At 40.7% G+C, this 127,271-nt stretch overlaps 3 protein-coding genes across 15 annotated transcripts; 2 read left to right on the forward strand and 1 right to left on the reverse strand.

Moving 5' to 3' along the window:
* The first annotated feature begins 20,096 nt into the window (after window positions 1-20,096).
* Window positions 20,097-38,002, forward strand: snx7 (sorting nexin 7). 4 transcript variants are annotated; one of them, XM_072699554.1, is made up of 11 exons: window positions 20,097-20,314; window positions 21,467-21,649; window positions 23,032-23,142; window positions 23,298-23,462; window positions 23,818-24,016; window positions 24,576-24,775; window positions 26,314-26,400; window positions 27,398-27,505; window positions 30,393-30,545; window positions 32,313-32,349; window positions 37,311-37,390. In XM_072699554.1, the coding sequence occupies exons 1-10, from the start codon at window positions 20,216-20,218 to the stop codon at window positions 32,319-32,321; spliced, it is 1,314 nt and encodes a 437-aa protein (XP_072555655.1). In that variant the 5' UTR covers window positions 20,097-20,215; the 3' UTR covers window positions 32,322-32,349; window positions 37,311-37,390. The 4 variants fall into 4 exon arrangements, with proteins under 4 accessions (XP_072555655.1, XP_023660411.1, XP_023660413.2 ...); XM_023804643.2 differs by lacking the exon at window positions 32,313-32,349 and having other exon boundaries at window positions 20,098-20,314; window positions 37,311-38,002; XM_023804645.2 differs by lacking the exons at window positions 27,398-27,505; window positions 32,313-32,349; window positions 37,311-37,390 and adding an exon at window positions 29,775-29,805 and having other exon boundaries at window positions 20,098-20,314; window positions 30,393-30,539.
* A 15,362-nt stretch (window positions 38,003-53,364) lies between these two features.
* On the reverse strand, window positions 53,365-97,078 carry plppr5b (phospholipid phosphatase related 5b). 7 transcript variants are annotated; one of them, XR_011982749.1, is made up of 10 exons: window positions 96,794-97,078; window positions 90,751-90,824; window positions 80,237-80,425; window positions 75,253-75,385; window positions 70,574-70,824; window positions 64,294-64,470; window positions 55,570-55,704; window positions 55,356-55,480; window positions 54,325-54,373; window positions 53,365-53,945 (listed from the first exon to the last, which is right to left on the reverse strand). XR_011982749.1 is itself a non-coding variant. In XM_072699915.1 (10 exons), the coding sequence occupies exons 2-9, from the start codon at window positions 90,808-90,810 to the stop codon at window positions 54,340-54,342; spliced, it is 1,095 nt and encodes a 364-aa protein (XP_072556016.1). In that variant the 5' UTR covers window positions 90,811-90,824; window positions 96,794-97,078; the 3' UTR covers window positions 53,365-53,945; window positions 54,325-54,339. The 7 variants fall into 7 exon arrangements, 5 of the variants coding, with proteins under 5 accessions (XP_072556016.1, XP_072556017.1, XP_023660234.1 ...); XM_072699915.1 differs by having other exon boundaries at window positions 55,365-55,480; XM_072699916.1 differs by lacking the exons at window positions 90,751-90,824; window positions 96,794-97,078 and adding an exon at window positions 80,691-80,825 and having other exon boundaries at window positions 55,365-55,480.
* A 4,496-nt stretch (window positions 97,079-101,574) lies between these two features.
* plppr4b (phospholipid phosphatase related 4b) lies at window positions 101,575-120,923 on the forward strand. 4 transcript variants are annotated; one of them, XM_023804471.2, is made up of 7 exons: window positions 101,575-101,915; window positions 108,325-108,510; window positions 110,374-110,503; window positions 111,333-111,528; window positions 113,991-114,048; window positions 115,382-115,555; window positions 117,062-120,923. In XM_023804471.2, the coding sequence occupies exons 1-7, from the start codon at window positions 101,838-101,840 to the stop codon at window positions 118,328-118,330; spliced, it is 2,091 nt and encodes a 696-aa protein (XP_023660239.2). In that variant the 5' UTR covers window positions 101,575-101,837; the 3' UTR covers window positions 118,331-120,923. The 4 variants fall into 4 exon arrangements, with proteins under 4 accessions (XP_023660239.2, XP_023660240.2, XP_023660241.2 ...); XM_023804472.2 differs by lacking the exon at window positions 101,575-101,915 and having other exon boundaries at window positions 108,391-110,221; XM_023804473.2 differs by lacking the exon at window positions 101,575-101,915 and having other exon boundaries at window positions 108,397-108,510; window positions 110,104-110,503.
* The last annotated feature ends 6,348 nt before the right edge of the window (window positions 120,924-127,271 follow it).

A 127,271-nucleotide genomic window follows, 5' to 3' on the forward strand; every position in this document is an offset into this window, starting at 1 on the left:
TTGTCAGACAAGCTGGGCTTGGGCTCTATTAGGCCTGTTTGATGCGGATTTCAGTCATTATGAGCTCTTTTTGCGAGACGGTTTTTTCCCGGTGCTGCAATCCCGATTAGCCGGTGGTTCTCCTGGTTGTTTAGAATCATTAATGTCTCCTAAATGCTCCAGTGCTTTCATAGCTCATAGAGCTCCCTGGACTGCAGCACATCACCTGCAGGAAGGCTGATAGAGCAAGGGGGGCTGCAGAGATTTGAAAGCAGAATCAAAGCCCCTTTTTTTCTGCTAAAATGAGCAAATAAATTAACTGGCTGTGAGTAGAACAGGGCTAATTTCCATAAGTAAAACTCATTTACAGCCATCAATATACATATCTGATTCCGATGACATGCATCCATAGGTTGTTTAATATTTTGGTAAATCTCTATGCCATGAAACTAACGGCTGGCTTTAAAAGTGAGACAGAACTATGAAAAAAATGTGCGCACTATAAATCTTGCTATACGTATGCGAGTGCGAGGCAGCTCTTCCTACCGTGGGTTCCCATAGCTAACAGACAATACTGTTTCAACAGATACATCTGAATAATATTGTGTTTGGGCTCATTTTAGCTGTGTTGGATATGAAGGATGTGAAAGCCACAATGAGTCATTTAATGATTTTATTAGTTTGCAAACATTATTTAATCTGACACCATAGTGTCGGTGTTTTAACTGCGGACAATTTAACATCTACAGCCGTGGAAACTCTAACTGGACACCGGGGGCAGTAAAGTGCCACATACCTGTATTTCTGGGAGAGCACTAATGACTATTTATTGCCTTTGGTTATAAATAATTTAAGATATATACCTTTAAAAAATGTTTCCGTTAGCTTAATGTAAGACATGCTTGGGGCAGGTCAGAGAACAGAGTCATATGGCATAGAGATGCTAGGATGAGACGGGGGGGGGGGGCTATATTTGAGTGCAGGAGTGGAGATTGCTTTAACACATCTGTGAGGTGGAGCTAAACAAGGCAGGGGTTTCACATTAAGTAGACAGGAAAACACATAATAATGCAAAACAGCCATCTGAGGTGGAAAGAGACGCAACTGGACACGGGTTTGGGCATCAGGGTCTGGGAGGGAGTTCCGGGTGCAGGAGAAAAACCAGAATGTAATGTTATGTGGCTGGTAATGATGCAGAATAAAAGTGAAAGAAAGTGCTTGTCACCTAACTTTGCCCTGTGACATCCACAGCTGCCTGGTAATGGTGTGAGTAGGGAAGTAAATTATTTAAAAAACACAAAAAAGAAAAAAGAAAGAAAGCTTTAAGCGGTAAACGGCAGCCAGTATATCCTCCAGTTAACTCAGTTTCCTGTGCACATGTGCAGACTGTCAATATTTAAACAATTACATTCAATCTACAGCCGAATGGTTAACATTCAAAAAAGAAATATGTGTTATTTTTTTAGGGAGGGTCAAGTGAGTTTGTAGACTTTCGAGCATTATTCTCTGAAACACTTGATTGTAGCTTAATATTTTATAATTATCATGCTATCCTTAGTCTAGTGTAATTTGTGAATATAATTATATGCATATTCAGAAACATTTAAAAAAAAACCTTTAAATCACACCATTCACCAGTCATATTGATTAAACATTTTCACCGACTTTTCGGTTTTGTGATTGTATTTGTTCATGCGCACAAGTGGTTTGCTGGAATGTTTATGCTCGTGTTTTTATTACGAGCGGCACTGTGCTGGTGATATGACCGTAAAAAAATCGGACGCCTCTTGCCCTTTCGCAGAGCTGACGGCGGCGGGACACGACGGGACCTCGCCTGGGGAGCCGTGAAAGGTGGGCTTTTCAAAGAGAAACTTCCCATTTCTGATGTGCTTAAGGGAAATTCTCCCAAGAACTGGGGGCAGGTTTCCCCTCATAAATAATGCATGGTACGTTCTGCTGGTTTCCATCCAACGCAGGATAGTGTTATGGAGTGCTAGTTAATGGGTAAACTAATTGCAATAAACAGGACTGGTGCTTGAAGCAGTGAGGGCTTTAATAGGAGAAAAACAACCCTAATTAGTGAATGTAACTGATGTGACAGTGGACACAACAGAGTGTCTCACTCATCGGCGGGGGAGGGGGCTTAAGACGGCCGTCTTATCATCATCCTGACCGTCAGACCTGTGAGTGACTTCAAAAAGATCTTTTTCTCATTGATGTCTCTTCCTAGAGAAAGAGAGACATGGATAGGAGTAGCCCGCCCATGAAAACTCAAGCCAAAATGCACTTGTTCCTTATTTATTTATTAACTTGTTTATTTTTGAAGCGGCCTCCAGAACGGTACCTGCAGTGCAGCTGAAAACGGGGCTGTTAATTCCATTAAGAGCTGGACATATAGCTTTGTGACTGGAGCAGTAAAGATCTTTGATGCTGACAAAACAACTTGGCCCTTCAGGAAATGTTGAATGCGCCTTTCAAAATCCGGAACAATCCTACACTCTTGATAAGTATTGGTAACTTAGTTGTTTATGGTGGAAAGAATTCATTTGTTTTTGTAGGTGGAAGCATTTTTTAACTCAGATCCATAGATTTGAGTATGGATGGTAAGGTCATGTCCCTACCTATAATGTGGGAGTACCATCTGTGTTTAGGGTCAAGCTTGGTTTGGTCCCTACTACTGCTGAAGCCAAACCATTCCTCTTGGGTCAATTGGATATTAGATCTATATTATATATTTATCGATGAAACTCTTTCTTATGATATGTGTTCACATCCATTGTTTGCATCATTTTTGTTATATATACAAGATACATTTGAGACATTCCTACAGACTATGCTCAGTGCTGCCATACTGATTAATGAAGAAGTTGCTTTACTAAATGGTCACTGGTTATCACTTAAATAAGCATATGGATGGATGGGTGGATGGATGGATGGAGGAATGGATGGATGGAAAAAAAAATCAAACTGGCAACGTCATTTTATGCAGGACCTGGGTGTGACATTAATAGGAAGAATGGGCATTGATGCTTAATCATTACCCCCATCAATGAAAATGCCATAAAATGACCTGTGGCAGATCCAGCACCTTCTCACAGACAGAGTGTCAACTTCAATTTCACCAAGGGGTTCCCTGATTATGCGAGACTTCCTGCTTTATTTTCCTCCCCAAAACACGTCAGTTTCCCCTGTGGTAGAAATCGAAGCTTGAGTGTCCGGCCGGACTGGCGTGGCATCTTTCCGAATACTGGTCCCAGTGGCTAATAATTGGGATGCAGGTACCACTTCGCTCCAAAAGAACAAAGGAAACCCCCAGCGGACGTGTCGGGTCGCAGCATCGCGGCGGATTAACATAACTGAGACAACATGCCAACTTATGAATGTTCAGAGGGATGCTAATTACAGTCAGAGTTTAAATCAATACCTCAGAGGAAATGCTGCAACAAAATTCAGCCAAATTGCCATGGCCCTCACAAAGGCCTCATTAGGAAGTAGCGGCATTATCATCGGGCCGCCGCCGCCGCCCTGCTCCGCTCTGTTTACTGAAAATCTTGCGGCGGCCTCCTAATGCAGCCCTTTTAAATTTTAATGCCCCCGCATTCACACACTCGAGAGTCTGGGGCCCATCAGGCACAGGCCAACCAGATGCCCGTCCCTGCCGAAGATGTCGAGGTATTACATTAGACAGTAAATCAGCGCCGCTTGTTAATTATTTAGCAAAACAAAGAGCTGCAGTCATAGACACTCCGCACGGCCACGACGTTTAATCTACATAATGTATCGGGGCGGAGGGGAGGGAGGCCATCTCAAATCCCGCCCCCCCCCCAAGCTGAACTCAGAAACCTTCCTCCGCCCAAGCAAACCTTCAGAAGCCTTCAAAGTTGCACTTTGCTGTCCAGTGACGAGCAGACAGGCATTGTGTTCTACACTAACATCTCTACCATAACCATGAAGGGAAAACAAAACTCCCTCTGGAAGAGAGCCTTCGTAGTCCTTACTCCGCTTTACATATCCCAATAGTAATGAAATTATACAGCCCATCAAATCAATCGAATACTTTTTTTTTTTTTTTAATTCTTTCAAGCACATATACTTGTAAGTTGCTATACTGTGAGCATTAATTTTTTTAAGTGTAATACTGGCTTGGGCGGTGAATATGATCCAGAGTTTCAGGGCATTCTGGGTAATCAGACATAACTCACTGGTACCAGTACAGAAATGACATATAGACATCTGGCTCTTGTGGACGGAATCCATGAGTTGATCCGGTTTCGACACGACACACACGTGGCCGCAGGACTGCGGGTTCGGGTTTGACTGCAGTGGGGGCCGGCCCTGTTGCTCTCTGGGGCCAAATGTAAGGAGATACAAAAAAAAAACCGAGGCTAGGCGTGGGAGGACTTGGCGCAAGGGACAGAAATAATAGCCGAATGTGCTCCGCACAGCAGCCATGGGCGTAATTATTTTAATAAGCTCTCTGTTTCCCCGGGAAGCAGAGCCCCACTCCGCATCCCGACACGTGTAGAGCCATCCTTCTGTTCCCTGCCTCCCGTCAGCTTGCGCTGACCTCTTCCTTCTGTCACCCATTAAAATAACACCAGCTAATTGAGGAAGGGAAAAAAAATTTTGAGGAGAAGGCGAGGTGAAGTTTGTCCATCTGGATGTATGATGAAGTCCTGAAAAGTTACACTGTCGAAAGCTGCAAGTCGGCAGGTGTCATTCGTGGCGGGGCGGCGCCATGGAAACGCGGAGGTGACGCAGCGCGGCTGACGTAGCATGCAGGCCGTCCTCCGCTTGGCCGGGGCCACTTATCCAATTAGGGTCTCGATCCTGGAGCCCATTGCAGGAAGTGAAGGATGTAAGGCTTAGTGGGGGGGGGGGGGGGCATTAACCAGGAAGGGGTGCCCATTGAGTACACTCTTTATAATGGCACGAATCCAGTGCAATCTATTTTTCATTGCACAAGTACCAATGCTAATTTAAATTAGATAGATAGATAGATAGATAGATGGATGGATGGATGGATGGATGGATGGATGGATGGATGGATGGATGGATGGATGGATGGATGGATGGATGGATGGATGGATGGATGGATGGATGGATGGACTGACGGATTGGGTTGGGTTGATGCCCCATCCTGGGTTGTTTCCTGCCTTGCGCCCATTGCTTCCAGGATAGGCTCCAGACCAGAATCTGTAGCTGGATCTATCTATCTATCTGTCTATCTATCTATCTATCTATCTATCTATCTATCTATCTTTTACTTTCTTGCACTATTGTTGCCGTCTTTGCACTTTGTCTGTTTTGCTCTATATGTATGTTTGTCTGTTCATTACATACTCGCTGCTGTATGCACAAACATTTCCTCCCAGGGATCAATAAAGTTTATCTTAATCTTAATCGCACTTTACCTGACCTGTCTGTCTTTGGACAGTGAAACAGACCATTCAGCCTGCTGATACACCATGCCACCCCTGAATAAGAAAGAAAGAGATGTGACAATATTTCCGATGCTCTGTATACTTAAATGGGTACACTCTAGTTTCATGTTCATTGCCATTTAGGATTTCATTACTATAAACACAGTTTCTTATTGATACATCCACATCATAGTCGTATTACCACAGCAATTCAAAATTATATTAAATCACTTCTGCTGTGAGCTTACTGTTCTGATGTTATATCCACCAGCTCACAGGCCTGGAATATGGTGAGCTTGCATTTTGTGTAAAAACAGAGTCAAGAGACACACAGACAGAAAATTCATGCCATTCTGGATCTTCTGTATTACATGCTGGTTTTATGTTGGTTCACTCAATCATTCAATGTACTGTTTGTGTGCGTAATGATTCTAACGCATGGAAGCATCATTAAATATAGATTTTCGGAAAATAGTTCATGGTGTAACTTGCAAAATAAAACAGCGAGCGTATTTATTGAATGTGTGGCCTATTAATGCACCCAGCACAGTGAAACAATGAACTTGTTCAAGCTATAATATACAGAGGTACAAATTTTACAATACAGTATATGTATATAACTATATACAGTGGAACCTCAAAACTGGAACTTAATCAGTTCAGAACTCCAGACCGAATCCTAATAAGTTCGGGTTGTGATCGAATTTTCCCCATAAGAAATAATGGAAAACCAATTAATTGGTTCCCGGCCCCAAAAAATTACACCTAAATATGTTTTTTTTAGCATTTAAACACATAATGAACTGGACAAAACAAGAAGAGCATAATCTGTACTAAACACATCTAAGTACATTTATCAAAACAGTAATTCGTAAAGTAAGAAAATAAATGTATCCAAACAATGTGTGAAGTTAAAAAAAAACAATGTGTCCTGCCTCAATCGTCTGCTCCTTCCGTGTGCCACGTTCCCTCGTTAACCCCGTGTGGAATCCCCGTGTGATCAACTGTTTCTGGTTGTTGTCATTAGTCCTCTGTATTTCGTCCGTGTTTCAGTTTGTTTCCCCAGTCCGGTCATTGTATTGTCCGTCTGCGTTTTGCCTGCCTTACCTGTAATTAAACCCCGTATTCCCCGATACCCTGACGTCTGCACCTTTGTCTCCGTTCCGTCCACTCCGCACAACAATATTATTATAATTAAATGTATTAATTGTTTATTATTAATATTAAAATAATTAAAAAGAAATCTTTATTTTTTAATAATTACTGTTACTGTCTGTCATTGTCTAAATGTACTTTTACTGTCTAAATATATGTATTCAGCTAGTGTAAACATGCACAATGCTATCACAGCTAACGCGAGGCTGAGACTGAAGTGTTACCCTCTGTTTACGCTGAGAGACGTGCCGCGTGACTCATTTCCCCGCGCATACAAGTTATCTTAGGTATGCATTCACGGTTTGACTTCTGAGATTCAGATCGAATTCTAGGTATTTTTTTTTTCGAACTGGTTGGTTCGACTTTTAAGAAATTTGAGTTCTAATGAGTTCGAGAACTGAGGTACCACTGTATATTGTATATACATATATATATATATTCTGTTTTTCAGGGTATTCCATGGACGTTGTCAGGTTCGATCACTCGAGTTTATAGCCCCAAGTATTTTAGCCCCAATGCCAAACTTTCTTCAGAAAAATTTAATAAATAAATAAATAAATACAAAAGTCAAATCCAGGGTAAACTTGACTTCAATGCCCCTGGGGCTTCTACATGTGTATTGTGTACTTATTAATCTGTTTGCACCACATTTACTTGTTTGCACTATAAGAATAAACAAAATTTGTTTAAATCATATTCATTCATTATAAGTAAACCCCTTGTATGCAGAACATTATAATTACAGTGACCATCAAGACTTTTAGTTGTATGCTGTAGTATTACTTTAAATAACCAATCTAACAAGTTACCTTTACATATATAAAATGTAGGTTTCCTTTCTCTTCTGAAGGGATGAAAATTCATCTATAATTGGCTTGCAGGCGTTATTTAGGGTCACCAAAGGCTTAACATGAGTTGGATGAAGAGTCCAATTTTAACTTCAATATGTCCAGTCAATTATTCCAAGAGACGTATTGTGAGACACGGAGTCTGTCCTCCTTCAAGGCTGAAAAAGTGTAACGTATTGAAAATGGCAGCCTGTCTCATATACAACATTGGAAGACCGGAATACATCAGCGCTCCTTCCAATGTGAAGCACATTAAAAATAGCAGAGCTTTTCACAGGAGCTCAGCATTAGATTTAATATTGGTATAACGCATGAACTACAAGAGAAGGGATGCCCAGTCGCCTGGTACATTGCATTCACACCCATACGTGTCAAAGTAATTTAGAATTCTACTAATTGTCCTCGGAAGAGTGTCTGTTTTATACTGTTATTGGTATCACAAAGTATTATGTCAATTTCTGTTCTATTTTGTTTTCTCTAGCTTCTGGCTGATTAGCTTGTGGATTTTTTTGGGTGGGGGGAGAGAGAAACTTAATTAGGTTTGGTAGGTTAGAGGTGGTGCGTGCTGAAAGTTCAAGATAATTATTTTTTTTTTAATAAGAGAAAAAAATAAATTGTCAGATTTTTTTTTCCAAAGTGCACACTGCAGCGGTTCCTGTGTGGCTCCTGTCATCGCTGTTGGGATGGAAGACAGGTCATGCGTGCCATAGACAAACAAAGACAGACAGAACTGCCGGAGCAAAATAATTAAAGAACTTTAATGTCAATTAATGTTCGTAATCTTCGGGTGGCTTAGAGAAGCTAAAGAATACATGCTGGAAAATGCAAAATGAAGAGATGCTTAAAATGTTGAAGCAAAATTATGGCGTTATCCTTGCAAGCAATTTTTTAATTAATAGTCACTCATACTGTTCTCAAAATTACATCACAGAAAGTTCCTCTGCAGAAATGGGTGGTGCTATACTAATCCATCTATCCACCCATCCATCCATCCATCCACTCTCTCATCCGTCTATCCATCCACCTGCTCATCCACCCACTCACAGACCTATCCATCTATCAATCCAACCAGCCACCCATCCATCCATTCACCCATCCATCCATCCATCCATCTACCACTCCAAACACCCATCCATCCATGTTCCACCTGTATATCCAGCACAGGGGTTTGGGAGCATAGCTCATGGCAGGAGATCTGATGTCCTCTAGGGAAATCAGCGTGACATGGACACAACCTGCAAACACCCTGCACCACGCTGAAAAGGTGGTGCTAAAATGTACACAAATTATAAAATTCTGCTCCTGCGTTCGTTGCACCAAAATGTATGAGCGGTCAGTGGCCGGGGGGTGCCTCTCTCCCCCAGGACTGGGGCCTTTACTCAAACAGCCATCCGTGTCTGCATGCTGCATGTCCTCCCCCTGCTGTGTGGTTCTCCTCTGGATTCCTCCTACAATCTAAGGACATGCAGTTAGGTAAATCGGTGCCTCTAAATCATGCACAGTGTGAGTATATGCATGTAAGTAGCCTATGTGTGTGTGGCTTTTGGACCCAGCCTTGAATAAGCTTTACACCATTCAGTTCTGACCGGTGTAAGTAGCTGAAAGATGGATGGATGGATTTTAAATCAGAATCCAGTACCCAGTAAATTTTCTTTAAAACGATTTTTTTTCTTGTTATGGTTGCAATATCACCCAAATACAAAACAAATTGATATTTTAGCATCGTTAATAATAATAATAATTTTAAAAAATGATTACATTTGCATGACCCTGGACTCAGTACAGAACTGGAAGTTGGATGGATCTAAATAAATAAATGATTTATGAAAGATTTAAGATGATTATCTACTTTTTCACACAACAGTGTATGTACAGTACTTCACGCTGTCCTAAGGGAACACTGATTGTCACCACCCCCTCTCCTCTTCCTTAACTAAGCGAAGTAAAGCCTTCTCATTTGTATGGCTGATTTCCAAGCACAGTGGTAAGCCCTGTTGCAAAGAAATTAACACTGTTAAAGGTTAACTGTGACATTTTGCAAAAAAAAAAAAAAACGCTACTTTTTAACTACTTTCTCATATTCAGCCATAAAACTGTGCTTAAACTGGCGAGTCGGTTCAGCAAAGTTTGGTTGGATGATGCACCGTAGAACTTGAGAACAGTAGAAATACGTCTCTTACTTGCTGGCTGGCTTATTTTTTTGTACTACTGGAATAACGGGATATATGATGCCATAATAATAATAATAATAATAATAATAATAATAATAATAATAATAAAAACGGGATAGAAAAAGCCAAGTGATGATACTGGAGTTAGTAAGAAAACGTTCACCAGAAGACACAGATGTGTAACATTACTAACATTGCTGTAGGCTAATAGTAATAATTCCCCTGGTATAAATATATATTACATAAATCCAACCAATATATATTTGTAAGTAGCAAAATGCGTCACGAGGATCAGTCCGACTCCTGTGCGATGGCGCGTAACTTCATACGTTTCCGCAATTTGAAAGCGCTGCTGTCTGACGGCAAATTGATTTTGTGTAATTTTTCAACCACTTCTTGCATTTTTCCAGGTGTCCAAGGCGCCTACATTGTCTTTAATGAGACTACGTCTTGTCTAATACGGAATTCATTTCTTAAACCAAGGGTTTTGCACAAAACTAAAAAAGAAAAAAAATGATCGCATGAGAGTTTGTGCATAATTGGCTCTAATGCGTTCTGCATTATCCATTTTAGGAGCTGCATACAAAAAACAGCAGCAATAAGGGATTTTTCTAAAGGCAGTCTGGTTTGAAGCACTAATGGACCTAACAGGAAGGAAATGCAATTTGAAAGAAGCTGATCTATGTAACCTATTGTCGAGGGTTAATGCTGATCTAATTATTAGCTGCCTGTGATGGAACAGCGCTGCTCTTTGGCTTCCAGTGGGGCGGATTTTGGGACTGTGCCACTGGGCACGGTGGGGGTGCCAGGTCGCGCGGGGCTGTCTGCGCGTTGCTGGCACGAGCCACAGTACAGTCATTTTAATATCTTTTGTCACGCGTGCATAGTCTGGGTCCTCTTGGATGATTGCCACGCGTGCACAATATGAGGCACAGATGAAAGGAAACCATGCTTTTAAAATAAAACCGGGGGGGGGGGGCGTAGTGTTCGCTGCTCGTTAATGTGGTTCGTGTTGTTTTGTGCTACACAGAAAATGCGTGTGTCGGTACAATGCAACGCCAGTTAACTCCTGCGACTGAAGCTGCAAGTGTCCAAGGGTGAAAACTGCTTAAGTACTACGGCCTGGAACAGCAAGGGAAGCCCTGCATTAGACTGGCGCAACATCCTATGTTATGAAGATCTATACTTTTATAACACTGCGAGTAACTCCTTTGGGAATGATGCATGTTTTTGTTCTTTCTCTCATTACCGTTGCCATTTTTTTAAAAAAACGAAATGGCTCATTTCTCATTTGTGCGTTTTGGCAGCGAATCATTTTGAATCATAGTCACGTTTGTGAGTAATTAAAGCTTGAGTTATTTAAAATGCTTTTTAACGTATTTACATATACATTGCACATATGCAGTATATGTGTGTCTGTGTATATGATAGCTGATTGTATTATCTTTCTAAGATTTGCTGCAATACCATATATGTAAGCATTTTTTAAAAGTATAACTAGGCTAAAATAAATGTTCTGGATCAAGATTAAATCAATCATGATAACAAATTATATTAAATGGCAGCAAGATAATATGATTCTGTTGGTGGTGACCTTTTCTGCATTCTGTTCTTTATGAGTCTGGATTCCACACTGAAAAGCCCTGACCTGTGTAGAATGATAATAATATTGTCTAATCTGAATGTCTGTGAAACACAGTCCCCCACTCTGCAGGAAAGCTTGCACAATCTACGTGATAATGACAATATTTACAGGACTTCTGTCATGTGTGAAGTCCCAAAATTTACAGTTCTGCACTTGCATGGACAGATTGTACCTTTCAGAATAAACCCACAGTGAGAATTAAAATGCTTTCAGGTGCTCCCCGCTATTAAACTTTATGCTTTTTAATGCTTTCATCTCTTGTCCCAATTGGCTTTTATGATTCCAATGTAAGTCCTATCAGGCGTTACCTCGGATGACCTGAAAATCCTATTAATACTTAATGATTACACTTAGGAAAAAGGAAGTCAATTTGATGGATGGAATGATATCACTAAAAATTGATTTTTTTTGGCTGTCCTCTGAAATAATTACTAAACATTTGCAATTATATGACAATATTCAGACTATTAGTCAAATGCACAATAGACATTTATATTTATGTTGTGAATGTTTATTAATATTAATGACTGTTTTTCCCCAAGGGAAACAATGTGTTATTATTTAATTTTAGACTAAATTCCATAAGCTAAAATCTTTATATGAATTATAGAATATTTCCTATCATTATTTATTAGTTTGACCTTATTTGGTAGCCATTTGACGGACTGTGGGATTTTACTAAATGTAAGTTTAAAATCGTTAGAGAGAAGTTAAGTATCTATTGAAATGTACAATTAATTTAAATATGAACTCAGAAATATGTCACATTGAATACTCAGAGTTTGTACACTTCAGGAAAAAAACTGGGTTTTTTTGTACAACAGTGACATCTTTTGGCTGAAATGAACCGGAAATCCGTAAAAAGTACTTACGCGTAATCACAGACATACGTTTACTTTTATTAGAAGCTCTCTCAGTTATTACAGTCATATCAGCAGTCATTAGATGAGTAGTTATGAATAGATCATGTCTCTTTTCCAAGACATCGGCAGCTCTTCTGCACAGCCATGGAAACTTTCCACTAGTTTCCTTTTGAAAGCCGGTAGCGTCCTTGAGCTCCACTGTTGGCCTTAAGTTAATCTCAAATATTTTCAATTGGGCTGAAGTCTGAGGTCTGTGCTGTGACACTTTCTACAAAACAAGCATTGGCAGTCGGTGCGGTCACATCCATTCCCTGCAATCACTGCAATGTCGCATGACTCGTGGTACGTAATAAACTTGTAGACATTGTGTTGCAAACATTGGTCTAAATAACATATTGAATGCTGAATGCGCACCTGATCATTTATAGCATAAATAAAATGACACTGTTTGCATCTAAAAATTAAATCCTAATAAAAAATATAAAAAGTTATGGTTAATTAAAATAAATAGCACTCACATGGACTGTTGTTGTACCACTGTTTTACCGGAAGAAGATAACAAGTGGTATCTTCAGACAATAACAGTTCAAAACCACAATGTTATAAAACATGACATTTTATTATGTAATAAAATATGACTATGGTCTATAACCATTCACAACATCGCTGTGACAGTTTTCATGTGTCATTGCCAGCTGGTATCAGAATATACACTAAGACCTCAGAACAGCCTATATTAGCTGTCATTTGACGTCTTAATTAACATAACTCCCATGATCTGTTCTGAAGAAATTTAATAAAGGCATTTTTATAAAAGGCATTAAAGGTGAGTTCTTTATATATAATATATAATATGCTGTTTATATATAATAAGCTGGATATCATGACTAAGATACCACAGAACCCAAAATACCCTTCATGGTCATGGCCATGCAATGATAAATGCAATAATAAATTAATTTAGGATATTTCTCAAAGTATTCCATAACCCACAATATTTTTTTTTGTCAGTTTGTAATAAAGGAAACGTGTGTGAGTGACATGTAATGTCTTACAGCCATTTTTAACAGACCCCACCCACCCAGCCACCCACACTCAGATTAGGAGATTGCCCCCGCATTGGTTACCCTCTAGTCTCCATAGAAACCAAATAACTATAAACTTCAACAGTGGTAGTTTTACATGGTTGTACACTCATTATATACTCATAATTTAGTCTGCCTATACACCTTCAGGTGATATTTTTAATGTACAATTATTGAATTTGACTTCACATATATTAGTTTGTAACCATGCATAATAAGTAATCCTTTAAAACCTTGAATTATACGCTATTACATTTCCTCCTGTTAATGGGCTTATAAACCCTAATCCTATGAATGTGGGTTCAATTTTACATGGTAACAATTACAGGTGGAAAATTTTACTGACAATAACAACGCCTTTAAGAAAGGCCAGAATTAAACCAACCTACTTACTTATGCCATTTACTTTATGTTTTAACGATGTGATATGTAAATGGAAAAATTTAATATTTACACAAACAGAAACATATACACTGCACATCAAACCATTTTCAGAACAATAAATTAAGATCAGGAAATGCTTCCTTCAGATGAAAAGCCAACATTCCATCCTGTGAATAGAACAGATAGTTACTGTTCTTTCTCTAATCGTTGTGGCCCTAACTCAGATCACGTTTCAAATATTACCCGTGTCATTCACGGGGAGCTAAAGAAATCTGCCTTGTTCTGCTGAGGGCTGAAGGGGAAGGCTGATTGCTTTACTGGCCATTCATAGCATGCCTGCAATCTTCGTCTGTTTATCAATACCAAGAACGAAAAGAATGCATTTGTGTTCACACAGAATGAATTTGGAACACAATGAATCGCGGGTTCTTGTTAGCAAGGATGCAACCACTGCATCCTTGATGTTTAGGGCTGGGCAAGAACAACATCCAGGGATTTTTACCCTCCTCTGTATTTCTGTTTTTGAGTATTGAAACTGTACTTTGGCGATGGAAGATGATGTCAAATGGGCACGAGAACACTACAATGGTGATACACTACGGTGATAAAGACCCTTTGGTGTGGATTTTTGGGCATATGCTGCTCTCTGTGGCTCTTCCCAAACCCACAACCTACACACAATTTAGCAGTTTCTACACATGGGGGCAGGGGGGGGGGCATTAGATTCTCTGCTCCTTCTGTCACTCTTTAGCTCTCCTGCGTGGCACCAGTGTGAAATGAAAACCAAGCAATGGGGAGAAAAAGTGGTTTGGATGCACCGTGCAGAAGCTGTAATCGTGTGGGAAGAAATGTAAAAGAGAGGGAATACGGCATGTCTTAGAAATTAAATCAAACCAAATATAAGAATGTTACTATAGCCTTATGCAACAGTTAACATGTTTATACTTCCTGCTTGTTCAAGGCCAATTCCATCTCTTTCAAGGGTACATCCACCATTCAGACTTCTGCTGCTTTCTAGGCAATATCCACCTGTTTCACAGGGATATTAGATAAGCCATCAACCCACAGATTGCTTATACAGGCAGCAAAGCCAGCATGAAAGAATATCCTTGTAAACAGTTAAGCCAGAGTTTCGCTATTATGTGCTGTGAGAGAGTGTTTGTGTGCGTGTGTGTGCGTGTGTGGTCACACGGTGTGTGTGTGTGTTACACTGTAGACACCAAATGTCCCCATAATGTGATAAACACCTGTTATTTTGATGTTGTGGGGACCATGCCCTTAGAAATGAATGGAGAGTCCCCACAAAGATATACATACATAATCTGTGTGTGTGGGATTTAATTTATCACATTGTGGGGACCAAATATCCCCACAATGTGGCAAAACCTGTTACTTTTTAGCTTTGTGGGAGGATTTTTCAGGTCTCCACAATATAAACCTCAAGTTTATAAAAATCTTAAAAAAAACTACAATAGCCGGAAGTCTTGTATTTTGCTTGGTTACTTATGATTAAGGTTAAGGCTAGGTAAGGGTTAAGGTTATAATAGTTAGGACTATTGTTTATGCGTATAGAAATGAATTGAGAGTCCCCACAATGATAGAAATATATGATCTGTGTGTGTGTGGTGTGTCTATGTGTGTGTGCACGCGCATGCATGCATTTCAGGCAATTGAAATACCTTCCTGCATTTAAATGCATAATATGTTACAATACACTTATGTTTATTCTGGCTATGGTGTAATGGCACTATATGAACAAGAAACAATGAACCCAAATGGCATTTGAGAGATGAAAGCAAATGGGATTTTAATATTTTATTGAACTGACAATGGGTAATTAATTTTAGGCTTAGTTTCATTGAGAGTGCAAGTGAAGTCAATGCCTGCTGTTTGAAAAAGAATTATTTAGAAAAAGGAAACGGGATTTTTACATTCGCGTCCAAGGGCCTCAGATTCATTGGACAACAATGTCAGACATATACATTTAGGAAAATTCTCCATTCCGGGTTTTCGTTACCTATACAGTGCATTTCCATAAGCATTGTATTCCAATCTAAGGATATTAAATGATTCATTTTCGGGGGAAAGTTGGTCACAAGAGTACTGTAGCCCCTACACTTGGGATCCCAAGGACACTTGATAGTGAAAGACGAAAGTTAAGCATGAAGTATTTATAGTGGTCATATAATATTCATCCAAATGTATCATTCTTCTCATCTGCTTTATCTGTGTGTGCTTTGGAGAGTGATGGATGGTTATTGGAGTCCCCTCTGCAGGTCCTTGGCTGGTCATGGAGGGATGGTCATCATGCACCGCTGGCTGTGGGTGGGGAGGCTACTCGAGCTGGCCAGGAGGATGTTATGAGTTTCTTGCTCTGGGTGGATGCCCAGGAGCACGGGTGAGAGCAAAAGGAAGATAACAGTTTATAGTGCCGGCCTGAGTGTAATTAGAAGTGACCTGTAGCAGAACAGTGTGAGAAGGCAATTGGTCTTAGCCTCAGCAGAGATAAACTATGGCAGAAAGGTCTCTGATTCTCCAGGCCTCCCACTGAATACCAAATTTAGCCCAGAAATGCTGCACCGTTCTTGTTGACTTACTGTAAAAGCCCCGGAGCCACCTTCATTTCAGGGGTGTAAAGAAAAATAGCGCCATAATGAATGAAGTTATGGCTGGCTAGTTAAGCAGTTGTTGTTTGTGTGTCTTACAGACTAAATTGGGACCTGACTAAAACATACAGTATGAACATCCTTTTTTACACAATAAATTAATATATCAGTTTTTATTGAGAAAAATGACTCATTTAAAATTTCTGCAATTCAATAAAGTTAATTTTTTCCAGCTACCCGCGTTAGATGGACTAAATATAAATTGTATTTCATGTTGCTTTTGATGCGTAATCTATATCATTCTACTTTCATGGCGTTTTAGGGTTCATCCGTTGGTGATGCTACAGTACATTTTGGCCCCATCTCACACAGACAGCCCCGAGTTCCATTACATTCCTGGGCTGGATGCTCCTTGTAATGGACTTGGTCCACAGAGAGCGCAGTCTGCAGGAATTCAATAACCTCAGAGACAGAGCCGATCATGTGTGTTCAAATTCAAGTTTCTCCAAGTTGATTTAACTCTCGGAGAGTTTATTTAGCTCCAGTAACTTTTTTGTGTACGTGACAATGCCATTTAAAAACAAAATAACAGCACACACTCCAAAAGCTAGTCTTCATCGATTGGCATTTGCTGATTTTTCACACCAACATTTGGGGAAAAAAATTACCGCAATCAAACAGAAGTCATATGGTGCAGGTCAGTAGGAGTGTGACTGCAGTCAACGTGTAGTCCAAGGAGAAGCTAGCCTGCTCCAAGATAATAATATGAATAAAATAAAAATAAATAAATGAAATAAAAATAGCAAAAATAATACATTTGCAGAAGAGATAATGGAATTAAGTGTAATATAAAGTGCCGAATAAAAAGTGACCATGCAGAGTTACAGTATATATACTGTATGTCATTCATACATTTACTTATAAGGTTGTGGACACCTGGAAGTCCATCACAGGAAGCAAAAGGGTATGAGACACTCAGGATGCAATTCCTGTTCATCACAGGAGAAGCACAGAGCAACTTAGAGACACCGATTCACCTGGAGCACATGGCTTTGGACTGTGGCAGCAAGGTCACACAGGGGGAGCAGCCAAACTCGGCACACACAGAGCCAGGGACAAGAGTCGAACCCACAACCTGGAGACACGAGGCCACACTTCTAATCACTCAAGCACTGCACCAGCTGTGTGCCACTTATTAATCTGAATTTATAAATGTAAACAAACTAAACTAAACTGACGCTTGGCGCTTTACTATGGAAGTACTTTATATTGATCTATCTTCCAACCTGAACCAGGACATTGTCATGAAGGTCCTGGAGCCTGTCACATGATGCAAACCCCCTGCAATGCCATGGGGGTGGGGGGCACCAGTAAATTTTGCTGAACGGGCAGAGGGTTCCCCTCAGCCACAGGTCCTCCTCATGTTGCTGAACATTGTGGGTAAATTGGTAAATTTTTGCATGATCATCGGTTGTCGAAAAGGGCCATTTACAACCTCAAGTGGGGGACAATGTAGACACATATGGTGGCTAATTCAGAGATGACACTTAGCAAAGCTGCGTGTCTTTGGAGTACGGGACAAAACCAGAATAGGCAGGGCAAACCCACACAGACACACACAGACACACACAGACAAGGACAGATTCAGGCCTCCAGCCCTAAAAGTGCAAAGCAGAAGGGCTTTCTGCAAAACCACCACAGCAATCTGAGGAATTTGTTCTGGTGTTTTTGACCTAGAGATGCAAATCTTCGCATAGATTTAGCATTCCTAACACCTCGTATTTCAAATATATAAATAAAACATAAAGTCAATACAAATATTTATATGTAAAGTCCCTTGTGAAGAGTGCAAGAACATCCCATTCCCTCCTACTCGGTCCACATCCTTAACCACTGCGCTACCGGCCAACCTGCACTGCATATCTCTGCCGTCATCCATTACACCAGTGTTTCTCTGTCCGGTCCTCGGGGGCCGATAGCCAGTCCAGGATTTGCTATCTTCCAGCTCCCTACTGGGAGCCAAAACGTGGACGTCTGTGGGTCGCCAAGAACTGGATTGGGAAACACTACATTACACCATATATGATTTATGCTACTTTCCACTTTACTCAGATTTTCTTTACTTAGCAGCTGCTCTTGACCAAAACAATTTATTCATTTAGTAGATTTTTTTCCATACAGAGATGGACAATTGAAAATAGGGTCAGTTAGTATCAGCAACAATGATTGCTCAAGAGTCCAACTGCAAAGCCAACTCTAGGATTTGAACCATCAATCTTTCAATCCCAGGCACAGCATCCTAAACCACAGAACCATGAGATATGAGTGAGGCAAATAGCACATTGCAAACTTAAGGTTGTCAGGCATTAATGCAGCTAAGCTGAGCTTCCAATGATGTATAAGTGTAAGCAGCACTTTTAGGCACCCTGTTCCAATTGGCTCCAGCCATCATGTGACCCTGAGCAGCAAACGTGGCTAAAAGATGCATGGATGGATATTTTACTTTGAAGTCATTCTTTTCCTAGAATGATGCTTTTCCGTAGAAGTTATTGGGGGAAACTCTCCAACATGTCTTTACTGTACATCTATGGTCTCATTTGCTCAGGAAATCGATACAAAGTAGCTCTGCATGAAAATGGCATCGCAAAATGGGTTTTGCTGAAGAAAATCAGATTTACGGCCTACTACATTAGCCGGAATTAAACGCCCATGTTTGGGTTTTCACATTGGTCTTATTAGCAGTTTAACTGAAATCAATCTTGGCATTAAGCAGTCCCTGTACCTTGGTGCCATTCGTTATGGTCATCAATCACATTTCTTGGAAGGCTGTTGTGTTACCACTGGAAATCTGCGAGTGCAGTGACTACGGAGCACTAAAGAATAACCTACTGCCTGACCTTGAGAGTTCAACGCACATATCTTAAATATAAATGCCAACTTCTGCTTTCAAATTCAGCAAAGTACTTTACCCCAATCCAGGCAATATGCTGTGATGTAATACCTACTTGTGTTAAAATATATGATCTCTTACATAGATTAAATAGGAGACTAAACACTGATTTGGGTGGGAGAGTGGACAGCATTGCTGCCTCTGACAATCATAGCTGGGTGTTTAAATTTTGCCTCAGCATTGCATGTGTGGTCTCCTTCTGTAATCCAAAGACATGCAGTTAAATAAACTTACATCCTTATTGGTGTGTCTGTGTGTGCACCCTGTGATGCGTGTAACCTGTATGGCAAGCCATTTTACCTTTAATTCATTTGTAGAAGATATCACAAATTCAGTTCTAACAACTTAGAATGCAAATTTCCAATATCAGAAATTCATTTGTAACTCGTTATAATGCATATTTCTGATATCAGATATTCAACTTTAACCAGGCACAATGCATTATATTGATATCGGAAATTCAGTTTTAACTGGTTAAAATGCCAGTTCCCAATATCAGAAGTTCTATTTTAGCTAGTGAGATTCCAAATGTTCTTCTAATTTATTTCAATGGGAGTTGGAATTGTAACTAGTTAAAATACAGTTTTAATTAAAACTAGTTACAATTTAATTCATGATATCAGAAATTTGTAATTTAGCTGCTTATAATTCAATTCCCGATATCAGAAACTGGGAGTTAAACTAGTTCAAATTACAGCTCCCCTTGAAACGAACGAGAACTGCCTGGCACTGGTTCCCTCTTACCCCGCGCTCAATAAGTGGTTGGAACATGAGACAGGGCCGCAAAAATGCGAACACAGTAAAACGATGCGGCTAAAATGAGATCTTGGAGGCGTTTTTCTATATTGTTCATCTCATGAAATTATTTTGAATAATCTAAGTGGTTATACCTAACATCAGACAGCCGACGCGAGTTAATCGCGTGGGACTGGCTGCCCGCCTTCGTAGCGGGCAGACTGCGCCCCCTTTTCCCTTTCAGCGGTATTTCCGTATCTGCGCACTGTGCGCCGGTCCGCCCGCCCGCAGCTGGCCGAACGCCTCTATACCGTCCTCGGCTGCGGTACGGACTGGGTCGCGTTTCGCTGGCATCCGGAGCTCGCTGAGCTATGAGCTCCAATCTCACCGCCGCCGGCTTTCCCACGCAGGCTCTCACGGGAGAAATGTTGGAGCTGGACGAAGACGACGACTTGGAAGTTTTCAGCAAGGTAAGGCGGCGATTGTAGGAGGAAGAGAAAGAAATCGCACAACTCTCTAATACATAAACTTTGGGTGAAAACGACACTGTGCTACGTGGATGCATTGTTTTTTAATGCAACATGGAGTCAGGATCGTATAGTCTGTAATGATTGTCGCTGATCTAACTTTCTTTCTTTTGTTGGATATTGAGTACAACAATAAAGTAGCCTAACTTTTTCCTGAATATAAGATCGCTTCCTTGTAGGCTAACACTGAATGAAGTGAGCCCACGAATCAAAGTTCACGCAATCAGGTGCTGTCAGGACACTTTCCGACGGGGTGTAACATCTTAACATTTTTTTTTGTTTACGTGGCTGCACCTCCGCGCTTCAAAACACAAAAAAACTCCTATCGATTTCAAAGGGTTTATTTGCATTGCATTTCTAAAGAATTCACAACTTTCCATTTTCATAAAAGACAATGTGATGAGTTCAGTTGCTGTTATTGATCATCGATTCAGACATGCGCACAACAAAGTCTACTTTTAAATCATTTTAGAGCTACTTTTTATTGTTTGACCGATGCGTGCCTAGGATTTTAAATCTTTTTTTCTGGATCCTGACTTGTGTGCTTGAGCACACTACTCGGACTGTCTTTGATATATCTTGTACGTAAGGGAACACTACCAGACTATTTTTGACTACCAGGCGTATTTAAGTTTCACTTTTATGGTGGAATAAACGGACAGCTTTTCTTGCTGACAAACCCGAAAGGGGATTCCTGTTTTGCTGACGATGGTTTGTTAATGAATGATGTATGAAGCACAATGGGACGTTCTATAAACAAAAAAAAAAGAGAAAACCCCTGCGTTTTGTGAAGGTGCGTAAATCCCCTGGCCTGTTTACAGGTTGAATTACCATGAAGGATGCTGGGGTCTGCACACCTAACCATCCCTACTACAAAGTTAACTGCAATCTGTAAAACTGCAATTTAAAAGTTACAAAAGAGCTTTTTTGAATCATTTAAAACATGGCAGCGTTGCATGTGTTGTGTGGCCGCAGTGATTAGTGATATTTTAAAACCTGTTATCAAATTCAATGTTACCAATGAATGCGTTCACTGGCTCGTGGTCCTTAATCGAAATACCGCTCATGTTGCTGTTTAATTTTGTTTTTTCTCAGGATGTCACCTTGACAGACGGCAGTTCTGTCAGTGCCTCCCTGCCCACCTCTCCATCCTCCATGACCAATCAGTACAGGTTCGAAGAGGAGTCAGACGCCAGGGATATTTTTGTCACGGTGGATAATCCAGAGAGCCATGTCACAGCTTTGGAGACCTTTATCACCTACAGAGTCGTAACCAAGGTATGTTTCAGCAATGGCTAAAAAACGTTAGATTCAGCTTAATGGATTGAGGTTTACCTGCTAAGTGAACCAAGACTGGAATTTTTATACACATTATAATGAAAACGATGTCTCCTGTAATTCTAATTATCTAATCTCATTCTCATTTCCCAAAAGCACTGTAGCTTTTAAGACCAATAAAGAGAACCTATACTCTGTCCATTTTTAATATAAATTAAACTATTATACAACATATTAGTAGAAGTTTTATTTGTGTAGTCATTTATTTAAAATTTGTTAGTACAAATGTTTCAGGAAACAATTATTTGCATAAGAAAATGTCAACAATGTCAATAAGCCAAATTGTCACCAGAAAAAAGGTGGAACAGTTAAAGTATTTTTATACAAAAGCAGGCAAATATCAGGCAACTTTTTTTCTATCCAAGCAATAAGACCAATATTTAGGTTTGGCGCAGACACTGATTTAAACGGCTAGAAATTAATTGCTGAGAAAATGTATCTGATGAACTGGCATGCACTGTGTCCCCTGTACTCTGTGCTTCCTGGCATGGGCTCTGGGCCCCACTGTAACCCTGGACTAGATAATCACAGGTAATATCAATAGATGTTACTCAGAAATACATCCAGCCTTATGCTTGTATAATTACTCATGGAGTATACGATTTTTACTGCGAAGCATATCTGTTATGTTTTGGTAATGAAAATAAATACTACCAGGGATTAATTGTGGCTTCTTCCATCACCAGTGCTTATGAAATATTTATTTATATTTAGTTCTTAAATTAACTTAATTTACACTTGCAAACTTAGAGTGTTATGTAAATTGCCATTTGGTCACATTGTAATATAGTATAGTATCTTCAGTTTAAAAAATAAAATAAAATGTAAAGGGTTAATTTTATTGACATTGATAACTCTTCCATTGATCAAACATACCCCTACAATCAATAACATGTAATGTAATGTATTGCATCTCTGAACTCATTGAGAGAACATCCAAATTCAAACTACTGGAATTCTCTATGGCAAATATTTTGTCCATATTATTTAGCATCAGTTAATTTAGACAATATTGACATTGTTTACATAAACATTTTCTTTATAGAGTTTGTCCTGAAAAATAATATGCAATAATTTGCCTATAGTCAGGTGCAAGCACTACACCGCAATGTTCGCCTTAGCACACCTCCGAAGCTCACCGTGTTTCAGGTTGCATTGGAATGGAACATTCATTGAGCGTGAGATAAAGCATTCCTCGTCATGGACTCGAGTGCTTTGAATTCTTTCATCCAGTCACACCCACATACTGGACAGAGGAGTGGATAGAGATACTTTTTTTCCTCTTTCACAAAACAAAAGGTGCATATTTGTTTGTCTTCAAGACCACACGCAGCGACTTTGACTCATGCGAGTATGAGGTCCGTCGGCGCTATCAGGACTTCCTCTGGCTGAGGGACCGTCTGGAAGAGACACATCCTACACTTATTGTTCATGTAAGATATCTTTCGAAGTTCTTACTGCTGTTGTTACTGCTCTTTTCCTGCCATCCTGTGCTTTTTTGTATTTACGATGGTCAGGTTTTAGTTTATTTGTGATAGCTGTTGTTTTGATTTAGCTGTTCAAATTTAAATACAAATTTTCCCCTTAGCCCTTGCCGGAGAAGTTTGTGATGAAGGGAATGGTGGAGAGGTTCAACAATGACTTCATCGAGACTCGTCGGAAGGCCCTTCACAAGTTTCTCTGCCGGATTGCTGAACACTCCATTCTGTCCTGCAATGCCGATTTCAAGATCTTCCTCACTGCCCAGGCCTGGGTAAAATGCACGTCTTTTCCTCTTCTATAATCATCACTCTGGTCAATTTACAAATATCTTTACCAAAAGGCATATGCTGTGGAAGCACCTTAAGCGATTAAAATAAGAGCCCTTCAGGAAATCAAAATCGATACGTCTTTGTTAAGGTGTTTCCTCGTGCAACTAGACGTTTATCTGAAGTACATGTTAATGGGTTTTGAAGCAGGGCCTTTCTTAGGCCAAGAACCAGGCACCATCGAGTTACAAGCATTTATCCATGGCTGCTTTTCCTTAAATAGTGGGATTGATCACTAGGGATCTTTGTCCATGTGAGCGTTTGTTGTAGTCTAGTGGAAGCTTCTGTTTCTCACGGCAGGAGCTCACCTCTCACAAGAAGCAAGGTCCAGGGTTGCTGAGCAGGATGGGCGATACCGTCCGCGCCGTAGCTGCTAGCGTCAGGGGAGTCAAGAACCGGCCGGAGGAATTTGTCGCCATGCAGGAGTACGTGGACACCTTCAGCCAGAGAATGGGCTCGCTGGACAAGGTCACCCAGAGGATATTCAAAGAAATGAAGGGTAGCTAATGAACGTTATAAACTCAAGGCTAACTAAGGCCGCATTCCTGTAAATCATAAGGTGCGCACATACGATTAACAGGCGTGTTAGAGACCCCACTTATTCTAATTATCAAGTTATGTATCTTTGGACTATGAGAGAGAACCTGCCTGATACAGAGAGAACATGTAAATGCCGCACACGCACACAGTCGATCAGGAGTCTCCAACTCCGGTCCTGGAGAGCTACTGTCCAGTAGGTTTTCTATCCTACCTGAGTTCTGATGAGCCACACCTGTTCTCAGGTAAATACCAGGAACAGGTGTGGCTCATCACGAGCCGGATAGAATGATACAAAACCTACTGGACAGTCGCACTCCAGAACCGGAGCTGGAGACCCCTGCAGTAGAGGTTGGGATTCAAACCCTCTACCCTGTAGATGTGAGCCAACAGTACTCCCCCACTGTTGTCCGCTCAAGTTTTAATATGCTCGAGTGAAATGTGCCCATTGGTGTGAGATTTTTAGAACCTGGGCTCTGAATTGCATGCCAGTGATGGTTTCAGGCTGAGGTCTGTTGCAGAATACCTGGATGATCTAAAGCAGTACGGGCCAACCTACGTCCTGTGGTCGGGCTCTGAGGAGGAGCTGGTGGAACCGCTGAAGGGCGTGGCCGGCTGCATCGACAAGTGCTGCCAGGCAACAGAGGAGCAGCTCAGCCAGATGTCTGACAACCTGGTCCCCCTTCTGCATGAGTACGTCCTGTGTTCGGACACCATAAAGGTACTGATGCAGGCAATATTAACTTGTAAAACTTTTTAAACCCACAAAATAAAAATGATGCTTTCTTTGTCATTTACACAAGTACAGCTACATTGCAGTGCTCCTTTTTTGCATATTGCATCATGCTGTCTTTTGAGACATATACACGCATAGAGGTGAGAGCAAAGCTTAGGTCCAAGTGCAGGGTCAGCCATGATTTCAGCTCCTCTGGAGCATTTCAGAGGGTGAAGGGCCTTGCTCAAGGGCTTAGTGAGCATGTGACTGTTCTGCCAAGCCCAGGACTCAAACCAGCAACCTTCTGATCACACGCACCGAGGTCTAACCCGTTGTGCTGCACACTGCCCCAACTGGGCTCAGTTGGAAATCTGTATAGGAAGGAATAAACCTTCAGGGTCCAATCATTGACGTGATATATGGCCTTCAGGTTGCCACAACTGGCTCCTATTATAATTTGGGATGTCCTGATCTCTACACACACAGACACACACACAGTTCATATATTCCTATCATTGTGGGGACTCTCCATTCATTTCTATAGGCATGAACATAATGTTAACTATGATATCCCTAACCCCTACCCAGCCCTAACCTTAATCATAAGTAAGCAAACAAAATGTGGTAAATACAAACCCACACACACACACACACAACCGTCGTTCTTCATCAGAGTAAGCCTTGCCATGTTGCAGTGTTCTTTAGTTCTGCATATTAAATGACGCTCTGTGTCTACTTCCTCTCGAAAGGATGGCTTTGCAAACATTGCAGGTAGCTGTTGGGATACTTTGAGTTACTGCAGCGTGTGACGGATCCTTACAATCTGCACAAGTGACGTAAATTAGGTGGACGTGGGAAATTGAGTAGATCTGGCTTTGGATCAGGCTGATGTTGCTGATTCTGATCCATCCATTGATTTTCTGTAACCGCTTGTCCTGTTCAGGGTCGTGGGGGGGTCTGGAGCCTATCCCAGAGGCTACAGGCGCAAGGCAGAGACCAACCCAGGATGGGGCACCAACGCATCACAGGGCACACTCACACAGCATTCACTCACCCCCCCCCCCCCCCCCCTCAGTATGTGGGGGGACACTGGAGTACCTGGAGGAAACTCCACTGACATGGGGAGAACATGCAAAGTCCACACACATGGAGCCATAGCAGAGGCTGAAGATGTGGGGCAGCAGCGCTGTCCACTGTACCACTGTGCCACTGCACCACTGTGCCACCCTCCTAACTGGCCCTGATTCAGATTATTGAAATCTAATCGGGAACATCACTGGTTATAATAGCTTATTGGGAGCTAATCATGATTGAGAAGGACTGGTTCACAGTTGCACAATCACACGTGGGGCTACTGCAAGTTGAAACCCGTCCTGATAACAAAGGGATTACTCTGTAACAAGACCAGTGATGCAATTATGACTGGTAATCCAAGTTTACCATGTTTTGCCTCTGTTTATGCCAGCGAGAGTCAGTTTTTCATGTTGTGCTGCAGTAATGATACCGTTACAAATGAAGGTATTCTGTGTGCGTTTTATTTTTAGGCGGTTCTGAGAAGGCGTGACAACATTCAAACGGAGTACGAAGCTAAATACGATATTCTAGTTAACAAGCAGGCAGACCGGGAAGCAGTAAGTACAATATTGACTTGATTGTGACTCTAATGTTCTCCTGCAGATCCCAAGCCTCATTACCAATAAGCTTCTCCGAAGCTGTCACATCTCCATTTATTTCCATGCAATCCATTTTAAACCCAAAGGGGTATTTGACAATATTGGAAAACGTCTGTTCATAATATTATGTAAATATACCAAGACTGTTCATGAGTCCATGTTGAGCCCTTATATGATGCTGAAGGAGGAGAATATTGAAGAACTAATCTTGAAATAATGAAGGCTCTGGAGGTTTCCTTCAAATGTCAGATATATATATTTAAAATCACTTAATAATAAAAAAAAAGCTTCCGGGGTGCTATTTTGTCCACCAGATGACCTCAGTGGATTCTAAGTATGATTAAGATCCGCTGGGTGTGGATTGCCGGAGCGTTTGGGGTTCGGCCCAGGGAAGGGCAAAGGCGTCAAAGTAACAAAGACAAAATGTCAAGCCTGAACACTGCAGCTAACTGAACACCGTACATTTTAAAGGAGGTGGAGTCAGGGGGCTCAGACGTTTTGGGATGTGCCCGTCAAAAAGAAAAGCCTTTTGCGTGAAGCACAAGAAGGCGGTGTTCAGTTTCCGCACAAGAAGGTTGTGTTTCCGCATTTATTGGGCCAGAGGGAAAAGAAACTCAACACTTGATTTTTCCTCTGATTCAGCTTTTTTGGGCTTAATTTCATTTAATGGTGACCTGCAAAGTCGCATTAGTAAATTGCATTAAATTGTATGTAGCTTAATGTTAAATGACTGAACTTAATCTGGTCATGTGATCATATGACAAATATTAACCATCTCGTAACTGCAGTGTATATCATCCTTTAGCATAGTGAACAAGTACCCTAAGTTTATAAAGGGGACAATTGGCCTAGTTTTGGGGCATGACATCAATTCAGGGTGGACGTGATGTCTCTGTGTTCGAGGGACTCCCACCTCATGGGGAACTGACCTTCCTCGCGTCCACTGTGTCACTAGTTGACAGAGACTGAGGATCTAAGCATTATGCTGGGGAGATTGCTTGGGAAAGTCCCGGAAGAAGCCAGACAACAGCAGGAACAGAGACTTCATGGTCAAATTGAAGAGGTATCAAAACAGCAGAGCACAATAACCATCTAACAAGCCAGGCCGTCAGTGATTGGTCTGGGATGGTAACATTTTGGAAGCATTTAAATATGGACAACCAATTGTGTAAACCCGCCCCCCCCCCCCCCCCCCCAAAAAAAAAAAAAAAAAAACAGACTGTGAAATCTGTAAGAGAGTGCGCAGTCTCTAAGAAATTAGGTAACGCTTTATATTAACTGCACTTCATAATGCCTTTATAATGCATTCATAGAACACTCATAAGCAGCATGCAAGTATACCTTAACATCCTAACATACATTTCCAGCTTTATTATACATTAATAACAAGCATTGTTTGATTACAATGTTTTATCATAATGTTTGTTCTTTAACAGCTTTAATATACATTATGTTAGGATGTTAAGGCATATTTACATGCTGCTTATGAGTGTAATATGAATGCATTATGAAGGTGCACTGAATGTTTTATTAATGCATTATAAAGGGATTATGAATATGCAGTTAATGTAAAAGTTCCAGAAATTATTGTACGAGGGAATGCATAAGAGCCAGATGATGGAAATAACATTTATATACTACAAATGATAGTGATACATTACACTGTATACCACCACATAATTCGTTTTGTTATTATTTTTTTAAGTTTGTCAAAATGTTACCAACTCAGCACAGGTGAGACCCCTTCCTATGTACGAATAGTGGAACAACGGAACTTGTTGGACGGGATTTGTGGCGGACTTCATTTTGGTGGTTTTTTCAGTAGGGCTTATCTGTTACTCAAACTTAATCTCTTTTAGGTGTGTCAGTGGGCCTTCCCTATTTCTTTAACCCTGATTTTGCTTCATTACTCTACCATTGTGAGAGGCGCTCTGGGTGCAGGATTTCAGCCACATACTAATCTCTCCAGTTCTACACGTCCTCCTTTGTTATTCTGTACCTTTAATGCCATTTCATCAGTGAGATTTTGTTCTGTGGGTTTTCCAGGTGTAGACATTTTTTTTAAGAAAAAGGTTCTACAAGTGTGCCAGATGTGTGGTTTAAGGCAGCATGTTTGGTGATGAAATGAAAATGAATCCAAATGATTTTTTAAAACTTGTAATATAGTTCCTAACCATGCGGTGGCAGCAAAGCCAAAGTCAGTTATTTAACTGTAGCATGTTAAATAAAAATGTCAGGTGCGTACTTGGAGCACGTATACCATGATATCAATCCTTGTATTCAGCAGTCAGCCATTGCATGATAATGTAGTGGAATTTTATTACAAATGCTTATAGGGTTTTTCATTTGTATTGAAATAGTTTAGTAGTTTTTTTTTTTTTGAGATTTTTTTTCCCTTTTTTACCCTCCCTTTTTTACTTCTTCTGAGAGTACATTATCTCACCTTAAATCACAGCTGTTTCCTCCATGCCGTTTTCTGAATGTGCATTTGCAAATAAGTGATGTCTCCAACATTGCTTTCCTTGTCATACATTTCCATTTACTTATCTGCTATCTGCCATACAAGAAGCACAGTTATGCATTGTGCTGTAATTGCATTTTAAAACTGTATTTCCAGTTGACGGTCTTGTTGTTGTGCTGTGACTCGTACAGCATAGCCATACCATTTAATCATGTTATTCACCTGCTTTACATTTCCTGAGCTCCTGTCTTAGATGAAGACTGGTGTAGTTACTGTATCACCTGAAACGCAGCTTTATAAGGGACATAGTTGGCTGTCTAGCTCTTGGTCAGATGGATTAAGGACTAAGGAAGCCACACTCCTTCATGAATGACTATTGCTGAAATTAAAGCTGGATTCTTTTTTTTTAAAGATTTAAACTTTTTTATGAAAAAGACTTAATGTAACACAACTGCAGATGGTTTGAAATCCATTTTCATTTCTTTATGCCAATATAAAAAAATGAATCGGCTTGAATCTATTCAGCTATTTCTGAGATTTAAAACTGAGATAAATTGACACTGAAGAGAACTATAGGAGAGTATTACTGAAATGTTTCATCCGTCATACAGAAACTGGTCTGAGTCATGGAAAATAATTGGACAGCATCGTCTCATACTTGTGGGATGTTTTCTTTGCGTTTATGTTTTTCACAAACGTCTTGTCAACGTTGGAGCTGACTTGAGAGTCTGCAGTTTTACACAGAAATAATACAGAAACATCTCTAGATTCTACTGTCCACAACTTTGTCCCCTGAAGGCTGGTAATCTTCATCACAAAATGCTAGTGAAGACCATCAAGCTTTTGTTGATTTATCCTGTCAATTCCGTAGATCTTAAGGAAACAAGGAGGAAAAACATTGAGTGAGTCACTTTCCGACTGTCAAGCAAACATATTCTGGTTGATGATTGCTTGCTCTTGTTCAAGGCCTGCTCTTCGTCAAGGTTATTTGCACATTACACCCCCACTTGGATCTCAGAGTTTTGAGAATCCTTATTGCATGGTTTTTGCATGGTAGTCTTTAGTCCTTATTTTGACGCATTCTGGTTGACTTTTGATCCCACCAGAAGGTTGGGCGTTTTCACACTTAAATGAGAATTTCTGTGAGTTGTCATCCATGACCCTGAAAGAAAGAGGGTTGTTCCAGAGGGAATTATGTCAGAAAATTGATGATTATTATTATTAGTTCTGTGCATGTGTGTGTGTGGTTGTGTGTGTGTGTGTGTGTATAGCTGCATGATCTTTAAATGTGTCCTAGTTTTCTAGATACATTTCATTTGATAAGCCAATAATGTAAAACAATTTGGACAATAGGTCCAAAATTCCTGTTTAGCTTGTCAGTGAATTGTGATCATGTCCACTTGCAGTCCCACTTTGCAACATGGCACAAGTGCTATTTGCGTAGCCTAAGTGAATTGCTTCGATGTGACTCCTGTGCATTAACCAACAGCTGAAGGGAGAAGTTGAGAAGCTGGAGGACAAGGTGGAGTGTGCCAACAGTGCTCTGAAGGGGGACTGGGAGAGGTGGCAGAGCAAGATGCGGGGAGACGTCAAGGCCGGTTTCGTGAGCACCGCGCAGAAGAACATCGATTATCACGAGAAGGTGAGTGAAGAAGGAGGTGGGTGCATGGACGATTACGGATGATTTTTTTTCTTCATGAGTCAGGTGTTGGTGCAAATTTCTGCTTTTTGTGATCTGTAACCTAGGACATGAAAGCTCGCTCTGGGGAATTCCTGCTTTTTATGGTTCTATAGCTCAACATATCAAAGCTCTCTGGGGAATTGTTTTGGTACCGTAACCCAAGATGTAGCAATTGTACCTGCATGAAAACAGGAAGATATGATGCTGAACTAGTCTTAGGGTTTTATGGTCATGTTTTAGTTGGAAAATAACATTTTACAGTGGAATGATGATGGTCCTTAGGTACCAACAGACTCCCGAATGGCTGTGAGTTGACGTGATAATCATAAGATGCTTTTACTCCTGTTGACTAATGTGTATGCTTTGGGATACTCAAAAATATACTTCTCTCAACTGAATTCTCATAGCTTCTCATCACATGCTTAATTAAATTCCTAGGGAGAAGTAAATAATGTATGGTAATGCTTTACATTAACTGCAGCTTCAGAAAGCATTCATTACACATTAATAGAACATTCAGTGCACTGTCATAATACATTCATAATGAATTTATAGAACACTCATAGTCAGCATGTATCTATACCTTAATATCCTAAAATACCTTAACAGCTTTAATAAACATCAATAACAAACATTATCAGGTTAAATGATTAAAATGTTTGTTTTTAGTGTATATTAAGGCTGTTAAGGTATGTTAGGATATTAAGGTATCTTATGAATGCTCTATAAATGCATTATGTAGGGGCACTGAATGTTCTATGAATGCATTATAAAGGTATCATGAAGGTGCAGTTAATGTAAAGCGTAACATTTGGGTTTGTTTTTTAGTGTCAGCCAAGATCCATCAAAACCAAAAGAATACCTGGTATTTATTGGCTTATTTGTTCATCTTTTGGGTTTGAGTGAAAAATGTGTCTATAAGATTCTTCAAACATTATGTTCAGTATTTTTAGTCGATAAACTGTTATTTTGTTACATTAATGAATCACATACATCATGGTGTGAGCTGTCAGTTTGAAACATTCGGCTTGTTCCATAAATTTGGCGCAGAAGTGATGCTTATTTTTCACGTGTATTCTGCTCTTTAGAGCCATCTTGACTCATTCTGAGAAAGCGCACATTACTCATCGCCTCCATATTTCTGAATTTGGCCTTATGAGGATAAGATAAAGGAACCCAGCAACTGTAACTGTACAGGACACAACAACTCCAAGGGCACAATTAAACTAACAAAATAAGCTGATATCGCGCCATCACCAGCCCCATAAAGACATTAGAATTTTATCCTGTCTAATAAACATTCCCTGGTAGCCTTTTTCTTGGCTAAATTCAGACACAAGTCCATCACTTATAGTACGGTACCTTTGTAGACTCTGAAAACAAATTAAGCTTATTTACATAGCCCTTTAATAAACAAGCACATTAATATTCGAAGAGAGAAAACATCACAATTGTGCGTGCGTGCAGGCATACATATATATGGATAGATTGATATACATATATTCATTCATCTAAGCATTTTTCCTGGTCAGGGTTGCAGTAGGGACTTGGATTCTGTTTCAGGCAGCACTGGGCACCTGGCCAGAGAAGACTCACACAACACTGTACATTGAACGGCAATTTAGAAACACCAGTTAGCCTAACCACATGTCTCTGGGGAAGTCGGAGTATGCTGTGGAAACCTGAGTGACGTCAAAGTCTTTATTGTCAATTCCGCCATATATACAGGACACATAGAGGATGGAAATTACTCCCAGACGCCATGGTGAGTATTTCCTCCAGCAACACACAAGACAGACAAACAAGACAGATACAAGTGGTATATACATGCATGCAAGTATATGCATGCATGCAAAATAAAAAAATTATTAAACAAAATTAAATACTTTGTGCTTTAAATACTTAGATTAAACACATAGGGGAGACTAGCACACTCCTCGTACACAAAGGTGTTGATTTCCCAAGATTTTTTTTAATACTTAATGGAGCTTCAGGCCTCACAAACCATGACCAGGAGAAAGCAGTTGTAAGATGGCTGTGTGACGGATGGAGCTCTCAGGCTTCGAGTCGCACCGTGAGATCTGTGCTGAACGTGTGTTAATTAGCGGCAGTTTGTGATAATTGCTGTCGGCGTGAGTGCTGGCTGTGGGCTCCGGGTTCCTTGAACTGGTGTGAAGCTGGGATCGGCGTAAAGCCCGGCACCCTGCTGGGGCCTGCTGGATTATTGGCTCCAGTAAGTGTTTGCAGGCACCTGTTAAGACTTGAGGAACTGCTGATGATGCTCTAAGGCAGTGGTTTTCAATCCCGTTCCTGGTGCCCCCCCGTACCCAAATGTTTTCATTCCAACCCGACCTTAATCAGGTTTATATGGTCCTTAATAGGCTAATAATGAATGTGGCCGGTTGGATGTTGTGTGGATTGGAATGAAAGCAGTCGGAATACCATTGAGAGCTACTACTGTGAGGTCCCTTTGCTCACTGAGATATTTGGCCCCCTGCTGGGCAGTAGGAGAACAGCTCAAGGGGTGGTGAAACCAATTTGCTCAATCTTCATTGGGATCCCCAAGCAGTCACTACACTATCAAATAAACCCATTTGTTATTTAGGAAATGCTCATGTAGCAGGTTATGCTAACCAGCTAGCTACCTATGATCTTCTGACTCTACTTGCTAGCTATTTATTATTATTTTTTTAAACATTTGGGGGGGAGGGTGGTTCTTCAGTCTCAGACCTGCAAATATGCTCATTTTTATACTCTAGCTCTGTCTCTATTGTGTGTGTCTGTGTATCTGTCTGTATTGATGCATTTAAGTCTCTTCTTAGTTATTAGCTGCATCATAGAGCTTAAGCCATTATAATTAAAAATAGCTTTTAGAAGAAGCTCTAAAGAATTGAAATATGTGACGGTTTTTATTACTGTCATATTATGTGCCCGCTGCAGCTACAACTGTATACTGGAAATTGCAGCTTCTGTGAATTGCCATGGAGACTCCATAGCAACGAGAATGTTGCTGGAAGATGGGAGAGACAAGTGTCTTGTTATGGAATATAAGGTTTCATTCAGCCTAATCAACAATTTTCTTTAGTGGATCGTAGAAAATCTCTGAAATGATAGTGTCTGAAGACTCGCTTTTATGGTGTTTCGTTTTCTCCTTTATTTTACTTATTTTATTTTTTCCATTTCCTTAAGCTGAAGCATTGCAGTGTCGGGTGGCACATGGAGATCAGATGTTTTAATGCATTTTCACCTTCTGACCAGCAGCCCATAGCACTAACAAGAAGGACATTCAGACTTCACCTGGAGAGGTTTACCTGCCTCAGCAGAAACAAGATGCTGCTTTATGAATTGGTCCAGATCTATTTTGAGGGCCCAGGGGGGATCATGGGTGATTTGTAGGATTTGTCCCTTAGGAGGTCTTGCACTTTCAGTCTAAAAACGTATCATACTGCTGGGTCCCAGCAGAGGGGAGATCCCCGACTATGAAATTTGTATGAAAATACTGAACAAAAAATTTTGGAAAACAATTTTACCGGGAGGCCGAGACAAAAAAATATATATGGTGGCTGAAATCAGGTCTGGAATAGCCTGTGAGTGAGGGTGATGTTTGGCCTGCCTGCCCCCCCCCCCGTTTCCCTGGCTGCGTAATTCCTTGGTTAGAAGGCACTGCACTCACTGCGGATGTGCATGGGAAGGGGGCTGCACTTCCCATTGAATCCGTAATTCCACGAATGGCTCTAGGGCAAGCAGTGCGTCAGAGGAAATGCATGCAGCCATACGTTTAAGGCATTATCTGGAAATTTTATTTATAGAGATGAAAAAGTCTTTCTTGAAGACACACACACACACACACACACACACACACAGCCGCGCAGATACACACCTAGAGGAGTGCCACCCCAATTTTCAGTGACAAAAATCAGTAAAATAGTAAAATAATTCTACAAAAGCAGCTTATATTTGCGAGGAATCCCACGCAAATATTTGCTCTTTCAATTTCACGCAGAATGAAACATAGCTTATGAATCCCTCTAGAGTGAATTGAGTTGAGACGTAGCCTGATACGCTGAAAGTCGAAAGTGTTTCACTTTAAATACTCGCCGTGGCGGTACGATATTAGCGCAGCAAATTGGATGTGGTCTAGCGCGGCTTCCTTGTAGAGGCCGGGTGGCAGTCGGCCGTCCCCCGAATAAGCAGAATAATGAATTATCAGGGTGGCCCTCCTTCGTCGTAGAAGCTGTGTGGCAGTCAGCCGTCCCCCGAATAAGCAGAATAATGAATTGGGGTGGCCCTCCTCCACTGGATGCTTGGCCGGCAGAGATCTTAATCAATGCCTCGTGCTGAATCCCTGTCGAGCAATTTAGCCCGTTTCCCGAAGCGGCAGCGGGCTCCAGTGGGCCATGAGTGCACATCTCAATGAGCCATTTCTTTGGAGGGCCGCAGCATCCATTATAACTGCACTCAGCGGAGGTGGGTTTTAAAACACACCCACCAGCCTCCTACCACTGCCCGATGTTTGTTTTTTTTTTTTTTTTTTTGCATCTTTGCAAAGGTGTCCTAGCGGAAACGGTAGTTACCGGCAAGCTTGAGTAGCTAACCTTAAAACATTCAGAACTTGTTCAGTATAAAAAAACGTGTCGGCAGGTGAATGCATGATATATATTTGCAGTTCTCTTCTTTTAAAATTGATTTTATATATATGTAATTTGCCCTGATGATATAAATGGCACGTCTTTCCGAGTAGCTCCTTAACAATGGGGATTGCACAGAAACTCGAAGAAGTATTGATTAAATGCATGTGACATGTCAGGTCGTATTTTTAGCGACGGCAGAGTGTCAGGAGTTCGTCACAAAGGCACAGAAGGCTGCTGTCAGATCATTTGTCAAACTTCTGATGCATATTAGCCCTGGACAAGGCTGTCTGAATGGATGTGGCTGTTTGACTTAGTGTTTTGCGGAGTTAATGGTTTTACTTTGCCGTGGTGGAAATACAATAGATCTCCGTGAGTTTGCTGGCGTGTGATGTATTATCCGCCCAGTGACATCGTACAGGAATATTTACATCTTCTGGGCTGTGGCTCAGTGGGAAGCTGTGTTGTCTTGTATCTCCAGGGTTGGGGATTCGAATCCAGCCTTCATTGTGTGGAAAGCAATATGGCCTCTGGGCTTTTTGGACACCGTTACTGGCCTAGTTTACAGATTTTCCCTGAAATTGTTTGAGTACTCAGCGTGTGTCTCCTTTCTGACAGACAACCCACCAAACCCAACCCCAACCAGAGTCTCCCTCCCCGTTTGCCTCCTGGGATTGGTTTCAGACTCAACATTGCATAATTAGTTATGGGGAATGGGTGGATATATAATGATTGCTGGGAATACGCCAAGGGTTCCAATTCTTTTTAATAGCATACAACAAAGTTTTGTCCCTCACAGTGGTAGTTCTTAATATTTAAAACCCAGGAAAGTTAAATACATTTTAATCAAAGTTTTTTTATTAAAACAGCCTTCATAGATTTTTGCAGGATTGTCATATCTCTTCTTTTAGAAAATTATTACTACTGAAAATACTTTCCAAGTATTTCAAACGTGTATTACATAAATGTCTTTGAAGTTTTTTTCCCCCTCACTTCTTTATGTCCAGATATTGCTTACTGCACTTTTATTTCGAGTCAAACTTTTTCTGCTTTGATGATCTAGCTACACAGCGAGATCAATTATAAAAATATATTTTATGGTAAATGTTACATAACAGGGGGCAGCATGGTGGCTCAGTGGGGTAGCTCTGTCGCCTCACACCTCCAGTCACTTTTTGGCTGTGTGGAGTTGCATGTTCTCCCCATGTATTTCCTCCAAGTACTGGGTCTGGACCAGCATCTCTGACTTGCTTATAGAACAGTGTTTCCCAATTGGGTCCTCGGGATCCACAATCAGTCCATGTTTTTGCTCCCTCCGAGCTCCCTTCCAGGAAGTCCACATTTTTGCTCCCTCCCAGCTTCCGGTAGGGAGCAAAAATGTGGACTATCTGTGGGTCCCTGAGGACCGGATTAGGAAGCACTGCTATAGAGTGTGTGCATGTGTCTGCGTGAGTGAGTGCATGTATGTGCCATGTGATGGACTGGCATCCCTCCCTGTCGTTACCCCTCCCCGTCCGCTGTGCTGCCTGGGAGAGGCTCAAATTCCCCCTGCTTCCCTGACTATACTACTACCCTGCTGGGCACTGGCAATCCAGCGTCAGGGTTGCCTACCCCAGTCTTAGAAGCTGGATGGATGTTACCTAACATTGTGTATCCATGTTAGCGTACATTCCTGGGCAAAACAATGGACCAAACCCATGCACATTATGCTTTGGCCCATTTTTTTGCTCAGAAATGTATAAGTAACGTTACTCGCCCCTTTGCTAGTAATGATGCAGTATATTAGTACTAAAATTAAGTGTTTTGTCTTTGATTTAACAGTGTATATAGTCTTTTCTCTCACTTTTCTAGTACTGAGATATCTACGGTCTGCTCCTTGCTATATTATTTATTATTTAAGTTAGATTTTATAGCTAACCATGGTTAGGGAAAGAAAATCATACATTCAGTTATGCGTGCACCTTTACCCGGAGTCACGTAAAATAACCTGTTCACAACTGCAGCTGTGTGCTTGTGTTCACGTAGACATGTGCAAAGTGGCCTAAGGTGATATAAGGTCTGTGAATGCCGTCTCATAGCGCTCGCTTCCCTCTCGCAGTGCCTGGCAGTGTGGGAGTCCTTCCTCACCTCCGTGAACGCAGACCAAAGCGTGGAGAAAAGCGCAGGCCTGAACTCCTAGAGCGCCTTCCTACCCCAGCCTCAGACGACCAAAGAGGAGCTGCCCCCGTGACCGGGGACGATTCTGCCGGGTCGCATCCTGCACTGCGGCACCGTCGTTTTGTATTATAGTGCTGCGAGCAATATTACGTTGCCACAAATTCGCGATATAACTCTGCCTCAGGGTTTTTAAACAGCCGCACTACATTAGATTAAGTTTATTCCATGCTGAGATATAGGGCAAAAAAAGGGTATTCCTGCTTTATTGTGCCTGACATATCAACAGCAATGCAAACAACATAGTTTTAGTTTTAGTATATTTGTATATTATATATTAGTATTTGTTTTTGATTCAGATTGATCTGCATTAAGTTTTTATAAATGCACGAATAAATTCAATTGAATAAATGAGATTTTATCTGAATTGTTTGTAGATAATTTTATCTGAATTGTTTGTAATAATAATATATCTAGCAAATAATCTTTTTTTTCTTTTTCTTTTTTTTTTTTTTTACTTAAACATGTTGTTTTAGCTTTTCAATTAGGTGTCGGATATTTCCCTTTTTATTTGATGCAGTGAAGGTTTTGCATGTTTTTAACTTTAACTTTTGCAACACGAAACATTCAAAATTATGTATCTGTATTCCTGGCCTTTCTTGAATCACACTGTCTGTTACTCATGATTTTACAGTTTCTCTTCATTAAGCAGGCTGTACACTCTGATAGCACCACCAAAGTAGGGCAAAATTCCCACTCAAACCACCAGTAAGTCCTCCTGCATTGCAATTATGCAGAGTGGGGGCACAATAAACTTCACGCAAGTAGTTTGATGTGCCATTTATCATCTGGCAGCAGTGATGTTATTTAACGAATGAATTCTGTAATTCCGTGCACTATTAAAAGTGTAGTTCTGACAATAAGTCGTTGAGACAGACAGACTTGAGATGTATTATTGTTTGTATGCAACAATGCTTAGTCATTCGGCTACACAGCACAAAGAACAACATTATTGAAAAAATTAAGAATAAGCCGCCGATAGACAAACATGCAACACCACAGTGAAGATGAGTAACACTTTTATAAAGACAGAAGCAAAAACTATAGTTTTTTTATGGCTAGTGGAGCACATGAGAGACCTAGATTATTTGTCGTTATATCAAATGCTATTTGACCTGCAGTATAGCTGTTTTTGAATAGCATTGGTCAACCACAAGCAATCAGATTATTTTTGTGAGTTTCTTAATTTGATTTAGTGTTGTTACTAAGGCATATGCGTGTGTGTTGCTAAAAAAAAAAACAGCATTTTGAACATTCTCCAGAACATACCGTCTACTCGGTCAGGATCAGGCCCGGAACACAGAAGCTGGAATTCTGTGTTACCATAGTGAGCCGTTTGGTTTGTGACATCAGCTTCATTGTTCTGCAGAAACTGGCAGCTCACCGGCGCTGCCTGGGGCTCTAGCTCATTAGACAGTCCAGCACGTCAACTCTGCAAAACAACTTCCGCTTTCCCTCTGCTATTTAGCGTCACGTGTAAAGTGTTTATTGGTTATACAGTGATATGGGAAAGGTATAGCGACACATTCATTGGAATTGATTTTACTTTCCATTAGACAGGGGAATTAGGTAGTCATTTAAAAATCTACTATAACACAATCTGCCTTGTGCTTTCTGAGAAATGAGACTCACCCTGACTATGTACTGGATGAGTAGTTATATAAGATTGATGGACGGCTGGATAGCCTATTTTGCAATGAAATATTAAATATTCAGAAGGGCTAAATATATCTAGCAATGAATATCTACCAACATATTTTATATTTAAAAAGAAGTATATTTTATCTTTTTGTGATATTTTGAGGAATTGATTCATTTTGTTTTGTTTCATTTCTGATTGCACTTTAATGAGACATTTTGGAATCCATGTTATATTGTAAAGTAGGTTACCCAGTTAAATCACATTAAATATTAAGCAAGAATCTTTAAATAACATGAAACATAGAAAGCTCCCCTTTTTAATCAGCAAATCAATAAATATGGAATTTGCACTAAGATAAAATATGCTGTTTTTTTGTAATCACTTGAATGGACATTAGTCACTGTTTGGCCATGTTTCAATAACCAGATTTTCAATTGTTCCCCTATGAATGGTTACACAAAATGTTTTCTATAAAACATAGGATAAAAGTAAAATCTTTTTGTTTTTATTTAAAAAAAATTTCATCGGAAGAAAAAAATATCTTAGCCCCGAGAATTGAATGCATCTAATAATACACTAGAGTGAAAACTTCAGTAATTAAACACATTAATATATTCTTTGATAATAGGATACACTGAGGAAATGAATATTATAGCAGTACGGATAAATCCCATCTGCTAAGTCAGGGGAGGCTGTACTATCCATGTGTTTATGAAGGAATTTCCTAATTGGATGCGTGACGAGCTCTGTCTCTGGAAACAGGTCAGGTGAAACGTTGAATATTAAAAAAAAAAAAACAAGGCAGTGTGATGAAACTAAAAGTTGGAAAAACTTGGAAATTCACAGTGTGGAGAAGTTCTTTCTCTGGGAGACCAGTCGTGATTCCAATAGGAGTGGAGAGGTTCTTTGGAGAGATTCCCGTGTGTGACTGCATCCACACAAGGACCCTCATGTGATGGGATCATGGAGAGAACTCTGCTGGAAATTGTAATATCTGAAAGCACCTCCTGATGGTACTTCAGAGCATCTATGCCAGTGTTACAGCGAAGGGCACGATTGCTATTCAGATATTTCTAAATTTTACCAAAAACATGGTGCCTCTTCATTCAGGCTTAAGGCATGTAGCCTCATGAATGAGGCCATACAAAAGCAAATATGTATATATAGCACTGTGCAAAAGTCTCAGACAGTCAAAGAAAATGAGGTTTAAATGATCTTCATGTTGGTGTAAAAGTATGATGCAGTGTCAGCCATTTCAAAACCTCCTTAAATCACAGCTGTAGTTGTAGCAACCCATCCAACACACCCATGCAAGGGCATAAGGGACCCCCCTCCCCTCAATATGCACAGCACGCCCACAATCATCAGGGCATGGTAAGGACATGATGTCATTACTGTCCACCGTCCTTCCACCAATGCATTTTTTGACTTAACCCCTATCCCACCTTGTTTGGCTAATCAATACCTCAGTGAGTTATTTACCGTGAATTATCTGAGCTGGTGGTGAAATTTTAAAAATACTTTACATGGAATGGCTGGGGTACCCCTGAGGAGAGGTTTGGGATCTGAAGCAGTGTTCATCTAGCCATCCAACAAGACATCAGTAACTTTTTGGAGAACAGAAGAAATTCTTGTTTTTTTGTTACTGTTCATTTACATATGTTCTCATGTCGATTAATTTTTTTCTGAGTAAATATACCATTACCACCCAGATAAATAGCCTTAAACATTTTCTTTGACTGTCTAAGACTTTAGCACAGTACTGTGCATATTTATTCATTTTGAAAAACGTAATAATTGAATTATTTTAGCGGCACAGTAGCTCACTGGGGAGCATAATTGCATTATGATTCCACAGCTGGCGACTCTAATATTTCCTCCACCCTTCGTGTGGGTTTGTATTTTCTTTCCGTGATTTGCTGGTTTTCTCCCACAGTCTGAAGATACACAGTTAAATGAAACTGTGTCTTTAAATTGTCCATAGTGTGTTTATGTGTATTGTGTTCAACTTTATTTATACAGTATAGCACTTTTGACGAGAACATTGTCACGGGGTATAGAGTAGTTGGGTCAGATGTCTCCAGAGAGTACGCCTAAGGAGACAGACAGATAAGCTCCCTCAGAGACAGGAGGAAGCACAAGAAGGGAGGAGACCTCAAAAGCCCATCTTCCTCTGGTCAAGTTTGCATATTTAGTGCAAGGTAAATTCGGGCAGATTGGGGGACAGCACAGGCAGGCAGATGAGCAGGTGAGGGGGCTTAGGCAGAGGGTGAGCAGGTCGGGTGGAACAGGCGGGAGGCATGGGGGCGGCAGGCGGGCAGGGGGCTTCACTGTATCTGGACCACCAGAAGGGGGGAGGGGGTAAGGAAAGTGCATGAACGAGTGAGGGACAGAATAGCGACTATTAAATGCTGCAGAGAGAGAATCATAATGAGGCAGGAGCATCTGCACCAGCATTACTAGCTGGGGACAGACGTGAGGGATCCCCAAGCAGCAGAAGTCCAACAGCATATGGCTACATGCAAAGCTAGACTGACACCACGACAATGATCTCCACTCAGCTCTGCTCCTCAGACTATAACCCTTCAGCCAGATAACCATAGCTAATGTCCCTATAGGCTAAGCTAAACAAGTGTGTTGGTAACACTTCACTAGAAGCTGTCACCTATAACGTATTATAGATGCCTTCATAACGCATTATAATGGTTGGTATAAGAATTAACAAAGTGTTACAGCATCTTCTGTTGACAGCCATAAGGCATTATAGTGTTGATAATAATACTCCATAAGCACCAATGTAGCTCTGATCTATACTGCACTATAGATGCCTTCATAACGCATTATAAGGGTCAGTATAAGCATTAAGGATGCTTTGTACTGCATTATGAAGGTATCTGTAGTGCATTATAGATGACAGCTTCATGAACCATTCATAATGCATAATAAGCATGGCTACATGTGTTATAATCTATTTATAAATATTTACAGCCATGTTTATAATGGTTTATGAATGCATTACAATGTGTTATGAATGTGTTCACATGGCATTCATAGAAAGTGTTGCTAGTGTGTTTCTAGCTTATGCCTGTGATGGACTGGCACCCAATCTAGAGTGTAATCTGGCACTGGATAATCAAATAGAAGTTGGGTGTTTATCTATTTTTCATTATATTTTTTGCAAAAATCCTCAGGTATCCTCACTTGGCCATCTCGTTTTACCCGACGTCACAGTCTGTCCAATCAGCAACACTGCAGGCTGGGTCGTCGCCAGACATGTGACCCATATGACATTGCACGCCAGCTGCATGACAGTACAGGACCCTTAATCACAAACTCTACATGCTCACTGTGTGTGTTGGACCAAACAATACATCCAATTATGACTTCTCTTCCTGAATGAGGAAGTGTTCTAACCAAAAACAGAACACAGACCTCCTTACCAGATGCAGGTTTAGGTTACATCCAAAACCATCTCAGGCCAGAACCTGTAATTGATCAAAGATAGCTGGTAAACTAGACCGCTATATTTTTGTGTGGGACTCAGTGGGTTAAGTCTTTGTGTCTGTGATTCAATGACCGAGTTTGAGTCTCGTCCTTGTCAGAATAGTCGCATAGCCACTGCCCTTGTTCATGGCCCGAAATGAAACACAAGACCTGTGTTTTCATGGGGCCCTGAAATCTCTAGCGGGGCCCCGTGAGGCCCCAAACTCTGTTCTCACTTGTTTGTCTGTATGTCTCAAAGCAGGTCAATACGGGATATGTGAGAAGTAGCCTTCCAGCACTCCTGTACTCATAGATGTACAAACAGCACATAAAACATCGGTTCATTTATTTAATTTATTTTTTATTGGCCTTGAGTTTTGTCTGGGTCAGCTGTGTAACCTGTTCCCTGTGCCACAGTGCATCCAGGCTTCAGCATTAAATGATCTTTCATCTGTCTTTCCCGTCTTCTCTTTTTCATTATATGATGGGTGTTTTCACTAAGCCCGCCAGGAACAGAAAGCTGGCCACCCCAGCTGCTTCTCACAATCCCGCCTCTGAGGTACACCGTCTGTGAGATCCGATGTGGATCAGAATGACTTGCTATCCAGCATGAAATCTCCTAGGCCCACAGTGCATGGGATTTGTGGGGGGAATAGGCGTTTTTGAATAGTATTTCGATTAACTGGGTTTTCCATTTCCTTTATTGTCCACAGCTGTTTCTGTGTAAAATTCACCCACTCTACTCAGTAACCAGTAACCAGTGCTGACAAGTAATAACTGTAACTGTCTGTTCGTTGTGTTGCTGAAGCCCACATTTAATTCAAGTCACGTTTCCTAGAGCATTTTAAGAATGTCAGATGTCTTTCAGAAAATTTGTTCCCGACGACTTTAAAAAAGCAGCAGTGTTGGTGATGCGTCATGATGGACTTAAAAGGACTATTTGGCAGCAGCTGGCTAATCTGCTAACTCTGCTAACAATGGCAGAAGCTGTGCCTTATCAAATCACACAACGTTTTTCTGCACAGTAACTTCAGCAGTCTTAAGCTCTGACTATAAAATCCACTGAATTACTAGTTAAGAGTTCCATGTCTGATTTTATGGAAAGCCTCCATTTTCTGGCCTATCTATGTAATATTGCAATTAAGATGTACTGTACAGTCCATTGTCTTAGGCTTAATGAAGACTTGTACTTCCTGCTCTATTCCTTAAGGAAAAAATAATAATATTGATTTGCAGTGTTTTTTATCCTATTTTTCTAGTTTTTATCAGCCCAGCCTAATTGGAAGTCTGGGAGACAAGTGCCTTGACAGGTAATACAGCCTTAATGTCAGAATGCTAAATAATGACGGCATAAGTATGAATGCAGAACTACTGACTATTCTTAAATGTGGTCTGGAAATGAACCCTGTCTTGTTTGAGTACACAGCACCGTGCTTCCATAGGCCATTAGAAGAAGCATAAACTTTGTACTTAGTCTTCAAAAGGCCCAGAATAGTCAATGCCGGTATGTGAGGGCTGGATCGCAAACATCGGCTGCAGATCGAACATGTACTTTGAACCTGTTTTTTTTCCTCCAAGGCCTTCCCATGAGGGACAACTTTTGAAGATCAAGTTCAATGTGCTATTTTAAGTTAACAAGTTCAACAGGGCTGGAAGTTACCGGCTATCATGGGTTATCATGATAGTGACCGTAGTGTAAGTGAAATCAATGCCATTACAGCAACACTGCCCTATTTTAAATGAGTCGTCAATACTCAGAAAGCCTGGGACTCGAGAAACATGTCCATCCTTCTTTCTCTCTTTTAATATTAAACATTATTGCAGATGCCTCCTAAGCAACAATATAGTGCATGATTTACTTTGACTGACATTGTCTTCAAGTGTTACGTCTTTTTAATGTGTCCATTCATTCCATGCTGTGATTCATATTTTCAGCACACATATCATAGCAGCTCATTTGAGGACTTGTTATTTAACTGAAAATTAGCATAATAGAAATGGCACAGGAATGCAAACACAGCTGTCTTGGGCAGGTTTAGCGGATGCCTCAGTATCCTGGTGGCGTCTCACATCCTGTGTGCCACCTCAGCGTCTGTAAACATTGCGTTGGCCCGTCTCTGACAAGCCGGAGTAATGTACTTTAATGAAGAGTATTTCGGGAAACCCTGTCAGCAGGGACCTCAGTGCCACATTTTATCACAACTTAGTGTCTGCGACGTCTGGCAGTAGTTGTGGAAACACTATAGCAAAGATGTATCTTAGTCTACTTCCCAAGGAGCAGGACGCCATTGTTGAACAACATACTGCACAAAAATCCTGAATGGATTATGTGCAAAGTAATTGTTATTACTGTCTAATGCTTTTAAATTAAAATGTCTGTGTTTTATTTACATGAACAAACGATACAATCATTTATAAAAGCCGCAGTTACAATGATGCCAATGAGGGCTAATTTGAGAGTGTCATACTTAATCAAAATGTTTAATTTCCTAGTTTATTCACATAAATGTTGTCTAAAAACAGACAAAAAAAAAATCCTTAAGTGGTATTATATCAATGATGGCAATGACAAATGCAAAAGTAACAGCTTTAGATAAAACAGTATAGAGTCAGGCTGTAATTTCATTAACCAAAATACTTCATTTGTGTTTTTTTTTTGTCCCAGAAGCATGATCTGGCCAGGGCAACAGGGCCAGGTTAATTCCGGATCTTAAAATGCATATTTAATTTTGTGGTAAGTAGAGTGCATACTGTTATTGAGCTGGCTCAATAACTTTGTGCATATTAATGGCTTTTTCTTAACAAAGAGGCCAGTAGACTTACAGTATATTCATTACCTCTGACTCAGCATTGCCTTAAAACAGACTCATCTAATGCCCTGGCTTCGTAACCGGGCTGAGGTAACAAAGGGAGATTAGCATGGTTATAAATATATGCACATGCAACTCACACACAGAAACAATCAACCCAGAAAATCATTCTCTTATTATCACTGGAGGTTTTCAAATCCTATTTGTTGGCTCATTAAAACACTGCCAGTTTTTGTATTGGATATTTTTTATGAGAAGACTGATCTGTATGGTGCCTGATATATGGCAAATGAACAATTGCCAATTAAGCTCAAACACCATCAATGTGAATAGTGCTTCAGATGATATACTGCACACTTCCAATCAGTGGAATGGAACAGAACTGTAAAACATTCCAAACTTTAAATTGGCAATGACAGATATCTTTAATCTTTTAATATCAGGTCTGAAAGTGTGGGTGAACCTATTCGTTTTCTTACAAAATTTTGTTAAAAAAAGGTTAAATCACTCCTGTTCAAAACCAACCTTCCCATTGTCGTCAAAGAGCTATTTTGGAGTATCGCTTATCAGTCATTCCAGTATTAATCCCAGGCCTTAGCACTGCAGAGCACCGAAATAAACATTTCAGGCTCATGGCACATTAAAAAAAAAAACATATTTGATCTTATAAAAAGAATCTCGGCAGACCATTAAACCCAGACACATTTCTTTGTGTTGAGGCTCAGATTTCAGGCAAATACTCTGTTGGGGAACAGCCACAGCATTGCAAGGGAAAAATCTGCAATGAAATGGTTAACCAGTCAAAGCATCTCAGACATAATGAGCCTCTGCACTTTCAGCATTGTCTGAAGCCAATTCTGTGACAGTAAAAACTGGCATGATACGATGTTGACCACAGTTACTGTCAAATGTGTGATCTGTATGGTACCAAAACTTTAATAAACTCATTTTTGCATCCTTTTTTAAAATCATGTTTGTACGCAGAGATCCATCCATCCACCCATTTTCCATAGCACTCATTCACTGGAGAATGAACTAAAGCCTACTCCTAGGAACAATGCAGGGGACCATCAAAGATACAAAATAAAATAAACAGGAGTAGAAATTATTGTGCAGAAAAACTTAATCTGGAAAAATCAGCTTGTAAAAATGCAATCATCATGGGACTGTCATACACCACAGTGATTCTGATCAGAAGATGGGTAAGTGTAAGACAGGGGTCTCCAACTCCGGTCCCGGAGACCTGCTGTCCAGTAGGTTTCCTATCCTACCAGGCTTCTGATGAGCCACACCTGTTCTCAGGTAAATACCAGGAACAGGTGTGGTCAATCGGAAACCAGGTACAACAGAAAATTTGCTGGATAGTAGCTCTCCAGGACTGGAGTTGGAGACCTCTGGTGTAAGGGGGTCTCAGCAGCAGAGGTGGAAAGTTCTGGTCCAGAAAGTATAAATCCAGACCAAGGTTTTGTTTCAACCAATCAGTTGAGTACTCTGTGAATATGACTCTTTATACTCAACTGGTTGGTTGAACCAAAATCTTGGTCTGGATTTTTACTTTCTGGACCTGAACTTTCTGCCTCTGTTCAGCAGTCATAGGTTAGCAAAGAGAGACTTCACAGCCAACGCCTGTACCTGTGTGACTGCAAAACACTTACGAGGACCTTTTTGGAGGGAATCAGGGAATTGCACTTTATTAACGTTAATGGCGGGGTGTGGATGGGATGAACTCCACACAAAAGCAAGCAAAAATAAAGCTGAAACCACCAGACTCCAATTTAGGGAACAATGGAGGTGATCAGCCTGAAAATCCCAGTCACCTCTTCCCTCTGGTCACCTCTTCCCTCAGACAGATCGACAGATTTTGTAGCTACATGATACGAGAGAGCTGCTAAACTGTTTTTCACTGTTTCTAAAATAGAGACAATAAAGGTCTTTTCTATGTTATCTTACATCTTCAGGTCACACACTTAGCATTCAGATCAAAGAGCATAAAGCACAGTCACCATAGCTACTACGCACGTGCAGTTAAACAGGAAATATGTACCGGCCTTTAGAAATTAATCCCATTGGACGGCACTTCAGCTCACTAAATTCGATCTGAGAATCACATAAGGTCATGGTACAACCTTAGCTCTAGCAAATTAAAAAAGCTCTTTGACAGTCTGGTCACAGTCCACATAAAACACTAGCAAGGGAAAATTTTGGATAACTTGTGGCTCCACAGGATTTAGGCGAGATTTTAAATCTGTATGTGAAAATACAGTTATAGGCCAGCCTAAACTTGTTCACTGTAACTCTTTGGAACGACGCTTGGGATTTCCACAGAGAGTTGGCATCTGGTATGGCTTTAACTGGGAGAAAGGCTGACTCGAAAGCAGGGCTCTCATTTCTCTGCAGCTTTGTCTCTGCCCACTCACCCCCCCCCCCCCCCCAGCTGCATTTTCTGCCATCATGACTAAAAGCCCCCACCCACTCAGCTGCGACATAGTCATGAAAGGAGGCAGGCCATGCTCTGTCGCAAGAGAATTTCCTCCGACTGCCAAAATATAAATCTTCAGGCTGATGTCAGCCATGCCATCAGATGGGTTTCCAATACACTTTGGCTGGGTGGTAACTACTGTAGCAGGATCCACTGGGGTTCTGTGTACAGGCCTTAGATTACCACCCTGGGAACTGTTCCCAGAATTTATTTGACAGATCAGCCAAATGTTGGGGCGACTTCATAAATTCTGATGCTAGGAAATTCTGACTGGGTACATTTCTATTGTCTTGATTGCATTATCTTCCCAAGGGAACTATTTGGATACATTTGTAACTCTTTGATACTTTTTTGTATTGTATTTTATCGTTGTGAATGCATGTTACGAAAACGGTGACTGTCCAAGATGTACCCTGCCCTGTGCTTTGTAGAATCAGTCTCAATACCCTGTGCTGGATAATTGATTATGGAACATGCCATTTATTAATTTAGGAGACAGTTTTAGCCAAAGCGACGTACAATTGAGAAAGTGGGATTGGCCAATCCCTACAGAAACTGGGGTTAAGGGTCCAATGGTGACATAAGTCTGGATTGGAGCCAGCGACTTTCTGTTAGCAAGCACAGAGTCCTAACCCATTGCATCACACATAATTATAATAATACCCATCATAATAAAGATCTTTGAAAAATAGTTTTTCAAAGCAATGTGTAGCATCACTATCTCACCCACTTCAATTTTCACTCGATATGTTTGCCGTATTCATTGCTTTTGTAAGTGTATCTTTTACGTACAGGAGTGCATTCACTAAATCCGTACGTGCCTTAGGGTCTGCTCCATACATGTGACATGGCTTCCTGTTCTGTCTCTTCAATGCTCCAAATGAAAAATCTGAATGCAAGCTCAGGGACAAGCTTATTTGACTATTATTCATCCATCCATCCATTTTCTATGCCCACTTGTCCTATGCAGCACCACAGGGGTCCTGACTTTATCCCAGAAGCTATAGGCACAAGAAATATGGTCCTCGGGGACCCACAGACAGTACACATTTTTGCTCCCTCCCAGCTCCATGACATTTTTGCTCCCTCCCAGCTCCATGCCGGACAGTACACATTTTTGCTCCCTTGGGAGCAGGACGTGGACTGTCTGCGGTCCCTGAGGACCAGATTGGGAAACATTGCAGTACAGGGCTTGATGCACCATTTGATGCACGAGCTGTTCTGAGTTACAAAGTTCATTGACAAGCAGACTCACTAGGTGCTTTTTAATTAGTAACACCTTTAAAATAACATAAAATGCCAAACATTTTTGTTTAGTATCCCTGTGGGAGCCAATAACTACAGTTGCAATTAATGGCGAAATGGCAAGAACAGAACTGAATGAGTATAAAAAAAATTATGACACATTAAAAAGAAAATGTCAATGTAGAAGATATGTGCAGATATTTTAAGCATTGCTTCCAAATGTACTTTTGTTATGGAAACAATAAACCTGCATATTTCTACAGAATTAAGCAAGCGTCCCAAGACTTTTTGTGAGCACTTTGTGTGTGTCTGTGTATTTATAGATATATATATATAGAGATAGATAGATAGATAGATAGATGTGTGTGTGCGTGGGTGTGTGTGTGTTTGTGTGTGCGTGCGTGTGTGTGGCTGCAATGAAAAAACTAAAAATGCAAAAAACTCTTGTATTTTGCTTGGTTACTTATGGTTATGGTTAGGGTTGGGTAGGGAATAAGGTTGTCATAGTTAGCGTTAGCATTTTTCCCATAGAAATGAATGAGCGGTCCCCATAAGGATATGTTTACCCGACATGTGTGTGCGTATGTGTGTGTGAGTGTCTTACAAAAGGAGTGTAAGATGGGTTATGCGAACACCTCCCCATGTAGCTGTACTTGTACAAATGGCAAATAAAGCTTCATTTCAGCTTACAAGCCACTGGTTGACTGGTCTATGAGGCAGCAGCTGCAGAACTTGCTTTAGGCTGTATCTATTTTCTCCGCCTACATGTTTACAGTCGAGTTATACTGAGGAAATCCGATATGAATTAAGACCGACGGACCAGTGCCAAAAAATATCTTTGCTGAATTGTTTTTGGGTGCATCCTTCTGCTTAAATAAAACGTGGCTGCAAATTCATTTTCAAAATAAAGGTCTGATTTATTTATTTTCCTTCTGAAGGGCCAGTAAGTCACTCGTGACTGCAGCAGTGGCTCACTGGAAATCATTTAGGAGTTTTAGCGCGTCTTTGAATACAGTGAATTACATACCTTGCTGGAGGCAAATCTGCCACTTTATGCACAACATGTATTGGCCTATTCCCTACATGGGACACAATTGTCAGGTAAAAGATGTATTCTACGAATACAGGACAAGATGTCAGAAAAAAACACATTCACTGACTGAGTAAAGCACAGAAATATGCTTGGAAAATGCTACTATTTTTTCACTGAAATACATTTTTGTTCAAATATTTTCTTATGCTTGGGTGTTATGAAGGCCTCTAGGAAATCATGTTACCTGACACCTTTGAGGCGTCCCATACAGGTGAACTGTAGTGCGCACTCTGCCTTCTGGGATAGGCTCAGGGGTCTGTGCAGCCCAGTCTCGGATAAGCAGCTCCAAGACGGATGGATTCATATAAAAAGAATTAGATCTACAGTATCTTTATATGCCATGAAAGCAGCAGAATTGCATACATATATTGGTACAAACTTTCTATATCAGGAGGTGTGTGACTCAGTGGATTGAGCTGCTGTTCCTGAAATCAAAAGGTTGCTGGTTCAAAGCCCAGGGTTGCCAGAGTAATTTCACTGCTGGGGCCTTGAGTTGCTCCAGAGCCTCATGAACCTAGCTTTCTCAAAACAATAATATATGTTGCTTTGGGTGAAGCCTTTGCTAGATAAATTAAATGTGACGGATTTTGAATGTTACATTTATATAGTGCATGGGTGGGGAACTTGATCCATGGAGAGCTGCTGTGGTCTTTTGGGATGACCTCTCAAGCAGCCAATGACAATGGGTCCCTGAAGCTGGAGCTGAGAACCACTGCTTTACAGAACCAACGGGGACCCACTTCAACCACCACCACTGTGTAGCCCCCACCTGGATGATGCCACAGCAGCCATTCTGCACCAGTATGCTCACCACACAGTAGCTAAGGTGGTGAAGGGGCAGGAGAGAATTCACCAGTTAGATATAGCGGATTATGCACCAGTGAAAGAACAGAAAACAACAAAATTGTTGCTATATACATTTTGTTTGTTATGTGTGATACACGCATATAAATAATACACAGCGAAAATGAAAACAAGACAGTTGTCCCAACACTCCTAATTAATATTCCATGGTTAAAAAGTCACACTGATGATATATGATTAATGCAGTTTTGTTAGCCAATAGATGTGCTTACTGCACCCAGAGCCAGCGCCAGCGGAAAATGAAGGGGAGGCAATTGAAATGCAGAGAGGGGGTGGTGACTTAAGCGTGCTACACAAAGTTTTATGATTGTTTAACAAGTGCAGCATTACACCACACACACATGCGTGCACACACACAGACCTGTACTCATATCTTTGTGCGGACCATCCAATCATTACTACGGGCAAAACTCTAATCCCAACAATGACAACTTTTACCCCTAACCGGTCATGACCTAAACCATAAGTAACCAAACAAAATACTTTTGGTTTTTTAGTTTTTTGATTGCCGTCAGAGATTTGAATAAAATAGAATTTCCCCTTTTGGGGACTAAAAAACACTGGTCCCCACAACATCAAAATGCAGCATCAAAAACAGGTTTTTATCACAATGTGGGGACATGTGGTCCCCACAATGTAATGTATACCTGGACCATACACACACACACACACACAGAAACACACATTAATAGATCAACAAATCCTAGGAAATATGTACCATCCACACCATTGCATAATAGAGGCCGTCTGAACTTGATTTCCACAGATTCAACAGCACTTACCAACCTAAAGCACAAAGGCATGAGCGACTGCTCTCCCAAAATAATTTTTTCTACATTGTCTGTGTTAACTTGAGAGGCTGGTTGATATGCTAGTCCCAGGGTCCTCTCTCGTACTTTTTAAAAATCCATTATTGTTTTGCTTGTCAAAAGCTATTTCACAATATAAGCAAGCTAGCTTCTTGAAATACCATGGGAATATCTCCAACTTGGAGTCCACCATACACAATGCAACCCAACAAGCTTACCCTACATTAGTTAGCTGACACTCACCAACCAATCAAAGGGATTTATGAGGATTTGAAAATGTTGGCTAGAACGTGACTTTGCTTTCAGCAAATTATGCTGGGCTGAATTATATATTAGTATTTTAAAAATAAAATTACAAAATAATTAAAATGAGGTCTTTATCTTCATTGAGGGGGCGGGGTAGTCTATCTGAGGAAGCACTGCTCCCTTACGCCCCCCTGTGGCGCCAAGCCAGAGTGTACCTTTTCAGTCTCCGAAATGTAGACAGATATCATTACATTAGCTTAGATTAACTTTTTTTGATCCCAGGGGGAAATTCTTGACCATAGAGGTGCAATTAAGTCTGGTTTAGTTGCCATGGCAACTAATCACCCATGCCCAATGACACTTCAGTTACTGATGTCTAGCTGCCCCTCATAAGTACTACTGGAATAAATGGGACCAGCTGAAAGGCATCTCTGCAGAAATCCCATGAGTAAGACATTTAGTCAAAAAACTAAAAACTATTTTTTTATTTAATATTTTATATTTGTGGATGTAGATTAACAGTATTTTAAGAGTAGCTTAATCCTAGCCTTATGACATATTGAGACCTCATACTGCTAAATAAAAATGGTTAGATTTACACTGTTAATATATTAACTTAATAAAACAATATATATTAAGAGAATCATTTTATTAAGAAATTAATTCATCTTAAAAAAATAATGCTTCCATTAAGTGTTATTTAGAGCCTGGGTCTTCAGCCATAGTTCTGAAGGTTAGCAGTGTATTCCAGCACATAATTGAACTCATCTATCAGTCATTTTTGGTGTCAAGGCTGTTAGGTGTTAAAAACTGAGAAAAATCCACAAACACTGCAGCCCTCCCAGGTCAGCCATAAAAGCCCAAGTATGACGGCTATGGAACAGTGAAGCATCTAACCAGGCTCGCATTTTCATTCTTCACATTTAAGACAAACGTGACCCAGTGCCCTGGGTCCAAAGCTTAGCTTTAATACCAAAGCTACCGATATAAGCATAGGAGAGTTTAATAAATGACCTTGTCCTTTATGTTCTGCCAGAGCAGAGGACCTCCCACGCTTTTTCCATGAACTCCTCCTTCTGATAAAGGTCCATCAAGAACAAGCAGTGGCAGAAAGTATGTCTACAGCTCAATTTGTTTTCCAACCCGAACAATATATAGAAACAGAAGATATGCACACACACATAGTGATGATGTTAAAACACTTTGTAACACTGCTTAAAAGTCTTAATGGTACAGATGTCCCAGAGTACTAGATCCAAATGAATAATTCAGTGTAAATGTATTAACTTTATTTCCATAATTGTTTACATGGACATGTGAGGTTTACAGTGCAATAGAAACACAGAATTCCAGCTTGTAATGGATTACCATTTTTAAAAGAGAAGAATAACCTAAACACATGGCTTATTCTCTTTTGCTACAAAAACAATTAGTTTTCTGTCTTTGTCTAAACGAACATACAAATTCTTTTAATAAAAAGGAACAAACAGCAAAATAAATACTGATAAAATATTTTGTCTCTTTATGACTGTAAGACACATCGTTTTATTCATTTTGCCAAAGGAACAGAAGGTACAGGCTTCAGCAGCTACAAAAACGTTTTAATTTCTGGGTTTCAAGTCTAGCCTGGTAAATACGTAACGGTAAACTGAGTTGGTGGGTGGAAGGACAGTCTTCTTTATGCTTCCCAATATTTCCATTAGGACTGCCAGAGCTTTGGGGTCTTCAAATAACATGTGAAAACGGGCATTGAACTACGATGGCTGTACGGTAAACAGGGATGATGACCAATGTGTCTGGCAAATGGCCGCTTCAGTGTCATGTGACCTCAGCGAAGGCGATGTGATTCTGAGAAGCAGAAAAAGAGGAAAAAACATATCAAACCCCTAACAAAATTAATAGGAGCGATTAATCACTTTTCTCCTGCGATGTTGGACGCTTAGACCATGCTGATGGATGAAAGGTTAACCATGTTTCCCTTTTTGTGAAATATTATTTATATGATTGAGCATTTATGTATAAATCATATGTAAAAATACAATGATAATACTGAATGCTGCGTATTTAAGCAGCTGTGGAAATGGAATGTGCAGTAGTCCATGGGTACTCTCCTTCATCCTTAAGCAGGCAAAACCAGCCACTGTAAGCTTAATGCTGCAGGCTTGGAAGTGTTCATCGCGGTTAGAGAAGCAGCCAAGCATTGCAGGCAGAAATATCTTTGTGCTACCTTGGCAATCCTGTTCTACTGCCATATAACCCCTGTCTGCTCCCCAAATCTGAAACCAAACGAGCCTTGGTGAGATAGAGGGCACCACAAATACGGTAATTATGTCAGTTTCTGCAAATAAGTGTCCATGACTGTCCGTGATCAAAAAGGTAAAGATTTTGTAACATTTTGGTCAACTCTCAAGCAAAATTCCTGAAGCAAATGTCTCTGTGGTGACATTAAAATATATTACTTATCTGAAAGGTTGGCTACATCTACTTGCTGCTCCATATGTGAAATTACATATTTTATCCAGTCTGACACCATTCATCTGAATTTGTAACAATTGAGTTTAACTTTCATTTCTCAGAGTGATGGTATCATGTCACAGACACATTAAAGACATCATCTGAATCTTGAGAGATTTTTGAGACCACTGTTTGCTTGGTTACCACAGTACAGTAATAGAGTAACAATCATAATGCAATGCAAAAGACGTTCAGAAATACGATTTGATGCTTATGTTGAAAAAACGCACGCGTTGGCAGTTGGTCAAAACAAACCAATGTGAAATACATTTCAAAAAACATTTCAAAACAGTTCAAAAGATTTTAACACCATGCATTTCAGACATTCAAAAATTAAGCACAAAACAATTCCTTAATTTATGATTAAACAGATGCATACAGAAACCTCTCAAAAGGCTTGATTGTTTCTAAAAAACAAATACTTACACAATGCCTTGTCAAGTGAGGGACCTGGATTTACAGTAAGTCACAGTTTAATTTACAGCAGTACGTCAAAGCTTAAACTGGCGGATCTTTGACAAACAAACGTGAGCACATGCTGTTTCACGTAAACAAGCAAACAAACCAGAAGTTTGAGTAACAACCTCTGCCAAATACTCTGGATGGCCCGGCGCAACAAAAAGTGCATGTTAACAATTTACCTCAAAATTATCGCCTACTTTCGATTTGCTTAGGCTGCTCGCCGTCAACCGCGAGCGATCCAGAGATTTGGCGGGCAGCATCCCTCCACACAGGTGTGCATACGTTTATTGCCTTGTGTGATGCAGGTGCTCGAAGCGACTCATCCCCGTGATCCAGCTAAAGAACCTGACGACGCGTGATTTGAGAGAGGTAGCGGGGACTGCTTCCTCTTCCCTAAGTTCTGCCACCTGAAGGGCATATTCATCACATCAATGACCATAAGCACTAACCCGGGTCCACTAACCCGGCCACACAGAGACGGCGCGTTAAGCAGTACCTGTGAGGCTATGTATTTCTGCAGGGGGCTCTCTACTCTAGGAAGGCTGGTCATAGGAGCGCTGGACAGTGTGTCCTTCTCCAGGGTTTCGTTCAACAAGAGTTTGCCCTTGAAGTTGTGCACAACACAAACCACCTTTGACAGACAAGGGGAGAAAAAAAAAAGTTTTCCGGTCAGCCAGTACCTCAGACCTTCTCAGACCTAACTGACGCATTTGAGGCATGAATGAAGCATTTCCTTGACTGATGCAGCCTTTCCAGCTAACGCCGATACCCAAGCTGATGGACGTGCTTGTGGCTGTGGCCTCATAAATGAAGAGAAATGTAAAATGCAAATGAATTCATCCCAAGATATTTTAACAGCTTTGATTTCCGCAGGCTCTCTATTTATAAACACAATCTCGAAATGTCACACACAAGCACATTTAGGCCAAGGAAACAGGAAGTCTCCTAACATTATTGTATAAAGGAACTAAATAGCTTATTATGCTATTAAGAATACCCAGCTGAAGTCTAGTCAGTTGACAAAGATGCTGGCTAGTTACTATAATATGAAATGTGAGGCTTTGGATATTGTTTCCATTTTAATCTCTTACACAGCTGGACATCTGACTAAAGAAATTCATATAAAGTTTGTTTCCCATGGGCACAGCATGAGAAAAAATTACCAAGCAACCTTGAGGGTGGTCACTAGTCCAAATCCAGAACCAATATCCCAGCTGTCTCAGGAAGTATGGAAGTATGAAAAAACACTAAACCAGAGCAACCTTGGGGCCAGCTCAGGTGAGGCGATGGGACTGACGGTGTATAAAAACTGTAAAAAAAAAAATAAAATAATAAAAAATCACACTTTAGGGAGACTTCAAAGCCCACCTGACAGGACACATTTAACAAAACATGCTCGTCTGTTTGAAGAATGGGTAATTACACTGTTACAAATGACTATGGGCTGTTGGAGATTCAGGCTCAGATGGAGATGGAGGGAGCAAACATCGCTTTGCCTAGTGGGCAAGTTAAGAATAAAATGATGAAAGAAGCTCATGATAATACATCTTAAAAGCCAAGGACAGAGAGAATGGAAGGAGCGACAGGAGAAATATTTCATAAACGTCTGACTGGCTATTGCCTCACAACAGACACGTAGACAGAGTAACTGCAAAGGACAAAAATGCCTATATTTACCATTATAATGTATATTATTAACATTTTTAATACTGGCAATGTTATAATGTCACTGTATAATTCTAGTCTCAGGACAGTAGGCCTGGGAAAGCAAATAAAACTATAGGTATTAGTATTGCTTGAATCAGTACAAGTATAGTTTATACTACATTGTTAAAATAGCTATGAGAGCAAATTGCATTGCATATGGTGTTGTATTTACTTGGGAGTAAATAGCCAGTCAGAGTTACCATGAAAAAACCTATGGAAATGTAACCATTTTAGAGATAACAAATATAAAATGTAACAATTTTAGAAATAACAAATATAAAATGCCATCAGTAGCTGCACAAAAATATTACGCTTCAGCTGACACTCTGACACTTTATACTCATGGTTCTACCACCATTGCACTTCTTACACTTATAAAGGCTTTGTCTGCTTATCCATGGTGATGTTATTTTCATTTTTTTACTGTTATTTATCCACAGCCACTGAATTTCAAGAAACACCGCAAGACCAAGGTGTTCCATGAATTCCTACACATACCTGATGCCTAATTTTGTTCCCTGGATGTTCTTATGTTGCACTTTTGTCCCTTGTATAGTCTTATTAAGTTGCTTTAATAGAATTCATTGTGTAGCTCCTGCTCCAATACTGCTTACTCTTGAACCTGGGCGTTCATTGTGAGCTCAGCCTAGCTGACCTTATGCCCAGGTGACTCCTTGACAGCATTAATGTAAGCAATGTGCTACTTGCCTCACTTACACATCACTTTGGCCAAAAGTGTCTGTTAATTATACAAGTGTATCTGTATTCATTATCATTATCTATAGGCAAATATACACCTGACAATAAGAAAGACCTTGAACCGTGTATATGCTGAAAGGTAATGATATGAACACATAATTTCCTACACTTTCACAGAGGAGATTTTGGCATGACTGATTAAACTCTCTGTAATACAAGGTCAAGTATTCTAAGCTTTTTCTCTAAGAAAGGAGTTTGTTGACGCCACATCTGGGCCGCTGGCAGGTTCAGATTCAGGTTCAGGTTCGGGTTACTTTATTTCTACCTGTAGGTAGATTTGGGGACAGGCACATGGGACTGAGTGGAGGTGGTGATGGATGCAAAGCTCAGGGGTCACACAGATGCTGTGAGGTGGCCATGAAGAGCCCAGAACAGGTGGAGTTTGTTTATGATGCATCACCAAGGGCTGGAAATTCAACAAGCAAAATATAGATTTTCACGTTTATAAAAATACTACACATTTTTTTGGAATAGCTCTCTGCGCCTTTGTTTCTCTGGCTTCTGCTTCTCCTGGGGTTTCAAATCCATTTTTATAATACTATAGAGAAAAATAAACCAACTATCCTATCAACGGTAGCTACGTAGGCACCACGATTAGTTTGCCAAATTTGGCCAATTTCTCCAAACTAAAACAATACAACATGAACAGTATGTAAATTATTCAGACAGACCTTACAAGACAGCATTTTAGCATATTTCATAAATACATTATGAGCAGACACATCAAAGACACACAGAATACAAGTTCCCAGAATTTATTTACACTAGCAAATAAAATCATGTTCCATGCTATTCTTATCCAATCCTAACCCTGCCCATCCATTACTGCATATCTATTACGGGGTCGTTGTTAGCCTGGAGCCTATCCCAGAATGCACAGGGCATGAGGCAGGGGACACCCAAGTTGGGATGCCAGTCCATCATAACCGCAATTATGCTGCAAAAAATGTACACCTGCTTCATGTGTCGTCCCAATCGATTGAAAAATAATGTCATCATAGTACATCTCTTATTACATTATAAATAATAAGCTGGAATGGGCTGTGATATAAATAAAGGCAGGGACTATACTGTAGGACAGGAAAAGATCATTGTAAAACACGTTGTTACTATAGACCTGTCTCCAAAATAGTTGGGATGCTGTGTAAAATGTAAATAAACAGAATGCAATGATTTATAAATCATATAAACTCATATTTAATTAAGCATAGAACAAAGACAACATACCAAATGTTGAAACTGAGAAATTTTGTTTTATGAAAAATATATGCTCAATTTGAATTTGATGCCATCAACACGTTTCAAAAAAGTTGGGTCAGGGGCGTGTTTACCGCTGTGTTGCATCACCTCATCTTTTAACAGCACTCTGCACGTTCTGAACCGAGGAGACCAGTTGCTGGGGTTTTGAAAGTGAAATGTTGTCCCATTCTTGCGTGATATAGGATTTCAACTGCTCACTTTGTTGTATTTTTCGTTTCATGATGTGCCAAATGTTTTCAATGGGTGACAGGTCTGGACGGCAGGCAGGCCAGTCTAGCACTCTTCTACTACGGAGCCATGCTGTTGTAATGCGTGCAGAATGCGGTTTGGCATTGTCTTACTGAAATATAGAAGACCTTCTCTGAAAAAGACATCTGGATGGCAGCAGAAGTTGCTCCAAAACTCGTATATATCATTCAGCATTAATGGTGCCTTCCCAGATGTGCAAGCAACCCAAGGCATGGGCACTAATGCACCCTCGTACCATCACAGATTATTCTTTAATTGTTGCGCTATTTGCCCATGCAGTCTTTCACAAAGTGATGACCCCCCCCCCCCCCCCATCTTCACTACACAGAGACTCTGCCTTTCTGGGAGGCTCTTTTTATACCCAATCATCTTACTGACCTGCTGCCAATTCATTTAATTAATTGTGAGATATTCAACCAGGTGTTTTGTTTTAGCATTACACAACTTTTTCAAGTGTTTTGCTGTCCCTGTCCCAACTTTCCTGAAACATGTTGCTGGCATAAAATCCATCCATCCATTATCTATAACGCTAATCCCAGCATCATCGGGCGAGAGCAGGGCGCCAGTCCACCACAGGGCCAACACAGACAAACAGCCACACACACACTCGCATTCACACCTATGGGCAATTCAGAGTAGGCAGTTGACCTAATCTGCATGTCTTTGGATTGTAGGAGGAAACCCACACATGCACGGGGAGAACATGCAAACTCCACACAGAAAGGCACCCTGTGTGACCCAGGGATCGAACCCAGGACCGTCTTGCTGTGAGGTGACAGCACTAACCACTGCACCACCAAGCCACCCGCATCAAATCCAAATTGAGCATATATTTGTTATACAACAATACATTTTTTCTGCTTCAACATTTGATATGTCTTCTATTTTCAATTAAATATGGGTTTATATGATTTGCAAATCATTGCATTGTTTTTTGTTATATTGTACACAATGTCCAGACTTTTTTGGAAATGGAACTGTACAAAAAGTATCCACAGTGTATGTGCAGTTGTAAAGCCTAACTATTACAGAATCTGTTGGTACCCAGGTACATACCACAGTATACCAAAGGAGTGTTTTTATAAGGATTATTGATTGGATATATTCATTTAGGCGTCATTCTGGTCACATTACTTGATTTTTAATCAATACTTCTCAGACAGCAATCACACAGTCAGGGGCATTGCTTCCACGTAGACCATAACTTTGATGTTTTCTTCTCAGTTTTCCAATTCCAACAAAACCAGCACATAAAAGTGAATGACAGCAAAACCAGCTTCTCTGTCCATATCCACAGGGGCCCAACAGGTGGTCAGGTGACAGCCCTGATTCAGATCTATTAAACTATCTCAGTGGCTGTAATGAGCTCTCAGCTCCAACAATCTATTCAGCTCATGCAACATTTGAAGATCTGTAGGATTGGTCACAGATCCATGGAGTCAGAGGCTAAGAAAATTAAAAAAAATATATAATACTACCACAAAAAAGTATACTTTATTTCACAAATACGGAAGCAGCCCTATTTATAGACTATAAAGTTCTGCAAAGAGAGAATATAGAGAGTGTAATTATCTTGATTGACAAATGGACAACCAGCAGTATTACAATGGAAAGATTCAGGCTCTAAATAAGCCACAAGGCTAAATCAAAGCTTTTGGGAATAGGCTGCTGATTAGAGACGTAAATGCTTTTACTGCTACATCATTAAGGAAATGTTCTGACTGACCTGCTTTGCAGTTCTTTCAAAGCGGTAATAGAAGCAGGAGAATTATTTCATTACTTAGTAGGATGCAACCCAATTATAATGGGTGTTGGGTCTTTATTTTGCAAATGAAAAATAGTCAAATAAATTGAGTAGAGAAATTAAAAGTTAATATCCTCCATAAAAGAAATGCAACTAAAGGGAATATGTAAACACTCTCTAACCAGTATGATAATAAATTTGGACATTTCTGTTGTTTTCTGTACAGTTCCCAATTCCCCAGTGCCAAATACTGCCTAACTGCATGCGGAGCATCTTCATGACCCCGTCTTCCTCTAGTCGACTATGAAAATGAGAGAAGCAGTTTCCAAATGGAATAATTCCTTTCTCTAGAAACATAGCTGATTTAAACACAGTCATGTAAGAAGTGTTATTAAAACTGTGAAATAAAAATGATCAAATTGCTTATGTGCAAATGAAACAACAGTACAGTACTTATAATAGAAATCTCAATATATCCAAGGAGGAAAGTTTTTGTGAAATATTAATTAAATGTTTCTGCAGAACTGTGCAGAAGTCAAAGGAAATGTTTAAAGCCATTTATCTGTGTTGTAATTGTATATCTGCTCAGAACAAAAAAAACACAATTTGACATTAGAACATCTGCAAATTTAGAGAAACATAAAAACAAACAGGACATTCTTATGAACTCTAAGAAGTTACTGATATCTAGTATATCAGTTAGATGAACACCGTTTCAGTTCCCAAACCTCTCACCGGGGTCATCCTGGCCATTCCATGTATTCAATACATTTCAGCATGAGCTCACTTAATTAACTAAATAATCAATTAGTGTAAAAACTCAATGAGGTATAGATTAGTTATACTAGGGGGCGTAGTGGGATAGTCAGAAAATGCATGGCTGTGTTGGATGGTTGCTGCAAATACTGTGAGGTTTTGAAATGGTTAAGTTGCAGACATAATATCAGTTTTACACCAATATGAAGATCCTTTTAATATCATTTTCTTAGACTGTCTACAACTTTCGCACAGTACTATATATGTGTAGATAGGATGTACCTCATAGAAAATGATCCATTGTATAAATGGATAAAAGCTTTGAAGGTATATCCAGTGATCAGTTTATGAGTTTATGATCTTCCTAGAACCTGGTCAGACCCTCTTTAGGTTCCATAACTGCCTTAATCTTGAGGCGTGGAATCACAGTATGCAGACATTGTGTGGATACCAACGTACTGGGCTGTAACTGTTGCACTTGTGGCCCTTCAGACAGTCTGAACCAGCCTGGCCGTTCTCCTCTGCCCTCCTTCATTAGTAAGGTGTTTTCAGCCACACAGCTAACATGAACATGAACTGCATGTTTTTTGTTTACCTCACCTTTCTCTGTAGATTGATGGAGGGTATTTCTGAATTTCTGGAACCACCGACTCTCATCCATGATCCATCTATATTCCAACCCACCCCAGGTTGAACAGGGAACAAGTTAAGGGTACACCTTGACTGGGATGCCAGTCTATCACAGGGCACAGACGTCAAACACTATGAACAATTTAGAGAAGCCAATCAGCTTAACTGCATGTCTTTGGACTCTAAGAGGAAACTCAGTCAACTGACGGAAACCCACGTAGACATGGGGAAGACTCCACACACACAGACCAGACAGGACACAAACCCCCAACCCTGGGGGTGTGAAACGGTGCCACCCCATCATACTGGGCCACCCACCAACATATTACGTTCAAAATCACACATCTTGCCCTCTACAGCACTCAGCTGAACAGTAACAAACTCTTCACCCATTCTACATCCCTTATTCACTGAGATGCAGCCACACGATTTGTTGTTCGGAGAAGCAACAAATATGAGTAGCATGTAATGAGAAGTAAACCTGTATGACTAGTCATAAGCATAATTCGTAAAATAATCACATAGACTGCTATATGTGGGGGTGTGTAATTATAATAGCATATGTCTGACTGGAATGGAGTCTTTATGCAAATGTTATAGTTTAGGAAACGTATAGACTGAAACACTGTAGAGTTAATGAGAAACGATCGTGCTGGAGCTCAGTGCCCTTGAACGACAGGCTTGATATTGTTTTCTCTCCTCTTCCTGAGCCCCGTGCATTTCATCACCACTGGAAGGTTTCCCCCTGCTCCTGTTTTCCCCCAAGCGGAATGTGACAAGCACACCCATGCACGGCCGAGCAGAGATGACATTATTATACACACTAAACCAGGAAAGCTCCTATCGTTCTGCTCCATCCTATTTGTCTGCTTATGTAATTATGTTTCGTTTCCCTCTTTGCTGTTTTGTTTGGCATAAGGGAGGCCACACCGAACTGATGTAATCCAGGAGCGTATCCAGCAACTTCACCTAAAGGAGGTTCGCTTGCTCGTGTGTTAGAGAATATTCTGCACCCATGACCTTTCCTCCACAAACCTGGACCAGAGCATCCTTCACGTCGCCAAGGGAAACAGTCTCCCGAATCCTCCAATCAGATTCAAGCTTGGGGACCAGGTGAAGAGATAATGCCTCAAACACACACATGCAGAGCATATATCGATACCACGGCAATTCCCGCACGCTAATGTTTCCTGCCAGGCTGTGCAACAGGGCTTAGAATTCTTATCCAATTTCTCTTGCTAGAAGCGATGAATAGAAATCTGTCTTCTTGCTCTCCCTTCATAAGTGGCTCACAAAGGACTCGTCGCTAGTTCAGCAAACAAGGCCAAAGTAAGAAGGGACTCGGCACTGCGTAGCCGATGCTGAGAGCCAGTGCCGACGGAAGAAGAGTAACAGGCAAGCAGCGGGTGATGCTCTGCAGCGTTTATACAACTTCAGAGATGTCTGAACTCCATTCTGGATTTACACAGAACAAGTTTTACATTTATAATGTGAGGACTTGAGAAACTCAGAAACGGCTGCCTTTCTGGGATTTCGGCAGTGCCTAAAGTTTGCAGAGAGGTAAACAAAAAACATGCAGTACCTGTTAGTTCTGTGGCTGAAAACTCCTTGTTAATGAGAGAGGCGAGACTAGAACCGCCAGACTCAGACAGGAAGGCCACAAGTGCAACAATAACAGTACAGTGTCCAATAAGAAGACGGAGCACATTGGTATGCGCACAATATTCCCATAGTGTGAATCCAAAATCAAGGCAGTAGCAGAACCTAAATGGGGTCTGACCAGGTTCTAGGAAGGTCTGAAGTGATCACTGGGTACCTTCAAAGCAAATATCCATTTATAAAATGGGTCGTTTTACACAATACAGTATGTATCCACGTGTGGATACCTGAATACTTCGGGTGACTGATTACTTAGATCCCTTAACAATCGTTTAAAGCTCCTTAGTCCATCTCTATAGCTTGATCTCAGCACCTTATTCCACAGTTTTTGCTGGATTTAAATTGAAACTAAAAGACGGCAGACCAAATGGAAGATGAGTGTGCCTTTCACATGTACAGTATGTTATTAATTGTGCGGCTACCTGGAAGCGTGAGTGTGCTGCCCGGCGCCCTTACCAGGAAGGTGGCGATGGCCACGCCGACGATGAAGCCCGCAATGACGTCTGCCCAGTGGTTGCGGTACTCCGCCACACGGTTCAGGCCCGTCAGAAAGGCCAGGCACATCAGCCCCAAGGACAAGACGGGCTTTGCTAACCTCGTTCCTTTGGCTTTCACTGTACAGCTGATGTACATCTGGAGGAGAGAGAGAGAGAGAGACAGACAGACAGACGATGAAGAAAATTCTTGCTTTTGAAGTTTTTTTCAAGCAGGGAGTCCCTTTTCCCATAAAGACTGCCGAATTATTCCGATAAAGCTGAAAAAATGTAGAAGAAATATCACCTAAAACAAGAAAAAATGTATGTTACGATATTTCCAAATACTGTTTCATTGGAAGACACAACTCATTTAGGCGTGAACGTGAAAGCAGGGCACAGGCAGGAACGCAGCCTTGACTCTTATTGTTCGGGCTCCTCATCACCACCCCCAACCCCAACTGTTTGTGTCAGTCCTCGGGGAGAGGGCCTGCAGGGCGGGGGGGGGGGGGGATGGGCAGCTGCTGATAACGGTCCAGCTAAATCAGGAAGGCTGAACCAAACAGAGATGAAGTGCCTCCGGGAGGTCAGCCCAAACAGGCAGCTGGGAAGGGAATGCGAGGTGGGGGAGCAGCCGGTCCAGCGCCCTGACGCCTCCAGACGTCCACCTGAGATTTAGGCTCCTGTCACTCCTTCATGATTTACCCTCAAACGGGGAATAAGGGCTGAATGCTGCTTAGGGGTCTTTGTGCGGCAGCAGCCAACAGCACTCCTCAAATTAGGAGACCTAGTTTTGGACAAACTCAGACAAGAAGGCAACATTCTACCTCAAATTAGCATAGCCAATGGAAAGTTGAGTGCAGGCAGTAGGTTAAGAAGCTACCAAAACTATTAGGAATAATACTGATAAAACGCAATTTATAATATTGTTTAAGAAATTATGGTTATGCCCCGCAATGGATTAGCACCCATTCCTGGGTCATTCCCATTGTTCCCATTGCACTCATTGTTTTCAGGACAGGCTGTGGACCCCCACAACCCTGGATAGGACACGCAGGTATGGAAAATGGCTGGGCTTTTTAATATAGTTCATTATTCAAAACAAATAAGTGAGAGCAAAAAAAAAAGAAAAGAAAAGATGAGAAAGAAAAGAAAGTCTCCTTAAGGTGTCTTTAATCTTAATGCAAATATGAACTTCATTGTACATTTGAAATACAAAAAAGAAATGTTACAGCCCAGTCCTCACTGAGGTCACCAAGGGGTTATATTCAGTGGTGGATGGAGAGATTATCATTAAAAAGACATTCTGTCCTCAATATATTTTTGTTTCGGAACCATTTTATAAAAGTAATAAAGACCAGATTCCATGCTCTGCTCTGCATCAGGCTAGCTAATGACAACCGTTACCCGTGACGAAGTCTACAGACAACATCTGATGTTGAGAATTTGGAAGCGGCATGAGATGTAATCTTCAGTGCTCCAAGGGACACTGCTGTTCAAGGAGATCAATTCCTCAGCAGGTTCGGAAGAAGCGAAGTCACAAAGGGTCAATGTTTTTTAAAAGGAAAATAAAAGTATTAAAAGGGTCGTGAAAAAAATATCTGTTCTTCTTGCTTTTTTATAAAGATTCTGTTTAATGCCAGTTATATTTTAATGTCCAATGTGGGGTTTGAGAAGCATTATGAAACACAATAAAAATCCTCTTATTATACATGTATAACAACAGTTAATGTTTAAGTTAAAATTAAGCAATGAAAAAATGTTAAGTTTTTTCTACCTATGTCATATGCTAAAGGGCAGTATGTCTGAGGATTTTTTTCCAGAATATTCCATGCATGAGATCATGAAAATAGTTGATGTATATGGCCTGTTATTTGCATGCACTGTCACACTGTATTACATCCTCTTACATCCCTCCTTCATTTCACAGCTCTCAAGATAAATATATCATGGTAAGAAATTAGAAACATCTGTTTTAGTAGACCACCACTGCACGTTAAGTCTGAATAATTCCAGGGAATTTACTTCAACTGACTGAGCCAACTGTCATCCCAAGGAGATATTTGTCTACCCTGTAAGCTACAGTATGTTAGCTACCTAGCTAGGTACTCTTATGACTAAGAAAAGCTTTATCATTCAGGCTTGGTTGTACCCATGAAGGTAATTTGACTATATTGCCAATGTCTATCTTCCTTTGCTACTTAATAAGCTTTATATATTTCTAAGTCCTTCATAGTGATCCATCTTTCTCAAAATACGAAAGTGTGCACACCAGCGTTCCCAATTTCTCTTTTGAATAGACACAATAACAAGCCTGGTTTCCTAGCTAACCAGCTCTTCTTAACAATCATCCATTTGCTACTTTGCCCCAAATGTTCTGTTCTTTCATCCAGCTATTCCAAGAGAGAATCTGGAAACTGTCATTTTTAACCATTAGCAAAATTAGCAACACTTTCCTTAGCAACAGATCACAGTACCAGTGCGAGTTGAACATTGTCATGCGTCTGTTGCTGACAGAAGTGTATCGTCTTTTGTTTTCATACACTTTTCTTTTTCTGAATCTGGAAATCATAATACCTCAAGCAAATATCTTTTGATTATTCCCATTTGGGGCAGCACGGTGCTGCAGTGGTTAGCACTATTGCCTCATACCTCTAGGTCTGGGGTTCGAGTCTCCGCCATGACTCTAAGTATGTGGAGTCTGCATGTTCTCATGTTACGATGGGATTTCCTCGGGTTTCCTCCCACAGTCCAAAACCATGCTAAGATGAACTAGAGTTTCCACATTGTCTGTAGATGTCAGAGGGCACCCTGTGATGGGTTGGCACCTCATCCTGAGCTATTCTGTGCCTTGCTGCTGGCATAAGTGGGTATTTCTGTTTTCTTACTCCATTCATCCCTCTTCCAACTACTCAAGTTCAGGGGATAGGGGGTGGGGGTGATATATTTAGCGTATACAAAAGAAAAAGCGGGTACCAGGATACCAGGCTATCACGGGGCACACACACATGTGCACAGGCTATCACGGGGCACACACACATGTGCACAGGCTATCACGGGGCACACACACATGTGCACAGGCTACCACGGGGCACACACACATGTGCACAGGCTATCACGGGGCACACACACATGTGCACAGGCTATCACGGGGCACACACACATGTGCACAGGCTATCACGGGGCACAGACACATGTGCACAGGCTATCACGGGGCACAGACACATGTGCACAGGCTATCACGGGGCACAGACACATGTGCACAGGCTATCACGGGGCACACACAGATGTGCACAGGCTATCACGGGGCACACACACATGTGCACAGGCTATCACGGGGCACACACACATGTGCACAGGCTATCACGGGGCACACACACATGTGCACAGGCTATCACGGGGCACACACACATGTGCACAGGCTATCACGGGGCACAGACACATGTGCACAGGCTATCACGGGGCACAGACACATGTGCACAGGCTATCACGGGGCACACACACATGTGCACAGGCTATCACGGGGCACACACACATGTGCACACTACGGACAACTTGGGTGAATTTCCACGTCTTTGTGATGTAAATCAGAACATCCAAGAAAATCCAATGCTAGACAGGAAGCATGTACATAAGCAGAACAAAAAACAGAGCAGGGGCAGCAACCCTGAAGGCCTGAGGCCTTTATTATTCTCTATGTTTATGTAACATTTATTTCTGCAGCAGACCACAAACAATGTTAGCTTAAAAGAAATCAGATGTCGTCTGGGTACTGTGATGCACTGAATTGTTCATTATCAATATATGATCAAAAAACAAACAGTAAATAGAATTCATTTCATTCTGTTTACTATTATTGTGTAATACTTCAAACGCTTTGTATATAGGGTATATAGTACATTTTGCCTGCCCAACCATTTTAGACATCAATTAGACTTTTAAATATTAATCATGAGGTCAAGCAGGTAATGCTGTTGTGCATGATAAGAGGAAAATAGCATCACTGATCGTAATTAACATCCCTGCTTAACAAAGTACTAGCTGAATGCAGTGCCTGATCTGCCTGACCTACATAAACCCCGATCTGTCGAGTTGATCAGACTAAATAGTGCATGTAAATATTGGCTTCTGGGTGCAAACTCAACGAACTCAGTACGCACAGAACCCTGGGAGGCTCTGACGCAGAAGCAGGAAATTCTCTGTGGGAGTTCTCGTCCTCTTTCTAAAATCACATCTACAGAGTCCATCCTGCAGCCTCTGGAAGAGCTACGTTAAGAGTATTTTCCCAGAGTGCTGGCAAATCTTGGCACGGCTGAAAATAATAGCTTAAAATTGGAATGATGAAATCAGATATGAGGCAGACAGAATAATTGCTTTTGTTCTTCTTATGTAGTTAAATTATTCGGGTTTCTTCTATTCAGACTATCATAAGCATGTGAGCCTTTTAGATCAATTGTGACTGATATGAAAATCTCAATGATAATTCTGATATCAGATATTATCTCCAGAGATGCAATAACCTACTTTCTCCTCGTGTTCCAAACCAGAGATCTGCGGGGTTCCAAAACAAGTTGCGAAAAGTCGCGGGTTCGACTGATGCCATTTGCTCCCTGAGCAAGACCCTTAATCCCAGATTAAGGGTCATATGTGTGTGTGTGAGTGTGTGTGTGTGTGTGTGTGTGTAATTATCTCAAAGGAGAGCAATAGGGGCTATGTGAAAAGAAGCCTTCCGACGTACCTGAACTCATACATGTATGAATGGCGAATAAAGTATCATTTAATTTCCATTTCTGATGGTAAAGGGATCTGGAAAATGTTTAAATAAATGTAAAAGGGCACTGAGCTTAGAATCCTGCAACAAACATCTCCAACAGCCATTGTACTCATGTTCAAAAATAGCTCCAAACTGGAAATTCCCAGCAAGACCCTGATGACTCTGACGAAAAATCTTTTCACTGGAAGCCACACAGCCCAAAATTTTCTTCCATTTTGGAAACTGTGTTCACAGCAGCCTATTGGCTGAATGACAGACCGAGTGCATCGTGAGTTCAATAAAGGTAGCTGCAAATGTCGTCGCCTTCGCTGAATGCTATGGAGATGGAGACAGTCAATCAAATGCTCTCTGAGGTTCCGGCAACGTAGTTTAGGTAGGTATTTGCTGCTGACAAAATAACAGAATGAATTGCCTGAAGAAAAAACTGAATTCTTGTTTCTTTATGCTTACATAATAGTGTGACAATGAATTATAATGGTATAAAGTAATTACCATGCAGGGAGGCTGACAAAACTGCAACAGCAAAGCACACAGAGTATACAGAGTAAAGGAAGATATAAAAGATTGACCGTAGCTGTCGGTATTAGGTAAGTACTTACAGAGCTGGATTAAGAGTATTAAGTGCCCCTGTGCCCAGTGCTCATGACGTCACGTCAGAAACAAACACAGCAGATGGGTGTCAAGAAATTCAGAATTGCATATAATACAGGGAAAAATTTACACAGGCTTTTCAGTTAGTGCCATATTAAAAGAACCATACAGGTATCCGCAGACTTTAGACCACCAAACACAAGTCAGTTTGGCCGTTTCTACAGACAAGACAGTATTGTACAACAAATAACAACGCAAATACAAAATCACAACACTTTATAATAAGAACAGATTGCGCTTAAATAAGCCACGACCTGCACTACGAAATCAAAAGATGCACGAAGCAGCTTCAACGGGAAGAAGAAGAATCTGCACGAAATGTTTTCTTGTACAAGTTTCTTTTTATAATAGCACAGTACAGGTACTGTATCTGCATCATACCTGCTTATGGTAGCTGTCCATCACATAGACATTACTGCATGCAAACTGTATTACAATTAATTATGGGCAGTCGGTCAATATACGGCCGGCAGTGCTGCCCATTCTCCTGCACCTGGTACACTAAGCGATACACCCGCTAACATACTACTGTGCTGGATTCTGGCATCTATCTATCAGTGTATATTATTTACTATGGACCTCGGACATAAATGCGATCGGATGTTACTGGATGCCTGTACCGATACCTGTATATTGCATTGAATTGTTAAAAGACATTCATGAATTGGAGCATGGGGGAAGGGATTATGGGGGGTTGCTCTGTTTGGTGCCCCCCCTGGGCACAGGCCCAAATGCCCATATGGTTTATCCAGGCCGGGGTTCTTGTCAAGACTGATTTTGCTGTTTCTGAAGTGTTTACAGTTTGGGAGGCTGGGAATCGCAAGGCCGGCTTACTCACGGCGAGATAAAGAGCGGCGTAGACGCTCAGGGCGGCTTCCTTGGAGGGGAAGGTCTTGCGCGCGCGGAGGATGTCCTCCTCGCTGCCCGTGCAGGCCTCCTGGTGGCTGATGAATCGCAGCGTGTGCTGGCACCCCAGCGCTGTGTAGTTGGGCTTACACACAGTGAGGAAGTGGGGGGCCAGGTTGCCGGTCACCACCTGGCCGGCGTTCACGAAGATGTCCGTGGTGAAGAGGCCGAAGATGTACACGCCTGAGGGCAGAGGAGAGGGAGAAGCTGACTCTCATTCCATCTGCTCATTCCATGGTAGATCTACCATGATATCACATGACTGTGGACTAGACGAGTCAAGTCAAAGTCAAAGTATCTTTACTATCATCTTTAGCTACAGTACAAAAAAAGTCACACACTTTAATATTTTGTTGGACCACCTTTTGTCAATGCATTGTTTCCACGTGCTTTTACAATATATTTTTATCCAGATTTGCATTAATTTTTCGTCAAGATCTTGTATTCATCATAGGTGAGTCGAACTCATCAGCACATCTCAAAGACTTTCATTGGGGTTAAGGTTGAGACTCTGGTGGCCAATGTATGAAAATGATTCCTCATGCTCCCTGAACCAGTCTTTGACAATTCAAGCCTGATGAATCATCCTGGAATATCTCCATGCCATTAGGAAAGAAAAAATCCATTGATGGGATAACCTGACCATTCAGTAGATTCAGGTGCTCAGCTGACTTCACTTTATTCCTGAGCTGCAGTAATGATCCAATCATTGGCTCTTAAGTACTTGCTGATTTAAATTCAAACGGTGACATTTGTTTTAGCCAGGCAGTGTATGAGAGCCATGAGTCATACACTGAGAAGATAGAATCAGTGGCCATAGTGCAAGAAACAGTAATAAACAGAATATAAATATGAATCTAATAAACATTTACACTTTGACAATCTCACAGTTTAAACACAATGTACTGAGACATGGTCATAAGACATAAAATGGACATAAAAAACTACATCAAAAATACAGTTTAAAATTAGTTAAAATAGGTGTTCTTTCAAGAGCAGCTTAGCCGATGTCTTGGCGAGACGCTGTGTGTCATCAATAAACCAAAGAAACCAACGAAAGGTCCCTCTGATGTAATTAAACCAGTATTAACAATTAGCATAAATGCTGATAATACACTACAAATTATTTAAAGCTTGCCTATAGTTTTGTAAGATTCCAGTTTTTAAGATTAATCATATTTCAATAGCGATTTGACCTCTACTTGATATTTTACCTCTTTTTTTTTGTTTACCATTTGGACAGAAGTGTCAGATAAATAAATTAATTAATTAATGTAAATAAATTTAAATAATGTGAATGATGTTAGAAAAATACAGAAATATTTACACAATACACAAACTCCTCTATACTTTCAAGCCTCTAATCAAACTCAAACAGAATTCCCTACAGTAATTCTCTTAACATTTCCACAGCCAACATTCCTTGTTTCCCCTGCAACCTGAGTTTCTGCTGAGGATGAGCATCCAACAAGCAGGACACTCCCATTAGGCTTGCAGGTAGAGATGCGTCGTGTTAGGTCTGCACCCAAACATCCATCCATCCATACATCCATTGTCATGGGGGTCAAGAAGCTATGCAGAAAGCCAAAGGTGCAAGACAGGGGTGTCAACCCATCACCAGGCACACAAACATTCACACCTGGGGACAATTTGGCAACTACAAATCTCCTTAGCATGTTCTTGGACCATGGAGAGAAGCCCTTTGTGATAACCTGGCATGATCATTTCTTATAAAGGGTTCAAATTAAAGTTGACTGATGCATGTTTTATCAGTCATGGTTGTTGTAGCTTGGTTTGAAGGGCAAATGCCTTGGGGAAATCATTTTTAGGTCATGTTATGTCTGCACTATTTCTCGATGATTGAACAAACCTGAAACTGTTGGGGTTAAGGGTTTGCTCAAGGGTGATGTTATTACTTTTCCAGTCGTGGGATTTGAACCCAGAACTTTTCAGACATAAGCATGGACCCAATAATAATGTTAATAGTGTCCATGCCTAAAAGTGTTGCCTGCTGAATTCAATTTTCCAACTGTTAGCTGTCACGTTACAAAAATACACAAAACAGGAGACAAAAGTGAATTCTCACTGCAAATATCGTAAAATAATAATGCACAGTAAACAGGATTGTTCCTATCACAAACCAATCCGACAGCATGCCACACGCTACGTTCTAATTCTCACATCGGAAGAAAGCATATTGCACGTTCTAATTTTGGTGCTATTCACACTCAATCCTGTGAAACCAGCGCCTGACTGCCGTTCATTCAACACTCTCCAGTTCTCAGTTACTGTTTTCCTAAGATTTATGACTACTGAAGTACTGTGAAGCATCCCTGTAATTCATAATTGATTTGTGAAATGTAAGAATACACTCTGATCATGATAACAATTAACCAAAGGGGGCTAATAGGGAAGTCCTTTTTTTGTTAATCAAGAAAATAGTATTGAAAAACCTTGTACTACATATTGAACTAAGACTAACAATTGTAAGTAAAAACGAGCTTTTCTTATTAGGGAATAGTTCTGTTTGATCAGTGATTTGTGGGATTTAAAATAAATCCACTTTGCTCTATATGCAGAAATAGAAGAAATTACCATAATATGTTCCCTCTATCCACCAAACTATTCCCACATGACCTGAGACCTTTCAAAGAAAATTTTCTTGCCTCGAAGCATGAAAGAAACACCTTGGTAGTCGTCCAAACCCGAAACTCCCTGGTGACAGAATGTAATAGACATACATTACAGACTTAAAATAATGTGCTAAAATTGCTGCAGCATTAACACTTGCAAATGATTTCCTTATATTTCAGATACTGCATACCTTTAATATGCATTCAGTGGCCAGGTTATTTGGTTCACCTGCCGCTACAGACAACCTGCTCCTTCAAACACAGAGTGCTGTGGATATAACTGAATATATACGGCGTGCAGATAGGGTTAAGATATTTTGTAATTGTGCACAATATAGCATATAAGCTAAGATACTTAAGCAGTTTTGAATGTGGTATGACTGTTGGTGTCAAATGTGGTGGCTCCAGCATCTCACAAACAGCCATCTGAAACTTTCATGCATACCGTGTCTAGAGGACGATGTACTGAACAAAAAGCATCCAGTCAATGGAATTTCTGTGGCCAAAATCACCTTGTTAATAAGAGAGGTGAGAGTAGAATGGGCAGACTTGTGAAAGCTAACAAGAAGGCCACAAGTGCAATAATAACAGCTCAGTGCCACACTGGTGGGCAGGAAGGCGTTTTTGAATGCACAGCCTCTCTGCCTTTGAAGCAGCTCTGGAGGCAAAAAAAATACCCATTTCAGTCTATGTGTACCTTAAAATTGCCCCAGAGTGTATATACATAATTTCCATCCTTACAAATACATGCTGTAGCTTGGGTTTGTGCAGAAAAATATAATATATGTGAGGGTAACTCATCTAAACCTAAGGGAGACAACACTGGAGACTAAAAAACCAAATGACAGTGTGTGCCGGACCACAAGGAATAATGGTGCAGTAACTGAGAGAAGCACCCTGTACGTCTTCTCCCAGTAATACTTTACTTGATGGGGCCCAAATAACATATTATGCATTTGCTTAAGTATTAATTAACCATAGACTAAGCCTTAGTTACATACTGATCTCACGTTTGTTCATCATTAATGAATCGTGGCGTAACTTACTTTCTGTTAATTCTGTAGACCTTTACTAATGAAGGAACTACTGAAGAAACAAGTAATGAATAACACATGTGATATCTCATGTTTGTTCATCATTAATGAATCGTGGCACACCATTCATCTCAAGTACAGCTATTATATTTGTTCTTGATTTGTACTTCAGTAGTTACTGAGTTACTACTAAGTATCTGAGTAACACTGGTACTCCGCCTACAGAGGGTATACAGGGTATTTTTGAACATTTCAGCAACTTATTAGTTGAGGTTCAACAATTTATATAACATCGGCTGAATGAGTAGTCAAATTAAAAAAAAATAGTCAAGGAATACATATGTATGTTCAAGAATTGTTACATATACTCTATAAATACTCTCAATATACTCTCAGTGTGTGGCTCAGTGGGCTAAGCCTGTGTGCCTATAATCACAAGGTTGCCAGTTCAAACCCAGCCTCAGCACGTCTGCGGGTCCCTGAAAAAGGCCCTTAACCCCCAGCTCCCTGGGTGTCCCAACAGGTGGTTGCCATTTGCGGACAGCTTACTCTACAAAGAGGGAGGCGTAAAGACAATTTCCCCACGGGGATTAATAAAGGATCGATGATTATTATTATACTGTACATTCTACAGACACAGTGAAAGAGCTGAATTTTAAAATCTGAATTAAGTTGTTGAAATGCTACAAATACTCTGTAGGCTATCCAAATAAAGTGTTACCAGTATTTGTGACACCTCAAGTAAAGTGTTACTGTTTTCTCTTGCTTAAAGAATGAATACTTTTTCAGATCAAGCCCATTTAATAAGTTAATGGACAAGAAGAGAAAAAAATTGAGATGGTGAAAGGCTAACTTAGGTATCATTAGCATATTAAAAGGGGGGACTTTTGATAGTAGTGAATGAATGAATGAATAACATAAAATAAGAGATTGGGGAGAGTTACCAAGAAATCGGACAGTCCGTCGTACGAGTGGGTTAAGGTAACAACAGTCTCCTGTGACGACAGTCTTCTCCCTAGTGTCAAAGTCTTTAGAAGTGTACTGAAGTAGGAACATGACAGACTCTGTTACTGTTATCTGCAAGAAACAGAAACGCAGAAATCAGGCATTGCAATTAAAAGGCGTTCACATGTCGTATATATATATATAAAAAAAAACAGCCATTGTAAGACATTTCATTTATTGCACAAATCATAACCTGTAAATTTGTGAAAAACCCTAAATTAAAAAGGCATAAATACATGCAGTATAATATAATACATTTCCAAGGGTAACAGAAAAGAACAAAGTTTAAAAAGGGTAAATCTCCCTAAATTATATATTTAGCACAATGTTACTCTGAGGCTTAAAAGTAGGCATAAGAGAGTTAAAAATACTCAGAGAGTAGAGTCTGTCTAAAGTATTCTTTTTCATAATAAAACACGTTGCATAAAAGATCACAGAATAACACATTTTATTTATTATTAAGCTTTTCATGTAACTGCTTTCTGGGATGACAGGTTAAGGAACATAATGATTGGATAATAATGATTTTGCTTGGTTCAGATGCCGTTCTGTATTTAAGTACAGAAATGAAGCATGAAATGAAGAGGAATTCAGTCCAGAATTATGACTGTAGCTGGATCATTCTGAGACTCGTGGTAGTTGGATGGGGTAGATAAAATGATCATGTTGCTCTGTAAGTAAACAATTGTAAACAATTGTGTCAATCTGGTTGCAATTAGACCAGTTTCCATTTTGGCATAGGGTCACATGACTTGCCAGGAACATCAGACATTTTAATGATATATGATGATCCATAACATGTGAGCATGATATTTAACAATGTCAGCAGACCTTTGAGGAAAGGTCATAAACATCAATACACATGCTCTCATGAGTTAAACTAGCTGGCTTGCTACAGTTTTTGCACGTCATAGTTAAATAAGGCTAATTAAGCTACCAGAAACATTACAATGTGATGTGTATGGGATGACTGAACTATAATCGTATCAATCAAGAAGTTTGAAGGGGAGCTCAAACTAAACTTTTCTGACTTTCTGTAAATCTTTTTTACATGAACTGTAATGCCGTTTCATGTCGAAAGTCTCGATAGCTTTGGTGGATATGGAAAGGTAACATTAGGTGCCGTCAAGTCGACACTGACTCCTAACGACCAGACAGAATGTTGTCTGGGTCTTCAGGAGGTTAATATGACTTACATTAAAAGAAAAAGAAACCCTTAATAAATCGAGTCCAGTAACCTTTTCGATAAATTATGTCTAGTCACCTTCTGATTTATGACTGAACCCCAATGTCTGACTGTTTTCTGTTAGTGTTCCGCTGTCTAATCTAGCCGGATTTAGCTGCAAGGACCAACCCCGCATTATTCACAAGACAAGATAATACCAAGCATGCCACCCTGCCCCACATATGCCGGATGACACAACCCCGATGAGAGGAAGCGGACAGTTCGCCTTCAACCTTTTCAGCTGCCGCCGAAGGAATCTGTTTGACTGTAACAATAAACTGACAGCTGTGTCTCTCACTCATCTGCTGCATGTTAAGGACGACTGAATGAACCCGGAGTCAAACAAAACTGATGTGCTTCTGTACCGAACTCACCAGAAACCCTGAATCTGTAGTCGGTGACTGCTGTGAGTTTAAACAACGTAATAACTTTGATTAGAACAAAAGCCATTTAACAATAAAAAAATAACACATAAAATACAGAGCAGAGACTGAAAAGCATAAGTTATACTTGTACAATTTTCTTGAGGCCTCTAAACTCACTTAAAGGACTAAAATAGCTATTCAAGTCCATGTTATGCTTTAAGATGCGGCAGAAAACGGCTAATAGATCTGTGCCCATCTGTGGCATATTAGCCTCACTGTGCTAAAGTGAAATCAACAACCTCAAAAAGTTAAAGTCTGTCTCAGGCGCCTTGCAAAGGACATTTTTCACAGCTAAACACACCACATTTTTGGTATCCCTTAAAACCTTGCATTTACTGCTATGCTAATTGCCTTGCCACTCAAACAGGGTCAAAACTACATTGAATGGCAAATAGAAATGGTCAGGGATTTCACCATGGTCACTGCTCTGGGGGGCTGGGACTCCTGTTGAACTTGGAAACAACTGAGACCATCAGAGAATAATATAAGAATTAACGCCCAATAATACTCTCCGCATATAACAGCTCTTACGGATGCTAAAATAACATTGGCTGCAAAACTGGCCTTACTTTAATTAGTAAATGACTTTAAATTTAAAATTTAATTGATATTTTTATATTCATAAGTAATTTGCTGGAGAACATTTTTTTTAAATGATAGATGGATGGTTGGATGGATAGATGGATGGATGGAAGAATTTTTAATACTTTAAGGCTCCCTAACAAGTGTGTCCCTGATCATGATCATGTCGGATTCCTAACAGAAGCTTCCAGACCATTATTCACTGCTATGATTCTAATTTCATGAGGAACATTATGTTGAATCACTCGGAAACAGCCAATTACTAATATAAAATGACTGTAATTTCAGGAAGCAAGACTTATAGTAACTGCTGGAATATGCTCCTGTAAGGCAACTACTGGTGTATCTTCCATAACCTGCACCCATACAATATCCAGCTGCATAAAATATCAAACTTTTTACATTTCCCCTATTTTTACAATGACGAGACATTGAATGCTGTAATCTAAGTAATGGAGATGAAAGTGACAGCTAAGCAAATGGCATGTAATGCAGTCATTACACTGAGCAAACTAGACTTCCTCATCCATAAATGATATTTGCAATCAGTACGGCTTTAGCTGGTACCGCTCACAGGAACACAAGGAGGCTTCAGTTGGACAGGCAGGATAATTAGCCAAAAACCAAGTGTACAGCAGGACTCAGAGGACGAGCGGAGAGGCATCAAAGCTTCACTCAGAGTCTCACACTTCTGGATCCCACTAATACCTTCATGTATCAGTGCTCAGCTGCAAAATGGATGACCTTATGTTTCTGGTGCTGTCGTTGTACTGACTCACGTCGCATGACGCTGTAAATATTTGTTGATGTGCTTGTTGAGTATTGTGGTATTATTAATCTAATTATCTCCATTCCTGTGGCATCTGTTCCTCTACCCCTATATAATTCAATTTAAGGAATCTGTTCATTAAAGACACCTCTCACCTCACCTTAATTTGCAGCATTTTAAAAAGAATTCTGAAGATTTAAAATCATGACACTGATTTTATCAGAAGATCAATTCAAGGGAAGTTTAATATGTCCCACATGGATATACATTGATGCGCAAATTAAACTGACACCACGGCTTAATCAAAATACAGCAAAAGTACTCTTGTTTCCATTATATACACTTTTTGTTACAAATATACTACAATATACTATACTTTTTCACAACAGTATACTATGCCTACAGATATTACTTTGGCTATCTTCTAATACCTAGCGATGGAGATCTACACAACTGATTTTATAATATGACCTTTTTGTAGTGCAAACACTCACAAACACCAACTCTGAAACCCATGTATGTGACAAAAAGGTGTCTTGTGTTGCAAGATCGATGCTGTTGGCACTTGCTACAGTGTTTTAGTCCTTTCCACCTTTTTTATAAACTTAAAAAAAAAACCTACCGGTTATTATACTGGCCTGTATTACGCTGGCAGGAATGAGATGACTAACACAGCTCCATAAGATGGTTCCATAACAACTCTGAAAAACCAGCCAGGGGTAGTTTATATGAACCAGCAAACTACAAAAAAGTCTGTCACACTGTTAGAGAACTGAGAAAAGATCAGAACCCTGTAGTTATATTTAAACAAACAGAAAAAGCCAAATGTCACAAACATCTGAATGTGAACCATTAATTCTCCAATTACAGGGGTGGGGGGGGGGGGGGGATCATTCCAAAAGGCTACTTGTGGGATTGAAACAAAGACAGTTTATTAATCTGTTTCATGGTATGCAGGACTGAACGATGTAATGGATGTGTTGAGCATTTTTATATGTGGGTGTTCAGACAGTAAGGTGGTATTATTTTTAGTCCAACTGTGTGGATGTGATGTATCTCAGGTTCACGAATTAGTGTCAAATGTGGAGTGAGTGTTGGTGTAGTAAAGCAGTGCATTGATGCATGGATTTCCTTTACCTTCGCAAGTAGAAGACAGTAATAAAAAACAGATGCTGTATTGGTTACTAGGACAAAAAATACCCAAGGTTTTAATCCAGTCAGAGTCAATCTTCCACATCATGTCAGCATACTGTAGCTTAGTTTGGCAGTACTTACATATAGGCTAACACACTTTATAACCATGTGCTGTGACTATCTGCAGAAGCTTATAGTTATTTCACTTTTCATGTACAAAACACGTTTCTTTACATTCTTTACAATTTCACACCTGATGTCCACGTGAAAATTATTCTGACAACAATTAACGCATCAGTCTCCCCCAATGACATCGACTAACTCAGCACACAGGGGAGCTTAAAACTAACGGCATTTGGAACTGAACATCAAGTCCCAGACCTCAAAACATGATCAAACAAGATAAAAAAAAAAAAAAACTAGTTGTCTTTTTAGCCAATAATGACATTTCAGTTATAATCTAATGTTTAAGTACTATATAAAAAGAAATGTATTATACGGAAGCTATGTAAAGTTTCCCGTGGTGTGTATTGAGAAAATATATTTACAATCTGCCATTAAAAATTCAAGAAATTTACCCGGAATTTACATATAATGTTTGATAGTCGGCAGAGGCAAATATCGTTTTACTGATCCTTCTAGCAAGCTTACAATGCGCTACTGAAACGCGAACTTGGATTCTTTATCCTCTGGGTTCCCTGCGATCAGTCCATTAGGCTGCACAAAGGGCTTCCCACCCCCCCGCTCCCCCTCCTTATTGCATGCAATACATCAAGAGGAGATCTCACCACCAGCGTGGGAATCCCGGCGACCACCGCATACAGGAGGGCTGGGGGCACAGCGCTCGACTCCTCCGGTCCGAGGTAGGGCTTCGTGTACGAGCTGTCATAGCAGAAAAAGCCCTGGACGTGCACGTTGAACGTGTCCGTGTACTCGAAGTAATACGCCAACATGACAGTCCCCGCCATGATCACCAGCTGAAAATAAAGCATGATCGTCAGGGATGAAGGTGAGAACATCTATCGATCCACCTTGATCAGTGGAAGCCCGGTTATGTCGCTCCCTCCTCGTCCTAGCGCAACCTGGTCATATCCCCTATCCAGCTCTTCGCTTTATTTGCGTCTAACGCTCGTCAGAAGACATTGAGTGATAAGCAAAAAGGGGGGAAAATGTTCCATTTCGTTGCATTGCTTAATGTCTCGAAAGAGAGTGACTAAACGGATGTTAGTGCGCAAAAAATACCGCCTGCGTGAGTCTACGCCTGGCTGAGATGCGCAGGGAGCGACGGCGAGAAGCTCCGCGCTGACAGGCATCCAGCGCGGATTTGTGCTCAACAAATGACTGCCAGCAACTTGGCAGAGCAGGGGGCGCCTACCCCTGCAAAAGTTAGCGATTCGTTTGTGATATTTAATACACCCTGCCGTGGTTACATGTAGTAATTTCTGCAGAACACAGACTTACTGGTATTCCCCCAATATCACATGCAGCGCCTGAACCGACGATGGCTAATTAGTTACGTTATAAGGTTATACGTCTTATATCCCTACAATGCAGAACATGTATAACCCGCCCCATCACAACCATGCACGTATGACCCTTAAAGACTTCGACTTTCTCACAATGCTGAAAAAATACAAAAAAAATTACAAATGTCCCACTGTTACAAACCCATGTTTATTACGTCTGCAGACATGTAATCGTATTAAATACATCATATGTGTAAACGAACAAGAATACAAATTGTACATACACATATGCATATACTGTATTATCTCCATCCAACCATTTCCAAGCTGCTTATCCAGTGTAATGTCATGGATTTAAAAGCTAATTTGTGCTGGACATGGAATACTTGCAATAAACATATGTCCTCTCTGTTACCCTTAAAATTTTCGTTATTTCCAAGTCCACAAATATTAATATATACTTACATTATCTTAGTATGCTTCACCCAGGATCAAAACAATGGAATACATTTATCACCACAAATGCAGTGGAAACAATGTTCAGATACGAAAGGTACTTTTTGATCATTATAAGTTTGGTTTAACACCTGCAATTCCAAGTATCTGGAATTTGGAATAATGTAGTTTAATTTATCTTTTAACCTCATACCAGCTGCCGATCTTCAGTTAAGATCTCAACTGACGCAAAAACCAGTATTTAAGGTGGTTTGCCAAAACTGGCCTGAAGCTCAGAGCGCGCAGATAACTGACATCTTGCTTCCTGATTTTTTTTTCCTGTGATGCTGTTAGCGATGTCTGTGGTACCACCGCCAGTTCTTTCTACTGACTTGTGAACTTCTCAGTTACGCCAGCAGGGGGCTCACGTTAAATTGTACTATATTATACGGGTTGTTGCTGTGCCACAATGCTAGGATAACGTATCCAAACGGGCACCTTTGGCTATGTAGTTTAATGAATGTGGAGAACAGGTATCTCAAACTCACAAGGGAAATGAGGCCTCGGTAGTGGAAAAAGGAGGACCACAAAGTGAAATGTACACTATTCAAAAGTATCTCAAATGCCGACAGGATCTGTCAACCACCTGCTAATCAATGACGATTTACACTTGGAACAAGCCCTACAATGTATAGAAAATTATGCATTATCTACCAATACGGGTAGACTAAATTGGTTCATTTAGTATAATACTTAATTAAATTGAGGTCTTAAATTCTCGGACCTAATACCAGCTACTGATACTGTGGCAACTAGGACCAGAAGAGAAATTTACCTTGGTGCTCAGTCTTAATAGTCTTGATTATTGTAAATATACCATTAACTAGATAAATAAGAGGGAGGGGTACATTGGTGTAGTCAGTTTTACTGTGGAAGCACACTATAGGGCAGGGGTGTCGGACTCCAGTCCTGGGGGGCCAAAGCCCTGCACATTTTTGGGTTTCCCCTCATTTAACACACCTGATTCAACTCCTTGTGCTAATTACCACACAGCTCATTTGTGTGGGAACAGGGAAAGAGCTAAGCTACACAGGGCTCCGGCCCCCCAGGAATGGAGTTTGACACCCCTGCTATAGGGTTTCATTCCCACATCCAGCAATGTATGGGGAGTTTCCATTGGGTCAGGTGAACCGTCGTCGCTAAATTGACGAACGTCCCTGGTCGTCTGTATCCTATAATGGCCTGGGGTCCCATCTGGGGTGTCCCCTCCCTCACGGCCTGTGTTTCCTGGGCCTCAGACCTGCAGTGGATATAAAAAGTCTTCAAAATGGCCGGTTTTAAAGTGATTAAAAAAAAAAAAAAAGACAAATCATATCAGAACTTATTCCACTTTTATTGCGAAATCGCAACATATACATAGGTGAAAACAAACCAGAAAATGTCCAGTGAAAAAAAGGGGGAAAAATCATGCAAAATCCTGGTTGCATTAGTGTGCACACCCCTCAACTATTACTCAGTTGAAGCACCTACTGATTTTACTACAGCACTCAGTCTTTTTGGCACACCTAAACTTGGCAATTTTTAGCCAACTCACCTGTGCAAAAATTTTCCAGATTGCGAGGGCAACCCTTTTCAGGCCACCCACAGATTTCCAGTTGGATTAAGGTCTGGGCTCTGGGCTGCACCATTCCAGAACATTGATCTTCTTTTGGTGAAGCCATTGCTTCATTGATTTATATGCATGCTTTGGGTCGTTGCCATGCAGGTGAAATTCCTCTTCACGATGTTTGAAGCCCTTGTGCCAAAATAGACTGATATTCGGAGCTGTTCATGATTCCATCCAGCTTGATTAATGCCCCAGTTCCAGCTGAAGAAAAGCAGCCCCAAAGCACGATGCTGCCTTCACTGTGCTTCACTGTGGCTATGGTTTTCTTTTGATGATGGCCAGTGATATTTTTGCACCAAACATTCCTTTTGGAATTATGGCCAAATAAAATTTTTGGTCTCATCAGATCATAATCCATTTTTTCCACATGGTTGGAACGTGGATATACCTTTTGGCAAATTTTGGCCGGGTTTGGATGTTTTATTTTGTGAGTAAAGGCTTTTGTCTTTGTGCCCTAACCCCACAACCCAGACATATGAATATGAGCGACTGCTCATGTACGGAACAAGCAGTACTTGCCGGGAAACCCTGCAGTTTAATGTTGCTGTTGGCCTCTTGGTCGCCTCCAACAACCGGTTTTCTCTTTGTCTTCTCATCAGTCTTTGACGGGTGTCCTGATCTTGGTAGAGTCACTGTGAGCCATATTTCCTCCACTTGTTGATGACTGTCTTCATTGTCTTCCATGGGATGTTTAATGCTTTGGATACTTTTTTGTACTCCTCTCCTGATTGATTATTTTCAATGATTTGAAAGCTATTTGCAGACCATGGCTTTTGGAGTATGATGCAACCAAGAGGATACCAGAATAATCCTGCAGGAACAGCCATAATTTATCTGAGGTCAATCAAAGTCACTTTCATTGATAACAGGTGTATATCCACTTCTGTTTAAGATTCTGGCCACAGCCTTGATTAAATGGTGTGCACAATTATGCAGCCAGATTTTTGTTTTATTTTATCTTTTACCGTAGACAATTTCGGATTTGTTTACACCTTCTTTGTATAGAATGCATCTTTGAAATAAGGTGGAATAAGTCCTGACATGATTTAACTTGGTTTCACTTTTTATCACATAAAAACCTGCCATTTTACCAGGGCTGCATAGAATTTTTATTTCAACTGTACAGTAAGACTGCATTGGATTAAGTGTTAATGGCAAATGGATGAATGGAAATGAAAACCATTCATTATGCAGTCATGAATCTCCCTTGTACTACAGTTTTATACTGCCTCATGATTTGAAACACATTTGTTCTGTAAAATTACTTGCATATTACAACCTAGTTCTCCTGATATAATTTTATTTGAGAATCCCAATAATCTATATTATAGATTCCAAATGATGATATTTTTTAGTATAAGAATTCATTGGAAAATTAATCATTCGGTTTCATTAAAGTGAAAGTTATTCATACACCCGCATACACAGCGGCCCTTTGCGGTTAAGATTGCCCACCCCTGGATTAAGGTCATCATGTTGGGATTTGAGTTTTCCCCATAGAAATGAATGGAGAGTCCCCACAAAGATATAATTACAAAACTGTGTGTGTGTGTATAATCTACATCAAGTGATTTAAAATTTCAGCCAATATACAATTAATATATTTTATAAATGCATATTATATGTCCTGTTGTCCTTTTAAAAAATCCCTCTTTTACTCTCAGCTGTAGTGTCAGCATTGCGTCCAGACCCTGATTTAAATCCTTCATGTAATTATACTGCATTCCTAAAAAGTAATTAATAGAGGCATGCCCCCCCCCACACCAGTGCTAATTACCAATAACCCAAATAAGTCCTCAAGAGACAGCCACATCTTTATTCAGCTAGCCCAAAATGAAGCCCTCAAAATGAAAAATGAATTTCTTTTTGGACATGATTAGCATCCGCAGCATGTTGTCCTGGTGGGGGGGATTATAAATGACTGACACTGGGTGTGCGATTGTCATGGGATTCCTTGCAAGTGCTGCCCTCAGTCAGTATTGGCAGTGAGCTGGGAGCACATTCCGCTGTAAACAGGTTAAGTGCTGGGTGTTACAGTTTGGAAACATTCACCTGTACCACAGGTTAAGGGTTCGGCTACATGGGATCAGCTGAAGCCTTAGTGGGAACGGGGAAGATTCCTCGAGGCACAATGTTATGCCGCAGATTTGATCGTGTGAAAAGATCCAATTATCCAGGTCAGGCCGCTCCGTCTCCTGCCAATCGGAACGCCCATCTGTTACTTTAACACTGCTGTATTTATATATATATTTTGTAGGTCTGGGAAGGACTTTCATGTCTAATAGTTGCTTTTAATTAACAATCAATTCAAGCAAGCTACTCTCGAATATGACCTACTTTATTTATTGGAGATCTGATCTGTACGCATGCATTAAATGTTAGTGCCGCACACAAGACAGTGGCGAAATAATGAAATGCTTCTCCTAAGCCTCCTTTCCGTAACAAGTTTTTGTGCATAAATTTATGCGCAGTTCATGCCTTCAAGCAGCCAATGGGGTTAGAAAAAACACATCAACTTAGAAAAATCTGCAGGCTCCTCCATCTTCAATTAAAGTAAATTTTACAATTATAAAAGAAAAAGCATGTAAACAGGCTGTTGGAGCGTTTTGTGCCAGTTTGCTGAATGCTACATTTTCTTATTTGTGATTATAAATGGTAGGAACAGGCGTTTGTTCTACTGCGTTGCTGCTTAAATTGTAGCCCTGTGCTAAGTGCCATTGTCACTTCTGCCCAATATATGGTGGTGGCTCAGTGGGCTAAGTCTCAGAACCTGTGATCAGAAGATGGCTGGTCTGGGCCCCCGGCCTTGGCAGAACAGTCACATATCTGTGGGCACCTAACCCCCAGTTCCAGGGGCACTGCACATTAGCTGACCCTATGGCGTGACCCCCCCCCCCCCCCCCCTGCAGACTATGGAGAGCAAAATGGGGTAGGCGAAGGGAAGCATTTCAATGTACTGTACTTGTGCAAATGGCAAATAAAGCATATTTGTTTGCTGCTTAACCTCAAGGGTGGTGTCCAAAAACCACAGCGAATTTACGTCCATACATTTTATATACCTGCTTGTCCTATGCAGGGTCAGAGTCTAGAGCAAAATGCAAAAAAATGCACTGAACACATCGATGTATCTGGCAAAGAGCTGTGAATTTGGTTGTGCGCTGTGATAATTATCCTAATAATGTTGCAAAAAGCCATCCATCCATCCATCCATCCATCCATCCATCCATCCATCCATCCATCCATCCATCCATCCATCCATCCATCCATCCATCCATCCATCCATCCATCCATCCATCCATCCATCCATCTTCCAGCCACTTGTCCTGTTGCGGATCAGGGGGATGCTGCAGATATGCTTTATTAAAACAACTGATCATTTTATCTTTCGCTTTTGTATTTTCGATTTCACATCAGCAGCTCTGGATTACCTGTTGAGCATCTAATTAAGCATTAGGCTGAATGACACTTTGATTATCAGATAATTACAAATGTGAGTCATGTTATCTGACATGGTCCATTGTATTCCATGAACACAGATATCGCACAACCCCCCCCCAAGTGATAAAACGGTTGCACGGTCATTTACAAATACTGTATGGCTTGATGCAGACCTAGGCAAAGCTTTAAAATGTAACATGTACAATGTATACTAGCAGCAGTAATTATAACAATGAAAATAATAATTAAAAACAATAATAACAATGATGATAATAACGCTCCGGGTAACCTCCTCCCCCCATCCCCCCCCCCCCCGCCCCAAGACCCGGACTACTGTGGGATGGATGAATAAAATGCATGAAGGGATAATAAATAATAATAATAAATCATCTTGATCGCAAAATCTCTGCAGCAATAATATTATTTGAAATTATTTTATTCTGGGGTATAGTATCCAGGGGGACACACCCCCCCCCCCCCCCCCCCCAAATAAACAGACAAATAAACAGACCGTTGTATTGAAATTACGAAGTTGTCCCTCCCCACCCCCACAATCTCAAAACTCTCTCCTATGCCATTGATTTGATCAAATTCTTAAAATGACAGAGATTAGAAGAATTATGCTTTAAAAACACAATACATAAAATTTCTAAAACTCCTAATAGACGAAGCGCTTATGCAATTGATACCATCTCCAGGCGCCACATAAATGCAAGTTATTTAAAAGAGAGAAAAGAAAAGGAATGATGCTTCAAAGTAACAGGCTTCTAGAGGCAGAGGCTTATCTCGCATGTCATGCTTCATTAGAAATTCAGGCACCGTCTTCGTCAGATGTTGAAAGAATCACGCAAGCGCCTTGAATAAAAAACATGTTCAGCGTTTGGAAAAAAATGCTGAAACATAAAAGGGGGCAAGTGCTGTTAAACTTTCCATCACTTTACATACAAATATGTGTGTGTATGTACATACAGACACATTTTACAAAGCGCTATCCATGAGGCACATCCAAATGCATTTAGAAATTTAAACAACATAACAGTTGTCCCAGGTCAGAAAATGGAAATCCCGATGGATAAGATAAAGATCATTTAAAAAGCAAATCAAGCAGATCCAGGTCTCCCTGAGGTCATTACTGCTTTAGTTAATAATACATGCATATATTTCTAATGGCTGTCAACATTTTCACATCTGTTTATACAGGCACCTTGTGCATTTATTTTTAAAACAACCGCTTTCCCTTAAAATGAAAATTGTAAGTGCACATGCGGTTATGGTGGTTATTCTCTATTTCTGTTTAGCTACATGAAGATTTAGGCCAGATCCGTCTCCTTTGACGGGCCTGAATCATTTCTCAGTCTCACAGCAAATGTACTTGCTGTAGAGGTCAGTATAACAGAAATGTCAATATTCTCCTGCTGAAACATGTTAATCCACACACTCACTACAGGATATTTCACAACGAAACACTTCAATCTGCAATACAATTTTCACCCTGACTTCAGAATACGGGTGCTGTGTTATCAAAAGGGATCGACCCTGGTGGCAAACAGGTGAAAAAGCACGTGACGAGGGGTATATACCGCCCCTCGGAGGAAATTATTTCCGCTGCATGTTATCAACTCGTCAGGCAACAAGCTCCAAAGTCCCTAATTAATTTCCTGCACATCCTCAAAAGGCCAGACTCTGTTATGAGAAAATTTAAGATGAGTGAGGGGGTTTTCATAAAAAATTGATTAAAAAAACGTCTTTTGTTGGCATCCAACCTCAACATGAAGGTTAAACTCTTATATGATGTGTGTGAGAAAGAGGCAATTCTGCTTCTGAAAAAATTGGCATTACTAAAATGAGCAAGATGTTCCATCATTTATTCATCTCGTTCATATTTTTTTCAAAAGGATCCTAGGCTTGCTTTAAGAAGATGGTTTAGTAGTTTAAAGACAGAACCTGTCTCTACTGCGTCAGAATATTAATGAAATTATGCTCCTTGGGTTACGATGGGGTTATGTTCTGATAATAAAAATAAAAATATTGTATGCCGAAAATGCATTTTAACACAGTACACCTAGCCTGACATCAAAGCCTAGCCAAGCCAACCTTAAACATGCTTAGAACATTCACATTAGCCTGCAGTTGGGCAAAATCATTATCACAAAGCCTATTTCATAAAAGTGTTGAATATCTCATGTAATTTATTGATTAATGTACTGAAAGTGAAAAACAGAACGGAACTTTGATACCCATCGTAAAGTCGAAATATCGTAACATAGTAACCATAGTAACCTGGGGAGTGTCTGTAATCGTTTCATTCTTCATTCTCTTAGTTACTTAGGGGTATATATATGCATTTATCCAGCATAAGGGAGTCTGAAACCTCTCTCTGATAAGTTTGCACAAAGCCGAGGACACCCTGGATGGGATGCCAGTCCATCACAGGGCACAGGGCAGGGGTACACCCTGGATGGGATGCCAGTCCATCACAGGGCACAGGGCAGGGGTACACCCTGGATGGGATGCCAGTCCATCACAGGGCACAGGGCAGGGGTACACCCTGGATGGGATGCCAGTCCATCACAGGGCACAGGGCAGGGATACACCCTGGATGGGATGCCAGTCCATCACAGGGCACAGGGCAGGGGTACACCCTGGATGGGATGCCAGTCCATCACAGGGCACAGGGCAGGGGTACACCCTGGATGGGATGCCAGTCCATCACAGGGCACAGGGCAGGGGACACCCCGGATGGGATGCCAGTCCATCACAGGGCACAGGGCAGGGGACACCCTGGATGGGATGCCAGTCTATCACAGGGCACTTACACACAAAGCATCAGTTACCCTAGCTGCACATTTTTGGATTGCAGGAGCAAACCTGTCTATATAGAAGAAACCTACATAACACAGGGATAGTATGCAAACTCCACAAACACAGACACACAGACACACACACACACACAGATGGGATTTGTCACTGTGTGATATAATGGCACTCCCCGCTGCACCAACATAGCACCCTAGGAATGAATCATAGCTTTTGAGTATTATTATTTTCAAGGCATTAATCAATGACAGCCTCAAGTAAATCATTACAGATAAGGGATCCAACCTTCCATTTTCAGCATCAGCTTGCCAGGTCAGGGTCAATCCAGAGGCCCACTCAAGCATAGACATAGAATAAGGCCTTGCATTGATGGGTCGGGGTTAAAATCATAAAGACCTGGAACAAGATCAAACTGGACTGGGGAGGGATCAGACGGGAACCTGAGGCCCATCACTCAGTGCCCTTCGGTCCTTTATTTTGAGGTGACAGTGCCACCAGCTGAGAGGGTAATTTCCTGACCTAGATCTTTAAGTAAGCAGTAAATCCTTTTCATTGCCAATCAAAGCCCACAGAAAAAGGTTGAATGCTAACAGTAGCTCAAGAAAAAGAAGCCCAACTGTCCCTAAATCAGACCAGCTGGAGGGAGGGGCTCCATCAGCCTGGCGCGAGATCCCGGATGTACTTACGCTTCGTCCAGCTGAATTTAATTTTTTTTGCAGTTTGCGCTTATGTTTTAATTTTTCAGCTAAAAAAATCAGTCAACAGTTCTGTGTATGGATCGTGTTTTAGTTTGTTTTTACTGAATCCCAATTAAAACACTTCATTTGGGTGGTTAAAGCGTTTACCTCACCACGTAGGTGAGTGACCTGCATCTCGCAAGCTGGCATGAATTATAATATGTAATGGATAATTTAAAATTAATTTTTCACAAACTGTCAAAAGCTCAGTAGGGAAAGAATATGGCATGTTTTTCAAAGGGAATCCACAGCCAAAACTGCTGAGTAATGTATGGATAATAACCAGAAAGCAATCTGCGAGCCAGCTCCTCAATGCCGTCAACAAAACATTGCGTGTGATCGCCCCCTAATGGTGCAGCTAAACCGACTGTCTCTACTCTGTCTCACAGTTCTGTGTACTCTATACCAGTGGCCTCCACTACGAAGCGGGGTTACTGGTTTATCGGGGTAACTTGGCTAACATTCTTACAGTACTGGCAAATGGATTTTTCTGTCTCTTCATTCCTTCTGGGAAATCTATTGGAAGACACATTGCAGCTCTTTGTTTCTGAAACAGTTAAAATCGATTCATTTTTATATATTACATGCATGCCGTGAAAATAACTGGTCAAAACACTTGTGACACAGTTATGAGTTAATCAAACATTACATTTGTGACACAAAAACTGGTGAGGAAGGTAAGATAATGAAATGATGACAGCATTACCACAGAAATACCAAAACTCTTCAATATCAAACCTTACCTCCACAAATATAAATGAGTAGATCAGCCAAGGTCTTCTGTGCTGTCTTTCTGGGGCCATTTTCTTGCAAATACCTGAGTGTGAGAAGAGCAGTAAGAAAGACAATCCTCTAGGTATCATTTGCTTGGGCTCAGGTTAGAAACTAGATCTTTTTTCACATTGAAAAGATTGACGTTTTTATTACAAACTATTTTGAACTGTTGTTTTGTCCAACATTCAAAAATATCTCACTTTGTTAAATAGAACAGTTTATCAGTCTAAGTAATGTAATACTGAAAAAAATAAGTTAATCAAGTGAGATGAAAGTTTATAAACCATTTTTGATAAAAGTCAAATGAAAAATAAAAATAATGAAAGTTGCAGCCACCCATCTTGAAAATATTAAATATTTTGAAATAGTAGTATATTGCTAAATTAATGACTTAGATTTATCTTGAAATCAAATCACGTTCCAAGGATTTTATTTTATATATCTTATTTTTTCCTTAATTTCAGCTACCTTTGCTCCTACGTCTTATCACAGACACTTTAATTTTTAACCACTAGGTGGACCCTGCGACCACTTTTTGGATATTGCATTAGCCATTTACAGTTTTAACACACGACAAAGCTGATTTATCGACAGCTATTACTGTGATGTATGTAAAAGGATCTTTTGAATCTTTAGGCTTGTAACCGATCTTAGCTTTAAAATCCTTGTCAGCCTATTGTAGCATTGTTGTGCAGATTTGCTCAGAATAAAAAAAAATACTTGCCTATTCTGAACAGTAAGTAAAAATACTGGGATAATTTGAGATGGCTAAGCTGCACACAGACAGACATAAAATCATGCTTTACAATGGCATAAGCATAATTCAAACGTGATTTTGGCGGCCTAAGACTTTTCCATTGTAATGTTGTAATTCCGTTGTCAACCACCAGATGTCACCTGCACCTAAGCTTGCAAGCTCGCCCAACATTATGTAAAACGTTGATATATTTTACTAAAAAAAAAACAGCTTTCTCAAGAAAAAGAAGTCAGAGATATAGGGTGCAATATCTTAGAGTGCATTCAACAGCACATTAGTAAAATATTACACTTGTTTCAGCATAAACATTTACACCACTGAACTAAGTTCAACATGACATGTTTTTAGATTATTTTAATAATCATAATTAACAAGGCAATATTTTAGATAAAATGGAAATATAATTGCACATTAATTTTACATAATCAATTACCTGGAGTCCATAATAATTTAGGACCCCCATTAAAAGATTATTTTTGGAGATGTAAGCATGTAAACACCATTACCTAAGAGTTCATGTCCACTGGGAATAGACACATAATTTTCTTTTCCACAGTACTGTTAAAAACATCACATTAATGTCACTTTTAAGTAATAACCTTTTATGAAGTGTCCAGCCCTACAATACTAATTAGCTTTTTAGCACAGTTCATTCATTGCCTCACTATCCATTGAAGTATCTCACTGCTAATTTACATTAATTTATTTATCAGACTTTTTGTCCGAAGAGGCACACAATTGTGGCTGATGACATACAGACAACAGAGTGTCTGGTGACAAACTAGCTTCAGGTTCAAGATGTTCCTTCATTGTACACTTGGAGCTTCCCAGAATTGCAAACCCGACAGGATGAGCAGTTACTGAAAACCGCAGTTTGATCCACAGAAAGCACGTCGTCTGAGCAGTTAAGGTGCCGGCAGCCACACTTGCTGGTTAAAGTGCCGTAAAAACGGCTATTATCCTATTGTTGTTCCGTGCACTATAATCACGCCTTAAGTGCAATTCCCACTCCTCAGCGGTAGGTCTGGCTATTTTTGGGTATTCTCGCTGGCGACCCATCTCCAAGTAATTTCTATAATTGAGTTTTTGCAGTTTTTTTTGGGTATTATTGAAATATATTGAAAAGCGAAATCTGAGGAATACATCTATGTATCCCTGAGTCATTGCATATCGCATGATCTTTATGAATAAACAGGTTTGTAGATTTTTTGACATTTTCCTGATATGAGTGCACACATTATTTAGTTGTGTTGTTGTTAATTATAGGACAGTGTTTACTATTGTAATTGATACTTTTTTTCTTCTGTGCCTTCACTGGTAACAATGAAGAGGATTATGCTACAGTATGTTATATTCTGAGTCAAGGCTAAATTGGTAAATACAGATGATGTAATTACTAAGGAAAGTATGAACATTATCATTCATTACCAGGGTCACAGCTGAAGGCAGACTCTATAGAACCTTTTCACTGACAAAAACAATAATTTCTGCATCCACTAAAATCCTGTCATTACCCAGGTGGAAATTACAGTTGAAATCACTGGACCAAATCTGCTGGTTTCAAATGGCATTTTTAAATGTAAATTACTCAGTAATAGATCTACAGTTAATTATACTGTATAGTGCAGGGCTTATTTCCAGCAAACAAACCAACAGACTAGTTCAGCTGTCCAGTAACTCACTCAAAACCATCTGAATATTCAACTCATACGTTTTGGGAAATTTATATTATGTGATATGTATAAAACCTAAAACTCCACACAGAAGTACATTAATGGAAAATCTTTCCAGTTACTTGAGGTTGTTCTTCTTCATTTAGGCAAGTATGAAATAGGGAATTATATAAAAAAAATAAAAGAAACATAAACATAATTATTTCCTTTACACTGCAATGGGTTGGCACCTGTTCCCTGCCTGTAGCTTCTGGGATATAGGCTCCAGACCAATCCTGCATAGGACAAGTGGGTATAGAAAATGTATGGATGACGTCTCAGTATACAGTATGTTCACAACATGTCATAATGAATCCTGTTATAAAGATGACTTTAACCATTACTGCCCCCAGAGGAAATTACAATGCATAGCATGTTTATTCTACAGAAGGCAGACACATGTATGAACTCCTAATCTTTGGATTAGTTTATACTGGATGTGCTAATTTAAGTCCAAGATGACAGGATACCCACTAAAAACAAATATATTATTCCTAGAATACAAATAATATGATTGAATTGGTAGTTTCTAGGAGAATTTTTGGCCACATCTGGTCATCATAACTTTTCACCAGTCACAGTACATAGCAGGGGTGGCCAATCTTATCCGCAAAGGGCCGGTGTGTATTCAGGTTTTCGCTGCAACTCCCTAATTAGATTACTAATTAGAGGACTGATTGACTGAAGAGTCCACACACCTGGGTTTGAACAGCTGACCTACAGGTTATCCCAAAAACCTGCATACACACCAGCCCTTTGCGGATAAGATTGCCCACTCCTGATATATAGGATATAAGAACATTATAAAAGACCATTTAGACATTTATGCATGACTTCAAAAGTTAAATAAATGTAACACGCACACACAATACCGTTACATGCACCAGTGTTTCCCAACACAGTCGTTGGGGAACCCCGGACAGTCCACATTTTTGCTTCCTCTCAGCTCCCAGTGCACCTGTACCAGGTATTCGGTGTTCCTGATTGGCTGGGAGCTGGGATGGAGCAAAAACGTGGACTGACCAGGGTTCCCTGAGGACTGGGTTGGGAAACACTGACATAAACTACCAAAAATCATTAACACCCAGAATGTAGCAAAACAGTTTTGCAAACAAGCTTTATAAACATAGTCTTCTTCCCAGCTCAAGGTGTTTTTAACTTAAGAGCAACAAAGTACTGAAGAGAATGATCTTCACTTTACAACTACAGGGGCTGCACAATGAAACTGAAACACCTGGTTTTATACCACAATAATTTATTAGTATGGTGTAGGGCCTCCTTTTGCAGCCAATACAGCATCATTTCACCTTGGGAATGATAGATACAAGTCCTGCATAGTGGCCAGTGGGATTTTGAGCAATTCCAGTTGCAGACCAGATCACTATGTGATGCTGGTGGAGGAAAAAGTTTCCCCACTCGCTCCACCAACACACTTAACTTCACTTTCATGTTCGTCAAACCACTCTGTCACCAGTCTTGCTGTGTGTATTGGTGGATTAACATCCTGATATATGGCACCACCTTCAGGGTTCAATGAACCATCAGATGAACACGGTCCTCCAAAAGAGATTCCAATGGCCTAACATCTTTGGACAATGGATGGAAACCCACACTTCATGGGGAGAACATGCAAGGCCCACACACATGCACAGTGATAACAGTGAGAAGCTGAAAGCACCAGACCGGCCTTTAGAAGGTTCCCAGCTGACAGCCCATTGAGATTCCCTGGTCACTTTCAATACTCCAGCAATATTCAATACTCCAGCAATATTCCTGCAGAGTATCCCTTCAAACCAAAAACAAGCAAGAGATACTGCAGTATCAGGAATGCAAAGAAAGATTCTAAACTGCCATACGTTTGCTTTTTGAAAGGTTATTTGGCCAGATGCTAAAAACTAAAAACAAAAAATATTGACATAACTCACTGCTGGTCTTTTTAAAATATAATATGTATGAACATAAATCAACCACCAGGAATGTAGAGCAAAGTTCCTAAAGTAATTCTGAAAGTTGATTAAAAAATATATAATTTATGAATATAATTAGGCCTACTGCCAAAAACCTGGGGTCTGAATATTCAATCAACATATGATAAATATGCAAGACTGTACATTTCGTTGTTAATTGAGGTATTTAAAATGCTTACTTATTCAACACCACTAAATATGTGCAGAAGTTAACTTCTCCCACTCAGGAGGTGGAACATTCGGGTTTGTAATGCCTTTGAAAATACACTCCCTTAATGAAAGTATTCCCAGTGTCTTTTCTGTGTCCCCTGGTTTCCTGCATATATAAGCTTTTGAATAGCTTTGTGCAATTGGTTAATACTGCCCAAGTATGTACAGCACCTATGTGTACAAGCAGAGTTGAGTAATTCAGGTCAAGAGAGTACAAGTCTAGACCAGGATTTTGTTTCAACCAAACAGTTGAGCATAAAGAGTCACAGTCACAGAGTACTCAACTGGTTGGTTGAAACAAAATCCCGGTCTGGGCTGAACTGAATTACTTTCTGAAAATGGCATAATGAATAACATTCATAATTTCCGAATATATTTGCCCATAAATCCTATTACTCAAAAGTGGTACCATGAAACCACAAATTAAATAATATAAAAATGTATTTATAATATTGTATAATATTAATTATTATGGATTTAACAAGTATATTTTAAAACTGTGTGTGTATATATATATATATATATGTGTGTGTGTGCGTGTGTGTGTGTGTGTGTGTGTGTATAGATAGTTTTAGCGTTACCCGACTTCCATAACCGGACTAAAGCATTGACCACCGCAAGCACAGATACACCTCACAATGAAAACACTAACCTTGGAATTCTGTTGTGTTACTGTTCATCTTTTGTGTGCTCTTGTCTCTTTGCGTAATTCAACTTGTGGCAACATTGTTCAGTTACAAAGGCTCCACTTCTCTCCTGCGTCCTGGCACTACTTAAAGTGCGCCTGGCTTTTTAAATACCTCTTAATATTCTTACAGATCCCATTTCCCATCTTGCTGACCAAAGACATGGGCCATCAGAGTCCTAACCATGACTGAATTATTCCAGGAGTTAATATACTACATATTGTTGCATGACTCACAAACATGCACTTATAATGGAGCAATGTATTTAACAAACACATACGTACATTAACAAGTACCTGCCATTGATTTAAGAAGTGAATGCAAAAGGCCATGTCAGACAAAAAAAAATAACATAAACAAGAACAAAATCGTATCTTCTACTATAATATATAAAAGAAAAGTGTGAACAAGACTGGTTTTCTATCGGACTAAAAATATTCACTTTCATTATCGGTTCAGGCCAAATGCATGAACGTCCTTTAATAGCCACACGTACGACAGGAGCTGCCAGGTTCTGTCCATGCTGCAGTGCTGCATTTCCTCATAGCATGCACAGCCTTAACTGCATAGGCACACGACATGACAGGTTCCACATATACCCTCGTGCAGAGATCGTGAGCTTATCGTTATCTTAATTCAGTAAGATAACATAATGGGACATTGGATGAAAAAAGTCCTACCTTGGACAGCGCAGACTTAACCGTCTCACGATCATAAAACAGAAACAAGCGCAGTAATGAAGAAGAAAAATGTTCCTTTGGTAATTCTGTTTCCGAATCTGAACTTTCTAGTTGTTTTTTGATGTTACGTAAGACGACGGCACTTTTATGTTACAATTGAAGGATTTGCAAAGACTTTGCGTGGTCCCGTTAATTGTACTAATTACTTCATTGCATGCGCCGAAAGGCGATAGCACGCATGCTCAGATCGCGTCCTGTAATATGGTCCTGGAAGTGAAGCCGCTTTGCGCCGGTGTTGCAGACCCCAAATACCCCCCGCTTTTCCTGTCTTACTAACAGGTATCCTGTTTACGCTTAGGGATTTCTATTCATATACATTGTTTCGCTTATTTTCCTTAAATGCAATCTAAAAACCGTACTAACTATGGGCTATTTTAAACTATATTTTATTTTCATAATAAGCGTAACAAACTACACATTTCAATGCAATATAATGGAACGTAGCACACAAGGTAGCCTACCTTAACTAAAAAGACAACATTAGAAAAGCGTTCTTTGTTTATTTAAAACACCTTTTAAAGATAATCGTTAAAATCAATAACTGATTTAATTACATATAAAAGCTAAGTCAACATCGCTACCGAAATTATCAGACAGTCAAGAGTTTAGCATCTAGGTGATGAATTCCCCAAGTATTTAAGATGTAGTTAAGAGTATTGCTGCAGGGAGATGGAGGAGTGGTTAAGCTGAGAGAATTTGAATAGTTGTAAAAACAGTCATTCTTTTTAGAATAGCTATAGTCAATGCAGGTGGATAATATGCAAGCATGTGGGTAGTGGACAAAATATGGGACACGTGATCTAATTAGACTGTAGCGCTACCATATGTTGTCAGGGGGCATGTTATCAAGTGATACCGCAACAGCGTGAGTCTGGCACTGATCTGCGGGAAGCTGGCACAGTTCGTCCATGAAGAATTTCCCCAGTTCACACCTGTCCAGTGCAGTCTGAAAGCTAGTTATGTATTAGCCTCTCCAGACATTTAATCACTTGCTGAGACCTATCAAATGAAAGCTGAAATTAAGTCATAACTCTCTGTACCAAGCAACATGTTGACAGTTCCTGTCTGGAAGGCAGATACCAGAATAATACATTATAAACTATTACAGAACCACGGGCCCATTAGCTGCCCTGTGTTTGGCCTAAGGGGCTGTATTCATTCATAGGTGGGCTTTCGTCACCTATTGGAGGTGGAGAACTCTTCTGGCAATATCACATCATGTACTGCCCCAGCCAATACCTACACTTCTTGCATTCTCTGCATGAAAAGAGCTTTTGTCATCTAAGCTGTTGTAAATAAAAATAAAATTAACATATAAGATGACATATGCTAGCAGGTTTAAATAACAGCTACAGCCACGCAGTTACATTATTACAGGTATATATGTTTTGCTGAGAGTTTGAGTAACCTTCACCTGCACCTCTCTGTTTCGTGCTGAAAGACGATACATGCATGTTCCGAGACCATGCAGTTATGTGAGTGTAGTGGGCATTTTCTTACAATTGACATTTGAATGATTCATTCAAGGGAATTAATCGGCCCTCGTGGACTGTTAGTGAGGGGGCGCCAGAATGAGTAGTGCTGATGCCTCATGCCGTCAGGGTTAGCATGTGAATCCCGCCTTTGCTCTGTGGGAAGCAGCATAGGAGAGAGCTTGCACGGAGATGCACAACTTAATGATTTAAATACAAAGGTCTATTTTTATTGGGGGGATGAATTAGTCCAACTAAAATATTTGGGGAGTACATGTCCCCTGCCCCCCACACCCCGGTTCCTACCCCTCAATCGTCAGGATCAGTCCCCGCCTCGTCTCGTTCTATCTGTCGTTTCGCAACACACACACACACATATATATATATATATATATATATGTTTGTTTGTTTGTTATTCTCATCTATACTATTTTCGACTTGTGTTTCTTGAAAAGAAACATTTTCGTGGGGATTTAACTTTACATATACTGTAATTATATTACTCTTTTATACTCTTCCCATGATAGCAGGCATACTTTGGCTACCAATTTAAATTTACCCACGGGAATCAAACTAATTGTAAGATATATTACAACCTCTGCGGAATCCAACTCCAATAAACTAGTTAAATAGACTTGGGGGGGCAATTGAGATTAAAAACTAGTGGTGATGCCGTTTCCTGAAATTTAAATTCAAGCAAGCTTTTGAATAATGTCTATTTAAAATCTGTTTGGATGCAGTAATGTCAAATTATAACACATTTGAAATACGGGGAACGTCTGCAAGAAGAGAAAGTGGGGGGCAGCATGTGGCTCAGCAGGCTAAGCCTCTGTACTTGTGATCAGGAGGTTGCTGGTTCAAGCCAGACCTCAGCAGAATAATTACATGTCTACAGGCCATTGATCCCCAGCTCCATGGGGCACTGTGGGTAGTTGCCCTTTTCTGCCAAGCTTGCTCTCATCTATACATGTGTTGGAGAGCAAGATGGGATCAGAAAAAATGACAATGTCCCCAGAGTGATCACTAAAGATTTACAATGAGATTCTGTTTAAAAAAATATAGACACTTCACATAATTCAATACAGATGGATCTACTGATGTTTCCTTGTTACAGACATGGACATGGTGTAGGCAGGGAAAGGAAGGTGACAATCCACTCACAGTTCTGAGACAAACAGGGTAAAAATTACAAAACAAAACCACAAGGGGTCCAAAAGCAAACAGGGAATAATACCAAATTAACTAAAATCATAAAACAAAGCACAATTAAGAAACCAACACAGAAACACAGGACTGCTAACCAATTATCCATACAAGGGCACCCTATTTAAGGCTCAGGTGCCAGTTAGGGCATTCCCTGACTTGTCTGCTTTGGCACTGCCCACTTCCAGGTTGCCCCACTTCCTTTGACTCATCACCATCAGTATGAGTACAGTAGTAGTAGTAGTAGTAATCATAGCTGTCTTGCTTATCAGCTATGTTTCACCATTGATTGCTTGTCTGTCTTGGATAGCAGTGTGACACAGTTGTTGTTTGGATGAAGCTTCTGTGTTTTGCTGTGTTTTTAGAGTATTTTGTGTAAGAAGTATTCTGTTAAGTGGTATCGTGTCTCCTGCCTTGTCATATATCAAACCTGGTTGCCTTATTGAGTTAGAGAAGAGGATTAGTTATTTCCTTGGGTGAAATTCCTAGGGTGGTATAATCTGGCATGTTACCCCTCCCTTTTGGGGCAGTGAAAAGAATTTAACAGGCAGGAAACCAGAAAACTCAAAAATCCTTTTCCATATCACCACAGAACAAACATTCACAACAGCGGACTGAGGAGCAGGACAAAGGCAGGCACTTAAATAGACAAATAACGAGGCCCAACAAAAGGCAGGTGTGAGTCATCAACACAATTAACCAATGAGCACAGTGAAGGGAAACAGGCCACAGGTGGAGAAACTTAACAGTTAACAAGTACAGAAACGAGGGAACTTTAACAAATACCAAAACTAGGAAAGGAATTTTGGCACACAACGGAGGGCTAGCACTAGGAAGGACAAGGAGCACAAACAGAAGCAGAAAGGAATTAAACTGGACACGAATAGGATTAAAATAAATAAATAATAAAACACTAGAAAACAGAAAATCAATAAATGACAGGTGTGAGGCTGGCTTCAAACCCATGACTGCAGGGTTGTAGCCATGGTACTATACACTCAACCCACTGAGCTATGCAGGGACCATGCAGAGAAAGAAAACACACAAGGATTATCACTCCAGGAATGACAAGCCGGGATGGCCAGCGACACCTGCTGGCCAAATGGGGAAAAGACACAAAGGGCAGGACCAGATGGGTGCTGACCCTGACATTGCTAGTCAATAGAGAACATAAATGACAAAGCTAACCATAAATATTTTTTGTTTAGACACAGTCCAGGTCGTGATGTAATAAGCATTAACTCTGGGTTTAAGGTGGTTATATTGCCTGACTTCTGACTTGAGTCTGTCAGGTGTAACTGAGACAGGTGACTGGGACCAAGTGAAAATGCATAATGCAAAGTGCCGTCTTAGGTGTCAGAGATCAAATTAACTCAGAAATAGTACATATGAGGTTTCTGAAAACCCCTTTCTTGACACTCGGCTTAGTTTAAATGGATAAGTATTTATTCTCTTATCTAGATGTATGATGTAGCCTGTTTCAAAGCTTACCTTTCATTACGAATTAGCAACAAGTGACAGTAATATACACTCAGAGACCACCTCATTAGGCTCTCACACACTTGTATCGCAATGACCACTTCTAGGGTAGATGTGTATTCTGAGAAACCAATGTTGTACTGAGCTGTTGTACTGAGCTGTTGTTTTGCACTTGTGACTTTCCTGTTAACTGTAATTAGTCTACCTATACTCCTTTCCCCTCTGTTAATAAGGTGTTTGCGGCTACGGATATGTCATCGATCGGATTTTTTTTCCTTTTGTTCTTCACACCAGTATTAAACTCTAGGCAATGTGGGGCATGAAAATCGCAGGACGATTGGTGTTTGTGATATGCTCGAATCACCACTTAGCCACCAAAAATCACACCCTGTTTAATTAAAATCAGTTAGATCTCAGATTCCCATAAAACAAAATAATCTCTCCCGATTGCGTCTGTGTGTGCCAAACGCATCCTTCAGCGGTACCGATGATACAGATGTTCGTGCTTTATAGTGTGCCAATTCCTGACGTCATCTAGCCTAATATCGCACGTTTGAATGTGTCCTCTCGCACAACCCTTTGAGGATCCGTAAAGTGTGCAGCTAGCATAGTCAGCGCATGCAGAAGGATGAATGGTCCTGGATGCTTTTGATGCCGTTAAGGGGGTGATCGGGCGATCTTGTTTTGTTTTTTTTTTTTGCGGATAAAGAGCTCATCCTCAGCCGCACTTGGCGATGCAGCCTGGGGCAGAGTCAGTCGCACGATATTTTTAGGCGAAAGTGGCGCACCGCTTCTCCTTCTTACCCTGAAAGAGTCCAGAAACACCCACCATGTCTGCAAAAGACAGACGGAAAGGAAAGTTGACTAAAGATAGCGTCACCTTGCTGCCCTGCTTCTATTTCGTTGAGGTAAGTCTGCATGTGCTTTTTTTAAAAAAATACTATTCATTGAATATAATTTTCTGGACCGGAGCTGAATATTTGTCACTATATGTTTACTATTGTGGAATAATCGTAAAATATATTGCATTATACAGGAAATACTTTAAAAATCGTCTAAAATGCCTTAATGACTACTGTTTTAAGAAGTACTGTCGGTTAAATCCAATGCTACAATTCCCAAATATTTTAAGATGTGATTAATAATAAACCGTTCTTTTTAAATTTTAACTATTGTACGTAATCCTTTTAACTGAAGCTTGGTAAGTTAGTGCTGTTGAAATAAATGATAGTATTTATCATTCTATATTATGCGTTTCACTCAAAGGCTACAGCGTTGTCATGGGTAAAATGGGATTTTTTGTGTCTAGGTTTGTATGATTATCATCCGTGGTTGAAAGCTTTAGAGGATAAAGCAGAATTACCGAATTGCATGGATACATTAAATATACCTGGAGTGAGTGATTACACAGAACCACACAGAATAACAATATAACACAGGAGTAACCTGATTTCATGCTGAAACCGTCTCTTTCAGCAACCCATATTGTATGTTATGATAACGATTAAGTTACATTCTGTGTGAGATATAATTCATTGTTTGGATTTTAGTTTTCATTTATATAGCAGCTATACTTAATCTATATTGATAATCGCAAGAAGCAGAACTGGGTCGTCTTGGACACCAAAGTTTAATTTGTTATAATTTGGCATTATAATGGCAGCTGTCAAAAAAATCATCAGCTTCAGAACAACAGGATGAAAGCTGATTTTCACTGTATGTTACTGTGCACGTTAGACACAGTCTTTCAGCTTGAGTGAGCTTTCAGCCCCAGTTTGCCAGCTTTTTAAAGGGTGAGATTCAGGCTAATTCTCCAGCGTGGTGGTAAGTTGGTATGTGAACCATTCTTTAAATAATTTAGTCCGACCACATAAAGTCAAGATGTCTAACCACAAAAATCACAGTCACACATCTAAACCAATATGCCATGTCTGAAGTTTCTCAGGTTTATTTACTTGTTTTGTTTTTACAGGGAACTTGATAATACATACAGATAATGAGAAGTAGACCTTTAAATGGGTATGAACTTTAACTGTGGTCCCTAGTGCAGAAGCAAAAGATGGCAAATTCCCATACATTAGTCAGCTTAATTCAGTCATTTGACCCAGCTTTGTTGCCATCTAATGATTCACTGGTTCTCAGTCAACATTGAGTGATTAAGATTATCTATCCGTAGATTCTCCATAATGGCATATCTAGTACAGGGTGGCAACGAGCCTGAATCGTATCCCATGCAGCATAGGGCACAAGACAGCACTACACCCTGGAGGGGATGATGGTCCATCACATGCACGTACATCAGGTTTCCCAGTTCTGGTCCTGGAGGCCCGTCTGCGACACAGCTTGCAGATCTTCCTGGTCAAACAAACCTTCTAAACTTGGCAATTAGCTGGTGAGCGGAATAAAGTGTGTCTGAGCGGGGGAATCTGCAAATTGTGCTGTAAACTGGCCGTCCAGTACCAGAATTTGGGAACACAGACATACTCGCTCACATTATCAGAAATTTAGAGACACTAATGCACCCAACTACCTGTCTTCAAACTTTGGGAGGAAACTAGAGTGTCTTGAGGATGTGTATCAGAAGAACTTACAGGGCTGGGGGGGGGGGAATCACACTCCTGACATGTAAAATCACAGCACTACCCACCAATGAAGAGCACTTTTACTGAAAAGTGTTGTTTAAAAAGCCTTGCTCAAGGACACAGCAGTCATGGTTTGGAAGGCAGCAGTGCTTACAGTTGGCCCAGCTGTTGATCAGTCTCTCTTGCTTTGGACAGGCTTTCTGGCAGTACTGCAAAGGCCTGGGCCTTAGTCTGGCCAGCCAGAAGCCATATTGGTAAAACCATACCTTCCACATAACCCTGCAGAGTGGATTTCGCAAAGATTATCGTGCTGGTTTACTAAAGAATTATTACCAGGGCAAACTTTTGTTGAAGCAGTTTGGTATATTGATATAAAATGCAATCATCCATCCATCCATCCATTTTCTGTAACCGCTTCAGGGTCGCGGGGAGTCTAGAGCCTATGGGTGCAAGACAGGGAACAACAGGACACCAGCCCATCACAGAACACACTCACATCTATCTGCAATTTAGTAACTCTAATTAGCCTCAGCATGTTTTCAAACTGTGGGGGGAAACCAGGAAACCCCATGTTGACACAGGGATATGCAAACTCCACAGACACGGAGCCACAGGCGGAAACTCAAAGCCCAGTCCCAGAGGTGTGAGGAAACAGTGCGAACCACTGTGCCACCCCACAATGCAATCAGTACATCTATCTATTCAGCAGACAGTTTTATCCAAAGTGATGTACGATTGAGAAAGCAGGGCCAGTCTTTGAAGAAACTGGGGTTCAGGGTCTCGCTCAAGGGTCCTACAGTGAAATCACTCTGCTGAACTCAGGCCTTGACCAGCCAGCCTACCAATCACAAACACAGCACACCAACCCACAGAGCAATACACAAATAGATATTCCGTGCTTGATTCATCTTATAGTCAAAAGATATTCCTTATTTATAATACTTGTGGGCAGCTTGCTGGCTCAGTGGTAGACACTCTACCCTCGGGGCTCTTGGTTTGATTCCCACCTGTATATGAGTGGAGTATGTATATTATTCTTGTAAGTGATTCTTCTGGGTGCTCTGGTTTCTTCCGAAAACATGCAATTAGGTGAACAGGTATCTCTGAATTGTCCATAGTGTGTCAGTGTGTGTGGCTGTGTGTTTTGTGATAGACTGGCATTTTGTCTAGGGCGTCCCCCTGTGCCCTCCGCTTCAGGCTCCCGGCTTGCTGCCTCCCTGTAGATACACAAGCTATTGTGGAAAATAGACCAATAATACTTGTTGCAGGCAAAAGGTTAATCAGATCTGGCACATTAACAGCATACTGTAGCATAATGTAACATGCATTCAGTCTTATGGTCACACTCCCAAGTGTTAATCTGACACCAGAACATGTCCAAACTCCCTCAGTGTTAATTTTCCACTGGCAGGTCTGCCATGTGTATGCCCTTCACTGTACAGTGTTGGGTTGTTTTGAAGCATGTTGTTAACTCAAGACAAATTATGCGATTAATTTCCAACCATGGCAATGATGTTTTCTTGGGACTTAAGGAAATGCGTCCAGTATTTCAAAGTACATTGTGGCACCTTGCGGAAAGTGGAGTTTTATCTGAGGATTTTTCTTAACTAACACTGGCTTTTCCACTGCAGTGCATGGAATGGGGTCTTGTAATCTCTTATAAAATTCTCTGTGGGTTTCTCAGAGGAGCAGGGAAGAGTCTGACCCAAATGTACCGTAATGTGTCACCACTTCTATCGCATTTCACCGCAAGGGACTCCAACTGGAAAAGCCTGTCCTATAAATTTTTTAGGATGTTATTGGGGTTATTATTGGTATGTGTGAAATTGCTTTAGCATGTTATAAAGCCATATGATAGATTTAAAGCGAGTATATAAATAAATTATGTCTGTGTGTAAGTGTGGGTGATTAATCCTTTTTTGAGAAATTAATTTAGTTTTCCATGTTAATGGAATGTAGAACACGGATTGATTGTGAGTTATAAATATGAAATGTTTTTGTTTGTATGCTTTTTTTCCTGAATTAAAATATATTAATTGCATTAGTCTTCAATACATAAATTAAGTTAGTTCGTTCCAAAAAATGTTTTAAATACTTTTCACTGTCTAGGCATTCAAATTATTTTGAAATGTTACACATTTATTGTAATATGAATGCATCTGTATTTAAATCCCCCACTAAATCAAACAGAGCTGGAGTCAGTTCATAGCTGCAACTTCAATAAACATAGCTCAGCAGTCCCGGTAGCAAGAGCCATTCATAAGCTTCCAGAGGACAGCTTTCGCTAAGGGCTGATTTGCATTTAGATATTTTAAAACCTTCTGCCCTTTTGTATTTTCAGTCAGATGGCACTTTACTCCTGTATAACAAGCATGCTGAGAATCTGAGAGACTCCAACAGAGGACTGACTCTCCCTCGGAGCATAATGACATTTGGTTACAATGTGCTTGGGATCCGCTGCACAGTGGTAGGGAATTGGCTGTGTAAGTCATTTGTGTAATAATAAAAAAAAACTTAAGGTCTCCAGTCACCATGTGTCCTAGTATGACATCATGTCCTATTTACAGTACCACTGGACAAGCTGGTTCCTTATCAGCCCTAGACAAGGGTTGGGAATCTGAGTTACCATCTTCCATAAACACTTATCCTGTATCGTGTTATCCATTACCAAGTCTGAGTCACAATCCATCCATCCATCCATCCATCCATCTTCCACAACAAGCCATCCAGTACCTAGGGGTGGGTTTGTTGTTACTGGGGTCTCACTCAAAAATTCACTTTGGGTTCCCCTCACCTCCATAGTGTCTCTTTGTGGCCACCGGGGGGCTGTACTGTACAGGCACTTGAGTGAAGAGTCATACCAACAAGCTCCCAGACTCCCAGACTGGAAGGCCTCGCTGATGAAGCAGCAGATGTCTCTACAGCACACAGGGCAAATCACCATGCATCAGTCAGTCTTCCATAACCACCTATCCAGTACAGGCTGTGAATCTGAGTCACTTTTAATCTTCCATAACCACTTATCTAGTACTGTGTTGTGAATTTGAGTCACCATCCATCCATTCGTCCATCCATCCACCCACTGATCTATCCATCTTACTTCCATAGCCACTTATTTAGTACAAGGTTGTAAGTCTGAGCCATCAACTCTTTATTACAGGATTTGAAGCCTATATTCTGTAGTTTAGAGCATAAATGGCAGCTTTTTATATCAAATGTATTACAGATTCCAGGCTTTTTGCTTTGGCCTGTGGAAATCAGATTATTTTATAACACCTCCTAAACTGACATATATTCATACAGCCAATATATCTGCTAAATGTCAAACATTTTTTTACACTTTAAATTGGAGCCAGGGAAAACAAGCTGCTGTACTGATAGGGGCAAAAAATTGGCATCGTCTCAAAATTATTTAAAGAATCAATTGTCGCACCAGGCTGTTTGTTTGTATGAATTTAACAAGTTAACTAGCTTCTATGAGTATAACCTTATAGACAAAAATGCTGGATTTTTTTGGCATGTTACTTGGTTTTTTGATCAATTTAGTAAAATACAGACTCTCCTCTACGTACGAATGAGATATATTCCGAGCGCCGTTCGTAACTTGAAATGTTCAACATCATATTAAGGGTATACGCAAGTACCTGTACTAAGAACGAAGATGGTGGGAGTACGCACGCTACGCTGCTGTGCAGCGGGAGTAGCAGGCAGAAGTCATACTACCCGGAATTGACGCACAGAAAAAAAATTGATGTTGCGGACAGGAAACGGGAGTCCAATGAACACAATTTGGACTTACAGTCCTCTTCGTTCGTACAGTATGTCGGAAAGTTCATAAGTTGACAGTTCGTAAGTAGAGGAGCGTCTGTATTCATTTTGCCTGTCCATGCATTAGGATTGAAGATGAGATCCAAGTCAGAAACATGACTTCAAGTCTAGGCCACAACTTAAATTCTGTAGTAGGACTGCAGTAACGCAACTTTCACTCAGCCAGCTTGTCTTTGTGTAGATCAGCCAGACATATTAGATTGACTGCATGGTGATGCCTGCCAATAGACTGAGGCCTTGGAGAGGAGATTGTTAAATATGTCATGGCATTCATTCCACTGTTTGGAGATGAGCAATCATGAATGGTTCGCTTGGTTTGATTTTTGGGTCTTAGTCTTCCACCCTGGATACAAATATAACTTTTTTTCTAGTTGCCACAAACAGATTCATTTACCACAAACAGATGCATATGTCATCTCTTCTAATTAATTAGTCTGAAAAATAACGAGTGAAAATGTTCTGCCTAATAAACATTGGATATAGTTACCCTAAATGAACGCACAACTCCTGCTTAAATATTGGTCTATGAGGATCTTGTGTGTTGTTTTTATTTTGGTTTCCACTCCATTGTTATTACTACTGATATGCTTGTATATAATAAAATGTTGCCAAATTGTCCATATGTGTGAATGGTGAGTGTGCCCTATAATGGGTTAGCGCCCCATCCTGCGTTATTCCCTGCCTTGTGCCCATGGCTTTGTATAAGACAAGTGGGATCGAATTGTATGGTAATGAATGAATGAATGAATAAAAACAAATGAGACAAACACATGGGGATGATAAACCTGTTTCCACCAAAGCACAACATGGATGTATATCTGTGGCAAGTATAAGCAAAGTCAGCCGTAGACGTAGAAGCTGAAGATGATCCCGATGCTTGATGTGTGGCTCCTCTTCTCGCTGACAGCTCCCCATCTTGGCCTCGTCTGTGGTCAGTCTGTACTTCCTGGAGCTGACGGACATGTTCAAACCCGTGCTCTCGGGGTACACCTGCTACGACCGGAGCCTGAGCCTGCCCTACGTGGAGCCCACCCGGGAAATGGTCCCCTTCCTCATGCTGCTCAGCCTGGCCTTCGCCGGACCCACCGCCACGGTCGGTCATCACCCGTCGCTCGGCATGCATTTTTGGAATGAAAGGCCTAGTGGCATTTAAATCAATGGTCTAACAGCCTGAACAAACATATCAGGCTGCTCCCTACTAAAAAAAAATTACTTTATGCTTGTAGCTAGTTTAAGCTGGTTTTAGCTGGTCTAAGATGGCCTTAGATGGGCATGTCCCAGCTTTTGCTGTTCTTTGATGGTTTAGGTGGGTGGGTCACCAGTTGGTCATGCTGATGTGGCCAGCCTATCAAGCTGTTCATCCTGGTATGACTAGCTAAACTAGCTAGAATGACCATCATAAGCTGGTATGACCAGCCAAACCATAATGTGAAAACATACCTTAAGCTGGTCAACTACTGTATCATAATCTTGAAATCTATATTTCAGCAAGGCTATCAGCTAAGATCACAACGACCTGGATAATGAGGTTAGAGTTTGGAGTTTATAACAATGGCTACAGTATATCATATTAATGCTATCCACCAAGCGCCAGTTACATTTCTGCGACATTTTTATCCAAAGCAAAATACCACCGAGAAAGCTGGTGCAATTGGGGTTAAAGGCCTTGTTCAAGGACCAAACAATCACTCCGGCAACTACGGGAACTGAATCGGCACCCTTTTGATCACAGGGATAGAGTCATAACTCGTGGATCCCGATAATCACGACACAAACACAGGATTTTTTTGTATAGTCACTACCATGACTACATTGTCCTTTTTATTTTAAAGACCAATATCAATGACTTTCAACTGAACCTGTATTTAAACAAATAAGCTCGTAATTGTATTTCAAACAGTTTGATTGGTCGTGCACCAATTTCCCACATTTTTTACGCAGCCTTAAGGGGCGCCAACTAAATCACATGCCCATGTTTTATTAGGGCTGTACTGTACAGGCACTTGAGTGAAGAGTCATACCAACAAGCTCCCAGACTGGGAGGCCTCGCTGATGAAGCAGCGGACGCCTCTACAGCACACAGTACCCACATCCTGCTCGTGCACAAATATGGGGAATCGTTTGTATGTTTGTTCTTCCGTTTCCTGTGTCATGTTAGTATGAAAACATCACAGAAATGGAAAAGCTGCAGATGTGTTTGGCTCTGCGCCCTTTCTAACTGCAAAATGAGGTCACTGCCTGGTGTATAACATTGTCTGCAGGTGGGTCAGGGAATTGATTTGAAAATGTGTTCAGCTTATAGAGTACAAATGCTAGTGAGACATGGATGTTCTATACCATAAATGCCTTTGTAAAAGCAAAAAATATTGTCTAAATCATTTTCCTAAATACATAAACCAACATGTATCTAAACTCAGCTATCAATTAGAGGTGGTTCAGCTCTGTATTCTACCCAGAAGGCTTGAGTCCCAGGACCCACAAGCTTACAGAGTGAGACTTCCAGGTGAGAATGCCCGATCAGAAAGGGCTCAAACTCAGAAAATAACCAGTTGTATTTCATTCTCAAAGTGGTGACAGCTGGGCTGCACATTTAGATATCACTCTCAGCTGTGCAGAAAAGCTGGAAAACAAGTTTACCATGACAAACAGATGCGTCAAACATGTGCAATTCTTTTGCTCATATTAGGAGTTTTACTGCTGGAGGATGTACAGTACTGTGCAGGCCCAACATTCTCGTGTTCAGTATGGACCGATAAATGCAGTGCCATGTTGGAAAAGGGGCCACAGCATAGCTGAAAGTGAAGGTACAGTAATAGTACTGGAAGCCAGAGAGGAGGTTGTGTAATTTGACAATGGCATGGAAGAAAAGTGTTGTGTTATTTTAGCTCTGCGGCTCTTAAAGTAAATATTCTTAGACCGAAAACTGATTGTACAAAATGATTCATCCTGCCCACAGATAATGATTGGGGAAGGAATTCTCTACTGCTGCTTGATAAAAAGGGGGTACGTCGCCGGAACGGAGCTGAACATCAATGCCGCAGGCTGCAACTTTAACTCGTACATTCGCCGAGCTGTCAGGTTTGTGGGTGAGTGTCTGTTTTTGTCTGTTTTCACAGGCTGTTCTTGGTCTATTACGGACAACAATGGACTTTAATATACTATTCAAATTCCCACCCCACTCATGCGTGAAAAATAGACTTTTCTGTCACTTTACACACATAAGACAACAAAAATGTAAGATTTCAGAATGATTCATGCACATCAAATAAGACATTATATAAACAGTATGTATACAAGATGTCAAGCGCACATGTTCAATTTCATATTTATTCAGGGAGAATTATTTAAATTTCATGCACTTTTATGCAGCTTCAAGGTTACTCAAGTTCCTGCTTGCTCGTGGGGGTTTTACTTACACAAAAATGTTCTGAGGGCAGAGTGAAAAACAATTGGTTCGGTGAGATAACCAATCAAATTGTAGAGGGGTACAAGCAACTAATGGAGGCGGGACCAAGACATCTGATTGGCTGGTCCCGCCTCCTCTGGTTGCATAGACCCACCTCCTCTGCAATCTGGTTGGCCATCTCTCTGAATCAATCTTTTTTTCCATCCGCCCTCAGAACATTTTTATGCAAGTAAAATTCCCATGAGCTTCCTGCTTGCTGGATCCACTCCTAGTAGTACTGGTCGAAACCCTTGTGAGGCCCTGGGCAGGCTTCAGTGCTGGCACCTCCCATTCGAGACAAATTGGCTTGCTAAGTCACCCCCCCGGAAGGTGACACACTAGGTGTCTGCCTATGTGCCCTTTTAGCACTATCACACGGGTGATGTCTTACAGCTCCTAGCATTTACTCTTAAGACATACTGTTGGCTTACCTCTCTTAGAAATTCCGTTCGCACTTCTCTCCTCACCAGGCGTTCACGTGTTCGGCCTCTGCGCCACCGCCCTTGTCACCGACACCATCCAGCTGTCCACCGGCTACCATGCGCCTTACTTCCTGACTGTCTGCAAGCCCAACTACACCACGCTGAGCACATCCTGCGAGGAGAACTCCTTCATCCTGCAGGACATCTGCTCCGGGACTGACCCATCCGTCATTAACGCCGGCAGGTAACTTACAGACCCGAAGTGAGGGATGGAGCTGTTCAGAATCACGTAGAAGCTGTGACCCGATGGTCATTTCCGGAACCTGTCCATGCAGAACCCCTCATATGTCTGTCTGCAGTCCTTGAACTACTTCACCATTAAATCACGTGCTATGCTATTTGCTAATTTAGCTAGCAATGACATGAAATCCTTGTAGATCCATATAAGCCTTGGAATGTGTTATATTTAGTTATTAAATGTAATGGTACTCAATGGGTGTACAGTACAGCACAGTAACTCAGTGGATGAAACCATTGTATCATACCCCCAAGGTGAGGTTTGAATCCTGCCTTCTGCTTTGCCACCTGTGCCGTATAATATGGAATCATCCTGTATTGAAACATAAAATGCTGTGTCCCATTTTAAACCAATATGGGACACAATTTGTCCCATATTTTCAGCTAAATTTATCATCATGGACGGCGGGGGACTGCGTGTCCAGTTTGCATGTTTCTCTCATGTTATGCATATCTGTACAGAAGAATTTATAATAGCAATATGTAGTGTGGGATAAAATGTATCCTTTTATATTACTGCTGTTAAATATGAGCACTGGGAAATTTGACAGGGCAGACAGTCAGGGCTGAGATCGCAGAAGGGCGAAATGGCTTTATGGATGAATTACACTGCCTCATTATATCTGCCTGGTGGGTGGCGATCTGCCTTCTCTAGCTGGAGCGCAGTTCTGTTAGAGCTGGGGGCAACACGTTCATGTCTCACAGGAGAATCACCGAAAATAACTCTATGCGTTTTTAGAGCAGAGCACCTACTTACGTCACGAGACAAGGCATGTTTTATTTGCCAGGTCTGCAGATGCTCTATTATGGGGTTTATCCTGAAAACGTGAGACAATAGAACAGCTTTGTTGACTATTTCAGATTATAAAAATAGATTGTGTGTAGTTACTGTGTAACAGTTTCATGTAATGCATCCTGAGCTATATATTTTATTTGTATAAGGATAGAAAGTACATGCAATTTACTAATGTGGTGTCTCTAAACTACATTGCATGTGTGAGTACAAGTCCCCTGATGGTCTGGTTATGGATGGATGGATGGATGGACGGACAGGGCAGGGCAGTGGTTAGCACCGTTCTCTCACACCTCTAGGACCAGGGTTCGAGTCTCTGTCATGGCTCTGTGTGTTGCACGTATCTCCCCATGTTGTTGTGGGTTTTCCTCTGGGAACTCCAGTTTTCCCCCACAGTCCAAAAACATGCTGAGGTTATTGGAGTTACCAAATTGTCCGTAGCTGTGCATGTAAATGCTGTGCATGTAAATGCTGTGCATGTAAATGTGCACTGTAATGGGTTGGCATCCCATCCTGGGTTGTTCCCTATCTTGCGCCCATAGACTCCGGACTCCTTGCGGCCCTGAACAGCACCAGTGGCTACAGAAGATGGATGAATGAATAAACAGATTGGTTTACAGATGGATTTTTGCTGATAAATGAAAGTGTTTCATGCCGAACATGCATTATTCATGTATGTTATCATGAAATTAAAAATCCAAAGATGACATATTTTCGGGTGAACAGAAGGGACCAGGTGACGGATACTATGATACTCTGAACGTTTTTCTTCCACTGATTACCTTCCATTCTTCCTTCCCTCTTATTGAAACAATCATAAATTAATTGAATGACTTTCCATGTCTGGTGAACAGATAGAGTTGAAATGGGGCATTAAATTAAATGCAGAAGCGAAGACGCTAACCACAAACAAGCAGAGCATTTCACAGCTCAGTGTGACCATAACCTCAACCGCAAGATTACTTAAGTGAAGATTTCTGAGATTCTTGTAAATTTTATATATTTACACATTTAAGGCATTCCTCTGTATGACTACCTAGAAGTATGTTGGACAGGTAGTCATTTATATATAATATATTAAATTTATATTGAAATATTAGAAAGTTGAGAAGATACACTGGAATACATAAAAATATAAATCTTATGAAATGTTATTTTTCTTATTCTTGATTGAAGGAGCATTTTTTAATTGCGCCTTATGAAATCGAGCGAAAAATCCGGCCTGTTTATGGGTAAGCTCTCTGATTAGGAGCTGTCTGTGTGCTGAATGGGTAATTGCCTTCTCTGTCACCGCTAAAGTAAATGACGACGATAAATCACCGGGAATGCTGGTTTAACGCGGAAGGGAAATACCAAATGTCACACGCGTGCGGCCACACACAAATCTGGGCCCGAGGGGGCCTCAAAAATGGATGTTTATGGCAGAGTGCACACACAGTGCCCCGCTCCAATCGCAGTTAAACGCAGTCTGGCGTGCGTGCACATTGTTGTGATTCGAACCCCTCCTTGCCGTGATCAATTTTCCAGGGTTCGTGGGGGGAGGGAAGAGAATCCCGCAAGTTGCTCTCCCGTGAGCGACATTCTCACTGTAATTTTTCTCCCCATTTCCATCTCAGGAAATCCTTCCCATCCCAGCATGCCACACTGGCAGCCTTCGCCGCTGTGTATGTTTCGGTGAGTGACCAAAGCCCCCCGTTTGCCACATTGAAACATTCGGTGTAGGTCCCGAAAGCTGCAATCTGCTAGAATAAAACCTCGCAGAAGTGCTACTGTAGGCATTCATCTGTCAGAGTTGTGTAATTTAGAAAAAAGCACATGGGCAGACTTGGAAAAATCACAGCAACATTACAGCGTAGTGTGTGCAATAGAATGGATGAAAGTTACAGCCATGTCATACAAAAAAACAACAGTATAATGCTCAATATTGCTTGATTACAGTAAATCTAAAGACATATACATACAGCCATGGAACAAATTAAGAGACCACTCTATATTATTAAGCAAATCTGCATTTCTATATCCTGGTTTAATTGTGGTTCTGCTGGCAGAAGGCTACGCTGTGCAGCAGGTTGCTTCCTGGTCCAAATTTTCACAGCAGCACATAAGAACAAAGTGAAGCTGGAAACACTGGGAACGACCAGAACCCAGCCAGGTAGAGGGCGGAAGTGACTTACTAATGCCAGAGATGACGGTTAACTTATCCGACAGTTTCTCGTGAATTGGAGGATATCTAGTGACCAAAAGGAGCAGGAAGCATTAAGTGCAGGTGTGAAGTGATAGGACAGTGTGTATCAGGCTCCTAGAAGCAGGACTGAAGTCCCATAAAGCGAGGAAGAAGCCCTTCATTAATGAGAAACAGAGAAGAACCAGGATGCAGTTTGCAAAAAAAAAAAAAAGTGTATTATTCACAGACACACATCCATAGACTGAGAAATGAGTGGAACAAAAAAATCGTATGTTGGTTTCTTAATTATTTCCACAGCTGTACATTAAAATTAAACAATTAGACAATCAAATTTCAATGAATCCGTCAATGAGTAAATAAAATTCCATAAACTTCCTTATTTAAACAACCAATAGCTTCATTATTAATCATATATGTATACAATGTGTGTGTGTTTATATATATATATATATATATATATATATATATATATATATATATATATATATATATATATATATATATATATATATATATATATAACATGTATATAGTGGGCAGTGGTGACTTAATGTTTAGAGAAGTGCACTCGTAGTTGAAAGGTTGCAGGTTTGAATCCCTGACCAGCAAGGCACCACTGAGGTACCCTGAGCAAGGTACCGCCCCCAAGCTTTGCTCCCTGGGCGCTGAATTAGCTGCCCCCTGCTATGTCATATATGGGTTAAATGCAGAGAACATATTTTGTTGTGGTGTGTCGACAATGACAATTAATCACTAAATTATAAAAAAAAAAAAAAATTGCAATATACATTATCAGAATGACTTCTGTCCTTTGCGCTCCAGATGTATTTTAATGCGACACTGACTGACTCCTCGAGGCTCCTGAAACCAGCGCTGGTCTTCTCTTTCGTCATGTCCGCCATCATATGCGGACTGACACGGATCACTCAGTACAAGAACCACGCCGTTGACGTCTACCTCGGCTTCCTCATCGGAGGGGGAATGGCCGTCTACCTGGTAGGTCTTCTTCGTATAAATGAATGGCTTCCTTCCGTGCTAAAACTTAGCATGCTTAGCTGGGCAGTTAATGATACCGACCAGTGACCCAAAGGGCGCTAATTCAAAGCTAACAGGGAAATGTGAGGAAACCAAAAACAGCTTCGGTTAAACCTATAGGTGTATGGAGGGGCTATGAGACTGTCTGCGGCAAAAATGGTGACGGCAAACAGAACCACGTGAGACAAAGATGGGAGGAACGACTGAGGGACTGGAGATGGGATCAATGAGTGCGGAGGAGCAAAAGCAAATCCAATAGCTGGCAGAGTGATTTCACTGTTAGGTCCTTATGCAAGGTCCTTAACCTCAGAGTGGTGGCTCTGAGGCTTGGGATCTGTGCCACTAATAGGAAAGTTGCTGGTTCAAATCCCGTGAGTGCCAGAAGCGGTCCTACTCTGCTGGGCCCTTGCGTAAGGCCCTTCACCTGCAATTGTTTTGTCCTGGGTATGACGTTACTCCAGCCCTGCAAGGAGGTTCTCCCACTTACAGGGAAAATTTGGGGGTTGGTGTCAGGATTGGAACTCCAGCCACCGGAAAAAAAACTCCATTTTGAACTAGTGCAGTGCTGAGCTGCCCTCAGGTTCTCATGCCTGAGGTGGTTTGTTGAGTGCTGTATCAGCACATGCTCTTACCTGCCTCTCTTAACCTCAGCTGCTTCAAGGACTGGCTGACCCTGCCTTCTGAAATGTACGTGGCTTTGGGTATAAAAGCATCTGTTAAGTCATTGTAAATGCAAATGTATTCATTAGCTTGCATGCAGATCTGCTAGGGAGAGCTCAACTTTCAAAACTGAACAATTACACCAGATTTGGTATTTATATGTTTTTAAATCATAGCCAATCATTAAAATCCAAGAAGCAAGTCCTGCACCAGAACAGGGCAGTTTCCGTTCCATTTGAAAAATGGTGGTTAATTCCAAATTTTTCTTGGTTCTGAAAAAAGGCATTATTTCTTTGTGAATGTGAACTCCGCTTCCTGGACAGCTGGAGGACTGTTTTGGGTTACAGGAGTCCAGCCCTTTCCTGCCTTGCAAATAAATGTCAAATGCCCTTTTGGTTTTTAAAATACAAAGCTCAACCTCAAGGACACGGGCCAGTAATTTTCACAATCTCATTTCACTCAGAACATAAAAGCAAAGTAGAATGTGTGGTCTTCTAATTGTATATCCTTCCATCCTTCAATAAATCATCCATAACCACTCATAGGGTGCAAATTTACGGTTAGCCGGCAACCTATCCCAGGACACAGAGACCAGGGCAGGACCCTGGATAAGGTGCTGGGCCATCACAGGGTATATAAATGTTCCTTCTGTTTTGAATGGGTGTTTTTTTTTCTCTTCCGCTGTGACACAACAGCTTTCACAGGCGATAAACTTAAAAGTGTTCTGTTGACAACATTGGCGCAAAGCTGTCAGGGGCCAGATTGCAGCGCTGTGAATAACCAGTGTTTATTCTGTACGGTCACCAGGGGCTTTATGCTGTCGGCAACTTCCAGCCCGGCGAGGAGCTCTCGAGCCGGCCGACGCAACCTCGTGAAGTCCAGCAGCCCCCGACGGACCAGCGCCAAGAATCGGTCCGCCATTTGTCGATCAAGAGCAATTCGAACAGCAACGGTAATCCTCCACGGCCCGAGAGCCTCATCAGCCGCAACCAGCGCAACACCAGCTCTCTCACCAACCTGAAGAGAGCCACTGCCAACGTGGAGGTCATCACCCCGAGGGTCCCTATGGGCAAAGAGAGCATGGTGACCTTCAACACCCTCCCTAGGGTCCACACATCAGCCTTGGAGGACCCTACCCGACGCAACGCCACCATGCACGCCACCATGGACGCCAACCAATCCAAACAGCTGCTCTCGCAGTGGAAGAGCAAGAACGACTCCTGCAACTTATCCCTGCAGTTGATAGAGACGGAACTCAGCCACTCCCCACAGGGGTCCATGGAGATGAGGTGCAACTCTGAGCCGGCAGGTGTGGGCATCAACGGAGACCACCAGGGTCCTGCGAGCCAATACATGAAACTGGCAACCAGCACCAGTAGCGGCATCGCAGGAGGCACCAGGGTGTCCATGCCGTCCCGTCCCAGCTCCACCCAGCTGGTCCACATCCCCGAGGAGACTCAGGAGAGTGACAACATGTCCCCAAAGAATAGTTCCACACGCTCCAAGTGGCTTAGCATGGCTGAAAAGAGTGTGGCCTGCAGCCAGCCAAGGATCATGCAGGTCATCGCCCTGTCCAAGCAGCAAGGTCTCCTCCAGGGAAGTCCCAAGAGCTCCAGCGGCAGCACGGTCAGCTGCACCGGATCCATACGCTACAAGACACTGACAGACCAGGAGCCGGTAAATATTGTGAGAGTAGAGGCCCACCCAGAAAACAACAGGTCGGTGGTGCAGGGCCCGACACCTAATGGAGACGGCTCTTGGAAGTGGAACTCACAGGAGAGGGTCAGCCCAAGGCAGTCATACGAGTTCAACAACCTGAATAGAGGCTCGGAAAGCTCAGGGTCCCCGAAGGATGGCAGTCAGCATCTCCACCACCAGGCCGTCACCACCATCCGCGTGACCCCAGTGGAGGGGGCAGAGGGGACCTCCGAGACTCTTTCCATTGCTTCCAGCCAGGACTCAACCCTCAGGAGAAAAGGGAATGTCATCCTCATCCCCGAGAGAGGCAGCAGTCCAGACAACACCAGGACCATCTTTTATAAAGGAACCTCGCAGAGTCAAGCTTTCGGTCGGTGATCTCTCCTTGCATCTGTGGCCCCCTGTACAAAGTTTATATGTGGTCTTGGGTGCTCTCGCGTCCACCCACAATATTATGTACAATCAAGCCAGTACCAGATGGACACAAGGCTCACTTGTGCATGATGATCTTTGATGTGTATCTGTATATTAATGCAACATCACAAACTTGGCGCTATGGTGAACTTGTCAGCTAGCTAACTTCTTTTACACATCACGTACATGTGATTTTGCAAAAATCATTGAAGCTATTTCAATTGTGCCAAAATTCCATTTTTGTTCAGCTTTGCTTTATTTTTTTATGGTTTTACCAATTTTTTTTTCTCGTTTTGTCAGACTGTAGATCTTTTAGTGATTCTTCTGGCTATTGTTAGGTATAAACCAATTTGTTGTAACACTCGATATATTTACAGTATATGGACATGTATTCAGAAAGAGAGAAACAGAGCTATTGCATGGAAGACCATAGAAGTTTATTATTAAGGATGTCTGGCATTGCGCTCTTAACCTTCATCGTAGTTTCTGCTGTAGACATTGCAATACATCCACAGTGCAGAAGCACTGGATTCTGGGATAGGTCAGCATGTCCAGATGGACTCAGGTGCCAGGTAAAAAATGGCCTCTGTCCAATAGAATGAAAGGACACGTGTACATTGAGAAGTCTCGGGGGTAATGCTATTTTTGTGTTGAATGTCACACTAAATATTTTTTTATCAGTGACAGTTAAACTGAGAGCATTGTGTGTGTGCGTATCCACTTTCAAACGAAATAACCTCACCATTAAATCTCCACAAGATTCATACACAGTTTCCTGGCTTGGCTTCTAACAAGAACCACTTTTTCAAACGTGTCATGTCCTTTATACAGTTTAAATGTAAGCTAAATGTTATTTCTTGCATAAAAACATGAAATCACCTTAAATTTGCAATATAAAATGCTTCAAGCGGAGGAAACTAACCCCTTTCTAGGAACAAAAGGTGTTTGTATAATACTTTTTCACAGATGGTTTTAAATACAATGTAAGACTTTTTTAGCAAGTGTATTAATTAGGATGCTCTCTTAAATTAAATTTCATCCAAATAGAGGCAAATTTCAGATGTGTTCCAAAATATATATTTCTTAAAAATAACCGCATGGGGTATTACATACTCTGACGGCTGGCTTTTGTTGTGTCCTTTTCACATTCATTATCCTCTAAATTGTTAATTAATGTGTCTGCTGCACTCTACTGACTTTTGAGAGGGGGGTGTATGGTATAATGACAGTTCTCCTCCCCACTTTGCTCATTTCCCGTTTCTCCCTTTATATCGGTACGTTTTCTGCAAAAACCTAGTGGCTCATTTAGCACTTGGGCTTTTGGTGAAATTCCAATCGAAAAATGCAAGTATTTAGTATGCACCATTTGATCATTCCAAGTTAATTCAGCTAAGATAAGCTAACGTCCGTTAGCTTAGATATTTTAGGCTTTCCTGCAAAGGTTCTGCGGACCTACGTGTCTCTGGTCCTATTCAGGATGTTCCAGATCTTAGAGCAGAGAGGTGCGCTAGTTTGCACAGCTCTGTAACACAAAGATGTGTCCTTGAAGGTGGATATGCTCTGTGTCGTCCGGAGATGAAAATACTTGTCAAGCAGCTTCCTTCAGGCACCATCTTGCTGGTAAAATGAGAGCAGAGCTGGCCGAGTTCCGCTCGCTCCCAGGGCCTTTTTGGAGGGAAGCCTTATCTGTCATCAGTTTAAATGATCACATGACCACTGTCCCCTTTAAAACACTGGCAAACTGCTCTTATGTTCGAAAGCAGTCCGCCAGAGGAAAACACTAAATATGGACCCAAGCAGTAAATTACAGTAGCTTGATGTGTTGATAATGCCGATTATCTGGTTGATTGCATGTAAATTGGACCAAGAATCGTCCCACTGTCAAAAACTGCAACAACCGATATTTCTTTAATGTTGCTGGAGTATTAGCCTTTACAAGATACGTCAAGGAGGACTTGAAATGAGTTTATGTTACCATTTAACTCATATGTTGTACCAATCCAAAAATGTACATAAACATTACTTATTTAAATGATACCGTATTGTTAATGTATGTGCCAAAGGGTTTTTAAACGTTTTTTATAGTGTTTTCCTCCACTTCTACAAATATATAATATTTAAACTATCAATTGTTCTTACATCTCCTCTCCATACTAGTACTTGTACAATTCTGTTATTTCAGAGAACACATTATGTCACATATGGATACTGGATTTGACACTAAGTAGCATCGATGGAGATTGAGAGATTGTGAGTGTTACATTGTGGATTGTAACCTATCTGTCACTGTGTACACTGAGGAACTGTGATGGTCCTCCCACCAAGCACTGTACAATGTCTGCGGCCCTGTTTCTGTGCTGGAAACAAGGCATAGCCAGACGACGAGATGGATTCCTCAAGGGGGTCAGTGAAAAGCACCTCCTCTCAACCCCCTGCCCTATACAACAGCTTTAGAACAGATGTATTATGTTACTGTATATTTTAGGGCTTGCAGACAAATCTCATGCTTTTGTCGATCTGTTGAGATACATATTTGCTAATAAAGTTTTTAAAAACATATCTGTTCCTATTTTTCTTTCATGAGATATCAGGATTTATGAAGTTTGATCACCACCTTATGTTCCCTCTATGTAATGATCTCATTTACTCTCAGCAGGAATTTTACGTAAGACCGCCGTCATTGGTACTTTTCAGGGGTCACACACAGACATGGGCTTGTTTCATTACATCGTTGGGTGCATCCAGAGATGTATTTCATTGTTCATCAAGGAAACGTCTCCTAGGGCTGTTTTAGTCTATTCAAAGCACTTCACACAGCCAATTACTCACATTCACGGCTCTCTACTTTTCCACATTTTTATCTCACTGATAAAAGCAGCCCCTCCAGCGTTGTTTGCCGGCACAGCTAACCCCCATGTGGGGCTTTTCTTCTTTATGTGCTTTCATTTTAAACGTAACAGCCTTGATTATACTCATAGGAACATATAGCCGGTACACTTAGGGAGCGTCATCCCGATTAGCATCGTCGTATGTAATTAGCATCGCGAGCGCCGAAGTGGGTCAAGGAGCCGACCTGAATTCATCAAGAGCATCTCCTGCTGAAACTCATTCAGTAGATGAAACGCGTCAGTAGATGTCCGTTCAAGGAGGGGGTGGAGGGAAGCATCATGGGTAATTATTCGGTGGCGTTTTCACCGGATTAAAACTATGAAAAGATATACAAAACATGTTCCTAGCTAGCATTGGTAATTTGCAATCACAATGGTGAATGATAATCGAGTCCTAGTGACAAACACGAGCCTACCTTTGCTTTGCTGGAACCAAAGGTGTGCTCTTTTTACATTTAGCGATGTGAAGGTGGACAGTGTTTCACTTTTATTTAAAAACCAGGATTTGGGATGGAATATCATCATCATATCAGCATCATGCAGACATTTGTGTTTTTAGCTTTTGGGTAACAGATGGAACGGCACTGTAAGATTACTTCTGTTGCTACTGGCATAGCATCTTATATGCAGAGAGACTTACAACCTAATGACCCTCTTCCTTGCTGCCATTAAAAATGAAGATTAGAAGGTCTGTTTGAGTGCTAATCATGTCTGATTGACAGCTCGATGCTGTTATACGCCTCAGTACTTGGATTGTAACACAGAATGGCACTGCCAAGATAATCGCCTTTTAAGAGATTTGGTTACTTAAAGATTAATGTGTAATGAATTATTTATTTGCTGTCAAAGTTGTGTACATTTTAATGAATTTTTTTTTTTTAAAAAGAAAAATTCTAAACTTGCTTTGAGGTATATTTGTGATGCATTTGTCTCAATAAAATATGCATTTGTAAAGGTTTAAATCTTTAAATTGTGCTTTCAATTTCAGTATACTTAAACCACTCCACTAAGAAGTCACACACACATGATAAAACTTATAACATGAAAAAATAGCTTGACAATCATAAAATAAATAAGAAAATGAAAATGTTTTCTTGTAGGAACAATATATCAGTGTTGTTTTCCATTATAACACTGTTATAATAATGTCATAGGTAGCCATTCTGTACCATTAACAACTATTGATTTCTAGCTCAGGGGGAAAAGATCTGTTAGAGATAGATAAATGTATTTGTGAGCCAGTTGATATCAATATAGTGTACTTTCCATTATCAGAACTGAAATTGGTGGTCTAGCTAACATTAATCAGTGAAGATTCCATCAAGTCAGCACTTCTAATCTCGTTTACGACGCAGCGCTTCCATAGTGACCGAAGTGTCATTGGTTGACCTTTTCAGCATTAAATAGAGGAGCAGCCTGGATGTATCGGTCCAATCTGGTTAATCTGAATATTTAGTGTGATGCATTCAAGCAGACCATCCCTGGCCAATGACAGCCGACCAACCCTGGCCAATGACAGCAGACCAACCCTGGCCAATGACAGCAGACCAACCCTGGCCAATGACAGCAGACCAACCCTGGCCAATGACAGCAGACCATCCCTGGCCAATGACAGCAGACCAACCCTGGCCAATGACAGCAGACCATCCCTGGCCAATGACAGCAGACCAACCCTGGCCAATGACAGCAGACCATCCCTGGCCAATGACAGCAGACCATCCCTAGCCAATGACAGCAGGCCGAAGGTTTTAAGTAATTTCCCAGGCACACCTGGGCAGTCTGGGCTCAGTCATAAATACAGTGGGGGGGCCAGCGAGACAGGGTGTGGAAAAACGACAGCTGTTATTACTGGTCCCTGCTTGGTTCTTCAAGCTTCAGGGATGTGCAGCTGCTCCTCAGTTATACTGCAGCTAGATGCCTCTAGCCTGCATAGAAATCAGCTAAATCTGGGAAACAGAATCCTCTCATCTGCATTTCTCTCTTGCCCCCTTTAGGAGAAGGGGAGTAGTGTACATTTACAGGAGGTGAAAATATGGGCTCTATCATATCAGTATTTCCCCTCAATTTCCAATATACATTTATTTGAATGGACTTGTGTACATGAAATTTCTGTGTTATACAGTAGCAGATTAAGTATAATTCATTGTTAATTTTGTTATTGCAAAAAGCAAACACAGACATAATAATTAAAAAAATACTTTAATTATGATTGACAGATATTTAACTTGAAAGACATTTACAATATCCATAATAATAAAATGTTCTTTAATAATTAAAGCCAATGTTGGCTGTCAACATAATTAACTGCAGTCATTTAATTACCTTCAGTTGACGATGATTTGTGTGCATCACTGTCAAAGTCTGTCAATTTCAGAGAAATGGAAATACAAAAGCATGCAAAATCAATAAATGCATAGAAGTCCTTTATCCCTTTGCTGTACCAAACTTTGTCACAGACCATATTTTCTTTACGATAAGCATAGAGGAGTTATGACTGGCCTTTCAATTCCAGCAATCAAAACTGAAAAAAAAAAACAAAACAACAAAGCAGGAAGTGATGCTATATATTTCAGTCAGTAAACTGCAATACTGATATCTGCATTCAATACAGCAAATAAGCTTCAACTTCTCTATCTGAGGTACTTAAGAAAAGCTTCACAAGGTGAATTACACAATAACACCCACCACTTTACGAAAGTTCGCTTTAAACCACTTTGCTTTTGTATCATTATTTAAACAAAAGCATATAGCTAGGTGTGTAGTAAGCAATACCACCAAGGTTTGTGTAGGTAGCCTCAACCACGCTCACAATAGTGAAATAGCCTATGGACACAATTCTCAGAACGTATCCCTGTTAACGCATGATTGTATTGATTCTGTATGAGAAACTACTATTATTTCTACTTTATATCAGCAGTATCTGTATTGTATCATTCCTACTTTTACCTTACGTTACTGTTATTTTAGATTTTATGTGTTAGTTGGTATGATCTGCTATTTTTTCAGTCTAGGAACACTCAAAATTTTCCCCCATATAAATTAATGGTATTTGCTTCTTCAATTTACACCATTTTGTGGGAACATTCCACTTTTGGAAAGCGGGGGAAATCTGTACTTACAGTAGTAAGGCCCCGGATAAGAGATTTTTCAGTGATGTGAAATAAAGAATCAAACAAAATCTGCACAGCAGAAATAAACTGAAAATGAAAGAAAAAATATAATTGAAAAATAAATGACGTAAGCAAGTCATATAGTTTGAAAAAAAATATCCAAAATACACCCTTTGTTATTTACTCTGCAGACCACACTCAAGCAATATGGAGGTCCAAACTGAGTCCAACGGTACAAATAAAAGTGAGGACCAGTTACTTGTTGAAGTAAAATCATATCCCCCATACTTACCGTCCATCTGTCTTCCATAACCATTTATCCAGTACCAGGTCACAGTGAGCCTGCAGCTTATCCCAAGAAGGCAGGGGACCTGCTGGGCGGGATGCCAGTTCATCACAGGCCACACACACACATCACAGCCAGCTTTGAGGCACCGATTCACCTAACCGTATGCTTTTAGACTGCAAGAGGAAGCATCGACATAATATGGTGAGAACATGCATATGTCAAACACACAGAATGGGGACAGGATTTACACCCCATTCTTGGAGGTGTGAGGTGACATTGTGACCCAATGAGGCGTCACACCGCCCATTCACACAGTTAAGGGTAGAAATGTGCTGTCAAAACACCAAGAAGTCAATGGCCAGTGGATAGTTCACATCCAAGAAGTAAAAAACCAGAACAAGATTTTGTTTCACCCAAGCAGGTGAGCATAAAGAGTCACAGTCACTCAACTGGTTGGTTGACACAAAATCTGGATTTTCGCTTTCTAGAACTGAACTTACCACCTCTGCCTATAATATTTAGGAGAGTGTGAAATAATTAATTAAATAATAAATAACATTTTAAAATAAGCACAAATTGTCAAAAAAAAAAATTTCAACTTCCACTTTCTTCCTCAGTGGAGAAGTGAAGGGCAAGATCTTGGGTGTCATTACTTCGTATTGACACCCTGAAGAATTCCTATTCACTGTAAGATTGTCTGGCCTGTGACCATCACAGGAAGCGGTGCGCTTTGAAAGCTGACATCTCCGGTGTGTGGTGTTTCGAGATTTAAAAATGTGTATGGTGAATTTTATAGCTCTTTATATTGGCCAATATAAAAATTACTTGCTGAATTGTTTGCATTCTTGCTGAAGAAAGTCAATAGCACAATTTATTTGTGGGTATTTTACCTTCTTCAGACATTTAGACAGGAGCTGTCAAACATCCCATTCTCATTTTTTATTATCTTCAAGTATATGACTTCTAAAGACAAATATTTGTTCATTGCTCTGCTTTCCCCGCAGAATCTCTGCTATAAAACGCAATGTTCTCTGCACCAAACTGTCTGTTCTTCTTCAACACAAAGGTGAAAAGTTCATGGGCCCAATAATTAGGTCAAAAGAATGTAATGAATGTAGTGCAGGATAACTAATTTCCTGTTTTGTATTGAACAAAGGTAAGACTTTCTAGCATTTATCCAGTGGTGGATCTGGCAGGTGACAGGTGGCACCAGATCCCTGGAACATGGCTTCATATGTTTCAGACTTTTTGGAGATTCCACTGGGAAAGCCACACTTTGTTAAATTTGTAACTTCATTGCCAGATACCTAATTATCGTAAATTTGGAAATACCTCATCTACACTCTCAATGCACCTCAATACAGATTATTCTCTGTCTGAAATAAGCAAAAAGAAAAGAGAACAGCAATTTTTTATTAATTCCTATGGGGAAATTCTCTTTTTGCTTTTCCCCATCTTGTACTCCATACAGATAAGAGCAAGCTTAGGGGGGTCACAGTGAAGGGGCAGGGAGCTGGGGGTCAAAGACCCATGACTGTGCTGCTGAGGCCAGGCTTGAAGCAGTGCCCTTTTGATCACAGGCATAGAGGCTTAGCCCACTGAACCATGCACTCCCTTTATAATGTATAACATTCTGTGTGACCAGCTAAACAGGACAACCTCTGCCTATCTGAACAAACCTTACATACCATCAACAGCTTTTTCATGTCATACAGGGCCAAAGTGATATATTGCCGACGGTCACATTCAGGGGGTAGATTGGGAGTTTCAGACTATGGTTAATTTGTAATTCTTATTCTGATTTTTTTTTCTTTTCACAATGAAAAAATGCCACTCAGAACTTAAAATAGCAAGTACACTGTGCATATGCATCTGAAATATATGAGTCCTTGAAGGATGCTTGACAAATGTACAACATGAAAAGCATTCAATAAACATACTAATGCTACCCAAATGTTTTACAGTCTTCCTTTTGCAACATGCTTTTTATTTTTTAAACTCACCAGATACTCATGTTTAATTAAATTCTATTCAATTTTAGATATATAGTGCTTTTAACAACAGTCATTGTTTCAAAGCGGTTTACATATAACCAGCCCGAACCCCACCAAGCAAGCCTGAGGCGACAGTGGCAAGGAAAAACTCCCTCTAGCAGGAAGAAACCTTAAGAGGAACCTAGACTCGGATGGGGACCCCATCCTCCTCTGGGCGACCGGGGAGCATGGAACTGCATTTACAATGACATTTATTTTATTCCATATAGTTTTTAAAGTCCCAGTTGGTTCCATGTAATTATCTCCAAGGAGTCCAGGTGAGGGTTCAGGCGGTGTAGTGTCGGCTCGGGATCAGCTCGGAAAAGAGAAGATGGAGAAGAGAGTTATTGCCCTACACCTAACCTAACCTCCGGCAGTACTGAAGTAACTATGGCAGCTTGGCTAAAAGAGAAGATGGAGAAGAGAGTTATTGCCCTACACCTAACCTAACCTCCGGCAGTACTGAAGTAACTATGGCAGCCTGGCTAAAAGAGAAGATGGAGAAGAGAGTTATTGCCCTACACCTAACCTAACCTCCGGCAGTACTGAAGTAACTATGGCAGCCTGGCTAAAAGAGAAGATGGA

This window comes from Paramormyrops kingsleyae, chromosome 15 (assembly GCF_048594095.1).
Source record: "Paramormyrops kingsleyae isolate MSU_618 chromosome 15, PKINGS_0.4, whole genome shotgun sequence".
Lineage (NCBI taxonomy): Eukaryota > Metazoa > Chordata > Actinopteri > Osteoglossiformes > Mormyridae > Paramormyrops > Paramormyrops kingsleyae.

Coding starts and splice junctions, on each gene's coding strand:
- plppr5b (XM_072699915.1), bottom strand. CDS start 90,810: ATGGCCCCAGAAAGACAGCACAGAAGACCTTGGCTGATCTACTCATTT. Junction 80,426..90,750: donor ACTCATTTATATTTGTGGAG/GTAAGGTTTGAT, acceptor CTTTATTTTCAG/CTGGTGATCATGGCGGGGAC. Junction 75,386..80,236: donor CCGGGATTCCCACGCTGGTG/GTGAGATCTCCT, acceptor TGTTTCTTGCAG/ATAACAGTAACAGAGTCTGT.
- snx7 (XM_023804643.2), top strand. CDS start 20,216: ATGAGCTCCAATCTCACCGCCGCCGGCTTTCCCACGCAGGCTCTCACG. Junction 23,143..23,297: donor ATCCTACACTTATTGTTCAT/GTAAGATATCTT, acceptor TTTTCCCCTTAG/CCCTTGCCGGAGAAGTTTGT. Junction 30,546..37,310: donor ACATCGATTATCACGAGAAG/GTGAGTGAAGAA, acceptor TCCCTCTCGCAG/TGCCTGGCAGTGTGGGAGTC.
- plppr4b (XM_023804471.2), top strand. CDS start 101,838: ATGTCTGCAAAAGACAGACGGAAAGGAAAGTTGACTAAAGATAGCGTC. Junction 111,529..113,990: donor TCCGTCATTAACGCCGGCAG/GTAACTTACAGA, acceptor TTTCCATCTCAG/GAAATCCTTCCCATCCCAGC. Junction 114,049..115,381: donor TCGCCGCTGTGTATGTTTCG/GTGAGTGACCAA, acceptor TTTGCGCTCCAG/ATGTATTTTAATGCGACACT.